Consider the following 102560-nt stretch of genomic DNA (forward strand, 5'->3'; position numbering starts at 1 on the left):
GGTCTCTCCTCCATCCCCACTCCCAGCTCTACCTGGTCCAGCCCTGTGGTTAAAGGGCCAGCATCATCCTCATCCCATGGGTACTCCAGGTTCAAATCTTGACCCAGCCATAGGAGGTAATTGGATAAGCCTTCAACAGAACCACAATGGTAGTAGCCAGCCTACATTTCTGCTTTGAGCTCCCTGGTGAAGGAGCAGAATACAGATCTTATAATTAGAGGTGTGCTTTTTGGGTTTTATTTTTTTCCCCAGATTTCATTTTTTAACAAAAACAGGAAGTGCAGAAAGCCGTGTGGTGTGCTTTTATTTCATTATCACTGGAAAAAATCCACCTCAATTTACAAGAAAAGGTTACATTGGCTGTTTATTGATTCTGATTTGCTATCTGCTCCCCCCTCCCCCCCAAATATGTGTTTGAGGCTGGCTAGGCTTTTTTATATGTGCTTCTCCATTTGCGTCTGTGATTTTAATTGTCATGTTTTCATATCGTTTTAATATACAAGTCCCTTCAATGGGATGGACAAGCCATATTTAAATGTTTTAAAATGAATAAAACATGCATAATCAGGGTGCAGTTCTCTGAAGTTTGGAGGATGCTGGCTGGAGCCACCAATAATTATTTTTTAAAAAGGTAGGCAGGAAACACGCAATTAAATTGCAGATACTCAATAATGGTACTTCTTTGGGAATGACAAGGTAGCTCCTGTTTGGAACACATATTGAAACATGCATCAACAGCAAAATATGATACAAAATGGATAATGGCAGGGAGATGTGACTAAAAAGAATCTTATAAAATCAGTGAACAGATGCAGAATGAGAATGAGAATTCTGTATCCATTATCCTAAAGCATGTTTTCACACGATCAAACTATTACCAGTAATTTCTTTTAAAAAGAATGTATTAAATGTATGAAAAAGATGCACCAGCTACCCTTGCCTAACCAATGCACCGCATACAGTTAACCAGTGAGCAAGATAAGATTCCTCCAGGGGATTCATGTCAGCCAAGCTGAGCCACCTACAGAGGAAAGAAAAACAGAGATCACCACAAGGTCCTCTCACCTCCTACCCCAAATGAGCTTCAAACATGTGCCCAATTTTCACTTCTCTTTTCCCGCTAGAAACCAACAGCCATCTGCTTCCTCTTCCCCTTCAGTTCCTTAAAAAGTTGCTCTGACTGTTACAGAATCATTGTGCTTCTTTGCCAGACATTAAAAAAATAAAGTGAGTTCCTCATCATTTGATTCTCCAGAATCACACAAACTCAGATTAAAAATAAACCAACACACATCAGAGTTCATGCAATTTGCACAAATGCATTTTATTATCATTTTTCTCTGAAGTACCGTACAAAATTTTTTTTTTTTTTAAATCTTACAGTAACAAATTCTGACACAAATACTGGGTTTACAATGTTTTAGTAAACATTTTCTTTTAAAACTTAGAAGGACCTAGAAAACTATGGCAATGAAGGAGGGGGCAACAAGAGGCAAGTTAGGTGTTATTGCATAAATGTAGAATGTGAACAGAAAGGAGAAGGTCTGCTGCCACAGCCCGCTGAACTAAGTTTGCTCTCCCCCTGCACCAGAAACACATTTACGTGGAAACAGATTTCATGTTCTGCTCCAGAAAAGATCACTGTCCCCAGATGATGAGAATGTAGCTGAGCAAGAGCAAATTTCTCCTTTGCTGGAAGTTTCAGCTGGACTCAGAGGGGGCTTTCTATTTGGAAGACAAACGAACAAGAGCTTGCATTGACCCAAACCAGTTGCAAGCAGAATCACTTTGTACAAATACATGCACTGACACTTACTCACACACAAAATGGGTAAACACAGTCTGTAGTGATCAAATGGCTTTAGATAAACTTTCGGCAAAGTTGCATTTCACATAAAACAGCGCTGTGCGATTTGGGAACTGGTAGTAAAAAGTGGCCAGTGGTTGCAGGTGGGGAAGCAGAAGAAGCCATATAAGGGGGAAAAAAAATTTTTGGTCCATTCCCTCCCATCCACTTTGCCCTCTTCCCAAGAGGGGTAGCAAACTATATGGCTTTATGCAAGAGTAAGTAGTAATGAGGGGGATGGGTGAAGGAGAACCATGCCCCACTGTCCTTCCCCCACCCTCAGGCCTGCTGCACTCATCCAGCTGTGGAGTCAGAGCAAGACCAAGATTAAGAGGAGCAAAGGAAATGCAAGAGCACAAGTGGAAACAAAGAGGCAGCTCATTGTGGCAGGCAGACTCCACTGGACCTGGTGCTCTCCATCCTTCCCTGCCCAGGTCATGGTTAGTGTTCCACAAGTGAGTTCAAAGAGCAGCAAATCATTTGGTAAGCTGGAACCACTGAGCAGTGAATCACATGGAGAGAGGCAGCAGGCCAGGGGGCGAGAAGGAGGGAAGCAAACCTGTTTCAACATCAGGTATATCAAAGAAAGCTGCCCCTCCCTTCCTGCTCAGCGGCAGGTAAAGTGCTTGCAAGACATGATTAGACAGGGCTAAGATGCCACGCAGGAGTTCTGCCATGCTCCAGATCTGATTACAACAGGGCTTGTTTCCTGCCGCCCTTTCAATATTTTGCATATTTCAACAACAAAAGAAGCTGCATAGGAGGGCTGTACTGGTTGCAAGATCACTGTACTGTACTTACATGGAGAAGGGGTGGGAAGGAGGTGGAGCACAGTGAAAGTAGAGCAACCATACAACTCACAGTAGAAGAGTACCCAAACACTTCACAGCTTTTGTTGACCCAAGGCCAGATAAGCACTAAACACAAGACAATCCAGTTGCTCTCCAACTGTCCTTCACAGATAAGCCAGGAGAGAGGACAAAGAGGCTGTTGCAGGGGGAGGGGGGAGCCGGTCACTATGCTTCAGGAATGCTGGTTCACAGAGTCAGGGCAACACACTTCCAGGAATACACCTCTGGTTTCAGGTTGCAGGTGTGGGTGGGGAGCATCCCTAGCACCAAAAGGCTCACAATAAACGTGCAAGAAAGAGGCTTGAGGGTAAGAGAGTAATATGGAGGAAAGCTTGTCACTCTTTCATCTCCTCACTCCACAAACGCACCGGCAAGTAGGAAGGATTTGGTATACTGCAGGGAAAGGAGAGAGAACCACTGGCAACATACAAGAGGCCCCAAAGTGGAAGCAGTTAGGGACAGGGACGCCAGGTAGAGGCCAAAGAGAAGGTATTCTGCCCTGATCCCTCTGGCCAGGCAAGGTGTTGCAAGTCATTTGTTGTCACCAGAGGCTCTGGAGGTATGAAAATAAGGGGTCAGGGGAGAGGGGTCAAGCACAGAAGCCCTTCATCTGGGCGGAGGCTGAGAGAGGATGGGGTGTGCCAGCGTGACATTGAGGGAGTCATTGTGTTGCACGAGGGAGGTGTGCTTGTAGTGCAAGACCAGCTCCTTGAGTGAGGCATAGAGGTTGTAAGGCTCTGCAAAGCCGTAGCCGGTCACCGTTTTGTAGATCACGCAGTGCTTCGTGTCACCGTCCACCCTGCAGGAAGAAGATGGAGCCACATATGAGACAGGGTTGGGGCCGTAGGGAGGTCGAGTAGGAAAGAGTCAGTTCTATCTAGACTTCCCAAGGAGAAAGGCAAAAACTGAAAACAATGGCATGAAGCCACTGAGGCCGATTAAAACAAAGTGGGTGAAGACAGCACAGGTGGGAAGACAGAGATAACAAGGTTTGCAATGTTTCAATCAGTCAGATCACTTGATATTCAAAACAGATCTAATCGACAAAGTCGCTCCATGTTAACTGGGCAGCAATTTTTTTTTTTTTTTAAAGAAAGGTTTATACAGGTGCCCCCCTGTATCTGTTCTGGGCCTCTGTGCAGATATGTAAACTGCAGACACAGAACCCTATATAAGTTCCAGAATGTGCCCCCATGCCCATTACCTTCATTTTTCTTTGTAGCTATGGAAGCATGCATTTTCTCGCTTAACTGAGGCACGTGACATGCAAGCAGTGGGTCTGCATGCTAGAGGGACAAAACTAACCAAACATTAACAGGAAGTAGGACAGTTCCTGCTAAGGTTCTGACTATGTCCCTCTAGCCTGCAGGCTGTCTGCATGTCACGTCCCTCCATTAAGCAAGAAACGGTTCCTGTGGTAAGCAGGAAAATGCATGCTTCCACAGCTAGTAAAGAAAAATTAAGGTAATGGGTGCGGGGGTCCATGGAGAACTGCTGATAAGTGAAACTGGATACCAGATCCACAGATATGAGCACGTGCCTGTATTTATAAACCTACATGGCAAACACCGTCTTAGAAGAACCATTCTTGCTGCTGTTTCTCACACAGGAGGGAATGCTTCTTCTGAGAGGATAACATGTTTGTAAAAAGTGGGCTATCTGAAAACAAAGGAAGAGAAAGTCTTAGAAATGACTTACACAACAGAACAAGCATAGCATCCACGCTGGCTGCTCTCCCGGATTAGGAAGGTCCCGTCACGTTTGCCTGCCAGCATCTCCTCTGCCTGGGTGCGGTTGATCTTGCCAACATACCATGTCCGCTCCTCATGGTGGGGCAGTTCTTCTTCGTCCTCCATCATGGAGTATTGGCTACAAAGCGGGGTGGAGGAAGCAAGTCAGGAAAGGGGAGAAGAACTAGCAACTCCCTACAAGCCAGCATGGATTCTGCAATCACAAGCTCGTACTGCTACTAGAACCCCAAGTGGATTGGGACCACAGGTGCTGTCATGCACATGAGGTGACAAACTCACATCAGATCAGACATTAAATTTTGAACACTGGAAGCCACCTTCTACCAAGTCATGGTTCATCTAATTCACAACTCTCCTGGGTTTCAAATAGAGGTCTTGTCTAGCCATACCTGCAAATCTTGCCAAGAACTGAACCTGAGACCTTCTGCATGCATAGCACATCCTCTAACACTGAGCTACGGGGCAAAACTTTCCAAAACACAAAGCCTATTCTGGACCTTGAAAAAGCTGAAGGCATTCACAGGCCTTACTAGAGAATCTCACTCCCTCTTAAGAGGGCAGGGTTAGTCTCACACTTGCAAAACGCACAACATACAAAGTGGCTTCTGCTAGATTTATTGACCCACTTAGCTCAGTCCTGTCAATTAACTGGCAGTGGCTCTCCAGGGTCTCAGAAAGAGAGGCATTATCCAGCCTTTCCTTCCTGAGAAACCTTTAAGCTAGAGATTGAATCTGGGACCTTCCGACATGCAAACAGTTACTGAACCCACTGAGCCAAGGGACTGTGCATCCTTTCAAACTAGGCTATACACAGGAGAGCTTACTCCTCAGTTTCATTTTTGATGCCCAGCCATTCGTTGATTTTCTTCTGACGAGTTCCCTTCTGTGTCAGCCACCTGGGAGGACAAGAAAAAAAAATAGAAGAGATTCTTAAATGAGAAGGGTAAAGAATCTGGACATAGATATATCCCCTCCCCACCATCTTCTTCCACCTCATACCCAGTTCATATCCAAAAGGAATCTCTTTTCTTTCCATGTTATAACCAAATCTAGCAGCCAAACCAAAGCTCCTCATGCTGTTCTGTTGAAATCAGTACCAAGAAGATCTACAATACTGATGGCTCCTGAGCTTGCTTATTTTTGCAAGTCTACTCTGTGATTTAACAGAGAATATGCCATATTCCCAAATCTGATGGGAGTTAACATTATTGTAAAATAATAAGGCAAAGATGTCTGCCTTTATTGTAGGTACTTTCAGACCTTAAAAGCTATTACTTTTTCAGTGGGGGAGGGGGAAGACTGCTGAGACTCTACTATTTGCACATTAAGAGCTGTTAAAAGCTCAACTAATCTCCCTGTTGCATTTCATGGCCACCTGGCCTCACTATGCACAGTTTTCTTCTTTTTCCTCTATATCCATAAGCATCTCTAGTTATCAACTGGAGGTAATGTTTCAGGCATCTGATGGAACGAAGTTTCATGAAATACTGTTCATGAAAGCTTACGTTACAAGAAATGTGCTAGTTTTTAAGGTGCTGCAAGACTGTTGTTTTTTTGCTGCAACTGACTAGTAGGGTAATAGTCCTTTGGAAGTAATCTAATATCACAGTAGAACCATCACAGTGGGAACTCTGATACCAGCTGCATTTTGTATAATGGCCATTAGGGGGCAGGGTTGCAACTCTATTCCTAAAAGACTGAGGACTTTATGCATCTGGTGAACAAGACTATAGTCCACAAAAGCTTATTCTGAAATAAAATGAGTAACGCTGAAGGTGCTACGGTTCTCCAACATTTTTGCTGCAACAAACTAATATGGCTATCCCTATAGAAGCAATTGAGACCACAGTCTGCATGGATATGCATGTATGGTTGGGAAAGGGACACCTACACCAAATACTGGTCACGAAGTTTACGCAGCTGTAGCAAATCTGGCTTAAGACTGTTCATGCGTTTGTCGATCTCACGGTTTTCTGAGGCCTGCTGCTTCAGATCCTGTTCCAGCTTCATCTTGCTGTCATGGATCTCAGCAACGCGGGATTTCAGCTTCTCTGAGTTCATCAGGATCCTGTGGGGGAGAGCAGAGAAAGAAAATGGCACAGTTAGCAATTATTCTAGTGAGAGACGCCAGTGACAGCAGCTTGGCGGAGATGGCAAGGTATACTGGATTGCCGTCACTGACATCTTGAGGACATGTTCAGTCTTGGCTGATGTCATCCTGCTTTGCCTATGGGCTTCTCTGGGATGCACCAAATTTAAAAGGTCAGAAAAAGGTCAGACAAGGAAACCAATCATAGTTCCTTGTGCTGTTTCACTGAAATCAGTACCAAGAGGATCTCCTACAATACTGATGGCTCCTGAGCTTGTTTATTTCTGGAAGCCACTGAGGCTCTAGTCCAGGGGTGTCAAACTCATTTCATACAGAGGGCCAAAGTTAGCATTCATGGCGCCTGCTGAGGGCCATAAGTGACATCATTAAGCAGATGATGGCCAGAAATAAGCACTTCGTTCTCACACAGAAACTCATTAGCTGCAAATGGCAGAAGAGAAAATGTGCAAATCTTGTTCATAATTTCAAGATATGAGAGATCCCAATTATCACAATCAGAGAGCCAAATTATAACAGGGGCCAGATAAATTGCTTTCGGGCGCCACATCCGGCTCACGGGCCTTATGTTTGACACCCCTGCTCTAGTCTGTGATTTAATAGAGAATATGCCATATTCTCACCGTTGCAGCTCCTTGTCATTGCCCTCCCTCCGGAAGCGCTCAATGTACTCTCGGCTGCATTTCTCCTGTGTCTGGCACTGCTCTTCAAAAATCTTGATTGTTTCGTTAAAAGCCTCGATAGCCGTCCTTTTCATTTGCAATTCCTGGGAAGTGGGGGGGGGGAGGGGAAACACAGGGTGAGCCCCTTCGTCTCATACTGCAAAGAAAGGGGGGTGTACCCATGATGGACAACACCACACTTCTTGCTGTCTGTCATGTGGTGCCATGCATACAGGGTTGCTTGCAAAAGGCATGCATGCATGGGGTGTTACCTGCGAGGTGCGCGTGTATTCCTCATAGAGAAGGTCATACTCGCGACTCTTATCTTGATACTGCTGGTGATAGACCTTTAGTTGCTCGCCAACGGCCTCCACACTGTCCTCCTTCACCACTTGGTCCTGAAGGAATAGAAAGAAGGTTCAAGGAAGAGGCCATCACCAACCACCATGCTAGGTCATTCATCAGAGGTCCTTTGTTCGGTTCCACCCCTCTGCTTCAAGCGAACATGCTCAGCGATGCTTTGTCAACTCTCTCTCTAGAAAAACCATTAGGACAATTTCCTTGACAGCTGATCCCAAACTGCTCTGGGACTGGAGCCTGGAGTTCCTCAGGAGACACACTCCTGTAATTCAACCTATTATCCCATTTCCCACACGGGCCAACCAGATGCTCTAATAGGAAGCTCCCAAGAGTGTTTTCAAGGCACAACCTTTCCTGACAGTGTCCAGTCTCCCTTATTATTGCTATTCAGAGGTAAACTGCCTCCAAATCTAGAAGTTCCATTTAACTACCAAGGCTAATAGTAATGGACAGGGGCCTCTTCCATGAATTTGCTCAACCCAGCTAGGCTAATGGTCTGATTTCACCAGAGCTGCTTTCAGTAAAAACAACAATATGCTACTGTTGCATCAGACCAAGAATCCACCTAAGTCCAGTGTCCTGCTTCTAAGCCCAGTGTCCTGGGAGTGGCCAGCCTAAAGAGAGGGAGTCAGCAATCTCAGCTTACCTGCTGGTATTTGGAGATGGGGTAGAGTAGCCGGGTGTCCAGCTTGGCATTGTACTGGGCCAGGGACTCGTGCCGATAGTGATTGATGAGCTCCACCACTGAACCAAAGGTCAGCGGCTCCGAGAACCCATACTTGCCCTCTCGGTGAAAGATTTTAATGAGTTTGTTGTTACCCCCTTTCCTGTAAGAGATCAAGAAGTTAACAGGAGTTTTTCCCACACTATTGGCAAAGCTGAATCAGTGAATCTCATGGTGGCCTTGGAGAGCCCCAATGACTTCTGTCTGGGCACCTTCTTTCCTTATGGCTTGGAGCTCCTGCCCACCCTTCTGGTGCCTCCCCCACACCCAGGCTTCAAGGAGCACCATTCCCTTACCTCAGCGTCAGTGTGTACTCGCCCTGGATTTTGCTGGACGCATCTCTCACTAGAAAGGTGCCGTCAGGGGTGTCTCTGAGCTTCTCGTTCACTTCCTCCCTGGCAAAGGTTTGAAGAATCTGGTCACTCTTGGCCACGTACCTGCACCCATGCTGTTACTGCTGCTGCTTCTGCAGTCAGCAATCAAAAGCTGGAGACCATCCAGCAGCTGAATTGCCAACCAATCTCAAATCTGCAAGATGCCTCCACTGTCTCCATTATCCTTCCGTATGCCCCAACTGAGACCTCTCTAGGGTGGTGGAACTCAACAGGGGGTTCCTATTTGTCTTCCAGATAGTTGCTTTACACATTAAAAGGGAAGTGCAAGACCCATGCATCCTCTTTTTGTGCTTCCAAGTATTGTGAGGAAAACTAGGAAAATCCCACAGAGTAATAAATAGAACCTCTTTGAAAAAAGGCTAACCACATTTGGGACTGTAGTTCAGAAAAAGAGAAAACTGAGAGGACCAGCAGGTATGTGACTGAGGCTTATTAAATTAGGCATGAAAAGGAGAGACATTTTCTCCTTAAGATCTGAACTTGGGGCTCATCTAATGAAATTGATAAGTAGGAAGTCCAGGATAGATTAGAGGAAGTTCTTCAACACAACACAGAGTCCATTTATGGAACTCATCACCACAAACAGATGGCCTGAGGTGGGGCAGAGGGTGGGAGCCAGCAGAGCCTCCATAGGGTAGGTGGATGGCAAGCCCCAGGAAGTCCAACAGCCCAGGCCCAAGAAGGATGAAGCAGATGGACATAGAAGCCCCTCCCTGCAACTACACTGAGGCAATCCTTCTGGGCACAGAGAGACTGTTGACTGATCCAGTCCCACTAGCACCCCAAGAGGGAGAGGATGAGGAAAGGGAGGCTGGGGGAAGGGGCTGCAGCAACTGCCCCACAGACTGCGCTCCATCCTGTATCTTACACCTAATGCCAAAATTAAAGTGATTATGTTGACTTGAATGGGGAAGTTGGGGGGGGGGTTTCAATCTGATTGCCAAGGCACTCTGGAGTGGTGTTTATGTGCATGGGACTAGCCTAGACATGGGAAGAGGCCTATCCTGTGTAGGGTCCAAACTTCACTGTATATTCTACCAACACCCTGAAAGATGTTGAGAATGATTTCAAAAAGAAACAATTGTCTTGTATTTAGCCAAGACCAAGAGATCCCCAAATCCCATTCCCTTCCCACTGGCAGACTCCCAAAGCAGCCCAATCCAACATTACCTGGAGATGTCCCCCCAGTACCACTCAGCATCCTGAAGGGTCATGCCATTCCCGTTGGCAAAAGCAGCTGCTGCTGGCTTCGATTTTGGGGGCTTTGGGGGCAGAGCTGGAAGAAGCACCAAAATGGGAGGGAGACTGAGACTGTTGGACCTCATTCAGCCCTACTGCCTCCCTCCCAAGATTACCATTCCCTAACTGGACAGGATGGAGGCATAAAGCACTGGGGTGGGGAGAGACTAGAGGTTGGTTGCTCGGCCTCTCTGCTCCATCCACTCTCCATCATCACTACTTCTGACCTCATCTACATAGCCTTCTAAGCCAAGCACCCCTCCCCCCAAATCCCAGTCACCTTCCCCCTGTCCTGCTGGGAACACAACAGTTCAAAGACACTCTCCTACCTGGAGGGGGCAGCTCTGGTTCAGATTCCTTTGTCTGCAGAAGTGTCTCCAGGAACAGGACACAGAGGTCAAGGTTCACTTCAGTGCTACAGAGGAAAGAACCCAAGTGTCACCACCCTGAAGGCTCAGAAGATAGTGTCTCAGGGAGGTCCCATGGGTGGTGTGATAAAGCTATTCCATCACTATCTGCTTGTCATGGTAAATCATCTCTGAATATGGAGGCACTTGGGCTTTAGGCTACAGCCATTGCAAGATGTTATAATCCCCACACACAAATTCTCACTATTTTTTTAATCACTTATGTCAAGTGGCCATCACACTTAGTGGCAATGAGTTCCACAGTCTTTAGGAAAAACACAATTCACCACCTCCCTACTGCTTTGAGCTGCTGGTTTAGTAAATGCTCATGCCCTCCCCACTGCTGCCACTTCCCTGCTTGTCTTTTGAACTAAACAAAGAAACTGTAACTATGTGAGACAGCTCAGGTACTGAAAATGCTGCTCTACAATCCAATTATCTGCATTGTCCTCCTATAAAGCTGCCTCCTGCTAAGGCTATTGGTCCATCTAGCCTGATATTGCCTCCAGGGATTAATACCCATCATCTTCTGCCCAAGATCCTTTCAATGGCAAATAGAAATTGAACCTGGGATCTTCTGAAAGCAAAGCATGTGCTCCACCTTTAGCAAGGCCCACACCACAGCTGCCTTTGATACTATTTCTCCAGCACTTTGATTACAGCTTTTTTTTTGGGGGGGGGGGGAAGGAGGAGCAGGTGACAGCAAGCAGAACAGCACAGCTTACACCTGGTTGCACCATATGAAAACACTTTTGTTTCCAGTTTCATTTCCAAACCTTCCTGTGTCACCTTTGCAACAAGAGAGGAGACAGATCCCAGCATACTGGGGAAGGAAGAGGGGCAAGGAGGTTACTTGGGGAGTCACACACCTGGTGCCTGAAGTAGATCCCCGGAGAAGCAAAGGCCCGAAGATCTCACCCAGAGCCCTGGGCCATAGCCCATTGCTCTCCGCTTGTTCGGCCACTTTGACCAGGTGCCGCAACAGGAACTGGAGAGTGAGGAGGTGTGGCAGAGCAAGGGCAGGGGGCTCCAGCACTGAAAGCAGTTGTTTCTGCCAAAGCTCTGGCTGGCCGGCATCTGTGTGAGCAGGGGAGAAGAAAATGGGAAGTTAGAGGTTAATTCCCAAAAAGGCACTGGTGCTGGAGCTTGAGAGTCAAGGCCTTCTGACCCAGAAACCTGTCTCTGTAGCCCAGGTGTTGCGGAGAACTGGCACTCTTTACATGCTTGGTGGTACTCCACATGTGTTCAAATTAAGGCCTATGAAAGGACACAGTGAAGAGGAATTCATAACAGTAAGAAGATGGGAGACAGAGATAGGATAGTGCAGAGTTCTTTCACCTGTGGGTTGTGACCCCAACGGGCAACCTTTCCAAGCCTATGCAAGAGGGGGCTTGGATCCAGCCCAATCATGGTCCTGCCTTATCAAAACTGAGTTCTTGATAAAATCCTGCGCAGCCTCTTCTCACCATCTTGCCCCGCAGCTCCTAAAGCTGGTCCTGCTCAGGCTGCTTACCTCACAGGGTTTGTCGTGAAGACGCAAGAGGTGGGGGAAATGGGATGGGATGGGCAAATCGGGTCCCAGCAGGGGGGCAGGATCGGAGGTCCCAGCCTCATACTTTATTTACTGTGGTTGTGGCATGGAAAAAGGCTGAAAATCACTGAGATAGTGTAAAATGGACAAGTAATCTATGCCAGGGGTGTCCAAAGTTTTTGGCAGGAGGGCCACATCATCTCTCTGACACTGTGTTGGGGGCCAGGGAAAAAAAGAATTAATTTACATTTAAAATTTGAATAAATTTACATAAGTTCACATAAATGAATAAATTAAAGATGAACTTATATGAATGAATGAAGGTCTTTCAATAGCTCAAGATCTATAAAAGGCCTTGCACAAAGCAAGGCTGGCCTTTCCTTTTCTGCCACTACTGCATCACAGACGTGAAACAACAAGCAGTGGAGGGAGCCCTCATCCATAGCTCATGCGAGTGGTTTAACAGTCGCCCTCACGCTGACAGCAGTTGCATCGGGCCAGTGTGAGCTCCAACAAATCTCTGGAGGGCCAGAGGCTCATTGGAGACTGTGGGCTCCCCGAGGAGAGACCTCGAGGGCCACAAGTGGCCCCAGGGCTGGGGTTTGGGCACCCCTGATCTATGCTGAAAGATGACCAAGAATGAACATTGTACTGTTTTGGCCAGCTTTCTTCCCGTCCACCCCAACTTCTAATCAACCTGCAGGACAAATTCTGCTCCATTCCCAGTACCAAGCTCCCCCCACCTATTCCTTTCAAAAACTGCCACATCACTCTCACCTTGTAGTACACGCAAGATTTCTCCGTGCACACAGGCTGGTACCACTGGGGTCGGCAGATCCTGCAGATATCCCTTGAGGGCTTCACCAAGGGAGAGGTGGTCAAAGGCTTCCAAATCGACAGCCCAGTCTGCAGGGACAGGCACAAGGCAGGGAGAAGAGAGGTGAACAAGAGAAATGGGAAGCACACTGACCTGTAACACAGTGCCTGGGAAAAGGACGCCTGGAAAAAGATCAGAGGAGGGCAATGCAAGCGGTCAGGGATGCAACATCTTCCTTCAAGGAAAAGGCTCGTGCTTTGGGAGCTTTTAAATTTTTGAAAAAAAAGGCTACGGGGGTGGGCAAGGAAGACTTGGGAGTTAATAAAATTATTTGCAGTGTGAAAAAGGGAGAAGTTTACCCTTTCTCTCCTGTAAGCATGAGAACCCAGAGTCATCCAATGAAACTGCATGGCAGGAGGTTCAGGACAGACCCCAAAAAAAAAAAAAAGACTTCTCACACAATTCATTCATTGCCACAAGGAATGATGAAGACCGCTGGAAGAGACATCTTTAGAAGGGATTGGACAAGTTAATGGAAGCAGAGTTTCTCCCTTAGGGACAGTCACTGAATGGAACTTTTAACTCCAAAGCAGTCTACCAGATGTGGGTGGGGGGGGGGAGTAACAACAGGGAAGGGGCTGTTGCCCTTGTGCCCGGCTTGTGGAATTTCCAGAGCCACCTTGTTGGTCACGGATGGATACAGGACACACATCCAGCAAGGCTCCTCTTATGTTCCTCCTGCTCCAAGCTGCAACGGCTCTATGCTCTCCACTTTGCCTTCTCTAAACATCCCTCCCTCAAGCCAGGGCAGCCAGGACTATCAGGAACCCCTGAATATGCAGAAGCCTCTAATCTCTTCCATCTGATCAGTCTCCTTTCCTCTTGCTCTCTCCCTCTCCCTGCAGAACTGGTTCTTACCGGTTCTCAGCGCCTGCCTTAGCTCCGAGCCAGATGTCCTGTAGAGCATCTTGCTGTCTAACCCTGCAGAAGCAACACAGCAGATTGGATTATCTCGGTCAGGGAAGCAGCGGCAGAGGATACTTTCAGCGCAGGCCACATGGGGGGGGGGAAACGACTGGTGCCACAACCAGGCTTCTCTGGCAGTGCCTCCTGCTGTAGGAGATCCACAAAGTGTTTGCCAGAGAGGTGCTACTGAGACCGATATCCCCAGACCAAGCGTTCATTGCAACCATGCTTACTCAAAATGCCAAGGCAGCACCCCATGGGACAAATCCTTCTCAGAGTCACTCTGGTCATGGGAAGGCCATTCCCATGCACTCTGGCTCTCAAATCGGCCATGGGGGGAGGGGTGGATGTGTTGCCAGTGTGAATTGACACTGAGGCAATGCTGGCCTCTCTCTGTGGCTGCCCCAGTTACACTCCTCACTCCCTTGAGTTACCCCAAGTACTCCCCTATAACGCCGCCTGGCTACCCAACATCCCAGGTGCTGTCAGGCCCTCAAGAGTGGCAAGCATGTGGGGTCCAGCGAATCCTTGGGTCACCAGCTATAGAACACAAACCTCCTTTGCAAGACCTCCTTTTTGCTACCCAAAAGACCTAGGCAGGTTATTCCTAGGCTTCTGCTATTTATTTAATCAGCTATTATGTTTATAACATGCCTTTTTACCATGACAGAAAGCAATGTGTATTTGAAATCCTCAAAAAGGACTTCCATTCAGGAATCAGACCCAAACCTGTGTCACTTTAGGATTGTGACTGCATCACACGTCTTCTAGCCACAGCTCTGCCTGTCCATTGGGGGAGAATCCACTACCCCCCCAAGTTAACCCCTCCCTTCAGTGTGGCCTTGATTTGCCAAAGACAAACAGGCTGTACACTGGACAAGGAAAGGGCTGCAGAGACACTCCCCAGCAGTCCCCAGACTCTGGACAACAGAGATGACCAACTGACATCTTGTCTCCTCACCTTTCTTCTCAATGGCATCCACCAGCCTGCACAGCAGAGAAGGGGCAACCTCAGGAGGAGCAAACTGGTCTGCAAGCTCCGGAAGCACCAAGCCTGGAAAAGGGGGAGGTGGAAGCAAGAGTGAGACTGGTCAGCAATGGTGCTGAGCATTTGGTGCGCCACTGTGAGACACAGGAAGCTGAACTAGAAGGGACTATGGCCTGATCCAGCAGGGCTGTTCTAATGTGCTTAAACATGGGGAAAGTGTCCTGGTCCGGCACCCTCTTAGGTTAGCAGCCTCTACTCTTGAGTCTCAAAATGGGATGTTCGGCCCGGCATGACCGGGTCAGCCTCCCTATCACATACACACAAATCCTAACACCTCAGCCTGCAATGGCCCTGGAGGTGTTGCAGCTCTGAGCACTTGTTATCTCTGCTTGGGCAGCTGAAGAATCTGGATATTTGCATATCCTAAATCAGGGTAGGCCAGCCTTTCAACTTCAGGGCTCCTGGACCTTTAACAATTGTGTACAGGAGGGAATTTCAGCAGGTGCCGCTTGTCATCTGTAAGATTACAGATTAAGCTTCCTAGATGTACAAATCTAGGAATTGTCCCTGTCTCAGATGTACAAATAACTCCAAAAACAGTAACATTTATTGCAACTGCAACAGCTGATACAGCATTGTGCCCAAAAGACTGCACTACAAATCCGGGAGCCCCCAGTTTGACTCTGCCCTCTGCTACGATTTCAACAGGAGGAGCCTTAGGCTGAGAGATTGGGGCTGGCCTGTCTTCCCCTTCGGTGATATGGGAATGGTACTTACAGGCTTTGACCGTTCAGGGCTATGGCAAAGATCATTAAGATAATGGATCAGAAGTACTCCAAATACTGAGAAATGTGACGCATGAGGTTTATTCTTAGCACAGTGCTTAAGAGACTAAGGGTGCAATCCTAACCCCTTATGTCAGTACTTTCCAGCACTGGCATAGCAGCGCCAATGGGACATGTGCTGCATCCTGCAGTTGGGTGTCACTCACAGAGGCCTCCTCAAAGTAAGGGAATGTTTGTTTCCTTACCTCAGAGCTGCACTGCCCTTATGTCAGTGCTGGAGAGCACTGACATAAGTGGTTAGGATTGTGCTCCGAGAGAGCAATCCTAACTTGTGCTGGAAACAGGCAGTCCAGTGCATTCAGCACAAGTTCAGGGCCAAAAGCAGAGCAGCCCAAGGGAAGGGGAAAATTTCCCCTTACTCTGTGTTGCAATGTAGCAGGCCCAATTGGTCTACTCGGATCTGCGCCACCTGATGAAGTGGTGCAAATCCAAGCAGCCTGGAACTGTCCTGCTCGCCCTGAAACATTTCTCTCCTGCCTCCTCCCTGCCCTCCCCATGCCCCTGCGGCGGTTGAACTCAGCTGACATAACTCACCCTTTTCCCAGGGGCCATGTCGGCACAAGGTGACCAACTTATCTCACCAAGAAGTGGCGCAAGAGTGCTTTACACCACTTTTGTGACACTCCCAGATTGGCACAAGGGACATGCGTTGGCCCAATGCCTTGTAGGATTGTGCCCTGAGACACAGGAGTCCCAAAGACATGATCATCTCAGCTTTGACTCTGCAACATAGCTATATTAATATCATCCAATCTGGCAGGGTTGTTGTAATAATTGCTCTGAACATGCAAACAGTATACTATATAAATGTTAGATACATGTGAGGTTTCTCAGAGTTTTTGTAAAGACAGAAAGACTCTGCTAATTAGGGTAGCAACATCTGCACTTGACTTTCCACGAGACCCTAATTGTAACCATCTTTGTCTCCTATTTGGCCTCCTGTCTTGGGACGTTCTCCTTTGAAGTGGATCTTGTGAACAGTTAATGCTCTCAGTATTTCAAATACATTTTCCAAGAATCAAACAAAGAACAAAGCAATTTTGGACATCAAGGCACCTCTGATCCTCTGCAAGCCAGGGAAGAGCTTTTCTGAACCTGAGATGCAAGTGACAGATCAAAATCTGTCTCAAACCTTTTGGTTCAAGACCTGAACTGCTGTTAGGGTTCCTAGTTTTCTGTGCAGGGGCTGAAATGTTGGAAATATGGAGGGTGAAGCTGCTCCGTATACAGATATAAAGAAACAGCTGGCTTCAGCAGGCAGCAAGATTTTTCCTTGGTTCTTTGTCAAAACACTGGGAACTAGGGAAGATAGTGAACCATCTCTGAAGATGAGGTGGAGACCCCTAAGCAACCTACACAGTTCACAGACAACCCACTAACTATATCAGTACCTGGCCTGACCAGTCCTTGTTAAGGTAATTGAGAATCAGCTAAATTCCTCCAAAGTCATTTGGCTCCAGAGGGGAGGTTAACAGTTGCCTGTATACCTCCTGCACGAGCAGAGGCATTGCAGAATTCCCTCTCCTCTTCCTCTTGCAAAGCATGGATGATCACCCCCTTGCAGCTCCCCTCTTCCTTGGAAAAGCATGGAAAACTTTTGATGCCATGGCTGCTTGCTGTGAACTGGCTGTGGGCCAAGCCCAGCCCCCAAAGCCCATGGTGGGGTGGGGAGAGACTGCACATGGCTGCCATGGATTTTTTGACTTGGCAAGAGAATGCCAAATCAGCACATTCCTGCTGGTGAAATGGGGGGGGGGGGCGTGCGAAGGGGACTCTTTTGTTCCCATTCCAAACACACACACTCTCTCACCCCTTCTTCTTCCAAACAATAAGGTATTAAGTCACCTTCCTTAAAGAAAAGTTAGTTGATAACATTCTGGATAGACTTGCTGCTGCCAAGTTGGGACATGGCCTGGGAGAGGAAGCTGGAGAGAATTAGTCTGGGTTTCAGAGACCAAAAGCATCCCTTTGGGGAACTTCTTTTTCTTTTTGTAAGGAGTGAAAAAAACAGTGATCTGGGGGGAAGGCTCTTGGTACTTTTTCACCTCTGCAAGTGCAGCTTTCAAATCCAGCTCAAATAACCCCTGCACCCATTTCAGTCAACAGCGGAAATTAACGCTTCTTAGAAATGGAATTTTCAAGTGGATTCCTTTTGTCGGGGGCATCAAGCCAAAACAAATTATTCTGCTGCCTCACAACTGGCACAGTCTTGTGTGCCTGATGGGAAGTCACAGGAGTTATCATTGGTGGTGGTGAAGGGAGCAGAGCACTCCAATAATCCTTTGCCACATCAAAAGGAATGTATTAAAGGAAAATTGAGTTCTTTTGCAAAACATTTTCTTGCTGGTCACCTGGAAAGACAATTTACTCACCAAAGGTGAGCGGCTTTTTACAGGCTTGAACTGTTCTCTTCCCTTAGGGGAGGGAGGGGTGAAAAGAGAGGCCAAACAATTACACTGGCGTCAATTTCACAACACAATGCAGCAGTGGCACTAGAGCAATGCACTGTGATGGCTGGAGATACTACTAGGGTTAAGGTATTTCAAGGTAGGGCTACCTAATTAAAGGAGTCTTGTTTGATCGATCAAATGAGTTTTAGTCATTTAATCTATTACATCTGCATATCTTTTTAATAAGAAAAAAGAGGGGGAAGGAAAGTACCTCATCTTAGAAGAGGCATGCCCTACTATATGGGGGGAGGGACTGCCTCCTTTAAGATGGCCCTCTGCAGATTTTGTATGTGCTTTGCTTTTAATACCTATCTATATACAAGCGTCTCCCCATATCCATGGAGATTTCATTTTGGAATCGAAATGCATTCTGGGGTGAGCCTGGGTGGAGGGAGGGGCCTTGATGTGATCCAGAAGAGGCTGCAGAGAGCTCAGAAGCCCTCAAAATGCAGCACTTTCGCTGTGCAACAGTAGGGGAAGCTCTGGGGGCTTTTTCCTTTACTTTCTACATGTTTTTAAGTGGACCCCTGATATCCTGTACACGCTGCCAGATTCATAAGCAGCATTCTTTAAAAAAAAATCAATTTTTAATTAATCCTACTGCGAGGTCTGCTGTCCCTTCTCTACCAGAGGACCTGGAAAATAAGTTTCTCTCTTCCTTTAGTATTTGTATATGTTGATATACTAAATGCTCCCTTGCCATTTTTGGCACCTCAGGTGGTGTACAAAACTATACAAGTAAAGCAGTTGTGGCTGCAGCTTCAAGCACTATCACTTGTCTAACCACCCTTGCTCATTAGCACAGAGCCAGCCCTACACAAGCCCTCATACGCGCGCATGCACACACCCCCTTCGTTGTGGGCAGACAGCTTCCACGTGTGCAGGGTGTGCCAAGTCTCAGGGCGTTCCCACTGGGGAAGGAGAAGGAGGCTGGGACTTGTTCATTGTGGTGCAAAGGCAGAGTGTTTGCATGGGGGAGGGTGGGCTGAGAGGAGCCAGGAAACTGGCTGAGGCAGGGCAGAGAAAGAGAGAGGTGGAGCATTTGCCTTCACTTGTCTTTGGCCCTCCTGTCCTGGACTGCACGTGCCTAGAGAAGCATTCCCAAAGCAACTTGCCAAACTGATCCTGCTCTCTCTCCCCCCACCTGGCATAGCTTTGCCATGCCTTTATAGTGCTTACCTTGTTCCAGGGGTTCCTGTGCATGAGATGTACCAGCCCCAGGAGTCGCAGGCAGTGGCCTGGGCACCCTGGGCCGGTGGGACGGCAGGGAGATCTTCACTGGTCCAACATATTCCACATAGGTGCCAGGGAAGTCTCCCTTTTGCTTGGTTCGCTCATTGACACCTAGGATCCAGCCAATCTGGTTGGGTGTCTGCTCATCACCATCCTTGAAGCCCAGTGCCTGCAGTGCCCCCTTGCTCACCACCAAGATGTCCCCAGGGAGGAGATCTATGTCTTCGTCTCGTTCCTTGCGGTATGGGTAGAGGGCACGGTACTGGAACCCCTCTGTGCTGCCCATGGTCCCTGGAAAGCCAAGTGAGTGGAAGAGGAAGGTGGGGAGGAAAGTGGTGCAGTTGATGCAGCCAGGACAGTTCCCCCGCTAAACCCTCAAGGGCTCTGCATAGAAAGGGAGACGTGGCCAACTTGGGTCTGCACGCACAACTGGCTGGTCCCCTAAGTGCAGCCTCTTTCCCGTAGTTTGAAGCCACGGTTCAACCAGATGATGGAGCAAAGGGAGAATGTGGAGAGCATAATCCAGCGCTGGGAGGCAGGCAGGCAAGGAGAGTCTGGGGGCTCAGGGTCGCAAAGGTGCCGGAGGAAGTTCTGATGTACCAGACAGGACTCTGCGAGGGGACACAACAGGGCAGAGAGAGAGAGAGAGAGAGAGAGAGAGAACAAACTCATCACTCAGGAGCAAGCAATTCCCCGGCTTTTCCCTACCACTGCATGCATCTCAGCACTCTGCAGTCAACAGCAGCACATATATCAACCAAAGCAGCCTAGTACTAGACCATTTGCTTATCTGTCCAGTGTTGCCCAAGCTGATGGGCAGCAGCTCTCCAGGGGGTTCCCAGACATACCTGAAGACACTGCCAAGTACTGAAGCTGGGCTTGCAAAGTAGGTGCTCTACCACTGAATCTCTCAGAACTCACCATCAAGCTACAACAGGAGGCAGCTTTAAGAGGGCTCCACCCTGCAAGATACCTCAGCAAGAGCATCAGATGCTATGTGGCACAGTGATTAGGGGGCTACATGGGGACACAGAAGACTTGTTCACAAAGCCAAATGCCATTTGAGCCTTGGGGGAGATTTTGTATCTGGCAGAAAAATAATTACCTTAACAACAACAACAAAATGAATCCTCAGATCTGGAACTCCGTCACAGAGAAGCCTTGATCCTAAAGAGTCCCCAGCAATTTGAAGCACAGTTCCATTCTTTCATCTCTCTTTTTCTCCTTGGTCCCCATTTGAAACCTGACACACTGCCCTCCCCCTCCTCATTCACTTTTTTTAAAATTCATGATGATGGATTTGCTTAAAATTGAAGAAACTTGGAGAGAGGCCCTTGGCAAGCCTCAACAAAGGGCACCCGAAGTTCATGCTGTACTGGGAACAGAAGCCTGGAATTTGGCTCACAAAAAACTCCAAACTGCAAAATCTGAACCAGACCCAGCCAGGAAATTTCACACTGCAATTTGTGAGACTGGGAGAGGAGAGAGGAGGGAAGAGAACTGGACACTCAACAAGCCCTACTAGGAAGAAGATTGCTAAAATATGTCGTACTCTAAAGACGGGGAACATGTCAGGAAGGGATGTTGAACCACTCGTGTTGGGACAACAAAGGATTTTGTCAAGACTAAGCAGCATTGCAAGAAGTGGTGTATCCACCCCTCCCCTTTTAGGTCATGAAAATACCAGCATGGTTATGTTGTGGACTGTTAAAAGTGCTCATAGACACATTTGCAAGGCTAACAGATGCCATTTTCCGCACCTGCACTAGCTGGAGGTGACACGCCAAGCAACCTCCCAGCTTGTCATAATGGTTATGTGGAACCTTCATGTCCAGCAGCATGGGTACCGGTTTCTGGTGGACAAATATCAGGAGAGTTGTTACCGGAGCCATCTGATCAGCCACTGGGGAAAACAAGATGCTGGACTAGACGGGCCTCTCAAAGTGATCTAAGTAGACTCTTCTTATATGCTTAGATTAGCCTATCGACAGATATTATCCATGGCAATTTAATTAAACCTCCATGTACAGAGGCAGCATACTTATATGCACCAGATGTGGAGGAGGCAAACAAGAGGGGAGAGTCTGTTCACTTCACGTCCTGTTTGTGAGCTTCTCACTAGGAGACAGAGGTGGACCTTTCGGTTTGATCCAGGAGAACGATTTGTATGCTCTTAGAATGCATCACTTTGAAGTGACTACCACACTACCACACTGAATTATCTGCAAATTCAGATAAAAACCCACCTGGAGCTTTTCAGAACCTGCTCTAGACTTTGATCATCCTAAACAGACCTCACACTGGACCAAAAAGTGCAACTATTTTTTATTTCAATTCACAAAGGTCAATCTTCCCCCTGCCCACAGTTTAACAAAACAACCTCTGCTCATGAATAAAAGCAGGTGCAGACCCAAGGCCCACAACTAATGACAAATCCACTCCAAATGGTCACTTTGTTGGCCCACTGTCCATTGACTCACTTCCCTCATGCAGAACCCAAGTCCATCCCAGCTAAAATGGGTCACTTTCCTGCCTTCCAGGTAGAAAAAGCAAGAACAGATACCACCCATATGTACAATTAACTCAGCCCCCTTTTCAGTTTGCTCTTCCTGAATCCAGAGTGCCCTGCTGGATTCCAGGGCTGGAGACTGATGCTTTTTATTTATTATTGTGAAGCTTTTTATGTATTATTACCGCAATTTAAATAAAAAGCATCACACATTAATATCAGGAGTTGGGCTACCAGTGAAAGAACAGAAAAAACCAACTAGTGCAGAAGACACAGGAAAAGTGGCAATCTTTTTATAGGTGAGGCTGACTTTGGTCCCAGAAGTAGCTTTGCTTTCACACTCCTCTCCCTAGTAGAACCAAGCAACCCCCACAAACACCTGAATGGTGCCAGGTGCCCATTTGTTCTCTCTTCTATTTCAAAATGCCTCGCAGACATTTTCTTTCTTGGAAAACCTGGCCCTGCTCCCAGTCATGGAGAAGACAAGACTGTGACAGTCTTTCACTATCCAGACATTCTCCTGAATTTATTGGCCCCAGTCCAGAATGTTTATTGTCCAGTTCAGTATCTCCCCAGGCATGCAAATTTGGGGGACACTCTCCCTCACCCTCTGGCCAAGTTGTCAACAAATCCTGTTGCTTCTCATTCCTCTCCAGTTTCCCTTAATTTTCCTCCATCCTTTCTTGTGTATAGTTTGGGCCCTTGCCTTTACAGACATACTGTATTTAATAGATGAGTATTAATTAAGCCCTTGTGAGCTAAAGCTGACTCCTGACCCAATGCAGAGGTGTGGAAGCACCCTGAAGAGAGAACTGAAGTGCGCACAGCTCTGTGACCCAAAGCATATTTTGGAGTGCAGGAGACTGCCCCAAGAGATGCCCTCACATTTTATCCAGCCCAAAGCTTCTCTTTTGCACACAGATCTCTCAAGAATGACATTGCCACCTTTCATGCCAGATGTCCTTTCCTAGCAAATATACCTATCAGGGATGGGTGGGGGTCTGATCTGGAGCCTTGAGCTAGAGATGAAGTAAGGGAACAGTCTTCAGGTGGTCTGGGTATATGATTTGGAGGTGGTACAAAGCTTATTGCAGGGGAGCAGAGAGAGTGTGAATGTCACAACCGTACTGAAGTTGTCTCTGGGGCTGAATAAGGAACAAGATTCAGCTCATCCTGGTGGGGAGCAAAGGGAAGGCTTGCAGAAGAGAAGCAAGCAAGAACAACAATTTCCTCACCAAAAATGCATTCCAGAAGGAAGCCTCCTTGCTCCAACCAGAGCCAAGCTCTTACTGATGTGAGGAATCTGGGCAGCTGCTGCTGTTCAGAGCAGGCTGGGCTTCCCTTGGAGGCCATTCCCTGCAAAGGCAAGCTTTGCGACAGATGGGCCTTGCTCTCCAGCCTGCCTGTGATTTACTCCAACACAGAACTAGGTGCTGCATGGAAACACAGAACAGGGCACAGTCCCTTGCTCCAAAGACTTACAATCCACATCAAATAAGACAAGGCCCAGAGGAGAAGTAAGGTGCAGAATGGATTCAGAGGGAAAGGAGCTCATCCAGGGCGATGACTGGGGGCGGGGGGGGGGAAGACAAGACAGAGCTGATAGCCGTTCATGAAGAATGGAGAATGAAGGGGAACAAGAGGAAACAAAGAGAAGGCACAGAAAGGAACAGAGAAGCATTAAAGAGCATTAAAACTGAGGACTAGAACCTTGAGACGGAGCACAAGAGGAATTCCAGAGGATCTGAAGAAGGCTTGAAATATGATCACAGCTATGGGACAGAAAGACAAGAACAGCAGAAGCATAAAGAAATAAAGGGAAGAGATAGCTGGAGCTCACTGTAGTAGACTAAAACAAGAGGAAATCGGAGCATGAGCAGAGTGTTTAAACTCTCAGCTCCAGGAGCAAAATACACATTGGAGGTGTTGGAAAGAACAATGTAACACAATGTCAGTATCATTTCCACAGGGCTGAGAACCACCTCAGGGGGTCCAGAGCTGCATTACAGCCCAATCCTATCCACACTTTCCTGAGAGTAAGCCCCATTGACTCTAATGGGACTTACTTCTGAGTAGACATGCATAGGATTGGGCTAACCTACAGACTCAAACTTGATTTCTCTCAGTTGTATGAAATCCAAAACATTTGTTTCCAACTGAAATGCAGGAAGAGGATTAGAGAGGATTCAAAGATAACTCTGGGACTGCAGACTCAAGAAACAGAGGGTGATGTGCCCTCTAGTACAGTCTCTCAACCAGCACATCTTCAGCAGGGACTAGGAGAGGAGAACAGATTTCAAGAGTTTCCATAAAAAAAGTCTACTGTGGAAAATATCTACACCAGCAGTTCTCAAACTTTTAACACCAGGACCCACTTTTTAGAATGAGAATCTGTCATTACCCACCGGAAGTGATGCTAGGACCAAAAGTGACATCATCAAGCAGGAAAATTTTTAACAATTCAAGGCTGCAACCCTAACCACACTTACCCAGGAATAAGTTCTATTTACTATTTTTTGTTGGCATCCTTCAGTCTCGGAAGACTATGGTACCGCGCTCTGAATAGTGGTTCTGGAACAGTGTCCTCTCCAGTGCACGAAGCCTGGGTAAAGTAGATATGGAGGATAGACTGTTACCCATGCAGCAAATCCCCCCTCTCCACATCGCTGTAATGGTCCAATGGAAAGGCAGAAGCCAATACGGTTGGTTCCAGCGACGTCACAGGAGTTGCCAGAACGTGACTATGTTCAGCCATGAACTGCCTCACGGACTCCGGTTCTGGATTTTGCCTCGAGGTTGACTCCTGAAGCCTTTTCCATAACTGGATGTAGCCACAAGGCAGTGGAGGTTTGGGATCAGAGTTTTCCTTCTCTCAGATAAGCTGCCTTCCCAGGCTACGGAGTCCCATCTACCTGGTGGCTGTTTAGTCACCTCTTAGGACAAGTACAGCCAAACTGAGGGCCTATTCTTATCCCCAGCCCCCAGGGGATTTATTATCATTGTTAAAAGTATATACATAGTAGCCTGTTAAAAGTACAGAGGCATCACATTTCCCCAAATGCAGTCACATACCATGGCAGCATCAAGTCTAATATATTAAAAATAAAATATTGAAATGAATGGGAACCCACCTGAAATTGGCTGACGACCCACCTAGTGGGTCCCGACCCACCGTTTGAGAAACACTGATCTACACCATTCCCTTCTAGGAATATCAAGTAATAAAACATGCAGTTTTTAGTTTGTTTTAGAATCACACCAAAAGGTGAATCTGTTCCCTTTCCCTCCCCCACAAGGAGGCTGAACAGCAGATTCTCTTCCTGCATTTTCAGCACTATGAAAATGAAGGCTGCAGAAGCAGGGGTGTGCATTTATGGGGCGGGAGGGTTATCCTGCACTCTCACCCTCACCACACATGACACACCCCAGCCATGATGGACACACACACACACACACACAAGAGACCCTCATCGAATTTCCAGCTTGATTCAGACCAACTTTTCATACTGCTCTAAATAGCTTTCATTTTGGGAGAGGACTGCGGGGGGGGGGGGGGGGTGTCACAAGCAACGCAAGGCTCAGACTTTATGGGAGGGGCAATAATGCACAAAGAGGGTCCCTCCCCTCCCTCTTCATCCACACTGATGAAGGAGGGCGAGGGGGGGGTAACAAAGTGACACCAAATATATTCAATAACTCCTCACCCCCCCCCGCCACTGCCAAAACACCACTGGCTGCTGTCCACATGTCACAAAAGTCACCCCAGATGTGCAACTGCCTCTTCTCACAAGTGATCCCCCCTTTTTGGCAGCTGTTCAAAGGGGGGGGGATTTGTCAAATGCAAAGCCGCCCCCTTGTTCCTTCTGCCCCTCCCGCCCCAACGAGGCTGCAATGCACAAAATGAAGCGTCCTCCCCCCGCTCCTGATCCCCACGAGAAGGGGGAATTTTGCATTGCACAGATCCCCCCCCCCCCAGCAAGGGGCTTGCAAGGCAAGGCAAGGCGGCCCAGTGCAACCAGGAGCTGGGAGGGAGGGAGTGACTGCAAAGCGCACTGCACGGGTGCAGCGCTGCAACGGCCCCGCTGCCCTCCTGCGACCCACCTCCCGGCCGCGAAGCTCCGCCGTCCTCCTCTGCTCCGCACGCAGAGACCCGGGCAAAGACGGAAAGGGCCGACTGCAGGAGGAAGTGGCCCAGCTTGCTCGCTCGCTCGCTCGCTCGGAGAGGCGCTCCGGAAATGCCCGAGCTCCTGGCGGAGTCACTGAGCTGGAGCGGAGCCAGCCCAAAGAGGTGCAGTTCTTGTGTCCGCAGCGCGGCATTGCGCGGTTGCTTCTGAAGCCTGCACGCTCTCCAGGGTTGCTCTCTAGCCAGCATTTTCACTGTCTTTGAAGTGATCAGGCAGGAGCTGGGAACCCAAGCCTCGTCACGTCTACTCAGGAGTAAGACCTATTAGAGTCAAGCAGGCTTACTCCCAGGTAAGTGAGGATAGGGTTGCAGCCTTGCTCCTTCTCCCAATAAAAAGGAACTGTAGAAACTAAGGGCCCAATCCTGGCCAACTTCCCGGAGCTGATGCAGCCACAATGCGCCTGGGAGGGCACCAGGGTGCAGGTCTCTTGTCGTCTATGCCAGTGGTTCTTACACATTTAGCACAGGGACCCACTTTTTAGAATGAGAATCTGTCAGGACCCACCAGATGTGATGTCATGACCGGAAGTGACCTCATCAAGCAGTAACATTTTTAACAATCTTAGGCTGCAATCCTACCCACACTTACCCAAGAGTAAGTCCCATTTACTATCATTGTTAAAAGATTATACATACTAGCTTGTTAAAAGTACAGGCCTGTAATATTTCCTCAAATGCAGTCATGTACCATGGTAGCATCAAGTCTAATATATTAAAAATAAAATATTGAAATGAATGGGGACCTACCTAGTGGGTCCTGACTCACAGTTTGAGAAACACTGATCTATGTGTTCCCTGGTGGGCCACTGTGAGATACAGGAAGCTGGACTCGATGGGCCCTGGGCCTGATCCAGCAGGGGCTCTTCTTATGTAAGTCAAGGAATGTTCCCTTACCTTGAGGAGGCTTCCACAATCACTCCCCTGCCAAAGTGGGGTGCAGCCCCCACCTGTTCACACAGTTGCATCAGCACTGGAAAGCTGGATAGGACAGGTTCCTTCTGTTTCAAATGCAGTGCTGAAGGGGAGCGATCAGCTGTGCACTGGAGATTTTTTTTTGCTTATTCTGTTTTTTAAAAAAGTACTGTGTCTGCTTCTAAGCAGGGCTGGTCCACCGATGAAGCCAAATGAGGCGGTTGCCTCAGGTAGTTGATTGGCAGGGAGTCATCCAGGGAGTCATCCGCTACACCCATTTGCAGCTTCTTCTTCCGCTCCTTACATTGGCAAAAGAAACATGGAAAAAAAGAGAGTCGAAGGGTAGAGAATAATTCTTTGCACTACCTTTCTCCATGCCAGGAGTGGGAGGGCCAGAGGATGGCATGTTGCCCGGGAGGGGGGAGCAGCATGTGGCACGCTGACTTCAGGTGCCTGGAGGTCTTTAAGCCAGGCTTACTTTTAAGATCTTATTTTTCAGAACAACATATATTTTAATGATGGCATTGTTATTTGTTTTGCTGTTTTAAAAAGAGTGGCTTATGATGATCCACTCAGTAGTTCTGTGTTATCTCCACATTGCAGATCAGTGATTTGAGTGTAAGAGACAATTGCTGAAAACAACCTTGCAGTGTAGTCCTATTTACCCCCCTTAAGAACTTGACAGAACAGTCAGTGTAGTGTAGTGGTTAGAGTGAGACCCAGAAGATCTGGGTTCAAATCCCCACTCAACTACTCAGCAGCACTCATTACAGTGAACCATCGATTTAACTAAGGGGGAGAAGAAGTCTCCATTAATGCTGAAATGTTGCAATCCTATCTACACTTATCTGGGAGTAAGCCTCATTGACTATAATGAGACTAACTTCTGAGTAGATATGCATAGGATTGGGTTCAAAGTCCCTTAACTCTAAATGCACTGAAGTCAATGGAGACACTCAAGTGCAAAACATAAATGACTAATGTTTAGTGGAGCAGAAAGTATCAATTGTCTGTTAAACTGAGGCCCATTGCACCATTCACTGCTGTCTGTTGCAGCAAAACCAAAGTCTTGAAAATTATTGGGGACCCTGGAGCAGTCAGTCACACTCTGGGCCAACGTATCTCATGGGGTCAAGGTGAGGATGAAATGAGGATAGGGGTTACAACCTTATATACTGTCCTGATACATACATTGTCCAGCCAAATCCAATTAAAACCACTGCCCCCCCCCCAAAAAAACACCCCAATACTGTGTCCTCTATTGCATCTGGTCACCCTGCCCCTATACCAAGGTGCTTTTGCATAGAGATGTGATTTGACCACTCTGGAATTAGACAGTCAGCCCAAATACAACCAGAAATCAACTAATGTTCTGTAACTCATTTTATTTCTCTATCTCTATAGCTAATAGGGATAGAGGATGGAAGCCGAGGCTGCCGGAGCCAATACGAAAGTACCCAATTGCTTGTCCAATAACTGAACATGAATATACAGAAGTAGCCAAATCCTCAATTGAGCATCTTCGGAAACTGTCTAAGACTTGTTCTTATGTCATTGAATTCCCAGGAACCCAAAGTATCACTTTTGGGGAGCAATTGCAGGAAAAAAGCAATTTAGATCTGTTTGCTTTTGTTTGGACCAGGAGTTAATAAACACCAAAATGTGTGGGAGTACAGTATTTAGACACATACACTTTTCGTATAGGCATATATACCCTGCCTTTGCATCAAGGCTGCCATCCTATAACTTTCCTGGGAGAAGGACCCATTGAACACAGTGGGACTTACTTCTGAGTAGATATTGAAGTGGGATTGCGCTGCAATAAAGCAGAGCTCGCTTTTAAAACTCCAATGTTCCAGTCGCAATTTCAATGGACCATGAGAGCCAAGTTGATATTTGAACAATGTGGCGGGTAGGAGAATTCTCAGCAGAGTGACACAGGCAAGAGACACACATATGAAGGCTGCAATCCTATGCATACTTTCCTGAGGACAAGCTTCGCTGAACACAGTAAATATGTGCAGAATTGCATTGGATGTACAGCACTATCTTCAAGCCTGAGGCTGTGGGGTGTTGAGTCAGTTCATGTTGAGTCTGTGGAATTAGTTGCGCCATAAGTGGTGATGGCCACTAGTACTGATAGCTTTAAAAGGCGATTGGGCAAAATCATGGCAACCAGGTCTATCAACAACACCTAGTCATGATGGCTATATGCAGCCCAAGTTCAGTGGCAATATAACTCTGAATAACAGTTACAGGGGAGAAGTATGCCTTTCTGCTTGTGGGCTTCTTGAAGGCAGCTGTGGGAAACAAGATGCTGGACTAGATGGGCCTGATCCAGTAGTGCTTTTCTTATATATTAACATATGTAAATAGAAGACCTACCAGAGACAGCAACCTGCCCTTTCAAGTGACACTGTCTTCTCAGAGCAACAATGGCCTTCCCATAAAGGGTGGTCACACCTACCCTACCAATATCATGTAAATGACAGCAGAAATAACAAAAGTGAGCCTTTGCCCAGCCCAGTTACTCCTATAAAGATTCACCTGTTGTATTTCTGCTTTTCACACAGCACTTAAAGTCACAGGCACCCTATCATGACCACCACCCCCATGTTTCCCCAACCAAAGATGCTGCAACTATCTTGGTATGTATGATGCTGCTGCCTTATCTGAGTAAGAACTGTGATATATTGGATTCCATATGCTTATTTTGACAGCTGGCAGATTACCCAGCCCAGTCCTATTGAGATGCTGTTAAGGACTGAAACTGGGTCTTTCTGCATGCAAAGCACTAGACTATGGACTCTCCCCAAATGACCAATGGACCAGAGCCCTAAGTACGAGCAACACCTGTGTGTCAATTCTATCGTGGACTGCTATGATATGGAGACCCAAATGTGCTCAAAATATGAGGTTCCCCAACCCTTTGCTCTCATGTTGAATCCAGAGGAAGCCCAGCCCACACTTCATTAAGAGCCAGTGGACAGTAGGTGTTTCTTGAAAAGTGCATAGACTAGGGGAGAGGACACCAGGACACAGGTTATATCTTGCTGTCTTGTGTGATCCCTGAAGCATTTGGTGGGCCACTGTGAGATACAGGAAGATGGGCCTATGGCCTTATCCATAGACCCCAATTCATTTTCTAGCCAGGGTGAATTTAATCTGTGATTAAAGAACTCCAAAAAGATTCCACAAAGCATCAAGTGGGGAATAGCTTCCTGAATGTTCCCTCCCCCCAAAAGGATGGATTTTGGGGTTCAAGTCTGGGGAAGCCCACAATTTCACCACAAACCTCTGCTTTGAATAACTTCATAGTAGCTGATAGTTCAGGAAAACACAGGTCCTGCTTTATTTATTTATTCTTTTAAACAGGTTTCCATTGGAAGGGACCCTTTTGTACAGCTGAACATGAACAAAAAGGGGCTTTATTTTTAAATGCAAACATATCTCCAGTCAGGTGAGACCCTCTATGTATGTCTCTGTAGGCTTGAAAGAGGATATCAGATTTACCCCAAATCTTTCTCTGCTTCTTTTTTCCTGCAATGGTAAATTCCTCAGTGGTTAATACAGGTGGGCGAGGAAGGAAATGGCAAGCCAAACCCATTAGGGAAGCACTGGAGTCTGGGGGGGGGGGCCTCAAGCAAGGAGCAGCAAATTGGCAAAGTTAATTGAAAAGCACACAAAATTTTTTTCAGAGGTCTTGAGTTCTTGCTCTTGCTGCTCACAACTTTGTATCCTTTAGGTTGATCCCAATAAAGCTATTACCAGACTATAGTTTTTGAATTCCTTCTAATAGACCAACATGGCTACCTGTGATTTTGTATGCTTTTAGAAGGAGCTTTGAGGTCACCCAGCACTTCAGGGCTGGTTAATGGTGGAATTCAGTCCAGCCTCTTAAGCAACAGGGCAAACTTTTTGCTGTTTTACAAAGCAGAGCACCAAAAAGACTGACACAGGAGAAGCAGACTTAAGTTGCAAGAAAATCTGTTTTTAGACAGAAGAAAATCGGTTAAACTGGAAGGCCAACTAACGCTGTAGCATTAGGTCTGGAAACAAGTTCACTGGAGTGACAAAACAGGGGAACAGACTTGTATTTCAATATCCAGAGGGATGCAAACTGTACAAGGAGACAAGCAAGAAGATGATACCCCAAAAGGAGCCCTTTGCCCTCCTCACCACACCATGATCAAAATAGAAACAGTTCTCATCTCACTCAATGTTTGATTCACAGGGAAATCTTTGGGACTTTAATGAGGTGAAGAAAGAGGGAGAAAGGTTACTCAGGATTCTGCTAAGGGAGCTGATGAGATGGTCACTTTTTAATTAAAAGTTTTAACATTTGGGTCAGACAGGAAACACACTTTTCTGCTGTCTGGCGAGGAGCAGCATAAGGGGGATTCTGCTGGAGACAGGTGGTAGGTCTGATGTAGCAGGCATGAATGAAGTCTGGCTAACAGTCAAAATAGCGCCCACCGTAAGGTAGGAGCATGAGCTGCGGTTTTTACTTTCCCCACGTGTGCCAAGATGCTTGTGAAATTGGCTCAGAAAACACGTCCCTCTTGTGTATATGAAATAACACCCTAGAAGAGCATTTAATACATACATATATCTGCCTTGTTTGCAAGCAGCCAATTCTGTTCTAGATTACCACACCCACCCCAGTCCATGAAAAATTTTACTGTAATGTGCTGGGTCAGGATGTGAATAAGAACATTTAAAAAGGAATAAAAACATTCCAATCCTAGATGTTTTCTTTTGTTGCCTTCTTCACCAATAAAAAGATTCATTAGCTGGAATGTAAGATTTGCAGAGCCTGATGATTTCCCCTATAAATTTGTTATCTAGAAAAGTTAACAAGAAAGCCTGCCCACGAACTGAGCGTTAGAGAGTAAGCATCCACTGCGAAGCTACTGTCACAACTTCATTCACACATTCATTCCAGGACATGCAACTCTGCCAAAGGGGTCTCCCAGAGAGAATTCTCAGCAAACTGAAGAAACCAAAACAATAGCTCCCTGAGGTCTTTTTTGTCAGGGGGAGACATGGCCGACAAGCTGGTTCAAGTCTCCAGTGTATGCGCGTCTCATGAAGCATGAGCACAGAGATGCTGCTACTTGCTTGCCTGGCAATTCCAAGGCTCACCCCCTGTGAGGGATTCCAATCCACCTCACTTAAGAAAGAGGTTGTGTAGAGGCCTTTTCTGAGGCAGTTGGTTTTAAACTCACACCTGCCTCATATTCACCTCCAGGGAACCCTTAAGAACATAAATAAAAAAAACAAAAAAAAAAACTCCTTTTCCTTAAAAAATTTCCACTTGTTCAGATGCTGCAGACACAGTGCCAAACAGATAGGACATCTCAGGTAGCAGACTGACAGGGGAACTGACCTCCGTTGCTCCTCCTCAGATTCAAAAACAAACAGGCCACTGGGAGTGGAAGTGTGGTGGAGAGGGGAGTGACTGAGGGCCAAGCATGTCTCTGACATTCTGGCTTACCACTCTCAGCCACACTTCCTCTTCTGGTCCATTCAACTTCTTCCTTTCTAGATCCAGGAAGCAAGAGGAGGAGCAGTGGCAGCTGGTGTGCTGCTTTGTGTGGTGGGTAGGTTGGCATTCAGTGCCACTGCCTCAGGCACCAGAAGGTCTTGGGCCTGCCCTGGCTTTAACCAACCCCTGGCATGAACAGACTGCAGTATTGGGGAGATGTCAGTACCAGAACACCTATGTACTGAGATATAGCAGGTTTGGAACCAATATTCTAAGATGTTCTTCTCTTTCCTACCCCTCCTGTGCACAGATAAGACCTCTAGGCATTGCAGAGGACAAGAAACATGGTTGGGACCCCCAAGTGTTTATAGTTCTTTCCCTGCAACCAAAGATAGTTGGGAGAAGTTATGAAGCAGAGAATGTTTCATAACTTCCATTCCAGGGGGAAGGCAGGCTGTGGCAACACAGGTCTGGGAAAGCCAGCAATGCTTGGGCTTAGCATGCAGAAGGAAGAGAAATGCAGCTAAGGTGCTTATTTCTTTCCTGTTGCCCTAGAATATGAGGCAGCTTCAACCATTCCACTGGCCCAGAACTGCTCCCAAGGTGTGGCAGAAATAGGAACTCCATTCCAGTTAACAGAAAGATTCCAGAACCTTCCTTGATCTCCAGCCTGAATCACCACCCCCCTCAGTCCCAGGAGAATAAGAAGTTGTCTCTTGGGGAGGAGAGGAAGACAGGACCAATGGGTGTCAGGCAGAAGGAAATGAAAGCCCCACAGTTCACGGGACTAGGCTATTCTTCCTCCTGAGCTTTTCTCTGCCCTTGGCCAGAGTCCTCCTTTGGGTCTGCCAGGAACAGGCTGGCCTTAACAGGCCCCTTGGGTGTTAGCTGGACCTTGGGCAACACTGAGTGTGAGTCCACCGCCTTCTCCCCACTACTTGTCCTGTGCCCAGCTCCAAGAGTCGGTGAAGACTCCCTCTGTTCCCGGCTACCCTGGCGCTGTGAGGAAATGCTCTTGTACTCAATGGCCGTTGTCCCGTCCTCTTGCTCAATGTACATGCGAGCCTCCAGATGGACTGGGTAGGGCCCCTGATGCTCCTGCTCGGTTGTGCTCCCTGCCGACTCCTCTCCTTGCACTGCTATGTGAGGTACAGAGGGCAGTTTGGGGTCTGCAGCAAGGGGTGAGCGGCCAGGCCTGTCCTCCACCCAGGAGGCGGTGTGCGAGCTGCGTCTCCAGGCAGTGATGGGCTTGCTCTCATCCTGGCCCTCGCTGCTGGCAGCCAGCTCTGGCTCATCAAAACTCACTTCCTGGACAGCCTCCTGCTTCTTGAAGGAATCCCGGCGCTCTGACAAGTTCAGCCGACGCATGACCACCATCTCTTGGTCCCGGTCATGACGGTCCCCAGGCCAGTCCCGAAGTCGGGGAACGGCACTATCTCCCAGGGTGGCTGCGTTGCCCTCCCCAGCACCCTCATCTCCTGGGATGGGCATCTCTAGCATCAGTTTCCGGCTGCTGGCATTCTTCTTCTCTGCCAGGTAAGTAGGGATTTTCTCAGCTGACTGGACACGTTTGAGGAGTGGGGAGCGAGACCCATCTGCACTTCGGGGCCGGGCTGCTTGCCGGACAATCGCGGGTGGAGAAAGAGTCTTGCCTTGGAAAGCCTGAACGTTCTTGGTGAAAGAGGGGAGTGGTGAAGGTGACCTCTGAGGAGATGGAGGCTGCGGGACAGAGGAAGGGGTGCAGGCCAAGGGGGAAGGGGGAATGCTGCTGGTGGACTTGCGACGTCCAACCTTGTAGCGCTGGCTGCTGAGCTTTGGTGCCAAGCCATGCAGAGAACTGGGTCGGATGTGTCCTGCTGGAGAGGTGGGTGTGCTGGAAGATGGGGAGGTGCTCTGTGGAGAGATGGAATCTGACAGAGAAGAGAAAAGATCAGAGGGAGGGATGCAACGTGGTTGCTCAGATAGAGAACAGAGAAAGGAAACAATCCCTAATATCAGAAAGTGTAAGCAAGTACATGACAAAGTGTTAAAGAAACCTTTCTGGGTCACACCAAAAGTCCATGTACTCCAGCATCCTGTTTCCCAGTGCCTAATCAGATGACTCTGGGAAGGGCACAAGCAGGCCATGAAGGTAACAGCCCTCTCCTTCTGTCAGTTCCCAGCACCTGGTATTCAGAGATCAATTGCCACTGTCCATGGAGGCTTTGTGGTTAGCCAAGATGCATAGTAATCACCGAAAGAATGGCACAAGAGCCCCGCTGCACCAGACATCCATCTAGTCCAGCATCTGTTTCCAGCAGTGGCCGCCCAAATGCTTTCAGGAAGTGCACAAACAGGGACTGAGGGCACCTGCCACCTCCAGCTCCTTGCCTCCCCCTAGCAACAGAGCTACATTGCCTCTGAACACAGAGGCTGCATTTAGCTATTGTGGCTGATCGTTCCAGTTAGACCTCCTCCTGTGTGAATTTGTCTAATCCCTTTTTAACAAGGACATAACAACGGCTCTTTTGGATCAGACTGAAAGATCCATCAAGTCCAGGTACTGTTTCCAAATGTGGCCACCCAGATGTTTCCAGGAAGCCCAGAAACAGGGCATGAAGATAACAGCCCTGCTGTTATTCCCTGCAACTGGTACTTAAGAGGTAGTCTGCTACTGCATGTGGCAGTGCCAAGCAGCCACCATGACCAATAGCTATGGAAGGCAGTGTATAGTAATTGAGCCAGAGTTCCATGGTGGAGCCCATAAGAAGGACCTGAGTTCAATCCTTGACTTCTCCAGTTAAAAAAGGTCTTAGGTAGCAAGGAAGCTGTTTGTGGAGCTGCTACCAGTCAGAGAAGACAATATTGGGCTAGACAGACCAAGGGTCTGTCTAAGGCAGCTTGTATGTTTGAACATAACATATTTTGAACATGTTTGAACATAACAAGCATGAACATAAACTCCTACCTGGTGGGATGTCTGGGGCAGGGCTGCGGCAGGGGGTGGTAGGCCCAGGGGACAGGCTGTGCGTAGGAGACCCTGGAAGGCTTTCACTTGATGAAAGGGAGTGATGGAGCCCAGAGGAGAAGCTGCGGCTGGTATGGAGGACCGACGTTTGCTTGGAGATCTTTTTGAAGAGAGATTTTCTCCTGGAAAAAGAGGGGAATGTTGCAGTCACCAAGAGTTCCACTCCTGGCAACAAAAGCAGGCCAAGCCCTATGAGACTGGAAGGCCACAATTCAAATCACTTTCCCTCAAAGTCACTGCTGGACTTGGGCTTTAAATAACTACACTAATTATTTGACTTGTGGACTGGGAGGGATTCAGGAACTGAATGGGCTTGGCAACAAATTGAAAGATCCACAGGCCACTATTCCCTGGCTAGATAAATCAACATTCTGTCATTCTCTGGACTCAGTCATTCTCAGAACCCTCCTCCCCCATGGTTCGCCTCACTTCTACAAACAGCCCTGCCACCACCTACCGGTCCTGACTCTCCCGTTTACGGCTTTTCTTGCTTCTCCGGGCCATCCGTGTCTTGGAGCTGTTCTTGCGTGCAGGACCCACCTTGATGCTGGTGTTTTCCAATGCTGTGGTCCTCAACGCCACCTTATTGCCACTCTGCCAGAAAGAGAAAGCGGGCCACTGCTATAACCTGAGCCAGTGTAATGCACAAAAGACTGTTCCCAGCCTACTCCTCTGAGTCCCCTGAGGACACCAGAGGGAACAATGCAGGCATAGCAATGGGCAGGGCCCCCACATTCCAGGACTCAATTTGGAAGGAACACATTGTTACTGGTTTGGGGTCAATTTCTTTCTGATTTTGGGCCTTGTGATCCCATTTAACCTTGCCTAAAGCATTCAGATGCCTAAAGCAGCAAATGAGACAGAATTTAGCTGTCTGATTAATAGCCAAAGCCAATGAAACATTTATTGGTTCACTCCCTATGATGTTACAAAGCAAACTAAGGGTGCAACCCCGTGTCTGGGCTGGCACAAGTTACTTGTGCCAGCCCGGGAGGGTCGCAAACGCGCCGTAAAGCACATTTGGGCCTCCTTAGGAGTTGGCTGGGCTGGCGCATGGAGGTGCGCTGGCCCCCAGAGGCTGCATCCAGCCTCCACCACACTGACGGAAGGTATGTCCATGCCAGCAGAGCTTAGCCGGCGCAGGTGTCGGGAGGCGTGGGGAGGGCATGGAGGAAGCATTTCGGGGAAGGTAGACAGTGGGCGGGCAGGGCTCATGGGCAGGCAGGGAGTAAGGTCAGGATCCTAGCCCCATTTCCAGGCAGCACAGGGCAGCTCCAGGTTGCTTGGTTCTTTATCACCTCTTTAGGTGGCGCAGACCTGAGTAGACCCATTGGGACCGCTGCGGCTCTCCCCAGGGTAAGGGGAATTTTTCCCCTTGCCTTGGACTGAGCCTCAGCCAGCCCAAGAGTTGCACTGGATACTGCACAGGCCCACTAGTCTGCCTGTGCCAGCATTGTGCTGTTAGTATCAAAAGCAAGGCTCCTGCCGAGGGGCCCCTGAGATTCTATTAAAAAACAAAGTAGATCCCGTTAGCCTGAAGTCTGCCCACCTCTACTTTATTATTTAAATAATATATTTAAATATTTATTTCCTCCCCTACACGCACCAAAACCGGCTTTAGTTCAGAATATAGTAATATCTCCCATAATGCAGGAGATATGTTCTTGCAAAGCCAAACACTTGTGAAACAGCACAATAGGTAATTTCGTTAAGGATAAGGCAGAAAAGTGGTGCTGCTTGACCCACACTAGCCAGAACAGACTACTCCCATTGGCTGCAGAAACTGTCAATCACAGCCAGGACAATGAGGCAACTGCACTAAAGGAAGCAGCATTTTGGGAGGTGTTACTGTAAATAACTCACAACAACTGGAGTAACAATGTGTGGTTTGGCATTCAGCAACCATTCAATTCCAAGTCCTCCATATATCTATTCCATGGGCACATTCAATGGAACACTGTTAGATTTTGTGCATGAGTGCACATGTGTATGTATAAAAATAAATTCCAAGTCCTATGTGTATGAATATATGATTTTTATAAATACACAAAAATAAAAAAAATCTAAACTGTATTCCATGGAATGTGTGTTATTTAAATATACACTACAGCAGTGTTTCTCAAACTGTGGGTCAGGACCCACTAGGTGGGTTACAAACCAATTTCAGGTGGGTCCCCATTCATTTCAATATTTTAGTTTTAATATATTAGACTTAATGCTACCATGGTATGTGACTGCATTTGGGGAAATGTTACAGACCTGTATTTTTAACAAACTACTATGTATATTCTTTTAACAGTGACAGTGAATGGGACTTACTCCTGGGTAAGTGTGGGTAGGATTGCAGCCTAGGATTGTGAAAAATGTTCCTGCCTGATTATGTCACTTCCGGTCACGACATAACTTCTGGTGGGTCCCGACAGATTCTCTTTCTAAAAAGTGGGTCCCAGTGCTAAATGTGTGAGAACCACTGCCCTACAGGGCTCCCTGAGTTACAAATGCTGAGATACAGGTGGCTGCATTGGTGCTTTCGTACAGATGAAGAGGTGACCTTTGGTGGTGATCTTGTGCAGACTTTCTTGGATTTGCTTAGGTGAGACAACCAATGTTTGTGGTGCATTTCCAGACTGGCCTCAGCTACATACCTTCAGCAGCAGCTCCACTACGTCCATGTGAACCAAGCCCAGGACTGACTCCCCATTCACATGAGTGATGAGATCTCCTGCCCTCAGACCCGCTTCCTGAGCTGGGCTTCCGTCCTCAACGCTCTGTGACAGAAACATTAAAAAAAAATTTTTTTAGTGTTACTTTTCTGTGAGAGAGAGAGAGAGAAAAAGATGACAGATAGGCAAAACAGACCACCTCTCATTACTAATTATGTTAGCATTTTCCAGCAAGAATTTCTCATGGCTGAACTGACTTTGTAATGTGGAAACGGGGCACAGTATTACACCATAAAATATCTTCCTTCCACCACAATCTTTCTATATCTCTTTCCTCTTGCTATATCTGTTTATTTAGACAGTAAGCCTGCCAATATAGCTCTATTATTCTTATTAATTCTGTGTTTCTACACAGCACAACACTGTGTTGTTTTTAGCCTCTTAAGGAACAGTAAATATTATTGTTATCCTCTAGAAAATCAAATAAGAAATATTGATGGATTAAAGCACAAGGGAAGGGCAGTGTTAAGATGCCCCTGAGGTGGTGACAATATTTAAGATTAGCACCCAGGAAACGGCATGCTTCGGTTTCGGCTTAGGTCAGGTGCACAGCCAGAGCTGGTCTGGAATGGTCCCTTTGCCCATAGCCTCATATACTGGAAGATGGGGTGGTGGGTGAGATTTCCTGCCAGTCTTGGACAGCAGAATTGTGCATGAGGAAATTGTGCTGAGTTCTAGCTCTCTAAATGGGTCTAACCATAACTCATTTAGAGGTACGCAACCAGCCTCTCTCTCACCTGCAGTTGTACCAAGGAAAAGCACATCTCTCCCCTCCCACTGATTCATCCTCTCCCCACCTCCCAGCAGCCCTGGCTCACCCAGACCATGTGGTGTACGGTGTAGACATTGCTGTCGCCCATGTAAACACGGATGGCACGCAGTGTGAAGCCATACTTCTTGCCCGAACTGTGGATGATGATGGGAGGCCGCAGGCTGGTGCTGCTGTGCGGGGAGTCTCGGCTTGGGGAGGAGTCGCGGGACGAAGGGTTAGAGGAGAGGGAGCGGGGCGAGATGGGGCTCATCAGGGCACCCCCGCCAAAATCATCTGTATAAAAATTAAAAATGAAGAGGGGAAGGGTGCCAGAGGTCAGTGGTAAAGCACAAGCTTGGCATGCAGTTTGGGTCTTTGATTAAAAATTATTTCCAGTAGCAATGATGGGAAAGATAACTCTTTCTGCCTGAAACTTCAGGGAGCTGCTGCCAAGTACAGTAGGCAATACCGGGCTAGATGTATCATTGGCCTGGCCTAGGATGGCAGCTATATATGCTTAAAAGAAATATCAGGACTTCAGCACCACTTGCCAAGAAACTCCCCCAGTGGTTCACCTGAGAGCATGTGCAGCCAGACCTGACAGGTAAATGATCTCAAGGGTTCTTTTGTCCTACTGACCTGAGCTTATGATAAGCGATAGGGCGGAGACTGAGGCAGACTTGGGCACCCTGCCCCCAGAGGAAACCCGCTGTTTCCCAGGAGTGTCCTTGTGGCCACTCAGCCGCCGACCACTCTCAGGCTCCAGGCCGCGTGGACTGGAGTTCTTTGTGCCAGTGCTGTTGCTTCGGAGACGGACGCGGTTCAAACTGGCCAAGTCAGCTGGAAGCAGGAGAGTTGAATGAAACACCAGTTAGAAAAACACCAGTCACAGGCCCAAACAAGCCCGTTATTTCCGTACTGCAATTCTACTTATCACCTAGCTGTGATGGCCCACCAAGCCCATGCAGATGGGCCAAAACAGTCTCCTTATTTTGCTTCTTCCTTATTATTTGGTAACTCCTGCAGTGGACAGTTCCTGAGTATGCTTTCACACTATATACCATTTGCTGATGGAAAGTCAACTCAACTGCCAAAAGATGTGGAATGACGCCTACTAGCTGAGATGGTTTCAAAAGAAAAGAACAAGACTGGACTGTACTTTAATTAGTATTTTTATATACCGGAGGTCAATTTTGTACAGGAGGTGGTTTGCAATCGTTAAAAAAGAAAGACTGGACACCCTCCTAGAGAATAAATATTAACCATAACAATCAGTTTTAATAATTAACCTGAATGGACCTTCCATATTCTGAGGTAATCTATTGTATCTCTGATACTAGATGTTGGGTATGAGTAACAGGAGAAGGTCGTGAATTTCATGGCTTCTTTGCGAGCTTCACAGAGGTACCTGGTAGGCTGCTATTGCAAACAGTAAGCTGGACTAACTGCACAATCCTATGCATGTCTAATCAGAAGTGAGATATTTTACTTCCAGGAAATTGTGCACAAGATTACAACCTAAGATGAACTTTCTGCCTTGGAATTAACTCAGTGTCCCGTCCCCGTCCCCGTCCCCCCCCAAGCAGTTTTACCTGCTAGAACGGAGGCCTTGCCAGGTGCCTTTGGTATTACTGCCTCTGGATCTCCAACCACAAACACCGGCCGTTCCCGCTTGGCTGGACCCCTGCAAGGGCTCTCATCCTCAGAGGAGACAGCAAATTTGGGCATGGCTTCCAGGCTGCAGGTGCTACTCAATGCAGCAGGGCTACGGCTGCGTTCTTGCCGGAAAGAGTGGACCGTGGAGCCACAGGAAGTCCAGGCACGAAGCCTTAGTGGGAGAAGAAAAGCAGCTCAGGGGAGGGGACCGGAGAACAAGCTGGGGAAAGTGTGGGCAAAAGCTCCATGGGGTTCTACTAGAGGCAACATGGCCAGGTCAGTCTCCAAGGATTGCCCTTAATCCTACTTGCAAGGCAGCGGTTTATTCAACAAGGAACAAGCCTTTTGCACATGCTCCAAGGCTGCCAGAGAACACTAGTCTTCAGCACCCCTCTCCCTGCCCCTCCTCTTTTGCTTCCAAAATCAAGCTTGGTCCTTTGAGCTGCTGAAGCTGGTAGTGCCACCCATATACATCCCAATTTCACAACTGGGGATCTTTGGGAGACCAAGTTGTTACCAAGTCTGACTCTGCCCCTCCTTCCAGTCACCTGGTCTCAGTGCCAGTGAGCCGGCTCTTTTCCTCATCTCCAGAGCTGCGGTCCCAGCCCTCCACCCGGTCTTCCTTGTCCATGCTGTGGCTCTGCTCACACGATGTGAAGCTGAGGCCAGAGGGGTTGGCCAGGTACTCAGAACTGCTGTAAACCTGAGAGATGGAACAGACAGGGAAAGACACCAGTTGATGAAGAACCCAGTTCCTGATATATGTAGCCCACTTCCTCCTCCAGCAAAGAGGTTGGTATCAACCAGCCTTAACCAGGAGACCACAGTAGAGATGGTGCGATTATATCCAGCAATCATTCACCTCCCCTTTAAAACAGGAGCTAGTAAGCTAGGGAAAACATTTGACAGCTGAAGTACCCACTCACAGTTATGTTACAGTTCCTCCCCCCCACCCCAAAAACAACCACCTACCCCTAAACAGAGAACATCTACAAACCTTGCTGAAGCGATGTGAGCAGGAGGAGAACTGGCGGATCTCCAGAGATGATTCCTCATCATTTGTTTCATCATCTTCAGAGCCCAGGTGCTGGTAGCGCTCCGAGCGAGCTGGTAGGGGAAGAAGAGGAGGGTCAGGGAGAAGGATCACAGCCCTATCCCATTCCCAGTTCCTGGAAAGGCTGTATACTCCCAACAATATACACACACCAGGAGAAATTCTCTCAACGCCATACACCTTCCCTGGAACTGCAGTGTATGCAGTACTTTACACATGCCCCCTCACAGCCCAGTTGCAAACCAGCAGCAGACCTTGGTCCAGAACCCCTGGGTTTTGGCTTAAATTCCCCCCACTAAAACTGGAAAGTGGGCAAACATTTCTAAAGTGAGAAGCAGCAAGTCTTGGGCTCCAGCTCTGTGAAGGTCTGGGATTCCACATGATAATGAGGTAGTCTGTGATGGCTCTCTTCCAGGACTGAGGCCTGCTACTGAGAATATATTCGAGGCAGAGCCCAGTTCAAACATTTTGGTTTCTTACTGAGGTCCACCAGGAGATATTTGCTCTAAAGGTCTTGGCAGTCCCATTAGCCACCTTTTGGCCAGCCTGGCAGCCACTGAGATCCAGACTCTTCAACTTCTAAGGTTGCATCCTCTGAGCTGAACTTGTACCCAAAGCCTGTCACTCCAGCATCAACGGGCCTTACTGTCAAAATAGCTAGTATCATCCTCGGCTTCCAGCTGGGGGATGAATTCGGCCTTCTGCCGGAGCAGCCCATTCCAGTCCAGGTTCCGGAAGAAGGGGTGGTTCTTCACCTCATGGGCACCCCCTGGTGGATGGGACAGGAGATCAGTTGTGCTGAGGACTGCATGCCTGCCAACCTCACATGCCTGTGCAATAGCAGCCCCCCCCCACCTCACCCTTCCAAGCACTGTCTCTGGCAGTACCTGTGCCCAAGCGCTCCAGTGGGCAGTGGCGCAGAAGCTGTGTGATTAAGTCCTGAGCATCACTAGGCAGTGCTTCATCACCTTCAGGCCACATGATTTCATCTGGAAAGAAAAAAGCAGAACAAAACTATTTGAGGGCGGAGAGCTGCCCTGCCTTTTCCTCCTACCTGCTCATCCCTTTCAGAAGACACGCAAAAGAGACAAGTAGGCAGGATATAAATATCACAGAAATTCACAAAGGAAAGAAATCTATCAACTGCTATTGGTCATAATAGCTAAACATCCACAAACAGGGACAGTCTACCTTGGAATAACCAGCAGTGAGGCAAAAATAAGGAGAAAGACCATAGCTTGATGGCAGAGCACAAACATAGTAAGTAAAAGGTTCCAGCTTCAATCCATGTCAGTAATTCAAGGTGGGAAAGCCTCTTCTCTGGCTGAGACCCTGGAAGGTTGCCGACCGTCAGTGTAGACAATACTGAGCAAGATAGACCAAGGGTCTGACTCCGTAGAAGGCAGCTGCATATGTTCATATATAATCCTACATGTACATAGGCAGTGTACCTCTGCATATCAGATGCTAGAGGACAAGCAGCAGGCAATGACTGTTGCCTTCATATCCCACTTGTGGGCTTCTACTGGGGAATCTAGAATAGGACTATTGAAAACAAGTTCCTGGAGCAGATGGACCCATCTTGGTTTGATCCTGCAGGACTTTTCCAGTGCTTGTGCAATATAGTCTTTAACCCATGTACTTCATTATATTAGCTCCTGCGCTTTTTATCACATGTTTTGAGGGTGAACTTTTTTTAAACTCCAGAAACGAACAAGAAAAGTAACTAAACTCTGCTTCTGAGCTTCCTGGGGGCATCTTGTGCTTTGGGGGACTGATTGCTAAAGTAGATAGCACAAAGGCAGAACCCAGAGATAAACAATTTAAAATAGCTGGGAGCATCCGTGGAAGTTCCCAGTGCTTTCTGCTCTGGTTTGGCAGCCAGGGTGAGCTGATAGCATCCCCTTCTGTGAAAGGGGGAAAAGGCGACACCCGCTCTGCCTGTCCCCTGAAACGCATCACATGCTGAGCCGCGATCAAAAAGGGGCTTTTGTCTTATCCAACACACGAAGCTTATCTCATAGTTTTCTGAAAGACTCTTTTGTTTGGGAGGCTGGGGAAAGCTAGTCTGGATGGAAGGCTCTCTCCCAGGCAGCTGGGAATGGCGTTGACCCCAATTCTATGACACTCTTACAGCCCTTCTTGCCCCAGAGAAAGAGGGGAAGTGCAGAATTCCTCCCTTGCAAGAGGGTGGCACAAACCTACCGCTGATCACCTGCCCAAAGAGCTCCTCTGGGGTGTCTCCAAAGAATGGGACGCAGCCAACAAGGAATTCATACAAGATAATGCCCATCGCCCACCAGTCCACTGGTTTGCCATAGCCCTGAATGAGGATCACCTCTGGGGCGATGTACTCAGGAGTACCACAGACCTGCAGGAAGAGATGATATCAGGGTGGTTGAATCAAGCCTGTATCCCTAAACCAGTTCTGACACTTTTTCACTGAGCAGATACTGAACCAAACCTAAAATATCTCAATTGTTTCAAACTTGACCTGGAATGAAATTCTTCAACTTAAAACACGTAACCAGTTCAAAATAAAGGGTTTAATAATCAGGCACTTAACTTTCAAACTAGGTTAATGTTTTATTTCTCTGGTTTTTTTATCCAGTTGTATTTTGTTTGTAAAAATTCTTTGGAAATTGTTTTTGAAAGAAACATTAAAAAGTAAAACTTGATAGTCAAATAACTATCGTTTTATTTTTATAAGGCTATGCTGCATGCAACAGGGTTTTATATTATTCTGCATGGAAAGTAAGTAAGCCTGTTCAGAGTGTTGAATCAGTTACTAAACCATCATTTAACTTTAATGACTGAGGGCCCAATCCTATCCAATTTTCCAGTGCTGGTGCAGATGTGCTAATGGGGTGTGCACTGCATCCTGCGGTGGGGAGGCAACCACAGAGGACTTCTCATGGTATGGGAATATTTGTCCCCTTACCTCGGGGCTGTATTGCGGCTGCACCGGTGCTGGAAAGTTGGCTGGGATTGGGCCCTAAACCAGAGAGTTTCCAAATATGGGTGAACCAGAACTGAACCCAAATTTTTGAAGCTTCAAACCCCTGGAGAGTACCCTCCACCTAGTTCTTTGGCCAAAGATATACCTTTATCACAGACACAGGCTGAGGCAGGACTATACCCTCTTTCTCCCTAACTCCTGGGAAATTGGGGTGGGGACAGTCAAGAGCAAGAGCCACTCTAGATTCCTAGTTAATGGACTTGCCTGCATATACAACATATCTGTTCCCTTGCAAACCTTGACAAGCTGCTGGAAAATACACAGTGCCTTCTGTTGAAGCATGCAAACAACTCCAGCCTTTTATTTAATATTATTGTATTATGTTATTCACTCATAAAGGAAATAAAAAAATAAAAAAATCAGCCTCCCATCCCCGCCACACCTGCTTGTCCACAAACTCCCGCGCGTCCTTCTCAATGTGGCCCTCGTAGAGGTTCGTGGTCATGTTCATCAAGCCAATCTTGGACAGCCCAAAGTCAGTCAGTTTGATGTGACCCATTGAAGTGATGAGCAGACTGAGGGGATGAGAGAGGGAGGGAGCCTTAGATATGAAAGGAAGAAGTCTGCAGGGACCAGCCACTACTAGGACCCACACAACAGATGGGTTGGCACTGTAGGGGCAAGATGCATACCCTTACATTGGTGGCACCTTCCACTTTATTTTTTCTTGTAAAAGGCTACAGACATCTTTACTTAAGTAGGACATCGTCTGGTTTTAAAATCTATTGTAATAGTTTTAAATCAGAGTTTCTGGGCCAGTTTGGGACCACAGGGATCTTAAATACAGGCTGTACACCCGTATCCGTTCTGTTCTGGGTTCTCCTGCGGATACGGAAACTGCAGATATGGGGGAACCTGTATAAATAGTGACCCCTTGCGCACACACACACACACACACCTCCTGGCGCCCATTACCTTTGTTTTTGTTTAGCAGCAATGGAAGCATGGAAATTTCTCATTAACAAAGGAACATTTTTGCTTAACTGAAGGAAAGGATGTGCAGGCAACCAGCCTGCATGCTACAAGATCATTAACAGGATGCAGGAACTGTCCTGTTTCCTGTTAGCCTCTAGCAAGCAGGTTGATTGCCTGCCCATCCCATTCTTCAGTTAAGCAAGAATGTTCCTTTGTTAACAAGAAATATCTGTGCTTCCATTGCTGTTAAACAAAAACAAAGGTAATGGGCATGGGGAGGTCCCCCTGGATCTGTGGATCCGCAGGTAAGTGAAACCACATATACTGGATCTGAGGATGTGGGGGGGGGGGCCTTCTGTATTAACTAAATCAAAAATTAGAGAAATGATTTTTCAAAATATTTTAAAATAAGGTTATAAAATGACAAAACATTTTTTTTAACGCAACGACACATGCATCATGGGCCATATACTGTTTATCCAGTGTGATGTCACTGGTACTATTCAATACAGGTGAGGCCTTGGTATCCATGAAGGATCCGTTCTCAGACACCCTGCAGATACAGAAAACTGTGGATAAGCAAATCCGCAGTTTTTGGCACCTTAAAACCAAGTGTACAGAGCAGTGCTTCAGTCGCCTCTGGAGGGCTTTCTGAAGTCTGCAGAGGCCATGCACATTCACTCATGGCCTCCAGAATGATCCTTAAGGCAAAAAAAAGTCACCAGAAGTGACTTTTTTATGCCTTTTAAGGCATTCTGAGGCCCGGGAAAGCCCTCAGAGGCTTTGCCAGGCCTCAGAATGCCTTAAAAAGCATTAAAATGTCACTTCCAATTTCTCAAAGGAAACCAGGAGTAGCATTTTTTTGGCCTTAAGGGCCATTCTGAAGCCCGCAGAGACTGCAGGCAGACACGCATAGCCTCTGCAGGCTTCAAAAAGCCCTCCAGAGACTACCGGAGCACGGCTCCAGTAGCCTTTGGAGCAAGGGTGTCAAATATAAGGCCCGGGGGCCAGATGCAGCCTGCGGAAGCTTTTTATCCGGCCCTCAGGCTGTCAGTTGCTGAGTAGTGCTTAGGTGTTACTGCTAAAAGGGCAGCCACCATGAAAATTGGGCTCTCCCATATCTTAAAATATGATAAAGATTTGCGTGTTTTCTCTTCTGTCAATGAATTCCTAAGTGAGAAAACGTGCTTATTTTTGGTTATGAGTTGTTTAATGACATCACTTCCTGCCTAACGACATCACTTCTGGCCCTCAGCAGGCATCATGAATGCCATTCGGCCCTTGGTATGAAACGAGTTTGACACCCCTGCTTTGGAGGGTTCAGGTTGGGCCAAGTCTGGCTCAACGTGGATCTGGGAGATCCGTGCTGAACCAGATCCATGCATGTAAAACCTGCAGGTAAATGGGCTCCACCTAGTGCTTCTGCAATCTACACAGTCCTCCAAATTGCAACAGAAGGATGCTGCTGGGGATAGAATTGGATGCTCCCAGGGACAAGATGGGAAAACTAAGATGGGAAAAACTAAGTCTTTCCCTCCCCTCCCCTCCCCGGCAACAGATGGGCTTCCAACTGCCTCCTTTGCCCTTCTCTTACTTGTCCGGTTTGAGGTCCCGGTGGACAATGCCATAATTGTGCAGATACTCCAGTGCCAGAACTGTCTCAGCAAAGTACATCCGGGCCATGTCCACAGGCAGAGGGCCCATGTTTTTCAGGAGAGTAGCGCAGTCCCCGCCTAAAGGAAACAAAGGCTAGGTGAGTTCAAACCTGCCAATTTCAGAATGCAGAATGATTTCATCACACAAAGCGTGAAATAGCAGGCGTGCTGAACATCCAACATCCTTGAAGAGGAAGTTAGTCAAGGTAGACCAAAGCCAGAGAGCAACTCCTGCCTCTCAGAGCCAGGCTGGGCTGATGTCCAAGTTCTCTTTGCCATGAGACTAGACACAGGGATAAAGGGAGAGAGAATTTCCCTTGCCTCACAGTCTCACCTTCCACATACTCCATGACCATGCAGAGGTGGCGCCTGGTCTCAAAAGAACAGAACATACTGACAAGGAAGGGGTTCTCAGCAAATGTCAGGATGTCGCGCTCCACAAAGACCTGCTGGATCTGGTTCCTCAGTGCCAAGTTCTGCTTGTTGATCTTCTTGATGGCAAAGCGCTGACGAGTCTCCTTGTGCCTCACCAGGTAAACGGCCCTTGAGCGGACACAGGGGTTGCAGTTCAGTGGCTGAGCCTGCATGTTGCGCCCAGAATTCTGACTGATCCTGCCCATTTTGCCTCTGCAGCAGAGACAATCGTACCCCCAGAAACCCACTTACCCATATGCTCCATTGCTGATCAGCTTGATGGTTTCAAAATCACTCTCACAAGGTTTCCTCCGAGGCACAGAGGCAGAAGTCCGGTTCTTGGAGAGAGAAAACAAGAAGGCAAACTTGACTGCTTGTTTATAGGCTGACATACTGTTGTTCATCAGAAAGGCACCAAGGCAGTGTACAAAATAAAGTCTGCTTTTTTATGTGGTGTTCTACTCAAGAAGTACCTGTACTCAACTGCTCCTAGCATCAGCTAAGTGGGCACTGGTGGAAGAAAAGGAGCAGGATTTCAGGTTGAACATACGATGCTATCTTGTATCAAGTCAGACACTTGGTTTATTTAATTCAGTACTGAGGTGTGACTTTCCAGGGTTTCACTCAGAGAAGGATCTTTCCCAGCCCTACCTGGAGATGCTGGGTACTGAACCAAGGACTTCCTGTATACAAAGCAGAAGCTCTACTATAGAGCTCTGATCCTCTTCCCCAACAAACAGAGGAAGATACCTTATCCTGAATCAGACCAGAGGTCCAGTTAGATCAATATTGTCAACACTGATGGACCCTAAAGGTCCTTGACAAGCCATTAGTAAGAGGGCTGTAATTTGGGACTTAGGAGTGTGCTGTGCCTGAATGCTCCTCCTCTCCAGTGCTGCTGGGATAGAAGACAGACGAGTGCAAGGCTGAGTCAGGCTGGATCAGGCATCTGTCTTCTGCCCTCAAGTTTCTACAGAACTCGCTGAATGTATTGCAATCTAGGGGAGGATTGTATCACCTCAGAAGTGTCGTCTTGCTGCTCTGGTCCAGTGGGGGCACTGAGGTCGACCTGATCTAGCTGTACAATTTCTAGAAAAGGAAAGAAAAGCAGTGATCAAGCTGGAGACAGCTGATGAACAGATCTCATTCCTGGTATTAATAAACCCACCCAGGAAGCCTCCTCTCCTCTCACCCTCAAGGGGGTCCTTCGCAAGTCCCAGTTGGCTGATGATGTAACGCGGAATGTCTGTCTTGATCCCTTGCCCAACTTTTGCATGGCCTTCTGCTGCCTCCAGGAGGTGGTAAAACTCTTCTGGGTCAAACTCCTACAGTGGAAAGAGGATAGCAGAGAAGTATGAAAATGTTGGCTTCCAAGATCCACCAATATCGTTTGCATCCATGAGGGCAAGAGCTTGATTTTTCTTTTAAAACACAGAGCAAGCCCTCCCTTGACATTATTCTGAATTGCAACATACACAAGGGCTGAAGAGATGCATGAGTATAAAACAAATCTATAATAAATCTCCTGGTTACTCTATATCGCAATTTCCCTCCTCTTGCCATTGTCTCCCCTGTGTCTATTTATAGATTGTAAGCTCTGTGGGGCAGGGAACAATTCCATGCAAATCATCCAAGGGTGCAATCCTAACCTACTTTCCAGCACTAACATAAGGCAATGCAGCTCTGAGGTAAGGGAACAAACATTCCCTTACTTTGAGGAGGCCTCCATGACTGCCACCCAACTGCAGGAAGCAGCACGTGCCCCACTGGCACAGCTATGCCAGTATGGGAAAGTTGGTTAGGATTTGGGCCCAAGTCTCACAATGAGAAGGGTTTGTTGGATGTAAAGAACAAATTTTAGGAAAGGCAGGAAGAAAGGCCAGAACAATCTCATGCACTCTAAGGATATTGAATCCATCAACCCTCTCCTTTTAACAATGAATTCGGAATTTTGACACCCCAAACAGAGCACAGGGCTAAGACGAATGGAGCAAAAGCAAAGGGTGCATGTGGAATAGAGGACCTGTTTGACTCATAAAGCAGGAGGCAATGCTTATCTATAAATACCAAGGATTGTCACCCTGCCCTGCTCAGCAGGTGCTGTCTGTGATCATATCTCTTCTCCAACTGCAAGCCCACCAAGAAAAGGCCACTGTCCTTGTGCCATCAAGAGGGAAATGGGGGCATCTTCTATAGCAAGAATCTGCCACATGGTCAATGCAGGGCTGAAACTGTTGGAAACTTCCCCTCTCCTTCACACCTGATGCACACACACAAAGGTCCATCCAGCCCAGTATCCTGTTTCCACAATGGCCAAGCCAGATGTCCCAATGGGAAGCTCACAATGGGAAGCTCACAATGGGAAGCTCACAAGCAGAGCACAAACAAAGGAGCTCTTCCCCAGCAGTTTGTCCCTGTTTTCTGGTCATTTTGAGGTAAATTGCCTCTGAACATGGAGGTTCCACTTAAGACATCATGGTCTGATCCAGTAGGGCTTTTCTCAAGTTGTCCTTGTGTTCAGTTTGGAAACTCAGGAGGAGCTTCCACCTACAGTCACTGCTTGCCATTCTACTTGGCTACCAACTTGGCACCAGCTCCTATCATGGGTTAGAATCCTGGAGACCATGTCACTTTTCCTGGGGACAACTCAAATAGAACCCAGAGAAAAAGTCTCTCTGAGGACTCTTTTCATGCTCCTGGCTGGATGTTGCAGTGCTGAACCAAGAACACTGGACACCACCATCAAAAGACACAATCTGTAATAATTCTCTGTCCTCTATCCCAGCTAAGACATATGTATGTGCTACATTTATATCCCACCCATCCTCAAAAGCAGCATACATAGTTCTGCTTTCCTACTTTATCTTCACAACAGCCCTCTGAGGTAGGTCAGTGATAGTGCACTGCCATGTCAGACGAACGGACCTCCTTACCAAGCACTCGAGCAGGCGAGCTGGGCGGGAAATGATAATCAGTAATTTCCTGACCAGTTGTTCAACAAAGCGCACTTCCTCACTCTCCGATCTCTCCTGAGCCTGGCAGGAACAGAAGATAAGACAAAATATTATTATTATTATAATAACATTATTATTCATTAAGTGCCTAAAATAGGGTAGTATACAAACATGACATCAATGAAAAAGTCTATAAGCATCATCAAGGCAAGGAGAGCAAGAGGAGGCTGGTTGAGTGGGTGGGAAGGCATTAGATACTCACATCTCTCAGCATCTTCACCAGCTTCTCCTGCAGCTCTATGAAGTAGCGGGAGGTGATCAAGGCCCCCTGGGACTTGGCGAGACAGTCGCGTGCCAGTTCAATGATCTGGTGGTGGATGAACCCCAGGACACCATCAGCAAGGGGAAGAGTGCTGCTGGGTGAGAAGCTAGCAATGGTCTCCGTCAAGCGCTCCTCCATCTGCGCTGTGGCCTGCAGGGTTCAGGACACACAAAAGAAAGAACTTTTTCACTCTACTCAGAATGAATGGAGGAAACTCACTGCCACAGGATGTGATGATTGCCACCAGTGTAGATGGATAAGGAAGAAAAGAGTTCCATCACTGGTTATTATTAGCCAGAATGGTTTTGCCTAAATCCATGTACAAAGGCAGCACACCTTTGACTACTAAATGTGGGGAGGGCCAGTGCCATCATGCCTTTTGGTGGATTTCCTGGAGGTGTCTGGTGAGTGAATGCAGGAATGGTGGATGCTAGACTTGAGGAACCTTAAGTCTGATCCAGCAGAGCTCTTCTTAAGGATCTCTAACATGGACTTCTCAGCATCTATACCAAATAATTCACCACATCCTTATGGAGCAGGAAAGACATGACAATTCTATAAATATAAAACCAATATGAGCCTGGAGTACAGAAAGGGCCCTAGAGTTCTCCTCGACCCAAGTTTCTGGCCATTTCTTACCTTCGGGAACCGCTCCTTGTAGACGTGATTCATCATGACAATTTCATTGTCAAAGACTCCACTTGTCCGTCCAGGGCTGTAGGGAGAATGAGAGACAAAAGCCATTGAGGAACTGTGCAACCTTACAACCCTTGATCAGCTCAGAAGACCAGATGGGGTGGGTGGGGGGGACTTTGCAGTTCTCATGAACTACCCACCCCCCACTCTGTCACACCAGCTCTCACCTCCACATAATGCCACTGTTGCTGGGCAAACCTTTGTGCACCATCCCAATAGCTATGAGCAGGTCAAACTTGCCAGGAATATTAAACTTGTGGGGAGGATCAAGGGAAGTGGGTTGGGACCCCCTCCCTGAGATACCTCAAACTCTAAATCTCAAGATGTTCCCAACCTTTGTCACAAAATCATAGGAATGGATCTGTTAATGGATCCACTAAGGAATCCAAACACATTCCCTAAAGCAGGCTGTCATTGAGCATGCATGTTCATCCCAGTTTTGCTTGGAATCATTCAAGGAACACAATCCCGCCATCAACCCCCCCACCCCATTGCAGCTGGTTCTTCCAGTGCAGAACCACTCTGGGAGCTGAACATTCTCCTTTGCGTATATCCAACACCTGCCTCCTTGTTCAGTTTAAAAATAATTTCATCCACCTGCCAACTGGGTGGGATGAAGACAGCAGAAAGCTACTCTTCCCGCTTCTGCTCAAGAGCCTTGCCTCTAAGGCAACTGTCTATTCAGAAAGAGACGCTCTTCGGTTCCCTTTCCGCCCCTCCACGGCTGCTCCCAGCACCTGCTGAGATGCTCAACACACAAGGGGCAGCTCACGTCACATCACACCTACTGCCTGCTCCTGGCCCAACCTACTGCAGTATAGAGAGGTGGGTTTGTCCGCCTTCCCAGTCTGTCACTGAAGGGCTGAAACAGCCTCTTCACAGGAATCTTGGGAGAGAGCTTTATCTCCTTAGCCAGTCATGTTGCCCTAGAATGACCCGACTTTCTCGCCTGGCCGTTCCCAGCACCAGAAGAATCTTAATCCTGTAATTGAACAAACCAAGTTGCAAGGAACAAAGACCGATTGGGTGCTGGGGAGGAGGCAGAACCAAGGCCAAGAGAGGAGGAGCCACAGTCAGTAGGTTTGGCTGGGGAATGTCCGTGGTTCAGTCCCTGTTAGCACCTACAGTTAAATGATCTGAGAGCAACCCTGATTCAGTTCCTAACATCTTCAGCTAAAGGCTGGGGGAAAACCCCTCTCTACCTGAGACCATGAAGAGTAGCTGCAGAATTAACACCTTGAGTGAGATAAGGCAACTGGAATTATTTTACTATGAAAAGTTTGATGTGGGAAAGCATACAAAAGACATTCAGGAAGCAGTAGGGAAAAGGTAGGAGCTTAGGAACCTTCTTTATATTGCCGAATATAAATAATTTATGTTCTTTATATTAGGAACCTTCTTTATATTGCCAAGGCAATTGGCCAGGTAGTTCAGGACTACCTACACTGGGTAGCAGGGGCTCTCCAAGGTTTCAGACAAAGATGGTTCATTCACAGCCCTCCCTGGAAATGCTGGAGACTGAACCTGGGACCTCCAACAGGATCTCTCCAAGCTGGGAGAAGAGGCAGCAAAATGGCAAGTGTACTGCAATAAGTGCAAAGTGATGCACAATAGGGCAAAAAGAAATGACAGTTCCACATTTATGGTGCTAGGAGTCTGAGCTGTTGGTGATTAACCAGGAAAAGAAATTAGAGGGTCATGGTGAATTGCTCAACGAAAGCATCAACCCAGTGTGCGGCAGCTGTGGAGACTGCAAATTACATGCTAGGGATCATGAGGAAAGAGACTGAAAATAAAAATGTTCCTATTCTACAGCCCCTATATTAATCTATGATGTGGCCACATTTGGAAGTATGTGCACAGTTCTGGACATTACCTCTCAAAAAGGATATTTGAGACCTGGAAGAGGTATAGAAAAGGGCAATCAAAATGACCAGGAGACATCCTTATGAGGAAAGAACATAGCATTTGAGGCATTTTAGTTTATAAAGAAAGGGGACCAAGGGGAAACATGACTGAGGCTTAAAACAAATTAGACACAGTGTGGAGAAAGAGAGACATTCTCTTTCTCTCACAACATGAGAACCAGGGGTCATCCAATGAAACTGATAGGTGGGAGATTTAGGACAGACAAAAGGTGGCACTTCTTTACACAGTGCATAATTATTCTGTGGAATTCATTGCCACAGGATGTGGTGATGGCCACTATTTTGGAAAGTGTTAAAGGGGATTGGACAAAGTCATGAATGACAGGCCCATCAATGGTTACTAGTCATGATGGCTATGCACTGCCTCTAGTTTCAGCAGCAATATGCTTCTGAATACCAGCTGCAGGGAAGCAATGGTGGGAGAGAAGTATGCTTTCATCACCTGCTTGTGGTCTTCCCAAAGGTAGCTAGTGCTAGGGCCACTGTGGAGAACTGGAGCAAATTGGCCTTTAACCTGATCCAGCAAAGCTCTTCTTGAGTTCTTACAACCTTCTGCATGCAAAACAGATATTGTACCACTGCGTTATAGCTCCACCCACTAAACATATGAAGCTCCCTGTTACTGAGTCAAACCACTGGTCCATCCAGCCCAATATTGTCTACTCTGACTGGCAAAGGCCCTCCAAGGGGTCAAATAGGGTCTTTCCCAGCCCTACTTGGAGGTACTGGCAGAAATGGAAACTAGGACCTTCTGCATGAAAAGCATGTGTTCAGCCATTGAGTTACAGCCCATCCTCTCATGCGTGATAGTAAAGTATTAAAACCGAATCCCCAACATTCGGTCACACAACACAGAAACTGAACCTAGGGCAGACTTTGGAGATGGGAGGGAGGCAGCTACTGAAGACAGTGCTGGCTTGGTTCTTGATGGTTCCTACTGAGGTCAAACAGGAAAAATTGGCTAAGATCTGGGGATGAGAAGCAATAGCACTTGCTCCCCCTCCAGAACATTAGGGTCACTAGGATTGGTGGCAGCTTTAAGTTAATTACAGGGGCTGTAGCAGAAGTCATAGGACTGAAGAAAGTGTGGCAGAGGAAAACAATTGCAACTCTCCTTTCTGCCCTCTCCCGTCAAATGAGATGGCTCTAACTATGACAACCAATATTACACATTATTATTTCATAATCTGGCCAATGCCACCCACTTAAATTCAACCTCCCCACCTCTTCCCACCCCACTTCATCTCAATCTACCCAAATTGGAATCGTCCATCCAAATGCAATACCTCAAGCTCCGGGATCTGGGGCGGAAATATGGCGACCGGCGTCCATCTTCACCTGCAACGCTCTCTGTGCTTCGAAAATGCTTGGAGAGGAAGTGGAGCTCATCAGGAGTGGGCTGGTAGGGAAGCTGGTGGAGCCTTTCCTGGGAGGAGGAGGAGGATGACTGAAGATGAGAGAGGGAGAGAAAAAATGGCAACTGGGAGTGAGAAGGACGGCAAACTGGCTCTCCACCTTCCTTTGGAAAGTTTGAAGCTTCGCTTTGGAAATGGCCATCTCAGAACAAGCAGGAGACTGGAAAGAGTGAGGGAGGCTGGTGAATTTTAACAGTTAAAAACAATCATACACACACTTCCCAATTTTGACTTCTTATGACCACAGTACAAGCACACTGTGGGATACTGGATTCAATATGTGCCCAGAGAGATCTGGTACTGGTTAACTCAGGCCTGGATTTCCTAAGCATACAGTTCTGCAAGGCCCCTCCATCTTGACATGACAACCTTCCAGCCAGCAACTTCTAAAACTCCTCTTGATATTTGCTAGCCTTAGGCCATCCCCATTATGGAAAATAGTGGCAGGAAAGGGCACCCAAACACACAACTTTGTAAAAATGTCAAATGACTTGAACCTTGAGACTGAGTCCCACATCTCATGACAGCCCCTGAGGCCTTCTCTACAGCTACCCCACCTCATACTTGTGTCTTGATCTTTGTGACATCACCAAGGCTGGTCTAGAATAAGAACCTACTTTTTCTTTGCTAATTTTGGGGATACAGCTTGGAACAAAAGTCTACTTATTTAGGGAATTTAACAGCCCAAAGGACTCCCAGAGTGGCTTATAGAAAAAGAATTCGCATCAACAATAAAACGGATTTCTACCCCATTTTCCACCCTAACAGACTCTCAACACTGTAATTGTCTAAAATAAGATACAGTGCTTCCCAAGCTCTTACAAAGGAATTGGAGTACTGTAAGTGTGTGAAGGAGAGGGGCTGTGGCAGCAACACAATCCCCAGGATCACATTGCTGCCAGGGATGGGAGTTTTTGTTTTTTTAACTTGCTGGCAGCCAGCGCCAGAGTCCTGGGGGGTCCAAGGAGCCCTCTGAAGGGCTCCCCGCCACTACAAACATGCAAAAAAAAAAAAAAGAGAAAAGGCGCACTTCCAGTTTTCATCGCAAAATCAGAAGTATTCTTTTTTTTCCCTTTTTTACATGTTTGGAGGTACAGAGAACCCTGTGGAGGGCTCCCCAGACCTCCCCCCCAGGTCTCTGGCACTGGTTTCCAGTAAGTAAAATAACTCCCTCCCATCCCCGGCAGCAACATGATCCTGGGGATCATGCTGCTGCCTTTCCCCCTCCCCTCTCCTTAAAGGGGCAGGGACATGTGCTTCCCTGGTTGGTGGGTCACAACCCGCCAGTTTGGGAACCACTGTATTAGAGGAAAGGTTAAAGCTGACCAGTGACATCAAAGAGCAACATCATTCTCCCAAAGCTTTGACAAACGAAATCCTTTTTTCATTGCCATCTAAAGATGAGAAGGGAAAGAGTACCAAATAAAGAGTTCTAGGCAGGGAATTCCACAGTCCGGACACCATTACAGAGTAGACCCGCACTTCCATCACCACCAACCTAACCTCCAAAGTTGGAGGCATCCAGGGCAGGGTCACTAAAGATGATGTCAATGTTGATCATGTTAGCACAACACTTGGTCCCGAGCAGATCCCACCCACCATACAACCGCACTGGAGATAGCTCTAGTTACCGAAACAGTGGAGCTGGGAGTGTTGGTCCCATATCCGGATGAGGGCAAAGAAGCCAGTGACCACCTTCGGCCATCAGCCCTGCAAACGGGAGAGTAAACATTAGCAATCAAAGACCAACTGCACTGGGGGTTAAGCAAGATGGCACTGCAATCCCACACAATCTGTTGAAAGCCTGGCAGAACTGTCTCCCCCCAAACTGAGAAATAGTTCCACTAATGTCTGAGACAACCCAAACTGGCTAACACCCCTCCCCATGAGTTTGCTAAATCCCACCTCCCACATACCTGAGATCAGGGCCCTGTTTCAAGCAGGGTGAGGCAGTAGAGCTGCCTATAAAGCTGCTCAGATGGTACTGATGGCGCCATTGCTAATGGTAATCCAACCCAAATGCACTCTTAGTTCCAGGTGACTCTACAGATGGACAGCTCCCCTACACTTATGGAAACTTCGCTCCCTGTCCAACTGAACAGTGAAGAGGAAAAGGAGAGAAGCCATAGAAGCCAAGTGTGTTTAGGATTGCAGCCTGAGCTGTTTGGGTTTGTTCCTCAAAGAACGTTTCCCTTTGCTGTACCTTAAGAGATGTAGAGGGTACTGATTGGGTTATTGGATTTTGGTGTTGATTGGGTTATTGAATTTTGCAGGCATGTGATTGGGTGGGCTTGCAATTACTTGTTGGGGTATATAAAGCTTTGTTTGTTACTGGCTGGGGGTCAGATGGGGTGTATCTCACCTTGATGCAGCAAATAAACCTCTCTTTTTAATATATTTTTGTATCTCTGCTTATTGGACCCAAGCAAGGGGTGGAAATTCCCCTAAAACAGCTCCCTAAGTTTGCCATTAAGGTGAAAACATAAGCAATGCAGCAGTAATAAAAGAAACTGGATAGTTTATCTTTTGTTAGGGAAGGCTTGGACAGTGGTTTATTGGTGTGGAACAGGGGTGTACAAAGTTTTTGGCAGGAGGGCCACATCATCTCTCTGACACTGTGTCGGGGGCCGGGGAAAAAAAGAATTAATTTACATTTAAAATTTGGAAAAATTTACATAAATGAATATATTAAAGATGACCGTATATGAACGAATGAAGGTCTTGCAATAGCTCAATGCCTATAAAAGGCCTTGCACAAAGCAAGGCTGGCCTTTCCTTTGCTGCTGCTGCTGCTGCATCACAGACATGAAAGATCAAGCAGTGGAGGGAGCTCTCATCCCACAGCTCACACGAGAGGTCAAACAGTCACCCTCACGCTGAGAGAAGTTGCGTTGGGCCAGTACGGGCTTCAACAAATCTCTGGAGGGCCAGAGGCTCATTGGAGACTGGGAGCTCCCTGAGGGCCGCATTGCAAGGCCTTGAGGGCTGCAAGTGGCCCCAGGGCTGGGGTTTGGGCACCCCTGGTCTAGAAGAAAGGCTCCTCACAGCTTAGTCTGACACCCCAATCCCAGAGAACAAGAGATGGTGTTCATTATTTTGGAAAATCTTCTAAGATCCTCCATTCAAATCCTTTCCAACCATGTTCCAGTGCAACAGTTTGTGCTTTCAAATTGGGCTTTTGTTTGTTTGTTTGTTTGTAAGTAGTATTCTTTCTCTAGTCATTTTCTACCTTGTAGTACATAGTGATCTAAGTCAGCATTTGAATTGCGTATACAACTGGCCCATCCATGAGAGACGGTGAAGCAGCAGGCTAGAGGAAGCAGTGAACTGACAAGGGGTGCCTTGCACATTGTACCTGCTCACTGCTTCCCCGCAGTCTGCCATTCACCCAGCCGTATCACTCTGTGCTCCAATCCTCTTCTTCCTCACTGAGGGTAAGAGAAGGATTGGGGCAGTAGTTCCTGTCTCCTTCTCCAGTGCTGCCACTGCAAGTGATCACAGTGGCCCCAGTCTGTGCACAGCTGGAGAAAAAAGCAGCAGGAGCCATAGCAAACCTATTCTGATCACTCCCCTGCCAGGACACGAATCAAATCAGGATCATTCCCCCTCTACCACCTCCCCTTGTCAGCCTGGACACTTCTGCAAACAGACAGCCTGGGTGGAAGTGGAGAGACCCTCCCCTCTTAATGTTATTTTCACCTCCTCCTCATTCCCACCTGGTCATTTCTTCAAACAAGCAGGCTGAGTGGTCAAGAAGGAGCTGGCAAAGAAGGGAGAGTTGTGGCAGGCACAAGCCAAAAAAGGGAGGATGCAGAATTAGGGCACTACTTCAACTTGGGCCAGGCTTGGTTGTGTCTATATACTGGGTAACTTGGAGATATTAAACACCCACAGCCTCCTCTCATTGCTGAAGTTACCTGTCAGTTCGAGGAGCATGGCTACATCGGGGCACCATTGTTCAACCAGGAGCAATCCAGCAGAGAGGCAACAGCAGAGAGGAGGCAGAAAGCAGAAGGAAAGGAAAAATAGATGAGAAGGAAGAATAGCAGTTGAGCATCTCCCCCTCTGGGCCTGTGGGCATTTCTCCTGCCTTCCCTCAAATCCAAATTGTGCACAGTGGGTTCACAGGAATGCATTTGCTTAGTTTTACTTCCCTAGTACTGTTTTTCCAAACAATCTGCAACTGCTTGGCAAAAGAAACTGTAAGGGAGGAAGGATGGAGGTCAAAGAAGAGCAGAGCAATGTTCTCACGTGCACCTCTCCCAATAGGGGAGCAGCTGCCTGGAGTTCCTCAATGTCAAGGGAAATGTACTCTGCACATGCTCAAATAGAAAAAAGGCACCAGAGGGAGGATGTGATTGAGACATAAAATTGTGCATAGAATAGATAGAGGGATATTCTTCTCCCTCTCACACCAGAACCAGGGAACAGTCACTCAAATTGAGTGCTGGGAGAGTTAGAACAGACAAAAGAAAATTTTCTTTACTCAGTGTGTAATTAATCTGTGGAACTCCTTGCCACAGGATGTGGTGATGGTGCCTGGCCTAGATGCCTTCAAAAGGAGATTGAACAGATTTCTGGAGGAAAAGTCCATCATAAGTTACAAGCCATGATTGGTATACACAAGCTCCTGGTTTCAGAAGTAGTCCACCTCAGATTGCCAGATGCAAGGTAGTAGCAACAGGACACAGGTATCTTGTTGCCTTGTGTGCCCCCAGATGCACCTGGTGGACCACTGTGAGATATAGAAAGCTAGACTAGATGGCCCCTTGGTCTGATCCAGCTCAGATCTTATGGAAATAATGTTTCTGCTTTGATTTTATTACTCTGCCAGTGGAAAGGCATGCTGTGTTTCTGCCATAAGAAACACTAACTCCAATTCTGCTACTTTGTTCAGCCAGTCCTGAACTAGATGTTTGAACCCTCCCTTCTTTCCCCTAACTTCACAGAAGACCAATGTCCTGGCATGGACACTGATAAGTAAGGTTGTCTTTGTTTTTCTTCTGTGACCCATCTCCTCCCCACCTGCTCCTTCCCCTGCAACAGGGCATTTCAGGTGGTGGTCCCAGAGCTACACCACAGCCAGGGCCAGCCCATCCATGAAGTCAACTGGTCACCTCGGGCAGCAGACTGGTGGGAGGTGCCCATCTCTGCTCACTCATTTGCCTCCATTGCTTCTCTGACTCATTCCTGGATTGGAAAAGGAAGACAGGGACAGAGAGGAAGAGGACATGCAGAAAGAAGAGTGCTCAGCTAGAACAATGGAGACTAGGAGGCTCAGATGCTGGCACATAATCAGGTAAGGTGAGGCATCATTTGGCAAGCTGCCCCAGGAGTCTTGGGACGCCCTGACCACAGCAAAATCACTCTCTTCTTCAAGAGGTTCCTTTCTGTTCCCTTTTAGTCTCTTTTTGAAGACAGATAAAAAATCTGCCAGGCTTTTGAAAATGCTTCAGAGTCTGCTTTTTTATGTTGCTCTTGATTTCTTTTAAACAGATTTAAGTTGCTTTTCTGAGTTAATCAGGAGATGTTTTAAAACAGTGTTATTACCTGTAAAGGCGTTTCTTTCTGGTAAGAAAAATAGGCTTACAGCCCAAGTCTTACTGAACACAGTGGGCTTACTTCTGAGTAAGGTTTGGCAATGATGTAATGACATCACCACCGAGCGTTCAGCCCTTTTAAACAAAAAGGGCTGACCCCTGATCTAAGGCTTAGGGAGCGGACACTTCTCAATCATTCCCCCAAAAGTCTTTTTATTAGTCAGCATTGCTTTTTAAACAAAATCATATTGTACTGTGCACTAATATTTGCTTATTGTCAGCTGCTTTGGAGGTCAAGAAGAAATGAGGGATGGGAAGGGGATAAGTATTAGAAATCAGTCAATCTGCTGCTCTGGAAACAATTTTTTGCTAAAAGCTAGGATGCAAGTATTGTCCCAGGGTGATGGTCTGAAGATACACCAATGCAGTCAGCTTGCTGAATCTGCAGCAATTTTCTAGATGGGAGGACACCCCCAGAAACTCCCCCAATATACATGGACATTGAGCTCCATCATGGAAGAAAGGCGATAAATATAATAAATGCTGCAAAGAAAAAAACAAATAAGCCAAGTCTCCTAGTATAGAGCACCAATGGCAAGGAGAGCATCACATAGATTTTCTGCTCTCCACCCCAAATGGAACTCTTACAACCAACTCCAGTACAACTATAAGACCCAGGCAGCCTTTGCAACCCCTTACCTGCGGGCGAATGGGAAGCTGGCAGAGGCGCCAGTTGAAAAATTACGAGGACTATCGACTGGGCTGCTCCCAGCTGCAGAAATAGGGAGGAGAAAAGAGACATGGTATTTCACTGAATTAAAGAGGCCAGGGGTGGTTGGCTTGCTTCATTCATTCATTCATTCATTCATCCTCTCTATGTGTGTTTTTTTCAGTTTAAAATTCACAGCAAAACTCATCCTGAATTTCCAGTGGGTGGGGAAGGGAATGGAGAAACAAAGGAAAATGTCCTGTTGAGATGCAATTTATAAAAAACCAAAACTACAAATCCTTCACACAAGGAATCACTTCAACCCAGACCTGATCCCAAAGCCCCTCCAATATTCTCCTCGCTCATTCCCAGTGAAGGATGAGAAGGCCACTTCTGAAACCAAGCAGGAGTTGCATCTTTCCCTGCCCCCTTCCCCCCCAACACAACAACCTCTTGTTGTCCGCACATTCTTACCTGTTGGCACTGAGAGTGGAGACAAAGGTCGGGAGAGGGTGGGCGAAGGAGTCCCAACTACTAGGCTCTTCCTATTGCTGCTCCGACAGCTGTAGAAGCAGAGAGACAGAGTTATGCAAGGAATGGTCTTCCTGCTTTTCTCAGAGAACCAAACTGTGTTTGATCTAGAGAGTCTGGAGGCTAGAAGAGATTATGGAGGATGGTTCTGGCAGCAAGGAGAACTTGAAAATAAGCATAGCCCTGCTGGATCACGAGTCAGGATGAAGGTCTATTTGAATTCTGTTTCCTATCACAGTGGCCAGCCAGACACCTCTGGGAAGTCCATAAGTAGGGCATGAAATCAGCAGCCCACCCCCACTCTGTTGCTTGCCAACTAGTATACCATATTCAGAAGTAGACTGCCCAGTACTTGGAAGTTCCACTAGGCTACTGATAGGTAATCGATGTCAATAGACCTACTTCAATAAGATTGGCCTTGTTAGATCAGATCAAAGGTCCATCTAGACCAGGGGTCGGCAACCTGCGTTTCTAGAGCCGCATGCAGCTCTTTCAGCTGTCTGCTGCAGCTCCTCCAGATGAAAGTGGCAAAGAGTGTGACAGGAGGCACCTGTGTTGGGAGGGCGGGCTGCTTCCCTCCACCCCCTGAGCTCACTGCCCTCCTCTCCTTTCACCCCCACCTGCCCTGCATTGGTTTCCCTTTTCAATTTTGCCGCTCTGCAGGCTTAAGGTCCCTGTTTTTCCCTTCCCCAACTCTCCAGCAGGCTCAGCCAATCAGCATCCAGCAGGCTCCTGGCTTTTTCTGTTGGAATGGCTCAGGGCCCGTCACTGGCTGACCACCAGCCAATCCTGAGCCGCCTTCCTCCTCAGCCATTGCAAGCCCTTGCAGCCGGACTTTCCCTGAGCAGGTCCCCACTCAGTGCAAGGAGAGGCTTTTCCTCCACAGCAGAGGAGACATCCTGTGTGTCTACTCAGTAGTAAGCCCCATTACAGTGGATGAAGCTTGCTCCCAGGAAAGGGTGCCTGGGATTGCAGCCGTGGAGCCTGCTCCTATGCGTGTCTACTCAGTTGTAAGCCCCATTACAGGGGATGAAGCTTACTCCCAGGAAAGGGTGCCTGGGATGGCAGCCTTGGCACCTGCTCCTACGTGTCTACTCAGTTGTAAGCCCCATTACAGAGGATGAAGCTTACTCCCAGGAAAGGGCGCCTGGGATGGCAGCCTTGAAGCCTGCTCAAGGCCAAGCGCAAGGACGGGTGAGTGGGAGCCCGTCTGTTCCAGGTCTGTTCCAGAGTAAGCCCTGATGTAGTCCCTGGGCTACTCCCAGGAAGGTGTGGAGGGCTGTATCCTCAGCCTCCTCCTGTGCAGGTCTACTCACAAGTAAGCCCTGCTGTAGTCAGTGGGGCTTCCTCTCAGGAAGGTGTGGAGGGCTGCAGCCTCAGCCCCCTCCTATGCAGGTCTACTCACAAGTAGTCAGTTAGGCTCCCAGGAACATGTGGAGAGGACTGCAGCCTGAGAGCTCAAACCAACTTGTCTGCTCAGAAGTCCCATTGTAGTCAATGTGGCTTACTCCCAGGATAGTGTGGAGAAGGTTGCAGCCTGAGTGAGGGCGGGCAGGCAGGCAGGGCAGAAGCTGGTTTGTGGTTCCCCCCCTTCCCCCCCTCCCGTGCAGGTCTGTTTGACCTTTAAGCCAATGGGGCTTACTCCCAGGATAGTGTGGAGAGGGTTGCAACCTGAGTGAGGGAGGGCAGGCAGGCAGGGCAGAAGCTGGCCTGCGGCTGCCCCCCCTTCTTCTCTTTCCCACCTCTGGAGTCTGTGTCCTTTTTTCCTTCCAGCAGGGTGCCTCTGGAAGGTGGGGAGAGTTCTTTAGTATCCATGTAAGATAAGCAGATGTCATAACCGCCATATGTATTGGAATCCTGGAAGATCTGGTGAAGAGGTAGATGTGGTGTCAGCAGTGGCCCCTTTAAGGGTGAGGCCTGGGCATCCAGCAGAGTGCAGGTTGGAGAGGAGACTGACTGGGCTTATTGACTTTGACTTGGATACTCTGACTGATTTGACTGACTTACTTTGGAATCTGATCTTGGACTATGACTTGGCTTATTGACTTTGGACTCTGTCCTGGATGCTCTGACTGACTTTGTGACTAATGGACTGCTGGAGACACTGGAGTTTGGTGTGTGGCTGCTGTGCCCAAGACCTGCTGAGGACCAAGGGTCTGCTGTAGTGGCGGGAGGCTGCTGGCAGGAGAGAGGACCTCTGCGGGTTGAACAGGCGAGCTACCCTGGAGGTGGGGTCCAGCAGGACTGTAGGGCAGAACCAGGGTCATTTGTTGGGGGAAAGAAGGGGAGCTAATTTGCTTAAAGTGGGTATAATTCTCCAGGCAGAGAATGGCCTTGGAATCAGGCAAAACACCATAGAGGACCAGGTGTCTGAAAACACAGGACAAGAATGTATGATAAAACTAACTAAAAGCTACAAGAGGGGGCTGCATTATAAAAATGGGACCTATAAGAGCATAAAGGTGAAAAAAAACTATATATGCAGTATTATCTTCATTTTAGACGTCAAAAGGGTTTTGTGGCTCCTGAGGTTTTTTTTCCGCCGGAAAATGGGTCCAAATGGCTCTTTGCATGTTTAAGGTTGCCGACCCCTGATCTAGACTTGTATATCCTACAGTGGACAATCTGTAAACAGAGCATGAACGCAATAGCTCTCTCCCACAGTTCCCCCCCAGCTTTTATTCAGTGCCATACAGCAGCCAGCCCAACATTTCTTGCCACATCCAGCAAAAGGTTGGGATGGGGAACAACACTGCTTCCCTTGGAAGCAGGAAGCTCTGCCCTGTCTTGAATACATACGGCAGCCTTGCAAACAGGTCTACACAGATTACTAGTTCATACTGGTTTTACTAGCTCACTACTCATTTGTAGCACATCAACAGCTGCAAGAACCAAAAAAGAGAAAGTAAGAACCAAATCTCTTCCAATTTACAATAAGAATCCCCTGCCTAGTGGGGACCATCACCAGACTATGACTATCATCATAGGCAACCCAGAGGAGTGCTTTAGAAGCCTCATTTACCATATCTCTAAAACCTCAAATGGAAGAAGTAATAAATATTCAAATGCACAGACGATGGCAGTTGCCAGGACAAATCCGCACACCATTCCTAGATGAAATTCACTCATTCAGAAACGCCAGTTGTTAAAAACATCACGACGTAACTAAGGGCACAAACCTAACTGCACCCTGGGTTGGCGCAAGTCCCTTGCACTGGTCTGAGAGGTTCGTAAATGTGCCGTAAAACATTTTTGCAGCTCCTTAGAAGTCAGCTGGGCTGGCGCACAGAGGTGCGCTGGCCTGCAGAGGCTGCATCCAGCCTCCGCTGCACCAATGAAAGGTAAGTCCACATTGGCCAAGCTTGGCCAGCATGGGTGTCTGGGGAGGGCAGGGAGGAGATGTTTTGGGGCGAGGGAGGGTGGGTGGCAGGCCGGCCCATGGGCACGGAGCAGGAGGCAGGGCCAGGACCTGGCAGTCATGCCGGATCCTAGCCCCATTCTCGGGCAGTGCAGAGCAGCTCCAGCTGCTCAATTCTGCTTCTGACTAGACTCCTTGCGGCTGCTGTGGCTTTCCCTGTTTAAGGGGAATTTTTTCCCCTTGCCTGGGGTCAAGCTTCAGACAGCTTGAAACTTGTGCTGGATACAGCACAGGCCTGCTAGACTGCCTGTTCCAGCACAAGTTAAGAATGTGCTGCCCAAGCACCAAACTGTACAAGGGCTTTGAGAAAAAAATGGTGCATTCAATCCTGTCTGGTGCCCTTGCTGGAAAGCACAGCAAGTGTCTTGCCTTCCCACAATGGATCAGCAAGATCCCTGCTCCTTGACCCCAAGACTACAGAATGGAAATATCAAAATATATTTTTTTAACAGCTGCTTCCTTCATAAGTCCAAAATGCTCAAATAATGCCTGGCAACAGGGCTGGGGTGGTGGAGGTTTTGTGTGTGTGCTATTTTTACCTTGTTCAAATGAAGCTAAATGGAATATTTGCAGATCAAGCCTGCCACTCTGAACCAGTGGAGGCAAAGGTCATGAGTCTTTGGATGGTTCTGCCAAATGTTGAGGTGCCTCATTTTCTTCACTTGCTATCTTCTTCCAAAAAAACACCCCTCCTCCCCCTAAAACACCCACACCACACATACCTTTGGGGAAATCAGTTCTAGGAAACCTCATTTTAAGGTATTTCTCCCCCATGACAGCTCCCCAGTCTTCCTCTAAAGAGGCACATAAAACTATGTTTTATGAAGACATAGATAATTTTCTTTTTTCTCTCTCCTATAAAACTAGAATTCAGGATCACCCAGTGAAACTGATTGGTTCACACTCACTTGCAGCACATCAACAGTGTAAAAGAGAGAGCAAGACCCAAGTCTCTTTAGTTTGCAAAAAGAATTCCTTGCATAGAGAGCATCATCTTTCACAGGAGACCAGTAGAGTGTTTTAGAAGCCTCATTTATCATATCCCTAAAACCTCAGAGACTGACAGCCCAATCCTGAGCTGCCTGGTGTGCAGGGCAGCAGTGGCACCAAAAATGGCTGCTGCTGCATCCAGCATGCTCCAGGCAGCCACCACCTCCTCCTCGGGAGAAGGGTTTTTTTGTCCCCTTCCCCCAGGTAAAGCGAGTAGCCCTGCAATGGGGCTACTCAATTCTATGACCTGAGGGTCATTCAGAGCCTCCATGTTGGGTGGCCAGCCCAACATAGATGTTCTGGATTCGATGGAGCGAAGCTCCACCATTTCCGCCTCCCTTCCACCCCACTCCCTCCCCTGGCACACCTCCTCCCTGCCCTCTCCCTACCCTCCCTCTGCCTCCCCCGCCCCAGAACACCTCCTCCCCGCCTCCCCCCATGCTCCCACCTATCTCTCCACTGCCCAGCGGTCCATGTGACCACCAAGCAGTAGAGCTCCAGTGCTCCACCAGCGCTAGTCCAGTGCTAGCCAGCGCTGGGCTAGCACTGGCACTAAGGCCTGCAAACGTGCCTTACAGCACGTTTGCGACAGTGCACACCAACAGTGAGCTGGCATGCACTCCATAGGATTGGGCCCCGAGTTTGTGTGATTCAAGACAGATAAAAGGAAGTTCTTCTACACACAATGCAGATTTTAGCTATGGAATTCACTGGCACAAAATGCAATAAGGGCCGCTGATCCAGAGGCAAGGGCCACAGCTCAGTGATGGTACATTACTCTGCATGAAGAGGGGCCTAAATTAAATCCCTGATATCCCCAGATAAGACAGAGAAAAATTAATATCTGTTAACCATTACTAATCTGTGTCAACAATACTGACTCAGACAAACCGATGATTTGATATGTCAGCTCTTCTGAACTCACATTTCAGAGAGAGAGCGAGAGCTGAAAGATTAATTACAGACCTCACCTCTAATTTTCTGGTTAGAAAATTAGAAACATATTGTTAGAAACATATTGTCTTGCATGGAGAAGAATTTACAAATATGGCTCCCTACCTGCAGTGTGAGGTGGAATAGTCCAGTATTCTACTTCCTCAGTTTACCTTCTCACTCTCCATAAGGTGTTGGTTGGGTCTCAGATGGCTTTAAAAAGTAGATTAGACCATTTGTGGAGGAGGAGAAATCTATCAATGGATATTAGTGTGATGGCTAAGTGGAGCGTCTACATTCTGAGGCAGCACATCACTGAATAACAGCTGCTGAGGAAGAGGAGCAAGACTGGGAGATGGCTATTGGGGTTGGCCTGTGGGCTTCCCATTGCAGCATCTGGCTGGCCACTGTGGCAAACAGGATGCTATACTAGATCAACCTTCATAATCTGATCCAGCAGGGCTTTTTAAATGCCTGGTATAACTCACTGACTCCATTGCAGGCCTCAAGGGAGACATAATTCCAAAGACTTTTCCTAAAAGTGCACACACATCCCCCTCAAATGTGCTCCTTCTCTCTTTGCCTCAAGGACTTCAGTTTCCAGCTAGTCGGTTCCTCCAGGGACAGAATGGAAAGCAATGCTCAGCAGCGTCAGTCACGTCACTTGAGTCAGGAAGTGACAGAGCCGCCAGCAACTCATCATTGCCCCAAAGTGCATGAGAACCGTTTGCATGGCTGCAGTCCAAGATCTGCTTCCATGACCACTCTGCAGGTCAGGGAATGGCAGCGCCCAACAGAGAGGAAAACAGACTGCACCGCAGGGCACAGCAGCACAGCTGACCTTGCAGACTAGCTGGACGCCAGGAAAGGCACGCGCTCAGAGGCCACAACGAGAACTCTGCCAGCGGTGGAGCACAAAGCCCCCTGACCCAAACCCAGCAGGTGTTCGAAAGCCAAGAGAAAAGGGAGACATAATCAGGCGTCTTGGATTCATTCCCACATGGATGAGAGCCTGCAGCCAGGCATGGCGGCAGCGGGGGGTGGAACATTCCCATTTTTAGGAGCCGGCCCCACAAAAGAGTAGGGAAAAAAAAAAACTTTTCAAACCCCAAGGCTACAGCAGCAACATTTCAAGCACCAAATCAAGCATGGTTTCCTGGCCATGCCTGCAGCATTCCTCTAGGGAAGCAAGGCTCTCTCTTCATGAGCACAAGCAGCCGGAAAAGCCCATCCGCTGCCTCTTGCCAACCCAGGGCTGCAGCAGAGTTTATATGAAACTTGTAAATAAAGAAACTGCTTTTCTTTTTAAACAAAAATGGACAATGCATTGAATGTGATCTGACAGCCAATAAAATAATTCCCTTTGCAAAAACATGGACCAGCAGCCTTAAAAATAAACATGGAGACAGGTCCTGCACTTGGTGATACAGCCCCAGTTGCGCATGCAGAAGGTCCCTGGTTCAGGCAAGCAGAGCTGGGAAAGAGCCCTCTCTGACTGGAGCCCAGAAGAGCCTCTGCCAGTCAATGTAGGCAAAACTGAGCAAGAGGGCTCAGACTAGGCAGGAAGCAGCTTCCTATGATCACAGTCCAGCTGACCACATTTGAAGGCTCTGCAGCAGAAAAGCAGGGCAGGAGTTTAAATAATAAAATGAAAAATAATTTAAGAGTCGTTTAACAATTCCTTGGGACTGATAATTACAAAGGAATAGAAGCATTCCACAGTTGTGGCACGGCAACAGAAAAGATCCAACATCTTTGGTGCAAAGGACTGGCTGCAGCTGTCCCTTTAACATGAACTAGCCATTTCCAAAGGCCACAGCCTACACCAAAGTCACCCATGCCCTAACGTCCTCTCACTCCTAGTGCTGCCTGTTCTGCATTGCCAGCAGACGCTGAAAGAAAGCACACCATACATTCCCACCAGCTAGGTGCTCCTACCTCCAGCACATGCTTCCTGCCACATTCTTTGCCTTCCTGCTGAGCATTTTTTAAATTAACAGGCAAGGGTAACCCAAGGCTGGTGTGAGTGGAATGGATTCAACAGGTGCCGGCACAAGCATCTCTGGTGCTCTAGCTCTGAATGTGACCCAGATGATCTGGTTCACTGTGAAATGGAGGAGAGTGGGAAAGAAGAGGGAAGAGTGCAGCCATGCAGCTTTGAGGTTAGTATACAGTTGGCCAGTACTGTAGCATAACCCTGGAGAAAAGCTTTGCTCCTGTTGTTATGGGGTACCGAGACACATGCCCCAAACCACAATGAGGCAGAGGCTAAACGGAATGGCCCACCCACCTGGAAAGGGATTAATTGGGAGGAGAGAAGTACCAAATACGCCCTATTGGAATTTCAGTACTCAGGGAAGTGCATGTGTGGATCTGATGTGTTCTGATAGGAAGGGCAAATTCGAACAGAACACTAAATTCCAATCCCTTTACTTCCTCAACTGGTGTTCAGATTGCTTCCTCTCCACTCTACCTGTCCAAGTGCTTTCAGACCTCATGTATTTGCAGCCTGATTTTTGTTTGGTTTTTTAAAGGGAATGGTTTGCATCTCAAGCATCTTGAATTCTGCCCATTTCTGTGGTTTGCATCAGAGTGTACACACAGCCACCTAACGTTGAGTCCTCCAGAAGGGTCAGATAAGGAGCAGTTCTCCTGCAGACACTACAGGCTCGGCAAGGCAGCAAGAGCAACTAGAGAGCTGGGGAGGCATCACATTTGACATAACTGTTCCTCCAGCACTTCTAAGAATCTCTTCCACTAAAAGTCCCAAAGGTTAGGAACCATCTGATAGCATCTGCTTGATGTGGCCAACAAGAAAGAGCAGAGAAGATAAACTGTAATAAAAACATCAGAATTAAAGGGGTTTTAGAAGATTTTCATTGTTGCTCAATTTTACTGTCCAAACTACTCTGAAAACTCTTTGCTGTTGGGGTTAAATAATATAATACATATATTAATTTATACAGCTACATAAATATTTTCAAATGAGCAACTTTTTTGGTGTAAGGCATTCCCCAGACTTCAGAGAAACAGTTCCAGAAGCTTCCTCACATCATAGTGCACAGAAGGCACTGCGGAGGGGCACCCACATGCTGACATGAGATGTGGGTGCAAGCAAGCTGGTTACATAACAACAGCCTGATGTTAGTGAAAAGACTACAAATATGACTCTGAGGGAAGGGAAGGGGCTTCGATATCTAGAAGGGGAGGAAAGGATAAGACCAACCAGAGTCAAGATCACTTTGCAAACTCCCTGCTAAGCTTCCTCATCCCCCCCTCCCAAAAATAAAACTTCTGCCTTAAGCTGCAGACACATTTCGACAGCTGCGCAAACAGGAAGTGGCGGCTCTTTTCCTCTTGCGTGTTGCAAACCTCCTTAATCACACACAAAATCATCCAGCATGCAGTTATGAAAGATGTACTGAGCAGCAAGTCGTCCCCCTCAAACATCAGCAATGCATGGAACTGGCTGACCTCCCACAGGGCTGGGAGGGCAGGAGGTGGCCAGCAAATCAGAAGAGTAGCCAAGCCTGCAGCTGGGAGCTTGCACACTTTAAGGATTCTAAATTGGAACCAACAAGGTTTTAGCTGATGACTTGTACGGTATTTTAATAATAGAAGGTAAATTTCAATGAGTGAGATGGAGAGCTGAGGCACGTTTGGTATTTTGCTTTTTTGTACAACTTTTTTTTGCACAACTACTTTGGTTCATTTGTGACAACCTCTAGTGTTAATCAAACCAATATGAATTGAACTGGCTCCAGTACAATACCCTATAAGGGAATGAAAGAGACAGTATGGAGGGGACTTGCCTTCAAGCACACTAATACTGTGTCTTGCGTCAATTTCATGGTACTCCCTTTGGTATTTCAAAAAGGAACCTACATTGAGTGTTATGGGAAGTGATTTCAATGTCATTTTATTGTCAAGCTTGGAAAAGTGCAGAAAATTGGCAGCCAGAGTGACAGAGTTGGAGCACCTAACCTAAAGGAAAAACCAAAGCATTTGGGATTTTTTTCTCATGTATGGCAAAGCAGCCTGACATTTTGCCTTTTGCAACAATGAGGGAAAGGAAAACATACCAGTGAGGTCAACTAAGCAAGGGACACCATTTATAAAATTAGGGGTGGTGTGTAAAAGATGCACACACAGAGTTTTCCCCCTCTGAACTTGGATTCAGAGTTTTCCCCCTCTGTCATAATTCTAGAACTTGGGTCACTGATAGCGCGATCCAAGCTCCAACTTCAGCCAGTGCAAGTGTCGCAAACATGCTGAAACCTGTGGCACCCAGAGAGTACCCAGAGAGTACTCTGGCACCCAGAGAGTAGGCTGTGCCGGCTGTGCCTGCACTGCCCCACAGACACCATATCCAGGCATTCCACCAGACAATGCATGTGAGGCTGCACCAGGTGGTGGAAGGACATGGGGAGGATGGGGGGGGCATTTCTGGGTGGGGGAGGGATGGATCAGACCCAGGAGAGGGTGAGATCAGCGAAGTCCTCCTCTGCTGCATCCTAACAACAGGATTATACCAGGCTTCCTGGATTTATGCCAGCTATATAGCTGATGTGGTTCCCAAAAGCCCCATAGGGCAGGCTGGGCAGTTACTTGGGGTAAGGGGAAATATATCCCTCTGAGCCAATGCAGGTTAGGATTGGACTGTCAATAAAACTGATGGGCCATCTTTTCATGAGGACAAAAGGAAGGACTTCTTCACAAAATGCATAACCCTCTCATATAGCTTGTTGCTACAAGATGAGGTATAGTAATGGTAAGAAAGGATTAGACAAATTCATAAAGGAAAAGAGGTCTATGAATGATTCTTAGCCACAGTAGCTAAATGGAACCTCCATATACAAAGACAAAATACCAAGTAGTATATTACTGCTGATATTACAGGAGAGGGCTGTTGCTTTTGTGCTCTGCTTAAGCTTCCTGAAGCATCTAATTGACCATTGTTGGAAATGGGATACTAGACTAGATATATGAGGGAACGAGAAAACAGACAAATTCTAGATAACTTCCAGTTTAAAGACCCCCCATTTATCAAGCTGGGGGAAATCATTCTAACTACCAGGTCTTAGAATCTAAGTTTTAGAAGCTGGGCTCACTCAGAAACAGAAACAAAGAAACCCAAGGGACCACCAGTAACTTGTTGGGATTCTGGATGAATTTGTCCAGAATCATAAATACATCAGAATAACTCTTCTGGATCAGAGTCCAGGATATTCTCCTCCAAGCACTATTTCCCATGATGGTTTCCTAGATTACAGTATCTTTAAAAAAAAAACATGTACAGTATGTGCAAAGACAAGAGAGTGGATTTTGCATAGTTTATAACCTGGCCAAACGAACGTCCTTTTAAATAATATTGGAACCCCACAGGGAAAGAAATGGATCCATTCATTTCAACTCCTGACAAAGGCAGGCTGATTTCTACAATTCTGACATAAGCCCATGCAAAGGCTGGTCTCTTGTTTCTGAGACAGAGGCTGAAAACTCCCCTCTTGGTTTGGCCCACCAGGGTTCGGCTCAGGACATCCTTCGGAGAGGATTTTCATAGCAAATCTCTCAATGCCTAGGGGGGTATTGGAGCCCCAGATGAGATCAGGCGACCTTGAATGGCCCAGCCTCTCTCTCTCTCTCTCTCAAACACACACACAAACACTACTCCAGGGGTTACCTGAACGTGGCTGGGCAGATGATGTCCTAATGTGGACATGCGCAACCACATCAACAGAAACAGATTACAGATTTGGGAGGTGGGGAAGCAACAGGAGCAGTGCAATGGTGGGGAGGAAGAATGATGGGAGGGAGAGCCTGGGCAAGTGCGAGGCAGCAGGCATGGCCAAGTCTCACAGCCCAATCCTATCCACACTTCCTGGGAGTAAGCCCCATTGACTCTACTGGGACTTACTTTTGAGTAGACATGCCTAGGCTTGGGCTGTCAGTCTGCAGCGTCGTTCAGCCTCATCATCCCCACTTAAAGGCAATGGGGGGGGCGCAAGAAAGAGGGGCCCGTGTGCGCGCCTGGGTCTTGGCAGCCCCTGTACCTGACCAAGGGGTTTCCAGCGGGGTCCCCAGGCTCGCTGGGGCTTGAACCTCGCGGGGAGCCTCCATCGCAGAGCACAACTCCAGGCCCCCCCCCCGTTTTGCTGCTCCTGCTGCCAGCGAAAGGAAAAAAGAACCCCCCCAGCACTGGATGCAACGCCCCCTCCAGCAAGGGGGGCCGCCTCTCTCTCCCTCCCCCAAACAGCCCCGCACGGTGCGCAACTGCGCGCGGCCGAAGCAACCGGCAGCGGCCCGCGATGCTCGCTCTCCCCGCCCCCCTCCACGCCGGTACCTCCTCGAGCGCTGGATGAGGATGCCCGCCGGGCCCACCCAGCAGCTGGGATCCGACATCGCCGCCCCCTCGGCCCCCGCCCGCGGCGAACGGGGAACAACCGGCCGACCCGCCACCGCCTCCAGGGCCCGCCCCAGTGCTGGGGACTCCGCAGCGCCCCCTCCCGCCCTGCGCCGAGCGGAGAGCCCCCTTCGCCTCTTCCACGTGCGCCTGTCCCCCCCCCCAAGATGATGAGAAGGGGGGAGTTGGCTGCCCTGGGGGGCTTGGAGAGGGCGGGTCGACTTGACTTCCAAATACCGAACCTAAATAACACCGAATATCAGCCCTAGAAAGAGAAGCACCGACCTCCTCGGGGGGGAAAGAGTGGTGGCTGCGTGTCTGATGAAACCACGGGGATGGCTCCCTCTCCTCCATGAGGACCAGGACCCTGGCATGCCCACTGCTTGCCCTTCTGACCAAGCAAAACGTGTTTGCAGCAACAGCTGCCTAGTTCTCTGGCCAAACCACCTGGCTGCACATCCTACCCTGCCAGGAGGTCAAGTTAGAGGGTGGATTAGCATAAGCAGCACTTGACTCCATCAGAGTCATCTGATGACTCTGGTTCATCAGAGGTTCATCTGGGTTCCCACAGCAGCTAACCAGGCGGGTTCCCATAGCGGCTAAGCAAATGCTCCTGGGCAGCTCCAGAGCAGACCAAAAAGGGCCTCTCCCACTGGTGCTTGCCACAGACTGGCATTCAGAGATAGACTGCCTCTGAGCATGTCATGTAGCCATCATGACCAATTGCCATTGCCAGATCTCTCTTCCTCCATGAATGTGATTCACTCCTTTTAAAGCCATCAGTTGGCTATCACCACATCCTATAGGGACAAGTTCCAGTTTGCTTTTTCTGCTAAAATTCAGGAGATTAAAAACACGCACAGAGAGAAATCAGCTTGACTTGCAGAGTTCTACCTTTTGTTTCTGATTTGGAAAGCTGGGGCCCTGTTTTAAAATGATCCCACTTGTGAACTCCCCCCTCCCCAGGGATGGTCCTCACCTGGATATACTTCTGATTTGTCAACAATGGCAGCTGAACCTGTGAAAGGACTCTGTTGAAAAGCAAAGTGGGTTTGGGATGTGATGCAGAGGTTGTGCCTATGGTGGCAGATCTGCAGTATATCCACTTGAGCAAGCCCTCGCAGAAAAGGACAGGGAGCGCAACCTTGGCACATGCTAGGATGGTGCATTCTCACAATATCAACAGAAAGGGCTGTAGCACTAGCAAATCTATTATGACAGAGGCTTTAATAGACTACAGTCCAATGCAGAAGTTTCTGTGATGATAATCATTTAAGGTGCCCCAAGACTCTGTTATTTTTCTGCAGTAGATTAAAACAAAGAATCCCCTCCTGGAAGTTCTTACAATATCAGTCATCCTATCCTTTGGCAGTGTACTTCTAGGTTATCCCTGGGGTTGTCCACAAACAGCATTTGGAAACTATGATTGATTGAACAGCAGTTACCATAGGCTGTTACTAAGGATGTGGATAAGTGATTGCAACCTTCCAATCCTTGAAAGAACTGGCTGATGATTTGCTCATGGGCTCAATTCACAGTGCTAGTTTTGATGTTTCAAGCTCTAAATCCCCAGGAACCAGGGACTGAAGGGCCATTTGCTTCCCTATCAATCTGCCTGTTTTTTCAAGCCCATAGAGGTTAAAGGGAGAGTTCCAGAGATGGGGCTCTCTCAGTAGTGGTGCCCAATCTGTAGGACACCCTACCCAGGCACATCCTTCCAGTTCTGTCACCAGCTAGAAATTTCCTGGTATAATCTGGCTTTTGCAGTCATTTCAAGTGAGAGGATTTTCTGCTGTAATATGCGTTCCTATTTTACAGTGCTATATACTTTTAGTGGCTCTGATTATCTTCTGATGTTACTGTCATTAAAGAGCGTCATAAGCTATCTTAAAGGAGGACCTCTCTTTCATTGAAAGGCAGCTATAAAATGCATCAATAAAAGGTAACCCTCTTTGTGCCCCCCCCAACACACACATACCAAAGAGCACATACAATGAAGTGAAAATTTCCAGCTCTAATCTTAGTCAAACAGAAACTCAGTGGCCACAGAAAAGCCACTCCCTCCAAGCCTCATCCAACCCACCCCACATCCACATCCACCCAACATCATAGGGGAGAGAGAGTATATTTATTTATGTAAATATAGCCTACTTTTCAAGATTGTCATAAGAATGAATTCAGTAAGAGCTCCATTGGATCTCACAAAAGTGGGACTATCTAACCCAGCGTCCTGTTTTCATCAGAGACCTCTGAGCAGAACCATGAAAGCAACAACTCTTCCCCACTGCTGTTGTATTGAGTGGCAGGCCGCCCCTGAACATGGAGGTTCCATTTAACTCTCATGGTTAACAAATATTAATAGACCCATTAAAAAAGAAATGATGTTGCTTGGTCAACCCAAACATAAATCTAGACTAGCAACCTGTTTCAACAGTGACCAGACAGCCTCTCAGGATAAAAAAGCATTACATGAAAGCAATAGCCTTCCTATTCTGAGCATATCTGATACTCAGAGATATTCTGTCTCTGAATCTGGAGTTTTGATTAGATCAGGGGTGCCCAAACGCTGGCCCTGGGGCCACTTGTGGCCCCAAGGACTCCCAATCTGGCCCTCCAGGAGCCCCTAGTCTCCAACGAGCCTCTGGCCCTCCGGAGACTTGCCTCATGCAACTGCTCTCAGAGTGACGGCCAACTGTTTGACCTCTCACATGACCTGTGGGATGAGGGCTCTCTACTGTTTACTGTTTCACATCTGTGATGCTGCAGCGGCAGCAAAGGAAAGGCTGGTCTTGCTTTGTGCAAGGCCTTTTATAGGCCTTGAGCTATTGCAAGGCCTTCATTCATTTATATAAGTTTCATCTCTAATATATTCATTTATGTAAATTTATTCAGATTTGAAATGTAAACTAATTCTCCCCCCCCCCCGCTCCCGACACAGTGTGAGAGAGATCATGTGGCCTTCCTGCCAAAAACTTTGGACAGCGCTGGATTAGATCATCATGACCCTGGACAAACCTCACCTCTTTCCACAAATTTATCTAATTCCCTTTTAAAGCCACCTAGCTTTAAAGCTTTTAAAGCACCATCACCACAACTTGGAGCAGCAAATTGCATAAATTAATTCTGCATTGTGTAAATAAGGACTTTCTTTCATTTCTCTTGAAGCTCATACATACAGGCAAGCAGGCAGGCAGTACAAAGTGTTATTACTCTTGCAAGAAAACTTATGCAAGAACAACTATTTTTCAAAACCCTTAATACCACAAAGCCCATGATGCAGTGTCTCTCCCAGAAGAAGTCTTATGAGCAATCTGGGTCTTTAACTGAAGTATATAATTTGACAATATTGAGGGGAGTGGCAGTGCAAATGGAATTCAGACGGAAGACAGGTTTTCTATAGGAGTCCACTATCACAAGCTGAGAAAAGGATTTCTACCTGTTGAGTGCCATACAAGGCTAACCAAACCTTGTATGTAACTTCTTGCTCACATCCAGGACACTGATTCTCTCACTTTGCAGAGCACACAAAGTGTTAACCCTGCCAGCCCTGGGGAAAGCAGCCAAAGCAGCACTGGGTGGCGGAATGCCAAAGTGATTGCAGACAGCCAGGCCCAAGTGGGTGAAGGCTGCCTTGCCATAGCAACGGGTGTCCAGCTGAGCTGGGGATGACACAGTCTGCTGTGCATGCACACACACAGACCCTCCGTGCAGGAAATCATTTGTCGTGGTAAGGGCTTCCTCTTGGTCGGGGCTGCATTTAGGCCCTGCTAATGGTTGTCATTCCCCTCACAGTCAGCTGAAATTTGCACTGCAAAGCAAGCCCAAGGGCTGTTTTATCCCAGAAAAAGACTGTGCCGGTGAATTTGGGAAGCTTTGGTACCCACCTGATGAACATACAGAGCTATCTTATACCGACTTGTCTGTCAGCTCAGTATTGTCTACCCTGAGTGGCAGTGGCTCTTAGGGATCACTGGCTCAGGGGTCTTTCCCAGCCCTGCTGGGAAATGCTGCCAGGAACTGAACCTGGGACTTTATGCATGGAAAGTGGGTGCTCTGTCATGGAGTGATGCCCTTCCTCACTTGACCTTGATGCTCTAACCCTCATTCCATGCCTCACAATGCCCCCTGAAATGCTAACTGTTCCCATGGCGTTTATGAAGCACACGGCAGCAAGGGATACATTTGTGACATTTTTTAAAAAATCCAGAATGTCAAACTAGGCAAGATGAACAATTCCCCCAACAATATTTCACATTAGGACAGCCATTTTCAACCACTGTACTGTAGCACACTGGTATGCCGCAAATGGTCCCCAGGTGTGCCACGGGAATTTGGGAGAGGGTCATAGGACCATTGGGGGATGTGAGCCTCCCATTGACAGCACAGTGTGCCTTGTCAATTGCCAAAAAACTGATGGTGTGCCTTGCTCATTTTAGTGCCTTGCCAGTGTTCCATGAGATGAAAAAGATTGAAAATCACTGCATTAGGATAAGCTGAATTCTTCAATCTGCATGGGAAGATGACAAGACAGGCAGGCAGACAACATGCAAGGCAGATTCCTTATAGGAAGAGCAAATTTGAACAGAACACTAAATTCCAATCCCTTTACTTCCTCAACTGGTGTTCAGATTGCTTCCTCTCCACTCTACCTGTCCAAGTGCTTTCAGACCTCACGTATTTGCAGCCTGATTTTTGTTTGGTTTTTTAAAGGGAATGGTTTGTATCTGAAGCATCTTGAATTCTGCCCATTTCTGTGGTTTGCATCAGAGTGTACACACAGCCACCTAACGTTGAGTCCTCCAGAAGGGTCAGCACAATCTCAATGCCAATGGCATTTCAAGGCATGCTCATGCATACACACACACACACACAAAGGGATAATATTGCTTGGCTCTTGGATTTAAAAAGGTTGCCAGCAGCTTGCCTGTGGTATACAGCACTCAGTGCCCCAGGGACATCCCCCTATGGATGCATTTGTTTCAACAGAGCATTATTACACGAGAGATGTTCTTGGCAGTCGACCGTGACCTTTGTTATGAAATTATTTAGCAATTGATTGTTCTCTCTAGCAACGCTGCTAGTCAGCTGAAGCACAGGATGGCTATTTGCTCTGCAACAAGGATCCATCCCTCATGAGGTCTTTGAGGAGAGAGCTCACTGTTGCCTGGAAGCCTCTGCAGAGAGACTGGGAAGAAGGGAGGCCCACAACAGTTCTCTGGCTCTTTGCACTAACTTCACGGTTTAATAGGTGAAGTGTTAAAAGGACAGCAAGTGTAAATCGTTCCTTTGCACCTTCAGTGAAAAAAGTCCTAGGTTCTCACAAGGAACTCACAGCACCTTCGAGAAACAGCAAGGGAAGTAACTCAAGGACTTTAGGCACAGTATTATTTTCATGTGTCCAAGGCCTCACCGTGCCATATCTGGAGACAATAGGCATGTCCTAGACATCCCAAAAGGCACACCAACATTGCAATGGATTCTGGGAACATCCCTATGACATTTCATACTGCATCCTGCCCCCCATAAAATGAGCAGGTTTCATATAGCCAGAACATAAAAGAAACTCTGTTGAATCAGATCATCTAGACCAGGGGTGTCCAAAGTTTTTGGCAGGAGGGCCACATCGTCTCTCTGACACTGTGTCGGGGGCCAGGGGGGGAAGAATCAATTTACATTTCAAATTTGAATAAATTTACATATGTTTACATAAATGAATATATTAAAGATGAACTTATATGAATGAATGAAGGTCTTGCAATAGCTCAAGGCCTATAAAAGGCCTTGCACAAAGCAAGGCTGGCCTTTCCTTTTCTACTGCTACTGCATCACAGATGTGAAACAGCAAGCAGTGGAGGGAGCCCTCATCCCACAGCTCACGCGAGAGGTAAAACAGTTGACCTCATGCTGACAGCAGTTGCATCCGGCCAGTGTGGGCTCCAACAAATCACCAGAGGGCCAAAGGCTCATTGGAGACTGGAAGCTCTCTGAGGGCCACATTGAGAGGCCTTGAGGGCTGCAAGTGGCCCCAGGGCTGGGGTTTGGGCACCCCTGATCTAGACCACAATATCTGGCTTCCTACAGTGGTCAACTGTATTTATTTAAAACCACTTATATCCTGCCTTTTCATAAAAGCTGAAGGCAACTAACAAAATTCATAATAACCAATCTAATCCCTCTTTCAAGCCACTTCAGTCAACAGTCATTACCACGTGTCTTTACCACGTCTTGTAGTAGTGAATTCCATGAACTCATTCTGCAATGCATGAAAGATTTGCTTTTCTTTCCCCAGTTACTTTCATTTGGTAACCCTAATTTCTAGTTTTATGGGGAAAGAAGAACCATTTTTTGCTATCCACTGACAAGGTTCCCTTCTCAGTCATTTCAGAGCAGATGAAAACGGAGTGCCAGAGAAGTACACAGCCTTCTAAAGATTAAACTTTCATTAAACAAAAAATCAAAGAAATGGCACATGGAAAAGACATGTGCCATTTCCTGGAAAGACAGTGCCACTTCTTCAGAGAGAAAGATAACCATTCACTTTGGTTCTGTTTCAATTTGAGGTTCAAGTGGTACAGCAGGGGGGATTTTAAAATAAGTAACTTTTCTTAAAATTAACATTTAAGAAATACATATAAATTGCCTAGGAACAGGGTTCTGGAACCTGTCTCCAATAACATCCTGGTACTGGCCAAAAGGTGTCCCTAACACTGCACAAAACTCACTGTGACAATGAAAATGCCAGATTGGCAGTACTGGAAGTGAGAGATTGTGCTGATCTTTTGGAAAAGTGGTCTAAAAAGATGGGAAGACACAGCGTCCATCCAACTGAAGTATTATCTTCAGAAAAGATGTGTAGCCCTCAGCCCACCTTCTGAAATGGACACTGGCTGGACACTACTTGGGCCAAGAAAAAAAGGGGTGGAAAGTTTCATGTTGTTCTTTCTTACTGAATATCTTCTCCAGGGACAAGCCCCTATCCTCACACACTCACCTGTACTATTTCAGCTACCACTTTTTTCTTTTTTCAACCTTCCCCCTCTAGTCTTCCATTGCAGGCCAGTTCCTGTCAGAACAATCATGCTCTATCAGGGAGAAGACCCAGCAACTTCCCAATCCTCTGCTCCCAAGCCAGATTCTCTCTGGAACATGACCGAATGCATTCAGTGGCAGTTCTTAAAGGCTGCCAGATGGTCCTCCCCTGCCCTCATTCTATTCTCTAATCTGCTGGAGGCTGTGGGAATGTAGCACATACTGTTGCCATTCCTACTCAGATACCATGACCCACGTCAATGCCAAGAACAGCCCCCAGTCTGAGAGTTTTGCTCACATGCAAAAGGTGATGGCTCAAGTCTCTAGCATGTCTCTTTCTTTGTAGCAGTTCTTAGGCGTGAAGAGGAGAGATCCCTGTACCACACCAGGGACAAGTTACCTGCAGAAGATCCATGGCCCCAGGGACAAGTCTGGCCGCCCCACTCTCGCTTCTGTACCAGGCCGTCTCTCAGGGCTCCCTCCAGTTTTGAAGAGGTCCATCATGGGACCAGAAGACCCCAAAGGTCCACTTCTCATGTTGTGCCTACTCTGCTTGTCTGTTGTGGGAAGGGAGACACGTCTCTGAGCTTGGCTGGCAGATGGGACTGCCTCACAGCTCAGACAGTCAAGCTCACTTTTTCCATGATGCTGCTTTACGCTGTCTCATGAACTAAGAGGGGGGAGCAGCTCATGTGGGGGCAACTGTCTGGGAAAACGGCTCTGGGACAGTCACAAATTGAGTGCAAATGTCCATGCAGCCTCTCTTGGCATTGGCAAGAGAAAGAGCCTCTGGCAGTCAGCTGGCATAGGTAGCAAGAAATACCATGCCCGCCCAGGCTGCCTGACCCCATTTTAAAATTTGCCCAAAATCCAGAAGCAGAAGCAGGGGGAATTATGACAATCTGAAGCTTCCAACCTGTCCAGACCTAGGATGACCTACAGCTAACACCAAGGTTACCTATAACATGGGACCCAGGTCTTATGTTTACATTTTATATATTTCCCTTTAGTTTCTCATGATCTATCTTTCCCCTGCCCCCAATTAAAATCCTGTGCTTAAGCAATGCAAAATTCTGCACTGAAATGAAAACCTAGCTGGATTCTGCAAACCCTGATATTTAAATTATCTTAAGCAGGCAACTTTATATACCTCTGTCTTGTTTTGTAGAATGTGTTCTGCAAATTTAGAAATGGTATTTTGCATAATTTATTCTGGTTTTGCTAATCAGGGGAGGAGTACCAAAGCTACGCCTCTTCAAATCCTAAAAATCTTATTCAGGCATTTCGCTGACACTCCTCAGGGATGCTATATCCAAAATACTTTTGCTGAATTTCAGTCCATAAGCTGTCCAGTGTGCATCTATCTAGTCAAATCTACCTTGATCTGTCTCCCTCCCCCTGCCTCCTACTTTCTCCAAAAGAGAGTTGAGGCACTTCTGTGTAAACCACCTTAGACAAGGTCATTACCAAAATTCTCTCTCCCCCTGAAGGTAAAGGTTCTGGTTCTCCTGTTATGCCTGTATCCTTTCAAATTTGCCCAAAACGACGTTTCAGACTAGTGTTGTTAGAAACTGAACAGTCCAGCCATCTGTATATTTGTTGGGTAGAGCATCCAGAGGTTCACAGTACCTTCATCTGTCACTCCATTTTCACAGGTGTGTGTGTGTACACACTTATTTAATTAAAAAAAAAAAAGAATTTACAGTTTTTGCTTTTATTGTGCGTCATGGAGAAAGGGAGGAAGAAAGGAACTGGATGAATTAACGGGAAGGAGAGTTGAACAGATGAGTGGACTGAACACCTGAACTGAAGGATGAGTTATTACATTTTTAAAACACACACACACACAACACAATGTGTAATGCATAACACAAAAAATGGTAAACAAACAGGCTTAAGATCCCTCTTTCTATTTTGAATTTTGTTTGTTAGGAAAAAAAACACCCTGCTTTGCATATTATTTGGCTCAGATTAAAACTCTCTTCTTTAGCATCAAAGAGATGTGAGGTTGGTGGTGACCGAAGAAACAAGTCCAGCACACCATAGTGGCAAACCCGATCACCTGTGATTCATCATGCACATGAAATCTACCCCCCATTGCCCACTGGGGTTTCACTTCTTATGGGAAAGTTGGGGAATAAACTCAGTTCACAAAATACATTTATTGCAAACCAAATTTATGAAATATGACTCATCAGTAAAAAGTTGGAGGGGAGACCACCCTAGTGGCATGATCTGGTCTGCTGCACTTCTTCAAAAGTCCACCCCCACCCCATCCTTTCCCCTTCCATTACTGTTCCCTGTTCACCTTTCCCTGCAGCTCATGGTGGCTGCCAGCAGTCAGTGTTGGAGAGAAGGTCATGTGGCAACATTATTCATTAATCTCTTCAGCAATGCTGCCTGAGGGGGGCCTTGGACAAGAGAGGAGGGGCAGAGTCTGCTTTGTAGATGCTCCATAGTGGTTGCCCCTCTTGATTGCAGGGCAAACACAGCTGGAAAAAGATGCAGTAAGGGCAACCCAAATGATCAGGGGAATGGAGCACTTCCCTGTGAGCAAAGGCTAAAGCTTCAAGGCTTATTCTCACATCTTGCAAAGCATCATGACATTTTGCCTTTTACATAGATGGGGGAACATGTATAGCCCCAACAAGCTAAGACAAGGGGGGAGAAGGAAGGCTCGCAAAATTATGCTTGTGGAAAAAATGGAAGAAGAGAGATGTTTCTTACTTCATTTCTATTATTTTCTTGGTATATAATTGTTTAATATAATTCAATCAGTTTGAGTTTGGTTGAAACTTTAATGAACACTATTGGTTGAAACTTTAATGAACACTATTGGTGGTAAATTTAGGACAGACCAAAGAATGTCTGTCTTCCCACAAGGCAGAATTAATGTTCAGATTCTGTTGCTAGGAGACTTGGTTATGATACTGACTTAGATGGCTTTAAAAGGTCAATGAAAGGCAACCACAGAAGAGGAACGAATAATCGGTGGCTGTTAGCCATAGTTGCTGTGAGTAAATTCCACATTCAGAAGCAGTCTACCTGATAAGCAGTGACTGGGAGGCAATATAACTGCTGGGGAGGGACTATAATAGTCCTACTCTGCTTATGAGTTTCACAGAAGCCTCTGGCTGGACACTATTAGAAAATGGATGCTGGGCTAGGTAGACCCACTTTGGTCCAATTCAGCAGAACTCCTTTTATGTTCTTTTTCTGGAATGAGACAAGACAAGATAGGGACAGAATTGGCTCCACTGTACTCTCCCTTATGATGGGAGATTCCTTTCACCATATCAAAGAGGTGGAAGAACATGTCTCCCCAGACTGGACCCCACAAATGCAATCTCTCTTACCTCCAGGGATGCAGGGTCAAAGGGCTACAGGGGCTGCAGGGGCTCAAGAGGGTCGGACTCTGGCTACCAGGAGACAGACTGCAAAGGAAGAAGCAACCAATGGGTAGAGTGGGATGAATAATGAAAGGAGGTGACCCATCATTGGTCCTCCTCCCATGGTGTGTTTGTCCCTTCACCATTCCTCCCCAAGCACTATTCAGGGAAAAGGATGCAGCAGAAGGGTTGGGAGAAGAGTAGGGTTGAATTGTTGGCTCTGCATCCTCGCTCCAAACTAAGTTTCCCCAACTGGTTTCTTCATAAATCCTTTCCAGAGATGCTGCTCCTTGGACTGCTCCATGTTTACATATGCCACTCCTTTCTAGAAAGACAGAAACTGGGTTGGTGAGGAGGGGTATGAAAGTTCCAGAAGAGGAACTGGCAGCGCTACAGGCCAAATGAGTCTGAAATAATGTAGACTGGGCACTGGTGTCACTGGGGGGGGGAATGCAGATCGCACCAGGTACCATGGGGGAATGACATCAAAGGAGGAGAGTGAAAGACAGAGCAAAATTCTGGGATGCCAGGTCTACCAGGCAGGTAGACCTGGGCTCTGGAGACTTTTCTGGTTGTTGCTGCCCTCCCCCTGCCCTGTTTTGCCCCCTCTCTTCTGCATTGGGTGACACAAACACTAGTGATACCACTGAGACTGGGCAAGTAGGGAGATGCAGAGTTGGATCGTTGGTATAGAGACAAGATGGGTATACAAACCTGATAGGTTCAATTCAAATTTGGCTCAGTCGTGGGGGAGGGACCATACATAGCCCAGTGGTTATTGCATGCCAGAGGTTCAGTCCACAGCATCTCCTGCTAGGATGACCTGGAGAGGCCCCTCTCTCTGTTTGGACAATCACTGTCAGGTAGGTCAAATAATACTGGGCTACATGGAGCAATGGCCGGATGTGATACAAGGGAGCCTATAGCTGAGAGTGAGAAGCATCCCTTTGCATTTGGAAGCTCTCAGTTTCCAACATGAAGTGTTTGGGGTTGGGCCTTGAACTGTTGGAGATCTGCTGTCAGCCAGAATACTGGGATATATGGAATAATGGCACAAAGCACCCTCACATGTTTTCAAAGTTCCCTTGGTGGTTCTTATGTTATTTTGGTGGTTCTCCAAATGTTTTCTCTAACAGCGGACACATTCCAAGCAGATGGAAAACTTGGAATACTGTCCAGCAAGCATTATCTGAGGCCTGAAGCCCATTTTCAATGCTAGTTCTCTGGTCTTGAACATGTGACAACAACAGTGCCTCTGAGTATGTGCAGAGTCCCGCTCCTTCCCTCATGAACTCACAACCACAACAAGATCGCATGCCTCTGAGGATGGGGTCGTGCAAAAATCCAAGGCAGTTTTTTCATGACATTAAAGGCAGCTGCCTCCAGCACAAATACAGTGCTATAAGCATGAGTACCCCTGGAGGGGCTGAATGGCAGAACAGACTGAAGGGGAAATGCATTTTGAAGTGATCTAGCCCACATCTCCTTAGCGTAATAGGAAAGCTGTTTGCCCGAGTTGCACTAAAGAGGCTCCAGGTACTTGCAGAGAGCATCTATCCAGAATCACAGTGCGGATTCCGAGCCAACAGGTCCACCACTGATATGGTATTCTCCCTTAGACAACTGCAGGAGAAATGCAGGGAACAACAACAGCCACTCTTTATAGGCTTCAAAGATCTCACAAAGGCTTTCGACCTGGTCAGCAGGGACGGCCTCTTCAAGATTCTCCCCAAGATTGGATGTCCACCCAGGCTCCTCAGCATCATCAGATCTTTCCACAAGGACATGAAAGGCACTGTTGTCTTCAATGGCTCCACATCAGACCCCTTTGACATCCGAAGCGGAGTGAAGCAGGGCTGTGTTCTTGCGCCAACCTTGTTTGGGATTTTCTTCGCTGTCCTGCTGAAGCATGCCTTTGGAACTGCAACAGAAGGCATCTATTTCCGGACCAGATCAGACGGAAAGCTCTTCAACCTCTCCAGACTGAGAGCAAAGTCCAAAGTTCAGCTGAAATGTCTGCGTGACTTCCTCTTTGCCGATGATGCAGCTGTCACTACCCACTCTGCCAAAGATCTCCAGCAGCTCATGGATCGTTTTAGCAAGGCCTGCCAAGATTTTGGACTGACGATCAGCCTGAAGAAAACACAGGTCATGGTTCAGGATGTGGACTCACCTCCCTGCATTACAATCTCTGCGCATGAACTGGAGGTTGTCCATGACTTTGTGTACCTTGGCTCAACGATCTCCGACACTCTTTCTCTCGATACCGAGCTAAACAAACGCATCGGTAAAGCAGCTACCACGTTTTCCAGACTCACAAAGAGAGTCTGGTCCAACAAGAAGCTGACGGAACATACCAAGATCCAGGTCTACAGAGCTTGCGTCCTGAGTACACTTCTGTACTGCAGCGAGTCATGGACTCTTTACTCACAACAGGAGAGGAAACTGAACGCATTCCACATGCGCTGCCTCCAACGCATCCTTGGCATCACCTGGCAGGACAAAGTTCCAAACAACACAGTCCTGGAACGAGCTGGAATCCTTAGCATGTACGCACTGCTGAAACAGAGACGCTTGCGTTGGCTTGGTCATGTCGTGAGAATGGATGATGGCCGGATCCCAAAGGATCTCCTCTATGGAGAACTCGTGCAAGGAAAGCGCCCTACAGGTAGACCACAGCTGCAATACAAGGACATCTGCAAGAGGGATCTGAAGGCCTTAGGAGTGGACCTCAACAGGTGGGAAACCCTGGCCTCTGAGCGGCCCGCTTGGAGGCAGGCTGTGCAGCATGGCCTTTCCCAGTTTGAAGAGACACTTGGCCAACAGTCTGAGGCAAAGAGGCAAAGAAGGAAGGCCCATAGCCAGGGAGACAGACCAGGGACACACTACACTTGCTCCCGGTGTGGAAGGGATTGTCACTCCCGAATCGGCCTTTTCAGCCACACTAGACGCTGTGCCAGAACCACCATCCAGAGCGCGATACCATAGTCTTCCGAAACTGAAGGTTGCCAACGAATCAGCCCACATATATGAATGCAAACAGGGCTGGTCCAAGACCTCCTGGTTCCTTAGGTAGTGTGTGAGTGTTACACCCCTCCCATTTCCTGCATCACATCTGCTCCTCCCACTCCCTGGATTGTTAAAGGAAGAGGGTAAGGAGCAGAAGAGAAAGTATGGAGGAGAATAGTGGGGGGTGGGTGACCACTAGACTCTTCCATATTTCCTCTTCAATGTCACCCCCTCTTCCATTACCAATCCATGGAGGAGAAAGTGAAACTGGGGAGGCAAACAGGATATGGAGGTGGATACATCCCCACCAACCTGCCACCTGGGGCAAGTGTCTCAATTAGCCCTATGGACTTGAATGCAACAAAGGCTGGTTAAACCCCAAACAATGGATCAGCTGATGATAAAAGGAAGGGGCACCTGACCTCAACTGCCAGGAGAGTTGATCTGTAAACCTCTGCATCCGCCTCCTCTTTTTTAAAAGCAAGCTGGAAAGGTGGAGAAGGGATTCTTCTGGCCCACACTGGCAATTGCAAGCATGCCTCAGAGAGCAAGGAGGAGGAAGCTCTGCTCTTCCAAATCAATCAATTAAGAGTGAAAAGCTTGCCTGGAAGGTTTTACTGCAGAGGTAGTCCTGGGGAGGGGGCTCCACAGCTGCCAGAGAGGTGTGAAGCTGGCAGGGGATGGAAGGAAAGCACTCTGCCTATTCTCAGAGGTTCTCTCTCTCTCTCTTATGATGATAGAGCAACAGCAGGAAAAGACCAACCAACTTTTTCCTCTTTACTTCTCTTTAGAAGGTTGACTTGCATGCTTTCAAGAGCTATACGGTGAGCAGAAATTCAACAGGTGCAGTTCTCCTCTCCGCCTGGAGATGCAGTAGGCAGCTGCTCAATTTCTGCCCAGTCATGCAGCTGTTAAGAAGACACTGGGAAGAAACAGGAGCCAGGATGCAGAATCAAGGCAAGGCTTTGGGAGCTCCCCATCCCCCCCCCAATGTGGGGTGATCCAAGCTATGGATGCTGCTACCTGCTTGGGAGTGGGAAGAAATGGTGGTGGTGGTGGTGGAGGCGGAGGAAGAAGAGGAGAAGCCTCCCCCATCTCTGGGAATAACCCGCCCCCTCCCTTCCAATCTGGTTTCTTGGCAACAGCAAACATGCGTCATTGGAGACCCCTTGATGAAGGGAGGGCGAGAGGAAGGAAGGAGGAATCCCTAGAAGGAGGGAGGGGGAGGAGGGCAGCCCCCACCGCACCCCACCTGCTCCGGGGCCCCCGCCACGACTCCCATCTCTCTGCCCCGGGGGAGCTCTCCAGCCGCAGCAGCCCCTTCCCCGCGGCTCCCCCCCCCCCCCGCGTGGCTCCCATCCCATCCCTCTCCCCCTCCCCACTCACTCAACCAAGGTCAGCGACGGGATCTTGAGCCTGGCCCGGCGCGCCTGCATGGCCGTCCCGACGGCGCGCCAGCCCTGCGCCTCCGCCTCCTTCCCCGACGGCGCCACAGCCGATCCTGCAGCCCTGCCCGGCCCGGCGAGAGTGAGCCCGCGCGCACTGCACCAGGCGAGCCTCTTCGGCTTCCCCCTCTGCCCGCCGCCCGCCCACCTGCCACTCCTCCCCCGCGGCTCGGAGGGGAAGGGAAGGGGGAGCGGTGGAGGAGCCAGGCGGGCGCGCATACGCTGCTGTGCCTGCGGGAGCGGGGGGAGCGCTCCTCGGCGCCCAGAGGCCAGGCGCTGAAGGAAGGGGGCAAGTAGCGCCTGGGTTGACTCGTGGAACTCGCGGCCACTGGACAGGGCCACAAGTTAATGGGGGGGGGAAAGAAGTGCCTACCAGGGCTTCCCCGTTAACTGGGCAAAGAGGCACATTTTAAAATGATGCCCTCTTCCATTTATGGGGGGGGGGGCAACTGTGGCACTTTTTCAGTGGCAGTTGTGGGTATCTCTATTGCTTCTTCTTCAAGACTGTGGATCCTTTGGGGACAGGGAACCATTTATGTCTTTTTTCTTCTAAGCAAACCCCTCTGTGAGCTACTTTCTGCTGAAAAGTGGTATATACATATTCTTATTATGACAGTAATACTCATCATAATAGAGAGGCAGTATGCATCTGAATAGCAGGTGCAGAGAGAAATTAAAGGGAAGCATTGTTGCCTTCATGGCCTGTTTGAGGGCTTCACATTTGGTTGCCCATTGTTGGAAACAGAGTGCTGGACTAGCTGGGCCATTGGTCTGGTCCAGCAGGGTGCTTCAGAAGCTGTTTCTCTTCCATTGGCACAGCCAAGCACCAATCTGTGCCTTGAGCAATCAATTGAAAAGAATCTGGCATGTGCAGAGGGCATGTGCAGAGGGGCTGTAAACAGGCTCAGGGCTGTTTACAATGCCAAAGGTCCTTTTCCTGAAGGTACAATTGAAAAGCATCTCTGAGCAGCCACAGAGTTCCATTCCGCTTCCACAGATACATTTTCAGATTTTAGATCTATAAAATCTCCAGGAAGAAAAATAGATATGGTGATACTGAGCAAAATACCTGCAGTACAGTGTCAGAACATCCTGGCAACTCTTAACTGAATGGTGGGGTTAAAAGACCCAAACTGCACAGGGCCAAAGTGGGTTAGAATCTCTGTATCCCATCACACAGCACCACCATCCATACCGCCCAACCTCACTGCTGACATGTCAACAGTCTGGCTGTGCAAGGAAAGAATAACAACTCTGTGTCTTCCACTCCCGCTCCCTGAGCCTCGGCAACCAGGAGGAGAAATAACAGACAACAACAAACAAGCAGGGAGGAACAGCACTTGATTAGAATAAAATTCTTGCTTGCTCTGGGGTTTTGTTAATTGCAAAAAATCAGCCCAATAATCTGCAGAGTATGGAATAAATGAAACATAGAGCATGGATTGTTAGCCTCAGTGACCACTTGCCGGGACAGTTCTTCCAAATGACTCATTACAAAATACGACAAAGCATGGAGTGAGGAGCCAGGACAGAAGTAATCAACTCATAGGGCAATTTAGTACCTTCACAATTAACTTATGGAGCTCACTAACACAAGATGGGGTGATGGCCGTTGGCTTTCAGAGGGAATTAGACCAGTAGTTCTCTAATGTTTTAGCACTAAGATCCACTTTTTAGAATCACAATCTGTCAGGACCTGATGTCATGGCTGGAAGTAACATCATCAAATCAAGCAATCAAGTAAGCAAATTAAAAGTTTACAATAAGTATCAGTTTAAAAGTTTATTTAAAATAAAGAACCCTCCTGACCCTTCCAAGTCATTGCTGATCTGTTTAAAAAAAATTCCCCAAGCAACCCAAAGGCTACAATTCTATTCACTCTTACTCATTGCTTATCACTACAATTCTATTCACTCTTACCCATTGCTTATCACTGTTAAAAGCATATAAACAGTATCCTGATAAAAAGTACAGGTCTATAACATTTTCCCAAATGCAGTCACTGTAAACTTGATGGTAGCATCAAGTCAAACAAAGTCAGTTCTTGTTATCTAGGGTTAGGTTTCTGGAAAATCTAGTGGATACAGAATCATTGAGTCTATGGGGAAAATGGGGTTAGGTTTCAAGGGACTCTTTTAAACCTGAATTGTAACTTGAAGTCTATGGGGATGGGTGATAGTGAGGGCTCACCTACATCCACAACATCTAAATTCTTCCTCTTCCATACTGGATATCCCTTGATGCATTGAAGGTTGTGGTGATGGTGATGGTGATTTCTCCATGCTGGCTGTCCCTCAGAAGATTGCTGGCCCAACAATGAGTGCTCAGAGATCAGCGGTGGGGAAGGGGGTTGCTTCATCTGTCTTCCTTCTCCACCTGTCTCTTGGCTCCAACCCGTGTCTTGCCCCAGCCCCAGAGCAGCCCCTCTGGTAGCCTTCCAGAGACCTATCATCATCAGCTGCTCATCCCTGCTCGTACATTTGTGAAGGTTCAGCTGGAGTCCCTGAGATGGTGCCCAAGATGGCAGGGCAAGTCTGTAAGTGGACACAAATGTGTCCGACAATTCTCCATGGGCCAATACCAATGCCAGTTTGAAGCAGCACCAGCACTGTATTATATTAACAAGAACCGAGTCATAGATAACAAGAGATGGTGGCAATTCTTCCCCTCGCAGATAAGCAAATTCACATATAAAGAGAACTGACTGTTTATTAAAAATGAAATACGCATTGAACCAAATGGTGACCCATCTGAAATTGGCTCATGATCCACCTAGTGGGTCCCTAGTTTAAGAAACACTAGATTAGACAAATTCATGGAGGGTGGGCTGTTAGCCATGAGTGATAAATAAAATCTTCACGTTCATAGGCAGTATATCTGAATACCCAGAGGTGGTCCTGGGTATTTTTCTGCTCGGGGCCACCTCCCACTTTGCCATCCCCACCCCTCACCCAGAAGTAATTGCAGTGACATCATCATGTCACTGCAATCACTTTTTGAACCATGCCAGGAGATGAAGCCTCTCCCGGTACGATTCTGCATTGCTTTGGGCCGACCTCCTTCCTCTCCTCCAAGGAAAGGAAAGACATGACCCAGAGCAGTGTGGAATCACATCCAGAGTGGCTCCCATTCACGGCGCAGTGCCACTTTGGGGAGCCTCTTTCATCTCCTCCAAGGAGATGAAGGATGCAGCCCAGAGCAGTGCGAAATCGCTCAGCCAATGGAGCTGCTGGCTTCTTTCTCTTTAGAAAAAATGGGCGGCCGGGGGAGTGGCTAAGGTTGGCAGTAGTGCCCCCACGTGGTGATTCTCGTGGTGCTCAGGGCACTTGCCCCCTTTCCCCCCTTAGGTATGCCACTGTGAATATCAGGTACTGAGGACAAGCATGTGAATGGCTGCTCCCCTCAAGCATCTGGCTTGCCACTGTTGGAAGCAGGAAGCTGGACTTAAATGGACTCTTGATCTGACCTGACAGAGCCCTTTTGATTTATCATGAAATTAAACAAAATTGAGGAGGTCTGTCAAACATTTAATTAGTTTTCGAAGTAAACTGTTTTATGAATGTATTTGTTGAAAAGTGGTGCATAAATATTCTTCATTAACATCACCATCAACCGTTATTGGCCATAATAGCTAAATGGCACCTCCATATTCAGAGGCTGAGTACCAGCTGCTAGGGGAAAAATAACAGGTATGGTCTGTTGCCTTCATGCTCAGCTTTTTGAGCTTTCTGGAGGCATCTGGCTGGCCAATGTTAGAAACTAGATGCTGGGGCTAGATAGACCTATAGGCATTGGCATAGTAGAGGGAGGTCAAAATACCCATGTAAATTGGCCCCTCCCCCTCACCTTCAGAGCCATTTGGGGCAGTGAGAGCAATGCTGAGGAGATAACTCTGAATTGCTCCCACTTCTTGGTATGGCTTTGGTGGTGAGTGGAAGGGGCCACTTTACACTCGTTTAGGTGCCTGAAAAACTTAGCGTTTTGACCCCCCCCCATTTAACTACGCCAGCCACTGCCTATAGATCCAGCTGGATACTCCTTATATTCTTATGGTGAGCAGATCTTCTCTGGTGAGCAATGGGGACAGGAAGAGAAACCCCTTTTGCGTATTTTAGATGTTAAACCCCTGACAAGATCAGCTCAGTGGGAAAGTAGGTGAGGGCCTCTATGATCTTGGTGAGGAGTGGAAGAGAAACCAAGTCATCCTGATCCCGGAGAGCCACAACTGAGGTGTCAGAATGAAAACGTGGGCAGTTAGCCTCTACTCACGTCTTTCCTCGGCGTGGCAGGCTCAGCTCCTTCTATATAGAAAAAAGAAGAAAAAGGGTCAGGTCTTGGATGTAGTTTCCTCCAGCTTCCTCCCTCCTTCCACCCCATCAGCTATGCTCAGGCACCGCAAAGACAACCACCTGTTGTCAGGGTTCATCTTAGGCCCGAGTAATGACAAGAGAGGCTCAGACTGGGCACAGCTCTATTCCCACCCCAGCTTCCTAGTGTCTGAACACAACTGGACAAAACAAGTGATAGGTGCATCCAACCAGACCAAAATTTGTGCAGAACTTACCAGCTTGCTTCTCACAAACGTTATGACTGTGGGCTTAGGACTGTAGGTTTAGGATTTTTAAAATATACTGTTTGTATTTATTCATTGACAAATAACATTTAAAATACACAAAAGACAAATTAACATTTTTGGTGGAAAACAGGTAGCATGCCATGACTTGTACTAGTACTAATCCTTCCCAGGATTCTCAGGTTGTCAGGATGGAAAAGGAAGACACTCAGAGCCCTGACTTTGCTCAAGAGCCAGCTGTCGGCTCTTTGACAAGAACCAAAGTCCTCTCCCCACCCCTTGAAGGTTTGCAACAGTGACTCCTGGACTCAAATATCACACCATCATCCTCTGTCTGCAACCTGTGCAAAGCAACTGCTTAAGTGCAGGGGTGTGTATGTGTGTGTGCTGAACTTTCCCACTGTTGCTGGCAGACAGCAAGGAACAAAGGTTCTAGGAATTGTATCGACATTGGTGATAAAAGCATTGGTGGGTGCTCTTATCACCAGAAATGGCCTTTAAGAAGTGCCTTTTAAGCTTCTATATGCTTTCAAAAGTGAACAAAGGATTCACTCCTGGTTATCAAAGAGAAAAGGTAAAAGCACTGGAAGCTTTTTAATTTAGGAAAAAAAGATGAACAAGGAGGTGGGAAGCATGAAAGGGCTTTATAAAAGTATGTGCAGTATATAAAAGGTGGAGAGAGAAGCTTTTCTCCTCTCTCACAAGGAGGTCACCCAATGAAGTTGATGGGCAGGAGATGTGGGCAGGTAGATTGAAGAAAGACTTCTTTGCATCATAAAATCCATTTATGGAATTCACTGCCACAAGAAGTGGGGCGAGGACAGCCAACCCAAGACCTCCTAGTGTTTGTGCCAAATGCTCCCTTCCCTCTGATGATGTGCAACCTCTGTTCCTCTCCTTGGATTGGAAAAGGAAGAGGGGACCAAACAGCAGAGGACATTTGGAGGAACAAGAGAGGGAGAGGAGTATTGCTCATGCCCATCACTTCTCCACATTTCATCTTCCTCTCCATCTCCCATTTCCTTTCCCCTGCCAAGTAGTGGGAGGAGCAGCAGTAGCAGTCAAAGTGAGTGGGTGGACAGAGGGAGGCACTGTTACCAATCTACTGCCTGGCGACTGCCTCAGTCAGTCTCATGGATGGGCCAGATCTGGGTGAAGGCCACTGTCTTGGACACGCTGCTTGGAAAGCAGAAGCAGAACTAGAGGGGGCAGCGTGGTAAGTACAGCACGCTCCGCAATGCGCCATGTAAGTGGCCCCTTCCCCTCAGCATCAGAGCCATTCAGGGCAGCGATGGTACATGGAGTGTGCTGTACTTACCATGCTGCCCTCCTCTAGCTCCACTTCTGCCAGATGGGAAGTAATCAAATTCTATGGCCATTAGCCATGACGACTATATGGAACTTCCATATTCAGAGGCAGTTTACAATTGCTGGGTGACCACTGCATCAGAGCCCTACTGCCTTGATAGCCTGCTTGTGCCTGTTTCTATTGGGGCATCTAGATGCTGGACTAGATGAGGTGGAGCCTCCATTCGCAGAGGCAGTGCACCTCTAATCTCTTAGCATAAACTCAATATGTGGCATCTTAAACATATTTGTGGCATCAGTGTTAAACAGTGTTGTGGCATCTTAAACATTTTTATTAATGGACTAGTGCTCACTTTGTCAGATGCACAAAGAGTAGCCTGGAAAGCAGGCTTTTGACCACAAAAGTTTCTGAACAATATATCAGTTAATCTTGAAGGTGCCAGAAGACTCTTCATGTGTCTTTGCTGTAAAAGACCAATACAGCAAACCCCAAAAGTCTGGTTCTGTAATACAATTCCTTAGAAGATCATCCTTTTCAAATGATTGGTAACTGGCTAACTGCCTGTAGGACTGCTAATTCTCCCCACCCCCACTCCCAAGGCTCCTATACTTCTAACAACTGCACAACAGCCAGAAATTCAACCAGGGTGGGGTGGGGTGGGGGTGGCTTTAATCTAAACATGGTGACACAGTGGTAAGAGGAAAGGCAGAAACCCTGACACTCCCAGGGATTACATGGAGGGCAAGAATCTATATAAATAAGTTGTTATGCTGCTGTTTTTAGCACAGATATACTGTAGAGCATAAAACACTCTTGGACTCAAGCTGTGCAAATGTTCATGCATGAGTGGACATTCACACTTAACACACACGCACACACATGCATGTAACCACATAAGCTCATGCAGGGAACCTGTTCACCCCATGTGCCTCTCTGCTTCTCACATCATGTCATCCCTTCTTCTTTTCTCACCTCCAGGGAGGAACCCCTGCAATTCCTCACCCACCTCTGCTTATTCCCCCTCACAATCTTCTCCCTCCAACTCTTTCGTGCTCAATTTGTGCTCAGATCCAAGCCAGGATGGCAAGAGACAGCAGCAGGAAGTGTTTGCCATGGCAACCAGTGATGTCACGCTCCAACGATGTGCTCACCAAGGTCTGAATTCTTGCATGGAGTAGGTTGGGCAATGGGTGTGTGTGTCTGTGTGTGGGCAATCACTATGTCTTAGCATCCCCCATACCCTTCAGAATGAGCTGCAATTAGAAACTAGGAAGCAAAGGGGCAACTCCCCCTGAGGGTGCCTAGACCCAATGCAAGAGTTTTGTTAAAGGCAATCTGTCGTGATTGTGAAATGAGACCTCCATCTTCAGAGGCCGTCTACCCCTGAATACCAGTTCTTGGGGAGTAACAGTGGGAGAAAACTGTTGCCTTCATGCTCTGCTTCTGTGTTTCTCAAAGGCATCTGCTAGCCACTGTTGGAAACAGGATGCTGGCCCAACAGGGCTTTTCGAATGTCATTATAAATAGTTAGACAAAGTTATGGAGAGTACATCTATTAATTAATATTAGTCAAGATCGATAAAGTGGAACTTCTGTATTTAATGGCATTATACCTCTGCTTCCTAGAAGCATCTGGCTGGGTGCTGTGGCTGAACCAGTTGAACCTTCGGTCTGATCCAGCAGGACTCTTATGCTTTTGTAGTAGCGACATGTCATGATTGCTAAAAGGAGCTCCCATGTTCAGTGGTAGTCTACCGTTGAATACCAGCTGCTGGGGGTACAACAAAAGGGGAGGAATGCAACTTTCACACCCTGTTTGTGGGCTTCCTGGACAAATTCAGCTGACTCCTTCTGGGAACAGGATACTGGACTAGACAGCCTTTTGGTCTGATCCAGGGCAGTTTTTCAAATGTTGCTTTAATATGCTGAACTGGAGAATGCTCAAAAGAGGCACCAGTTCATGAGATCAGGACATATTTTGGACAAGCTTTTTTCTGAAATGTGCTGCCTCTTAACAGTCATTGCTGGCCTCGGGCTCCTACATATTTCCTCCTCCATGAGGTTAAAAACAAAAAAAAAACCCATACCCATGTTTATTTCTTCCTCTCTTCAATTTTAGTAGCCTCTTTCCATGTCTGCCCTGTGAATGGGGTGACTTTTAAGGTTTATCAGGCTCTTCTCCTGGCAGATTGGATTCTGCCAAAGATTGGCCCAGCTTGGGGGGGGGGGCTTTCCTCAATGTGACAGCCCCCCCCGCCCTGTCCCAGCACTGAGCTCAGAAGCCCTCTGCCAAGCTGCTGCAGAAGGAAGGCTGAAATGTCAAGAGCGATTTCTCTTGTGTGGCCATGTGCACATTCAGACAGGGGAGCGTGCAGAGGGGAGGCTGTGTGTGCGCTGTACCCCCAGGAGCTGCCAAGCCCAATAACACTGAAACCCTGTCCTCAGTGTAACTTGGTTGCTGCTGCCTGTGTAACTCTTATGTTGCCACTGCGCAAGAAGCACATTCTTAGGAAGAAGAAAATCAAAACCGCCTTGTTGGGTCACAATGAAGATCTTGCTCTGCATTTTTGTAGATTCCTGCTGAATGACCACCCTGGAAACTGTCAAGGATATCCTCTTCTCTGTTTATTTTATTTGTTGCATTTCTATCTTTTTTTCCCTAGGAGCTCAAGGCACACAATTCCCCTCTCCGTTCAACTCTGTGAAGTTGTTTAGACAGAGTGGGAGGGGGGGGGAGAGACAGAGAGACTGCCACAAGGTCATCATGAAACTAAGCTTCATGGCTGAGCAGTGATTTGAACCCAGATCTGGCCTAACCATGACAACATATCCAAACAATCCAAAACTGCCTTGGGTTTTTTGGATCCTCAGAAAAAATCTGTCTGAGCCCCTGGATATCACAATGTACAGTAGGCAAATGATTCTATCAGGTGGATTATGCATTGCGTGAAGTCAGAGTTCCTTCAGTCTGCTTTGAACTGCCCATCAACCAGACGATGGGGCATGGAGCTTGGACATAAAGAACTCAGGTGGGAAATGGACTTTTTTTATATTCAAGGCCAGAGGTGTCAAACATAAGGCCCAGGGGCTGGATGCAGCCCGCAGAAGCTTTTTATGCGACCCTCAGGCTCTCAGCTGCTGAGCAGTGCTGAGGTGTCACTGCTGAAAGTGCAGCCCACATGATAATTGGGCTCTCTCATATCTTGAAATATAATCAAGATCTGTGTATTTTCTCTTCTGTCATTTGCAGCTAATATGTTCCTAAGTGAGAAAAAAGTGTTTATTTCTGGTTCTGACCTGTTTAATGGCGTCACTTCCTGCCAAATGACATCACTGCAGGCCCGCAGCAGCCATCATAAATGCTATTCGGCCCGCTGTACGAAATGAATTTGACACCCCTATCCAAGACCATCTGAATCCACATCATTTCACCATGGTGTGAAATAATGCAGAACAGAGAGTACCTCAAAGCATGTACTGAGTGTTTTCTCCTTATCCTATCCTATTCTCACACAGCTGGGAACATACATGTTGGCAACCTTCAGTCTCGAAAGACTATGGTATCGCTCTCTGAATGGTGGTTCTGGAACAGCGTCTAGTGTGGCTGAAAAGGCCGATTCAGGAGTGACAGTCCCTTCCACACCTGGAGCAAGTGCAGTCTGTCCCTGGTCTGTCTCCCTGGCTATGGGCCTTCCTTCTTTGCCTCTTTCTGTTGCATGGTGCAGAGTTGTCAATCCGCTTGTCGGTTTTCATCCTAAACCCCATGCACCCCATGAGGTTAACGGACCATGGCGAGGCAACACCTTACTGGCTGGGGACTGCCCAGCTTAAGGCAGGCGGTAGCTGCCCAATGAGATGCAATGATCTCTCCCACCGTCGGAAGCAGCCCCTGGCGTCATGCTCTACGCCAATCAAGCAAAGACTTATAACCGGTAAACTGCTGCTTCCCGTGTTGTGCCGACGCCGTATGGCGAAGTTGGAGTGTCCTCTCCAGTGCGTGAAGCCTGGGTAAAGAAGGTATGGAGGATAGGCTGTTACCCATGCAGCAAATCCCTCCTCTCCACGTCGCTGGAATGGTCCAATGGAAAGGCAGAAGCCAATACGGTTGGTTCCAGCGTCGTTGCAGGAGTTGCCAGAACGTGACTGTGTTCAGCCATGAACTGCCTCAGGGACTCCGGCTCCTGATTTTGCCTCGAGGTTGACTCCTGAAGCCTTTTCCACAACTGGATATAGCCACAAGGCAGTGGAGGTTTGAGGTCAGAATTTCCTTCTCTTAGATGAGCTGCCTTCCTAGGCTGACGAGTACCCATCTACCCGGAACAGGACTTCTGAATAGAGCCTATTACAGGGAATAGGGATTGATCCTATGTTTGGGAGACATATTCAATCCATTTTCACTCTGCTTATATATTCCTTAAGCAGTTTTGAAAGTGTGTCTCCTTCACCCTCAGCTTTGCCAACTGTAAAAGAGGAACAATAGCATACTCTACCTCATGAAGACAGGCTGAACATGTGAAGTTTGCAAGGATGCCTCAATGTATTTCTCAGACTTACACTGCTGCATACAAAGAAGATTAATCATTGCCTTTATCCCGTTAATGCCAGCTCTGACTCTTACGCAGCTTTGATTACGCAAAGTTATCAACATTTGGAAATATGTGTACGTGGGTGTATGTATATGTATTTCAGGCCAACTTTCTATTTTTTTTTAAGTTTTATGGGTTGTTGTTTTTTAAGTTAGTAATTCTAAGATTCTTAAGAGCACCGTCTCACAGAAGTGTGTTCAGGAGACCAAGATTTTAAGGCACTTGCAGATTAAAAAAGTTGCTCTAGAGAACTGCTGAATGCAAGACCACACTGAATGACAAGCCCAATCCACACCCTCTAACCAGGATGACTTTTAACTGCTGCCTTTGCAACTAGAAGAGAAAAACACATACACAAACCATACTGTGCAGGCACCCTTGGTTTCTGCCAGGCTCTTAAAACTGAGGAAGGGACCCTGGAATCCCAGTTACCACCTTCCCAAAATTCTAGCTGCCCCCCTTTCCCTTCCAGAAGAGGGTTGAGAACCCATGAGTCCTGCCTCACAAGGTCTACTTCTACCCCACCAACTTTCAATGATGCTATTATGCAACACACCTCCCCCACCCCACAGTGGGGGAACCCCACAGGCAGGCAAAATCTGAGGGTAGTTGAGAGCTGTCTCTTCCACTGCAGCTCACCAGTGGCCCCTGCTGCCAGTTATGGGGAATGCCCAGCAGGGAACACACAATGCACACCCTCTGACTACATAACACACATACCACAAATCTCTGCCTTCACAAATATATATGATATCCCAACCTTTCAATAAAGACACATGCACAGCTTGCTATACAAATAGAAACTGCCACTTCTTGCTATGGAAATAGAATCCTTACCACACAAATGTACACCCCACCCAGTTACAAAAACCACCCCTTTTTTCCTCCACACATCCTCTTCCTATTCTGTACATGCACCTTTTGCACTATGCTCTGTGTTAGTTACACACACAGTCTCAGGCTGCTATCCTATCCACACTTTCCTCAGAGTAAGCCCTATTGACTATAATTGGACTTACTTCTGAGTAGACAGGCATAGGATTGGGCTCTAAGCCACACCGAGTCTTCCCACTGCATTGCACACATGGCTTCCCTTGCCCATTTCACATGTCCCTTGACATGCACCCCAAGCTCTCCCTCACCTCCCTCAGGAACATCTGCACAGACAAACCCTTCTCACTCTTTTACACCCATGCGCACACACCCTATCAGCAGCCCACACCCTGCTCCTATTATAATCCCACCCTCAATTTCTTGTACATGCACCCATCAGAAGAAGTAGTAGGTTCAGCCAGAAGCATCTCAGTGCTAGGTTGTGTGCCAAAAGGGAGTGGCTGAGATGGATCTGGGGCTCCAGGGTGCCCTGTTGGGACCCAGGAACATCATTCTGCTCTTCCTGGTACAGCTGAATGAGGCATGAGCCAAGGAGCTCATGGTTCACCAGCCTCTGCCAGGGCATGCCCAGCCTCCTCACCTGCAGCCCTCGGCGCCTCAAGATGCTGGATTCATCCATAGTGCCAGTTCCATATCATGAGCTCTCCCGCTTGCTAGCAGCCAGGGTGCATAATAGTCCTAGTGCTTTGAGGGGAGGGGGGAGAGGCTGAGGTCCTCTTGCATGCATTGGCTGGTGGGGAATCAGCTGATCCTCCTCATCTAACACACACACTCATTCGCACTCATTTCAGTCATCCAGCAATTCAGCTGATTCCAGTGGCAGCTCTAAGGGGAAAATGACACACACACAGAAAAACACATACACTCCACTTCAAAGTAGGCTTCCTTGAAATCAATATATGCAGGGCTCTCAAGTAAAGGAAGTCAAGATCAGGTTGAACATACAAGATTACAGTTTCTCTATCTGGATTGAATGGTCCAAAATGAAAATAAGTGGAGCCAAGATCTCTTGGATTTGAAATCTCAGCCCTAGCTACAAAACCAAACAACAGTTCTCTCAGTTTGCAGTCTGGGATGATGATAATCTCAACTATATGGTTAAAAAAAAAATACCCATCTTTAAATGCCTGCCAATTTACAATGAGACTGAATGTATTCCACGTGACTTATTCCTAGTTCTGAGTTCTGTAATCTGACACAGAGCTGCATGAACCGCCAGAACCAGGAATTGATGTTTGTATAAGTCTGCACCCCAAAATCCCATGGGCTACTCCATGATCAGCGAACTCTTCCCTTCAAGGTGCTCCAGGATTCTCTCTGACCCAAAGCATCAATTTGCACAACACATGATATCCCTTCCCCAGCTCACACTTACAAATATGGAGCTGGGGGGCGCACACCAAAATAAGCCTTAAACCACCCCAAGTGACCTTTCCCATTACAGGGATACTGTCCCCTAAATCACTCTAGTATAGTCTCAAGCCCAATCTGCTTATATTTTATTTTAACCATACTCAGCCATCTCCCTTTGACTCTGACCAAAGTCTAACATTAAGGTGTACACATTTGGTCCCTGTTGCACATATGCAACATTGGGCAGAAATGGCTTAAAAACGAGCTTCTGGAGTGGAGACTCATGCTGCGGTCCTATACACATTTTCTGGGGAGTAAGTTCCACTGTATTCAATGAGATTTCTGAGTAGACATGCATAGGATTGTGCTGTTAGTGAGGTACCCCAAAGGCAGCTCTGTTCCCTGCCCCCCCTCCACCTTTTCTGACTGCCTGGATCAACTGTAGTTGGGGAAGGGAGGGAGAGACACAGAATTTTAGTGGTACTGTGTTAATGCCCTGTCACTACCACAGGCTTACTGAGTAGCCTCAAACAAGTCATTCTACTGGACAGATATCTCCATACCATCTCTCATAATACAAGAACATACTAGAAATGCTAGAGCTTTTCTCTCCCACAACACAAAAATTGAGATAATCCAGTGAAACTGATGAGCAGTAATTTCACAAAGTCTTAATTCACAAAACATATAATTCACGTTCTGGAAATCACTGCCACAAGATAATCCAATGCCCTTTTGATGGCTTAAAAGGGCATTGGACTAAATTATGGAGGACATGAGGTCTATTAACCACTATTAGCCATGATGACTATGCAGTACTTCTAGATTCAGAGGCAGTCTATCTTAAATGCTATGGGGGCTTGTCATGAATATGTACAGTTTAGGCCTAGTAGCGTGTAGAGCCTGAACCAGTAACAGAAAAGTGGCTTGCAGTTCCTAGCTGCAAGGATGTGAGTAACAACAGCCAATGAAATTAACAAGTCAATGGAAGGTAATAATGTAGCACCTATGCAGACAGAAAGGCTCCCATCAAGGATGGAATGCAGCTGTGGATCTCCAGTGCAGAGGGGAAGAACTAAGAAGACTAACAGCCAGCCCCACTTCTGGAAGATTCTGTCCCCAAGAGTTTCTGATTGGACAGTTTAAATAAATACAGAGTCACCTCCATCCTGTTAGCCTGAGAAGTATAAGAACAAAGCCCAAGGGGTGTGTCGGGGTCTTTTGGTGGAAAAAGTTGTGGGTGCAACATCCTGCTGGTTGAGAGCCTGGTCCACCAGGGCCATGTGGCCTCATAGGTAACCTGGAGCTGAAAGATCTATAAAAGAAAGCTGACCCAGGTGAGAGTTAGGGAATAATAGAGATAGCCAGTTAGCTTTGTTATTTTAATGCTGATATGTTTCCTAGAAGTTTTATGCCTCTAGCATTTGCTGCCTTTTGTAACTTTATGTAGCCCTATCTACTTAATAAAGTAAAAATCCTTTTACTAAGTTGTTTCATTGTCTGTTGGGGACAAAGGTTCAGAATCCTGCCTAGCTGTTCAGCAAGTTACCAAATACTCATTGAGGACTAGTAACTTGAGGACTGAGGCTTTAATTAAAGAAAGTGCTCAGTGCCTGCAAGGGATAGAATTAAACCTAGAGGGTCTCTGTGTCCCTGGACTGAGAGACTGGCACGTA

The 102560-nt window shown here is 47.5% G+C and overlaps 2 protein-coding genes across 3 annotated transcripts; both read right to left on the reverse strand.

Moving 5' to 3' along the window:
• Positions 1–337: 337 nt before the first annotated feature.
• Positions 338–25876, reverse strand: PIK3R2 (phosphoinositide-3-kinase regulatory subunit 2). Of its 2 annotated transcripts, XM_066635615.1 has the most exons (17): positions 25783–25876; positions 19119–19783; positions 14618–14710; positions 13609–13671; positions 12651–12779; positions 11212–11419; positions 10265–10350; positions 9867–9972; positions 8598–8696; positions 8224–8404; positions 7490–7615; positions 7179–7321; positions 6340–6516; positions 5273–5344; positions 4396–4566; positions 3457–3496; positions 338–1021 (listed from the first exon to the last, which is right to left on the reverse strand). In XM_066635615.1, the coding sequence occupies exons 2-17, from the start codon at positions 19456–19458 to the stop codon at positions 1004–1006; spliced, it is 2052 nt and encodes a 683-aa protein (XP_066491712.1). In that variant the 5' UTR covers positions 19459–19783; positions 25783–25876; the 3' UTR covers positions 338–1003. The 2 variants fall into 2 exon arrangements, with proteins under 2 accessions (XP_066491712.1, XP_066491711.1); XM_066635614.1 differs by lacking the exon at positions 338–1021 and having other exon boundaries at positions 1304–3496.
• A 4246-nt stretch (positions 25877–30122) lies between these two features.
• MAST3 (microtubule associated serine/threonine kinase 3) lies at positions 30123–83877 on the reverse strand. The gene is made up of 27 exons (XM_066634738.1): positions 83683–83877; positions 61497–61585; positions 61013–61085; positions 58691–58711; positions 56405–56483; positions 54645–54805; positions 51374–51449; positions 50675–50884; positions 50392–50493; positions 48651–48783; positions 48477–48547; positions 47711–47796; positions 47379–47587; positions 46984–47122; positions 44857–44989; positions 43661–43826; positions 42343–42444; positions 42102–42224; positions 41399–41508; positions 40950–41104; positions 40338–40573; positions 39385–39585; positions 38813–39039; positions 37917–38039; positions 35729–35865; positions 35212–35393; positions 30123–34174 (listed from the first exon to the last, which is right to left on the reverse strand). Exons 1-27 carry the CDS (start codon positions 83859–83861, stop codon positions 33057–33059), a joined length of 4641 nt encoding a protein of 1546 aa, XP_066490835.1. The 5' UTR covers positions 83862–83877; the 3' UTR covers positions 30123–33056.
• Positions 83878–102560: the final 18683 nt, after the last annotated feature.

Source organism: Tiliqua scincoides, chromosome 8, assembly GCF_035046505.1.
Source record: "Tiliqua scincoides isolate rTilSci1 chromosome 8, rTilSci1.hap2, whole genome shotgun sequence".
NCBI lineage: Eukaryota > Metazoa > Chordata > Lepidosauria > Squamata > Scincidae > Tiliqua > Tiliqua scincoides.

Bases quoted from the DNA above. Each gene is read 5' to 3' on its own strand.
- PIK3R2 (XM_066635614.1), bottom strand. From the start codon at position 19,458: ATGGGCAGCACAGAGGGGTTCCAGTACCGTGCCCTCTACCCATACCGC. The intron at 11,420-12,650 runs GTGAGAGTGATG...CTGCTCACACAG, and splicing joins AATCTTGCGTGTACTACAAG to ATGCCGGCCAGCCAGAGCTT. The intron at 10,351-11,211 runs GTGTGTGACTCC...TTTCCTCTGTAG, and splicing joins GGATCTACTTCAGGCACCAG to CACTGAAGTGAACCTTGACC.
- MAST3 (XM_066634738.1), bottom strand. From the start codon at position 83,861: ATGGTGAAGGGACAAACACACCATGGGAGGAGGACCAATGATGGGTCA. The intron at 54,806-56,404 runs GTAACTAGAGCT...TCTCATCTTCAG, and splicing joins CTCCCAGCTCCACTGTTTCG to TCATCCTCCTCCTCCTCCCA. The intron at 40,574-40,949 runs GTGACTGGAAGG...TCTCCCACTAAG, and splicing joins CTCACTGGCACTGAGACCAG to GCTTCGTGCCTGGACTTCCT.